This window comes from Haliotis rufescens, unplaced genomic scaffold (genome assembly GCF_023055435.1).
Source record: "Haliotis rufescens isolate VD_foot unplaced genomic scaffold, xgHalRufe1.0.p SCAF_11, whole genome shotgun sequence".
Classification (NCBI taxonomy): domain Eukaryota; kingdom Metazoa; phylum Mollusca; class Gastropoda; order Lepetellida; family Haliotidae; genus Haliotis; species Haliotis rufescens.
In genome coordinates, this window is record NW_025963791.1 from 22,404,368 (window position 1) to 22,511,829 (window position 107,462).

At 38.1% G+C, this 107,462-nt stretch overlaps 1 protein-coding gene across 1 annotated transcript; it reads right to left on the reverse strand.

The window, feature by feature from the left end:
- Positions 1–6,488: 6,488 nt before the first annotated feature.
- Positions 6,489–101,732, reverse strand: LOC124132850 (RYamide receptor-like). The gene is made up of 5 exons (XM_046496990.2): positions 101,519–101,732; positions 32,817–32,957; positions 10,619–10,747; positions 8,826–9,232; positions 6,489–6,749 (listed from the first exon to the last, which is right to left on the reverse strand). Exons 1-5 carry the CDS (start codon positions 101,730–101,732, stop codon positions 6,489–6,491), a joined length of 1,152 nt encoding a protein of 383 aa, XP_046352946.2.
- Between the last annotated feature and the right edge of the window lie 5,730 nt (positions 101,733–107,462).

The following is a 107,462-nucleotide window of genomic DNA, read 5'->3' on the forward strand; positions in this document are numbered from 1 at the left end:
GGTTGTGGCCGTTTGGCGTCTCTCTGTGTCTTTGTTTGTGGTGTCCAGTGGATCCTCAGAAATCTATGGTTAAAGAAACTGTTCTCTTGCAATGGTGTAGAGACAAAATCATCGAGTATCTATGTCATGATATCTATGTTCTCGAGATGTCATTGTATTGACATTTATTGAGGGAGTTGCTGTGGGCTATGGTTGGGTTTTACTCTGATGTTACTGGTGTCTTTATTTGGAAGTTATTTTAGTCAGGGTTCTGTCTCTACATATTAATCATATATTTACGTTTATTTTTTATCCAATTATCTATTTTAATGCTATACCTGATTGGAATTCGCATATAGTGTGGAATATGTCAAGCTCAGGTCTCAATGATTAGACGAAGGGTCAAATAAAAACAATTAAAATCAGTATTTATACTCGTATAATCAAAGCTTGGAACTGTTGATTGGACATTTCTATTTAAAAAGAAAATTGTGATTAAGTGTTTAAGACTATATCAACAGTGTCCTAATTGACGCACTACATTTATTGTTGCATTTATGTTATTTAAGTGTACACTGAGAGCTTAGATATGAATTTGCCATTTGAAGTAAACGTATTTTTATTGGGCAATTATTGGTCGCTTGGGCGAGGGACATAAATGCACTGAACTAAAGATAACGAGAACCTTAATTTGGCATGTTCAATTCAATATTACCATATCCAACTGAAAGTGATTAGTTCATTTGTACGGAAGCCCATCAGGACCATGTCATGTTAGTATTATCTTGACAATTCAAGGTAATAACTTGAAAATTGAGTTCAAAATTATTAACTTTATAAAATAAAAAATTATCTTATACTATCTGGAAAAATCAAGTTATTAAGTGAAGAATTCAAGATGTACTGCATTCAACAAATGAAGTTCCCAAAGCTTCATTTTGTGCTCTGAGCTGTTACTGTTGACAATGAAGAACTTTTTTTCAAGAGAATTTATTTTAATTTTTTGGCCCTAATGAGCTTCCGTGCATTTGACAGTAATATGGGTTTCATTATTTTGTAATGTGTCGTGCAGTGGCTGCAGTGGTTGATAATTGATTGAATGTCTTAATAAGACTTATCCGCAATGTTCCATAGATTGTCAGCTAAGGAAGTGATTATTTCATTTCATTTCTGTGGTAAGATTGACACGTGATACATATCAGTGTCATATGTCAATCACGGCGACTGTGGAACATTCTCGCAGTGTGTATGTGCTGTCTCCATGTGCCTACGGATAAATTGCATATATATTTTGTGAAATATTTTCCTAGACGTGTAAATGATTGTAAGAAGCGGTCGACGTGCAAACACGTGGTGCACACATTGTACGGCAATCATCTGTGATATTAGACCTGCAAGACGTGTTTGTTGTACATATATTTATATACATTCCTTGAACATGCATAGAGGTCGTTTACTGTGCGAAATAGCGGAATATGATGAAAGTGTTGGGGTCGAGAATTACGCTGTTGAAATCATGTATGTACACGTACAATTCTGTTTCAACAATCTCCCAGTGCTGCTGTTGAAATTTATATTGTACTATTTCGTACAGTATTACAATTTTACATAGTCATCTTGTGAATTGATTGGAATTGTGTGACAAATATTGCTGAGAAAACTTACTTAAGGAATTTCATATTTCATTTTTGCTAATGCATTTTGCAACAACTTTGTATTATATGAACTAAATTCAAATTTGGCTGTTCATTAAGAACTGTACAAATGCCTTTTACAATTTTTATTTTTAGGACATGCTTTAACGAATAAATTTGTCTTTGCCGTTTTAGAAATACATATCGAATAATTATGCTATTTTTTGTTATTTTGAGGACATACTTTAACGAATAAATTTGATTTTTTTACTCTTAAAAATACGTATCGAAAAATAATGCCATTGTCAAATTTCATTTTTGTGTTATGATTTAGTAATTCGTATTATATGAATTATTTTATTATATGAATTTATTTTATGACATTATTTTAGAATATTGATCTAAGAAGCCATAAACCAAGTGACAGTGAGCACAGGCTTCAGTTAAACCGAATTGTAATAGAGAGTGTTTGACACACACTTCCTGTCACGTAATAGTATGGTGGGCCAGTTCTGTAATATGTGATGGCTTTAGTGAGCGCAGTAATGCATTGTTCACTTAATGCATGAGTGGTAAGAAATACCCTTCACGTGTTGACTAGTATAAATGTCCTATAGCCATGAAAACGCAGGGGCGTCTATGGTATCACAATTTACGGACGGCCAGATGTATTCATTTGACCATTGGCAATATCAATAGGTGACCGTTACTGGTCAGTATTAGGGAAAACAATTGTTGGCTGACGTGGTCATCAAGGTTAATATGGCGATCATTCCAGTCATCTCATGTAATAAAAAAATGAAATGAATGTATTTTTTGTTTTTTATTTAATATTCCTTTTAGTGAGGAAGCACACCGTCAAAACTTCCCGGGTTTGTGAGCACGACGTGCCTCCATCATCTGTGAATAATATGGCCGCTTTGCAGATTTGTATCCAAGGAATCAAGCGACAGTCTGGTTCAAACGAGAGGGGAACCAGCGAGTACACTGACCAATGAGTGCTATCGTTACAACGATACACACGTCATTATTATACCTCTATCAGACTGATGAGATCTGATTGGTCCACGTGATCTTGAAAAAATACTGTGTAACCCGCCTTGGAGGGTATAAATTTCTCAGCGGGGGATTAAAGGTCTTATACCCCGCCAGGTACAATGCAGGCTGCACGGGGATTTCTGAGGGGCAGTATAAATCCTTATACCCTGCTTCGATGCAAAAAAAAGCCGCACGCTTTTCTCGAGCAAATGAAGTCACGTGACATAGCACGTTAACCTCGAACATCTGTTTTCTATCAATTTTGAATTTGTGTTAATTCTTTTACAATGTCCCATTTTACTAGATCCGGCCATGATGTTATACAACTTATAATGTTACCCGCTTGACAGCGTGTACAACGTGTGTCATGGCTTTCTGGTTGACTGGGGGCACGGGTGGTCCAGTCGTCTAAGGCGCAGCGATTCGCTGTGCAGAGTTGCGTCCCTTGGGCACTCCAGAAACCTATGGTTGTTGGTTCGAATCCCGGTTCGCCCCGATTATATTTCTAGGTTTGTCAGCACCATACCCGTGCTCATGGGTTTCACCGAAGTGGTAAACGTCTGAGACCTGCATCACTCCGGGCTTTCCTCCCACATCAAGCTGACACGCCGTGATATAACTGGAATACTGTTAAAAGCTCACTCACTCACTCACTCATTCTACAAGTTGCTTCAGTGTCAGGCTATGGCGTTGTTTATACAAACTTGGAGCATGGCCCATTTGACTTTCGTGAGTTATAAACGGACACATTTCATTAGCTTACAATAAACACTCGTCACTACCCTATGTATTCACGGGTAATGGAAAACGTAGTGTATGCAAGACCGTGGAATATTGAACATGGATGAAACCAAGGGAGTTTAAGGCAAGACAATTCGCTGTGCATAGTATAGTAAGTCCATGGATGTGTAGTAATTCTATCCTCCTAATAAGCAAGTCTAGATATGTGGACAGCAAAGTCTAAGGACTCCAGTCTCTTATTGGGACAACTTGTTTTTATTATTTACATAATCTAGAAATTATTATTTGAACTAGTAATTATTGCCTTAGAGGCTTGTGCAAGTCTATGCGTAGTACAGGTATGCATAATACAGTTCCGTTAGTCGTTGGTTCAGGTGCCCTGAGATTTATATTGGCTTGTCAGCATAATGTGTAATTGTACTCGAGACGTTCAGTGAGTGAATGTTTCTTAACACCAAAGTCAGCAATATTATAGCTATATCACCACAACCTGTGAATAATCAAGTCTGGACCAGACAAACCAGTGACTGAAGGCATGAACATCGTTCCTTTCCCTCGGGGCCCGGTAACACATGAACAGTCTAGTCGACCTTCTCTGACCTTACCCGACTTTTGAGGTTCTCGATTTCACTACAGTGTCCCAGAACTCATTTGTACAACTACCTCTAGACATGCAAAATATCTTAAATATGGCGCACAAAATACGCCAGGTTTGGGGAAACATTGGCTGCTGCTGTTTCTTAGATGTTTTCTTCGAGATTGTCATAGTGCGGCGTTTTTCAAATTGTCTAAAATAAATTGTTATTATTATTATTATTATTATTATTATTATTATTATTATTATTATTATTATTATTAACGTTATTTTCCACTTTCAACAAATATTTCAAGAGGGATAGTCATCTTCTTCTCAAAACACATTGACCTCTTTATTGCCAATTAACACAACGCTATTTCAGCTCACCAATGCTTCTTTCTACCTAGACTGTTATTCAGACCCGGAAATAAAGACTAAAATATATATCTACAAAATGACAATGATATAAACCAAATGGAGCCCAGAACAATTCTTAAATTCAGGAGCTGAGGCAAATCTAGACTTGTCAAATCATTCTAGACTTGAGTTGGACACTTTTTAAAACTTTTCTCAAGGCTCTGCTAGACTACTTTCTACGATAAACCGGTGCTCTAAACTATTGGTTAAAGCAGCGAAAATCAAGGAAACGCAATTTTTTAACCCCTCTTTTAGGAAAGTCTATAGTTGAGTCAGGGACAGCTGTCAGGTTACGCAATTCACTTTTCAGAGTTGCGTCCCCTACCCGTGCCACGATCCGCTGGTCGTGGGTTCTTATCCAGAGTCACTCGGACTATGATTTTCATGTGTGTTGATGTGTGTTATAAAAAGGTATTATTTTCTGGTTCATGTCACTGGGGTCAATGCATAAATTTCAAAAAGTGGGATTTGAACCCGATAATCCACGCAAGAAAAGACACCTCATGATTTCAGTCACTTGATTGTCTGATCACGAGCATATCTCCATGCCACGTTGAAAGGGTTAACAGGAGCCATTAGAGGAGATAGGAAGTGACTGCCGACCTACTTCATTATTTCCTGTAAATAAGACACAAATCCCTAGCCGTGATCGTTTGCCAGATGTGTGTGGACACAGAACCTATAGAGGCTCGTTTAAGGCCGTCATGTTAACTTGTCGCGTGGAGGTGTGATGTCGGGCATCGCTGATTTACCTCGTCAGATGGATGTTTAGAGGCTTAATTAGTACACACACACACACACACACACACACACACACGCACGCACGCACGCGCACGCACGCACACACACACACACACACACACACACACACACACACACACACACACACACACACACAGGGAGAAGTCAATTATATAATAGTTAAAGCCAGGGAATATTCAGCCTCCATTCTCCCAGGAAACAGGTTGCTTTGGTCTTACGACGGTGTCCTCTAAACAATCCAGTCTGGACCAGACAATACAGTGACAGCAAATCTCGGCCAGACAATCAAGTGACACGATAGCGCGTATACTGATTTTGTGGAAACTAAAAACACACTTCACCTCACCTTTTCAAGCTAAAAGTTATGTGAACATTCTAACCAGCCAATCAGTGTCGAGGCTTCTCAGTTCTCTGTACTGGTGAGCAAAGCATTCAGACAAGCATATCGATTACGGATGCAAAATATGAAAGCCGCGTAATTACATTTTGCTGATGTTCTCTGCATCCTCTCGTTTCTGATCGCCCTGCCATCACCCGTGGAAATGTCGTCAGATCTACACACAGAGAGGTGTCGTATCACAGTAAAAGATCAGGGCCCCGTTCCTCATAGCGATCTTAGCGCTAAGGTGATCGTAAGTCCCATACATTAACATAGGCTTACGTTCGTCGTAGTGCTAAAGTCACTTTGTGGAACGGGTCCAGCTTTTAATGCGATTTGAATTTGTCAAATCCGTAATTTACATTTTTTAGAAAAAACACACCCTTGAAATAAACTGCATGATATTACAAACAGACATCTGAACACGATAAGAACAACAGTGGCACGTTTTCCCAGTCATGATAATACACATTTCAAAATGTAGAACATGACTTCATGTGCGTGTCAGACAACCCTTTAGTGTTAATCCCATCGACCAGAATCGACCACAGCAGTTTATGGTTTATTTGATAATTCTGTAATATACATACTCCATAAATAAGCCAAATTCTACTAACTTTAATGCACATTTCTGGGTAATACAGTAAAGTGCGTTTATAACGAACACGCTTATAACGAACTGAGGGATATAACGTACTGTGTTTTGGTCCCGGGCATTTGCTGTATATATCATGTATATATGTTTATAATGTACTACGGTTATAATTACTGGTCCTTTTGAGTTCGTTATAACCGTAGTTTACTGTATATTGTTCGGTGATCGATACAATGGTGCAATTTTATTTTATTTTGCGAAGAACGACACATGAAAAAAACATGGAAAAAGGACGCCCACAATACACAATGATATGTTTTATAACCATGAACACAGAAAGATGTACATTTGTTTTTACGGAACAGCCTACATCTGAGTGACGATTGGTGGTCTCGCAGCCAGAGGGAGGCTAGTGGAACTGCGACTGTAACTACTGTTAGAGCCGAGATCGGTACCGTCGTCAACGGTTTTGTCATTGTAAAACATTTTTCTAAATGCTCCCCTGAAGTTGCGGTTGTAGATGGCGTAGAGAACGACGTTGTATGCCGTGCTGAACGACGCTAAGGATATTTTGATCATGTTTATAGGGCCACCCACAAACATATGATCGTCTCTACCCGATATTTTCTGAAATATTAACACAAACCGTTAACTTGCTGATGATACAATGAAAGGACTCACTGTAAAATATCTAAAAAAAATTTAAAGACAACATGACCAGACATGTATGAATAAAATTATCTTTTTACCACGTGTCTGTATGTCAAACATCTTCTAAACAAATTAATATCGAAATGATAAAGGTTCACGTTGTTATAAACGCCCCTGAAAACATCTAGAAATCTAATTTTTTGGAACATCAGTTAAACATTAATTTTGTTGCTGACAAAACAAAAGCATGGAACATTTGAACAAAACCAATCTCATTAAAATCAGACCTTAGTTCTCGCTACCGCTAAACAAAGATCTGAAGACATCCCATTAGGGGTCACGTCCGAACGACCTTTCATCCGACCAATCAGAGCGTCGCTTACCAGATCATGAAAGTGACAGTCGGAATGTGAATTTTAATCATGCAACCTCAAAAACTTTAACACAGGATATTCCGAACGATAGTTACGGGTTTAACGACTGAATCCAAATAATCTAGACCATCTATCAGCCATTCCAGAATGTTCTTTTGTTTAGGTTTCAAATTTGTAATCGAAAATTTGTCAAAAAATGTTTCGAAGAGTAGTCGCCAATTTGAAATTAGTGCAGTAAAACACGAGAAACCTGCCTTCTGATTGGTCATTCCATTGGTCGGTCAAAGTATGCGAAAGGTTGGTCTGACGTGACCCGTAATGGGATGTAGCGGTAGCGAGAACTAAGATCTGATTTTTATGAGATTGGAACAAAACGAAATCTGAATTTCATTCATGTGAAATCAAAACGTCAACACCAGAGAATAATCCATCCCGATTATCTGCCGGAACAGATTCCATTGGGTTGGTTGGTTTGTTGTTTAATGCCGCACTCAGCAATATTCAAGCTACATGACGGCGGTCTGTAAATAATCGAGTCTGGACCAGACAATCCAGTGATTAATATCATGAGCATCGATCCACGCAATTGGGATCGATGACATGCATCAACCAAGTCAGCGCGCCTGACCTTCCGATCCCGTTAGTCGCCTTTTACGACAAACATAGTCACCTTTTACGGCAAGCATTGGTTCCTGAAGACCTATTCTACCCCGTAATCTTCACGGGTCTCCATTGGGCGTAAACGGTAAAATAGTGGTGGAAAGTATGTGAACGGATCAGCGATGGCACCAGATGTTAGTGAAAGGTCGGCATGTCCTGAACACAACAACACAACTTCAAAAACAATTTCTGAAACGTTGGTTCATTTTAATGACTCTGAAGTTCCATCATGTGGCTCCTAAAGTAAAGGATACTTATAATATCTTGTCCTCTTTTGGTCAATATGGATAAAACGTCCACGCCAGAGAATAATCTGTCTTGATGATCTTGCCTTTACAGGTTTCCAAGGGATTTTGTTATGGGAAACACCTCAACCATCTGTTTCTTAATTAAAAGATTGTACCATACTAACAGTTCCCCATCATACAAGAAGTCACTATAAATTGTCTGAGAGTAATTGTTTGGTCTTGAAACAAGACATCGTTTATTACTCTTGGCTACTCTGTCGCAAGACAATCCAACAACAAAGGCGAAGAGCGTATGCCCATGACAGGCAATGCACAAATCAGAAATAATGCGGTAACCGCATGTGGGACAAAATGCGAAGGATGCTTGAATGACATGGTATGTTCTCATGAAGACGGGGAAATCAGAATTAAATATGACTTCTTAAAGGAAAGCAATACGCGATCGTTAGTTTAGGTCAATCGTGAGGGCAATAGGGGAGTTGAGGCTCAGTTGTGCAACGATACCCAGCTTATTAACTCGCCATAGAACACTCTGCAATAAACGGTATTTCAGTGATATGTAAATGTTAGAGGCAGCCTGAAGCGATGCAGGTCGTAGACGTTTGCACATTTGGCAAACCAACCAACATAATACTGCACGATACCAGAATCATTCTAACAAACCAATTCTCATAACAGAGGCGAATCTTTAAACTCCCGATCAGCGGATCTTACATGACTAAGGGAGACAACTCTTCAAGTAGAATGTTTCCTGCAAACAGAAGCCTCACCTGTGATATGAGTAGTATAAAGTAAGGCAGCCAGGATATGGCGAAAAGGGCAGCCACGAGTATGAGCATCTTGACTATCTTCACCCGATGGCGGTAAATGAAGAACCCTCTGGGAGTGCTCTTCCTCCGCCTCGACCCATCACACAGCCCGTGCTCTCGGAGAAAGTTCAGTATTCTCAAGTAGTTTCCCAGGATGAAGATGAGGGGGATGATATACGCCGTCAACAGCAGCACGAAGCCGTTGGAGATGGAGGCTGCCGAAGAGAAGGTGACTGACGCGCATGACGTGGCGGAGATGTTGTTGTCGTCTGAGACGCTGATGTAGACGGAGTACTCGATGACTGTGGGGATGATGACGACGGCTGCACCGATCCAGATTATTGGGATGATTTTTAAAGCTGCATGACCTACACAAATGGCATTTATTTGTCATCACTGTTTGATAATTGTGCATAAGCACATGCTAATCATATAGTCGGAGTCGTACAATGGACTCTGTTTTAGTAGAGACTTCTTATGATTAAGGAAATGTTTTTCTTTTTATGTAGCTTTCTTCCAGTGTCTGAATAAACGCAGAGTGAACAAAACAGAAAGCAGAATTGTGAGTGAGTCAGGTTTTATGCTACTTTGAACAGTATACCAGTTATATCATTGCGTGTCAGGATAATGTGGGGGAACATTTCATCCACGAGTACAGGTATGGTGCTGACAAGCCCAGAAACATAATCAGGGCGAACCTGGATTTGAACAAGCGATCATAGGTTTCTGGGGTCCGTAAGGGAGGCAACTCTGCACAACGAATTGCGGCGACTTTCGACGACTGGGCCACCCGTGTCCCATTTATTTTTTGATTCGCGCAATGGTTTGTTTACCAACGAATGATTAACGGAAGATCCTTTCCTGATAACGTGACCGTTGAGTCTGCCTGATACAGCACGTTTAGCTGAGGTAACCACTCTCTCTGCTTCTCCCTGTAAACGATTTTAATTTTGACTTGTGGCTGTGGGTTGTAGCAAAGTGTTTTCCTTATTGATCGCCAATCCAAATCTGCATCGCACCTTATACGCTTCAGCAAACTGCTTCCTCGTGATCTAACGACAAAAGCAACATGATTCACTTCCTAAAACACTTAACTTAAAATACGAGGACGTAAATTTTAGATCGTGGAACAATATATATAACCACTGAGTTGGAAACCACGTGATCAAACCTCAATGATGGTGTTTATCGCGAGGAAAATGGAAATTTCTTGAAAAGCGCACTTTGCAATTTTTGTCATTACTGTAAGTAATATTTCTTATCGACGGAATGGCGTGTTTTCACTCAATAAGTATCGGCACGTGTGCAGCTGTCTTCATTCATTAATCACCGCGTTATGCTTGTCGTAAAAGGCTCCTTACGGGATCGTGTGGTCAGGCTCGCTGACTTGGTTGATGCATGTCGCCGTATCCCCAATGCGTGGATCGATGCTCATTAGGTCAATCACTGGATTGTCTGGTCCAGACTCGATCATTTACAGACCACCGTCATATAGCTGGAATATTGCTGAGTGCGGCGTTAAACAACAAACAAACAAACCGCGTTATTTCGTGATTCTATTTCACGTGGCCAGGACTAAAGGATAAAAACAGTCGCCGAAAACACAACAATGACACCCGTATCAAATACATAACCATCGAATAACCATTAGTTCCTGTTTGTTTCACCCCATCAAACATGGATGTTTTCTTCCTTCTGCCCGGCAATGTATTAACATGAAGTTGTTTAAAACACAAGGTGAATCTCTGGCGTACCTGGTCGCTCAGGTTCCACCCGCAGCAGGATCGCCTTGCGTCGTTCACATGATATGGCGACCAGACTGTAGATGGACACGACAATACAGAAGATAGGCATGGAGTTGGTAATCTTGCACAGCACCACGCCTAAAACAAACATGTGGAATTGTTTTCTGATTTTCTGAAACAAGAATGATTTTGCCTGAGTTTGTTAAAACGTATCTGTTCTAGACGTATTTTTAACTGTTGTAGATGAAATAGTTCGATGTAGGTTATAGATACAATGTCTTAGATATGATAGTTCAATGTTGTAGATGGAACAGTTCAGTGTTGTAGATATAACAGTTCATTGTTGTAGATATAACAGTTCAATGTTGCAGATGTAACAGTTCAATGTTGTAGATATAACAGTTCAATGTTGTAGATGTAACAGTTCAATGTTGCAGATATAACAGTTCAATGTTGTAGATATAACGGTTCATTGTTGTAGATATAACAGTTCAATATTGTAGATGTAACAGTTCAATGTTGTAGATATAACAGTTCAATGTTGTAGATGTAACAGTTCAATGTTGTAGATATAACAGTTCAGTGTTGTAGATATAACGGTTCAGTGTTGTAGATATAACAGTTCAATGTTGTAGATGTAACAGTTCAATGTTGTAGATGTAACAGTTCAATGTTGTAGATGTAACAGTTCAATGTTGTAGATGTAACAGTTCAATGTTGTAGATATAACAGTTCAGTGTTGTAGATATAACGGTTCATTGTTGTAGATATAACAGTTCAGTGTTGTAGATATAACAGTTCAATGTTGTAGATGTAACAGTTCAATGTTGTAGATATAACAGTTCAATGTTGTAGATATAACAGTTCAATGTTGTAGATGTACCGGTTCAGTCTTGGAGATATAACAGTTCAATGTTGTAGAGAAAACAGTTCAATGTTGTAAATGTAACAGTTCGATGTTGTAGATAAAACAGTTCAATGTTGGAGATGTAACAGTTCAATTTTGTAGATGTAACAGTTCAATGTTGTAGATGTATCGGTTCAATGTTGTAGATATAACAGTTCAATGTTGGAGGTGTAATAGTTCAATGTTGGAGGTGTAACAGTTCAATGTTGTAGATGTAACGGTTCAATGTTGTAGATATAACAGTTCAATGTTGGAGGTGTAATAGTTCAATGTTGAAGGTGTAACAGTTCAATGTTGTAGATGTAACGGTTCAATGTTGTAGATATAACAGTTCAATGTTGGAGGTGTAATAGTTCAATTTTGTAGATGTAACAGTTCAATGTTGTAGATGTAACGGTTCAATGTTGTAGATATAACAGTTCAATGTTGGAGGTGTAATAGTTCAATGTTGGAGGTGTAACAGTTCATTGTTGTAGATATAACAGTTCATTGTTGTAGATATAACAGTTCAATGTTGGAGGTGTAATAGTTCAATGTTGGAGGTGTAACAGTTCAATGTTGTAGATATAACGGTCCCATGTTGTAGATATAATAGTTCAATGTTGTAGATATAACAGTTCAATGTTGTAGATAAAACAGTTCAATGTTGTAAATGTAACAGTTAAATGTTGTAAATGTAACAGTTCAATGTTGTAGATGTAACAGTTCAATGTTGCAGATGTAATAGTTCAATGTTGTAAATGTAACAGTTCAATGTTGTAGATGTAACAGTTCAATCTGAAGATGTAACAGTTCAATGTTGAAGATGTAACAGTTCAATGTTGTACAGGTAACAGATCAATGTTGTAGGTGTAACAGTTCAATGTTGTAGATATAACAGTTCAATGTTGTAGATATAACAGTTCAATGTTGTAAATGTAACAGTTCGATGTTGTAGATAAAACAGTTCAATGTTGTAGATGTAACAGTTCAATTTTGTAGATGTAAGAGTTCAATGTTGTAAATGTAACAGTTCGATGTTGTAGATAAAATAGTTCAATGTTGTAAATGTAACAGTTCGATGTTGTAGATAAAACAGTTCAATGTTGCAGATATAACAGTTCAATGTTGTAGATATAACGGTTCATTGTTGTAGATATAACAGTTCAATATTGTAGATGTAACAGTTCAATGTTGTAGATGTAACAGTTCAATGTTGTAGATATAACAGTTCAATGTTGTAGATATAACAGTTCAATGTTGTAGATGTACCGGTTCAGTCTTGGAGATATAACAGTTCAATGTTGTAGAGAAAACAGTTCAATGTTGTAAATGTAACAGTTCGATGTTGTAGATAAAACAGTTCAATGTTGGAGATGTAACAGTTCAATTTTGTAGATGTAACAGTTCAATGTTGTAGATGTAACGGTTCAATGTTGTAGATATAACAGTTCAATGTTGGAGGTGTAATAGTTCAATGTTGGAGGTGTAACAGTTCAATGTTGTAGATGTAACAGTTCAATGTTGTAGATATAACAGTTCAATGTTGGAGGTGTAATAGTTCAATGTTGAAGGTGTAACAGTTCAATGTTGTAGATGTAACGGTTCATTGTTGTAGATATAACAGTTCAATGTTGGAGGTGTAATAGTTCAATTTTGTAGATGTAACAGTTCAATGTTGTAGATGTAACGGTTCAATGTTGTAGATATAACAGTTCAATGTTGGAGGTGTAATAGTTCAATGTTGGAGGTGTAACAGTTCATTGTTGTAGATATAACAGTTCATTGTTGTAGATATAACAGTTCAATGTTGGAGGTGTAATAGTTCAATGTTGGAGGTGTAACAGTTCATTGTTGTAGATATAACAGTTCATTGTTGTAGATATAACAGTTCAATGTTGGAGGTGTAATAGTTCAATGTTGGAGGTGTAACAGTTCAATGTTGTAGATATAACGGTCCCATGTTGTAGATATAATAGTTCAATGTTGTAGATATAACAGTTCAATGTTGTAGATATAACAGTTCAATGTTGTAGATGTAACAGTTCAATGTTGTAGATGTAACAGTTCAATGTTGTAGATGTAACGGTTCAATGTTGTAGATATAACAGTTCAATGTTGGAGGTGTAATAGTTCAATGTTGAAGGTGTAACAGTTCAATGTTGTAGATGTAACGGTTCATTGTTGTAGATATAACAGTTCAATGTTGGAGGTGTAATAGTTCAATTTTGTAGATGTAACAGTTCAATGTTGTAGATGTAACGGTTCAATGTTGTAGATATAACAGTTCAATGTTGGAGGTGTAATAGTTCAATGTTGGAGGTGTAACAGTTCATTGTTGTAGATATAACAGTTCATTGTTGTAGATATAACAGTTCAATGTTGGAGGTGTAATAGTTCAATGTTGGAGGTGTAACAGTTCATTGTTGTAGATATAACAGTTCATTGTTGTAGATATAACAGTTCAATGTTGGAGGTGTAATAGTTCAATGTTGGAGGTGTAACAGTTCAATGTTGTAGATATAACGGTCCCATGTTGTAGATATAATAGTTCAATGTTGTAGATATAACAGTTCAATGTTGTAGATATAACAGTTCAATGTTGTAGATGTAACAGTTAAATGTTGTAAATGTAACAGTTCAATGTTGTAGATGTAACAGTTCAATGTTGTAGATGTAACAGTTCAATGTTGTAGATGTAACGGTTCAATGTTGTAGATATAACAGTTCAATGTTGGAGGTGTAATAGTTCAATGTTGAAGGTGTAACAGTTCAATGTTGTAGATGTAACGGTTCAATGTTGTAGATATAACAGTTCAATGTTGGAGGTGTAATAGTTCAATTTTGTAGATGTAACAGTTCAATGTTGTAGATGTAACGGTTCAATGTTGTAGATATAACAGTTCAATGTTGGAGGTGTAATAGTTCAATGTTGGAGGTGTAACAGTTCATTGTTGTAGATATAACAGTTCATTGTTGTAGATATAACAGTTCAATGTTGGAGGTGTAATAGTTCAATGTTGGAGGTGTAACAGTTCATTGTTGTAGATATAACAGTTCATTGTTGTAGATATAACAGTTCAATGTTGGAGGTGTAATAGTTCAATGTTGGAGGTGTAACAGTTCAATGTTGTAGATATAACGGTCCCATGTTGTAGATATAATAGTTCAATGTTGTAGATATAACAGTTCAATGTTGTAGATATAACAGTTCAATGTTGTAAATGTAACAGTTAAATGTTGTAAATGTAACAGTTCAATGTTGTAGATGTAACAGTTCAATGTTGCAGATGTAATAGTTCAATGTTGTAAATGTAACAGTTCAATGTTGTAGATGTAACAGTTCAATCTGAAGATGTAACAGTTCAATGTTGAAGATGTAACAGTTCAATGTTGTACAGGTAACAGATCAATGTTGTAGGTGTAACAGTTCAATGTTGTAGATATAACAGTTCAATGTTGTAGATATAACAGTTCAATGTTGTAAATGTAACAGTTCGATGTTGTAGATAAAACAGTTCAATGTTGTAGATGTAACAGTTCAATTTTGTAGATGTAAGAGTTCAATGTTGTAAATGTAACAGTTCGATGTTGTAGATAAAATAGTTCAATGTTGTAAATGTAACAGTTCGATGTTGTAGATAAAACAGTTCAATGTTGCAGATATAACAGTTCAATGTTGTAGATATAACGGTTCATTGTTGTAGATATAACAGTTCAATATTGTAGATGTAACAGTTCAATGTTGTAGATATAACAGTTCAATGTTGTAGATGTAACAGTTCAATGTTGGAGATGTAACAGTTCAATGATGAAGATGTAACAGTTCAATGTTGTAGATGTAACAGTTCAATGTTGTAGATGTAACAGTTCAATGTTGTAGATATAACAGTTCAATGTTGTAGATGTAACAGTTCAATGTTGGAGATGTAACAGTTCAATGATGAAGATGTAACAGTTCAATGTTGTAGATGTAACAGTTCAATGTTGTAGATATAACAGTTCAATGTTGCAGATGTAACAGTTCAATGTTGGAGATGTAACAGTTCATGTTGAAGATGTAACAGTTCAATATTGTAGATGTAACAGTTCAATGTTGGAGATGTAACAGTTCATGTTGAAGATGTAACAGTTCAATGTTGTAGATGTAACAGTTCAATGTTGGAGATGTAACAGTTCAATGTTGTAGATGTAACATTTCAATGTTTTAGATGTAACAGTTCAATGTTGAAGATGTAACAATTCAATGTTGTAGATGTAACAGTTCAATGTTGTAGATGTAACAGTTCAATGTTGTAGATGTAACAGTTCAATGTTGGAGATGTAACAGTTCATGTTGAAGATGTAACAGTTCAATGTTGTAGATGTAACAGTTCAATGTTGTAGATATAACAGTTCAATGTTTTAGATGTAACAGTTCAATGTTGTAGATGTAACAGTTCAATGTTGTAGATATAACAGTTCAATGTTGTAGATGTAACAGTTCAATGTTGGAGATGTAACAGTTCATGTTGAAGATGTAACAGTTCAATGTTGTAGATGTAACAGTTCAATGTTGTAGATGTAACAGTTCAATGTTGGAGATGTAACAGTTCATGTTGAAGATGTAACAGTTCAATGTTGTAGATATAACAGTTCAATGTTGGAGATGTAAGAGTTCAATGTTGTAGATATAACAGTTCATGTTAAATGTGTAACAGTTCAATGTTGGAGATGTACCGGTTCAATGTTGAAAATGTAACAGTGCAATGTTGAAGATTACCGGTTCAATGTTGTAGATGTAACAGTTCAATGTTGAAGATGTACCAGTTCAATGTTGTAGATGTAACAGTTCAATGTTGGAGATGTAACTGTTCAATGTTGTAGATGTAACAGTTCAATGTTTTAGATGTAACAGTTCAATGTTATATGGTACAGTTCAATGCTGTACAGGTAACAGTTTAATGTTGTACAGGTAACAGTTCAATTTTATAGATTTAACAGTTCAATGTTGTACAGGTAACAGTTCAATGCTGTACAGGTAACAGTTCAATGTTGCACAGGTAACAGTTCAATGTTGTAGATATAACAGTTCAATGCTGTAGATATAACAGTTCAATGTTGTAAATGTAACAGTTCAATGTTGTAAATGTAACAGTTCAATGTTGTAGATGTAACCGTTCAATGTTGCAGATGTAACAGTTCAATGTTGTAGTGTAACAGTTCATTGTTGTAAAGGTAACAGTTCAATGTTGTAAATGTAACAGTTCAATGTTGAAGATGTAACAGTTCAATGTTGTAGATGTAACAGTTCAGTGTTGTAGATATAACAGTTCAATGTTGTAGATATAACAGTTCAATGTTGTAGATATAACAGTTCAATGTTGTAAATGTAACAGTACAATGTTGTAAATGTAACAGTTCATTGTTGTAGATGTACCGGTTCAGTCCTCGAGATATAACAGTTCAATGTTGTAGAGAAAACAGTTCAATGTTGTAAATGTAACAGTTCGATGTTGTAGATAAAACAGTTCAATGTTGTAGATGTAACAGTTCAATTTTGTAGATGTAACAGTTCAATGTTGGAGATGTAACAGTTCAATTTTGTAGATGTAACATTTCAATGTTGTAGATGTAACAGTTCAATGTTGTAGATATAACAGTTTAATGTTGTAGATTTAACAGTTCAATGTTGTAAATGTAACAGTTGAATGTTGTAAATATAACAGTTCAATGTTGGAGATGTAACAGTTGAATGTTGCAGATGTAACAGTTCAGTGTTGTACATGTAACAGTTCAATGCTGTACAGGTAATTGTTCACTGCCACATTAAGGTGATGTAGGTTACATATGTCTGAATACGCTTGTCCTGGTGTTAGTGTGAAGACAGACAGGGCTGTAGGCGCAAATCCTTTTTTGAACCAGTAACAGAGAGGTAATTATATAGTGACGATGTCTATTTCGCACAGGAAACTAATGCCCGACGCTACCGTGGCTGTTGACTCATATTTCTTCTTTAAAAGATCATTAATGAGGATGCTTGGGAACTGTATTCCTGGCAAATGGTCTTGCCGGGCGCTGAATCAATGATGAAGGTTTTCTGAATCAGTATGATAGACGCACTATTTACTCTCACCCCGGAGTAGGAGGTGGGAAGCGGCGCAATAGGTTTCAATTGACCATACGTGGTGGTAAAATGAGATCGGCCTCATGAGGATGGTTGCTAAATGTGACTTGGCCGATTGTAGGTCATCTGGGATATTGCTGGCCGACCCAGAAACAATCATGTCTCTCCCCTTACACTTACTGCTGTGCATGTAAGGGCAAACTGTTATCCTGAATGAGGATCCCACTGCAGGCTTTCTACTGATAATGCACTGTTGAATAAAAATTAGGAACGTCCCAGCATACTCATTATAAGAACGAAATGAAGTGTGACGAGTGTGAAGTCCTGGGTATTGACATTTATTTGTCACTGAAATATAAACAAGTGTTTCTATAATTATAAGAAATATCTGCTAAAGCTGTCCATTGTAATATTCCGACTATTTAAAATATAAACGACGAGTTGAAGTTGGTTATCGTACAATTCTATTGTTAAAGCAAACACACATCCTCCCACACCGAACACCTTGAAGATGAACGAACTGTGTTTTGAAATTGGACCAATTCAATTTGGGACCCAGCGCTCCTACTGTAGTCCTCGGACAAGCACGCACGCACACTCAGAAAAATAAGAAAAATGTAGATTCCATTAATCACACAATGTCAGACCTTAGATCCACTGCTACTACACTTCGCTGGTGTAAGATGACAGCAAGGACGAGGACATAGATCACTCTCTCTCTCTCTCTCTCTCTCTCTCTCTATCTATCTATCTATCTATCTATCTATCTATCTATCTATCTATCTATCTATCTATCTATCTCTCTCTCTCTCTCTCTCTGACACACACACACACACAAACACAGCCACACACAGACACACACACACACACACACACACACACACACACACACACACACACACACACACACACACACACACACACACACACACACACACACACAGGGAGAAGTCAATTTATAATAGTTAAAGCCGGGGAATATTCAGCCTCCATTCTCCCAGGAAACAGGTTGCTTTGGTCTTACGACGGTGTCCTCTAAACAATCCAGTCTGGACCAGACAATACAGTGACAGCAAATCTCGGCCAGACAATCAAGTGACACGATAGCGCGTATACTGATTTTGTGGAAACTAAAAACGATGTGTTAACTATGAAACCCCGAGAATAGTTTTGTGTCGCGACAAGTCAACATCAAAAAACGTTTATAAGGAGCAGCACGGAGATATGGTTACCACAGCGAGTTCCGCCCGGCAGCTTGAGTAGAACAAGAGGTCTGCTGCATGTCCGGTTAGTCTGGCCCATTGTACTCTGAACCTGATCACCTCATGCAGTGAGTGTTTGTATTATTCCGCAGTCGGCAATATTTAAATATAAATTGTCAATGCGAGAGACAAGATAAATGTTACTGGGCTTATGATAAAACTCAAGGACTTCCGTCCATGGTCTGGCACGCTGACTTGGTTGATGCATGTCATCGATCCCAATTGCGTGGATCGATGCTCATGATGTCAATCACTGGATTGTCTGGTCCAGACTCGATTATTTACAAACCGCCGTCATATAGTTGGAATATTGCTGAGTGTGGCGTTAAACAACAATCAAACAAACAAACAAACAAAACTTCCGTCCACCAGTCGAAACATTGATCCTGTTCAAGGACATACATATTGTCAATGCAAGTGAACAAATGAACGTTACTGGGCTTATGATGAAACTACATCGGCCTTTACAAGAAAAACTAGTGGTTTGGAAAATATGGTCGGGGTAAACGCAGATGGAGTCTGATGGCACACACTCAGACAATACAGGATCACAGAGCTAGACTATTCAATTCCCGGTTTTTGTCGGCTTTTACAACATAAAGGACTGGGGACCTGTATTTATCTTGACTCCCCCGGGTAATCGCGGTCAGTGAGTGAGTATACTCTTTGTCGTTTTAGTATTTTTGTCGTTGTAGTAAATATTCTCGTTAGGTCACGACCGGAGACAAGAACTGTCTTAGGGGTCAAAGCTCAACGCTTTAGCCACTCTGCTACCGGACCGCCCCCTCTAGCAGTGAACAGCGTTCTGTGATGGCTTGACATTGTGACAAGACGAACAACTGTTTAAGTGATTAACGAGGAACTGAATACATGTGATTCACGTTCACCCACTAACACATTTAGCTATTGATCAAATCCTGTTCTTATGATGAACATACAGATGTCCATTGCGAAATGCAAATGCGCGGGTTAATCGTCTGTTTATTCCATATTCCCTGGAGCGTCAGCTGTCAGTCTATCACAGATATGCGTTCCACGATAACAGTCGAAGAGTAGAAAGAAGGGACTGATCTAATCCGAACTGGAGTACACCTTGTATACAGCACTGCTTCCAAGACTCTTGCGACCCATAAATAAGCACATCAGCGCTGGCTTTGACTCGCTTGTGTCCTCTTGTTATCTTTGACACAATACTTCAGTTTCTGATGACAAAAACAGTTCCGTTGCCTAGCAGCTGCAGATATCAGGCCATCACAGTATTCACCGGATGTCAATGGGCTTGGTGTATTGTCACAGGTGTCAGCGAGCGAAATGATCCCGGTATACGGAATCCCAGGAGGGACATTGTCGTTAATCTTGACACATTTTGCTTGTTTTTGTAGGGACAACAACACGATAGTGTCCCTTCAAGGATTCCATACCTTGGTGATTTACAACCGTCTCAGCACAACCAGTCACGTGTTGTATTCAAATGCATGATTTTTAGCAAAACAATATTTTTTGTCTTGCTTAAGTGAGTGAGAGGTGGAGGGGTTGGTTGGTTCGTAAAGTATATGTTACAGGCAGGGGTTTATGAGGAACTACCTTCATGCACATTTTGATTAAATGTTTATTACATATATATTATCTTTTCTTAGAACTGATCGACTGAAACCCATCCTATTATTTTCAATGGACCCCGCTAACATGTAATGTCTCATGCTCCCCGCTCTCATTTGCAACATATCAACTGCAATTTTGTATCTCGATTTCAATATGTAAGACGCCATTCTCCAAGTAGGTCGATAGTCTCCTTCTGAAATAGCACTATGGGGAATAACTGTAAATTTGTTCTCTGCCGTCTGTTATTTTTTTATGAATGTGAAATATAAAGGAAGTAAAATAAAAATGGGGCATTTTACCGTTATTCTTACTCTTTGGGCTCTGGGAACATAAACTAACATAGAGGTCAACCCATGTCCCCCTTGAGCCGGCTTGACAACTTATAATGACCGCCGGCATGTACCTATAGCCATGGCCATGTGGCACACAATACGTCCCCGCGACCACGACCGGTATTAACATATGTGCCAGAGAGAATGAACATATGTTCTATGTAATTGTAACCTGTTAGTTTCCTTGTGACAAATATAGAACGTTAACGCCAGGGAATATCAGTGGAAATATATTCCACTGGGCAAACAAAGTATTGAAAATCCCCTTCTCCTACCAACAGCCGCCAGCAGTAACTGTTACTAATTCATTGCATTGCGTGTTTCCACTTGATACAGATTCTCGATGTTCACTAATTGATGAGTTAAAGAGGTACCCTTGGGGCTTGTCACAGTCCGAAAGAGGACGGCGAAATGAGGTTTTAAGTCATGTCATTATCCTTTCATGTCTGAAGCCCGCCATTTTTGTTACATTGACAGGTACATCGGAAGCGATCAGAATGCATTTCATTCTGGTGTGTTATAGTGCTGGATGCAAATGACTACAGGGCTAGGTGTTCCCTGTAGTAATATGACTGGAGTATTGCGGCCAAAACCCAGCTCACTCACTCAAAATACAAGGATTCAGTTATAATGTACAATGTAATTTCATATTGGCACCAGTTAAATCTTTGGAATATTTTACAGTGATGGAACTAGACACCCCATCGCTTATTTTTAAAATAACATATACTGAACAACAAAAGTTCCTGTGACATTGAATAAGATTAAATGCAAAGTTATGATTTTAACCAACTCTGAAACAATTTCGGTTTGCAACAGATAAAAGACCCCTGTAAGTGTTCAAATGGTTTAATTTGTCATACTGACTTCAGAAAATGCGTGATTTTAAAAAAACCCCATGAACATGCCAAAATGTTAATTTACAAATTAATAGCGTGTGTATCCACCTCTGGTTGCGATGCAAGCAACACATCTTCGTCTCATGGAATGGACCAGGCGTCGCACAAAGTCCTGTGGGATATCTGTTCATATCTGCTGGAGCATTTTTCGAAGTTCCTTGAGTGTCTGTGGAACACGTGGTTGACGTCGAAGGCGCCGATCCATCTCATCCCACATGTGCTCGATTGGTGAGAGATCAGGGGAGCGAGCCGGCCAGGGGATGACAATCACGTTGAGAATCCTGAGAATCCTGAACAAGTCGAACAATTTGAGGCTGGGTGTTGTCATGTTGAAAGGTAATACCTGGGCCATGACGACGCAAAAACGGTAGAACAACAAGGGCGATGATCTCGTCGCGGTAGCGCTGTCCGTTGAGATTTCCCTCTACCACCATCAAACGGGTCCTCTGTCTTGCTGTAATCCCACCCCATACCATAACGCTGCCGCCTCCGAACCGATCTTCTTCCATGACACAATGATTGACGTAACGTTCACCTCGACGTCGGTACACTGGAATCCGTCCATCGCTGTGACTGAAGTGAAAACGAGACTCGTCAGTGAATAGAACTTGTCCCCACTGCATGGCCGTCCAGCGTAGTCGCCGTCTGCACCACTGTAGACGTGCTTGACGGTGGTTTCCTGTCAAAATGGAACGTCTGGCGGGTCTTCTGGCGACAATCCCTGCACATCTGAGGCGACGACGTACGGTTTGTGAAGATATTCGTCGACGGCCAGGGATGCTTCTTGCAGTCACTGTTGCTGGCTGGAATCGATTTCGTAGGTGTGTTGTCGATTATTGGCTACGCGTGGCCTTCCAACCCGAGGATGGTCTCTGACTGCATTCGTCTATTGCCAACGTTGCCATAAACACCAAATGGTGTTTCTGTGGACGTTAAATTGTCTTGCAACATCAAGTTGACTCGATCCTGCTTCAAGCATACCAATGACTCGCAGACGCTCATTTTCGGACAGCCGTGGCATTTCGTAATGTTGAATAATTGCGTAATTTTGTTGTTTTTCTGAGTGGTTGTCAGCACGATGCCAAACAATGCATATAGGATCCCGTTAACGCACATGTTTTTATACCCATTCTTGGGTAGTGAAATGCATGGGTCCTGCATAAAAGTCAACTTTTGCATGGAATGCATGCTTTTCTGTAGCAGTTGCGTTTTTGTGACTTGATTCCATACATGTACTACAATATTGAAAACCAAACTTTACTTGTTTGAAAAATACACTAAAATATTGGTGTCACAGGAACCTTTGTTGTTGAGTATATATACGCCTGTCCACTCAACCCTCCTTTGCCCCCACACACATGCACACACACACACAGACACGCGCACGCACATGCAGACACACAGAGACTCGCACGCAGAAACACACACACACGAACACAGACACACAGACACACACACACACACACACACACACACACACACACACACACACACACACACACACACACACACACACATATTGAGGGGGAAGACAATTTAAATAGTCAACGCCAGAGAATATTCAGCCTTCCACGAAACAGGTTCCTTTGGGCGTAAAAGTCAAAAGAGCGGTGACAATTATATCAATGGATCACTGGAAATCAGTCATGACACGGGTGCTCGCGAAAAGGGTAAATAAGACGTGATGTTTGAGGGACAAACTTGCTGGGGTTTACGAAAGGTAATACGTTGATAGGCCAAAACATACAGGTACGTCAGTGTATAATTAACCAGTTAGAAAGAAACAGTAAATTTTCGTCTTTTATCACGCAAATGTCAAACAAATTGCAAACTCTGTTCACACTTTAAATCCGAAATGTCACCACAAAGACTTTCCTACTGAAGCACGGGGCCTAAACGACAGTCTTGCTCAGTAAGTATGGGTTAATACCACATCAAGTATATATGGCGGTTTGAAGAGTGTTATCGATAATGTCAACAACGATCCATGACGTCATTCTTTGCAGTCAAGTTATTCGTGATAGTCTTTGGAGAATTCTTCAAGTTCATTTATGTGGTGGATAGATGGCCAATATAAAAAGTCAATACAAAAGAATATCCAGTCTTCAGGAGCCCCCGATATAGATTACATTTAGCGTAAATGGCAAAAAAGCAGTGATGAGACCAGGTGTTCGAGGAAAAAAACAGCCGATTTCACATGGCCTACTTTCTAAAAGACCGCCTCTGCCCGGAGAGCGGAAGGTCCGGGGTTCGATCCCGGGGAGCGTCATATCAAAAGACGTTAAAAAGATGGTACTTGTTCTGACCCTGACTGGCGCTCGGCTGAAACAAGGACTGGCTGGCTCGGAGTAGTAGTGTGTCTGAGTGGGGTATGAGTGTTGAATTGCGGCATGGTATCTCAGCGGGTTAGCACTATAAATCGGCATAATTCCGGACTAATACAAACAGCCACACGCACGCACGCATACACACACGCACACATTCACACACAATATGACCCCACAATGAATCTATGAATTAGATGTATTGAAGATGACGACATTATCAAAGTGCTGCAATCTGTTCAGTTCAGGGTGTTCATTGGCTATAAAAGTCCAGTTACCACCCTTGCCGAACTAGGCTGGAATAATGGAGTTTTGACTTGGCTGGACTAACGAGTCTATGCATAAGTTCAATCAAAATCGCGTAACGAAATCGACATCCGGTTCGTCAACTTCCGTGCACATTTCGGTCTATTGCAGGATTTGTTAAGTCTGTGTACCGTCAAATCGTTGTCAACATATATTTTCCAAACCCTTTCATGTTTCTTATCCAGGTGCTCACGTGATTGGATGCGATTCGCGAAGTAAGATCCTTTTTTTTATAATATAGATTTGGATTATCGATCTGATCGTCTTGACTGGGGACCGCCATTTTGTTTTAACTAAAAGTAAGTTATTTGAGAGGTGAAATCTGATTGGTCAATAGGAGGGACATAGAAGGGACATAACTTGTAAAAAGTAGTCCAAAATGCAAGATTATGATTGGAAATGTTCAAGACACATGACAAATAAGCATGGTTGACTTCAGAGCACTTTTTGTCCATTTATCCCATTTCCAGACTACTTGTATGTGTACATACTGCGATAGCCCGTCGTAATAATGATAAAATAAAGGTATCTGACTATCGCTAGAGTGAGTGTTTGTTCGTTGGATTGTTGCTTAACTCAGCACTATTCCAGCTACATGACGGTGGTCTGTAAATAATCGAGTATAGACCCGGCAATCCAGTGATTGGCATCATGAGCATCGATCTACGCAATTGGGATACGATGAAATGCATCAACCAAGTCAGCGACCACCCGATCCCGTTAGTCGCCTCTTACAGCAAGCATGGGTTGCTGAAGGCCATCACGGATCTTCACGGGTGTGCTAGAGTGAGTGAATGGTAATGGTCTTACGCCACTTTTAGCAATATTCCAGCAATATCACGGCGGGGGGCACCAGAAATGGGCTTCACACATTGTGCTTATGTGAGGAATCGAACCCGTGCCTTCGGCGTGACGAGCTCACGCTTTTACCACTAGGCTACCCGACCGCCCCGAGTACAGCTGGACAGTACTAGGTCACACTGCTAGAGCTCTTCATTGTAATGATTTGAATGAAAAGGTTGATCTTAGTAACTAGTTTATTACTGTCGAGCTACTTGAGGTTACATCAAGAGAAACTTAATTCAAATGCGTAATATATATCTGCCATCAATACTCCGTTACTAAATGCTTAGAACATCAATCAATTGTTACGACCGCTATGGAAAGATTTCAATTATTTACTTCAGTGAACTGGGAATGAAGAAACGAACGAACATCAATCTTAGGCGCACTCTTTTAAAGTCTTTTTTGAATTTGAAATTTGGTTTGAGTATCGTCTTTTTCTTAATTAAGTGTTTAACCTGACTCCCATGAAGCCCTTTCGAAGACCTACCGATAAAGTACACCATAAGTTAGGTGATAGGTACAGGAGAAAGCCAGATGTGGTTAAGAAATGTAACAAGTATGAATCTTCGTTTAAATATACACTCTTCAAAAAAAGAAACGCATAGGTGTTTTCAGAATTCCAATTAGATTTTTTCCCCAGCACTCGTCATAAAGACAATTCTTATGTTTCATTCCCGTTAATCATGTCATGTTTGTTGTGGATTGCGCGCAAGCATATCTCAAAATAACTTCTTTGAGTGGCATTTAGAAGTTGGAGTGATAAAGTAAGACGAGTTCTATGGATGAACAACCAATTGTAATAAAGAAGTTGTTCAGCACCAATTGTAATAAAGAAGTTGTTCAGCACCAATTGTAATAAAGAAGTTGTTTAGCACCAATTGTAATAAAGAAGTTGTTCATCCATAGAACTCGTCTTACTATATCTCAAAATGTTTTTTTTTTGTAAACGTTTATCAGCAAAAATGCAAAGGATGCACGGAAATTGCTTTCGGAAAAGGTTTTCAGCACAATGCACGTGCAAAATGTTGGAAACAAGAGTAGAGACACTGACTATAAAAGACCGTACAAAATTCATCAGTTCATTACGAATTTTCTTAGGTGAACGGAGATCGAAAAATGCCAAGATTAACTGCAACTGACCGAAATATCGCCATTGGACGTTTGGAAGCAGGGAAGTCCCAGTCTGCCGTTGCAAGACACTTCAACGTTCACCAAAGCACCATATCTGGACTATGGGATCGATATACCCGCACTAATTTGACTCAAGATCATCCCAGAAGTGGAAGACCAAGAGTGACCACTCCTGCTCAGGATCGGTACATCCAGTTGCATCACCTTCGGAATCAATTTGCTACAGCAACGGACAAGTGCCTTGTAAGAATTTCCGACCAAACCATCAGAAATCGTCTGAGGGAAGTGGGAATTCGAGCTAGACGACCGAAAGTTGGACCTGTCTTGCGACGTCTACACCGTCAACGACGTGTCCGGTGGTGCAATAGAGTACGGGATCTCAGGAACTGGCGACGCGTTTGGTTCAGCAATGAGTCACGTTTTCTTCACGACGGGATGGAAGACAACGTGTATACCGACGTCGACATGAACGTTTTGTGTCGAACTGCGTTCAACAGGTGGACCGATTTGGTGGAGGGAGTGTCATGGTGTGGGGAGCCATATCCTACACGGGTATATCACAGTTAGTGGTTGTCCCGGGCAATCTTACAGCAAACCGATACATAGACCAAATTCTGCGTCCTCACTTCCTCCCAACTTTGGACCGCCAGAGGGAGCTGTTCCAACATGACAACGCTCGGCCCCACGCAGCACGTGCAACAGTTAATTTCCTTGTTAATGAGAACATCAATGTCCTTCCATGGCCGTCCAAATCGCCTGATCTCAACCCGATTAAACATTTGTGGGACGAACTTGATCGATGCGTCCGTCAACGTCACCACACACTGGCAAAACTCGCCAACGCCTTACAAGAGGTGGTGTGACCATGTACTGACCATGACGCCCCCTTGTGGCTACACATGTGCAATGACTGAACTGAATTAATGCTGACAATGGCGACAATGCTTTTGTCGATCACTGTGTCTAATTTCATTTGATTGTGTTCACGCATATTCTGTGTAGATACTTTTCCATCCGCTTAATAAATATCCTTGTTGTTTAACTATGCGTTTCTTTTTTTGAAGAGTGTAACAAGTATGGATCGTTGTTTGAATGTATCAAGTATTAACATGTGTTTGCAAGTAACAACTTTATGAATCTTTGCTTGAATTCAAGTATAAATCATGAATGTCAAGAACGATATAAATAGTGACATTGAACCAGGATACGTGTCTGTCTTGTTACTGTGGCCATGTGTATACTCTACAAGCTGGATCATACCAGCATTGCAGAGGCAGCAGATGGACACATAAGATATAACTGGTGCATAAAAAACCGTTTATTTAACAGGCCCAATGTCGGTATCCCTGGAATACAATATGAATATAAACCGTCAACGCCAGAGAATAACCAGTCTCGATTATGGGCGGAAACAGATTCCACTGGGCGTAAAAGGCAAAATTGTAGTGAAAGTTAATAAATGGATCACTGAAAATCAGTGTGTTCTTGAAAGGAGGAAACATGTCACGCATGCCCTACCGGTAGCGCCCGTACTCACACAATTTACGTGAAATGTTTGTTTGTTGCCTGACGCCGCCCAGGAGTATTCCTGTTAACTAACTAGACAATCAACTGAAAGCCCAAAGGCATTTAGAGTTTAAAGCTTTGTTTTAATAACCCAGGGACCTTATCATCGATGTAAACTTCACGTCAAGTTTTGAGCCAGTCCATTTCCAATCGAGGTGAAACAAAATGTATGAGGAGAACAAGGCTTTTGTTGCTGCCATGGCAACCTCCTGCCAGGAGCAACCAAAGAGGAGGACATATAGCCAGCTGGACAGTCGATTTGCCACAGACATGGAGCGATTGCATAATCAACGGATCTCGTTATGGAATTTGTAGATGAGGTGTCAGTATTTATTCATTTCAGACTTAGTTATGTATGACGCATGCATCAAGTCCCTTCTTATTTAACGAAAGTGGATATATTTTATTATGCAATGATATACTGGGACAACAAACATATTAATTCCCCAAATTGATGTCGATATTATACACGAGGGGCGTTCAATAAGTTTTGCAACTTGGGCATTTGTGTTTACACAAACAATGTCACCTTGCGACAGGTGTGACACAAGTCATAAAATCAGGTTGACACGTGTCATAACAAGTTCCAGACACAACAACAAGTTAGATGTGATGGCTTTATTCACCTAAGGGTGGTCACAATCATGGATTCTCTCAAACCTGAACAACGCGCTTTAATAAAGTTCCTTACCAAGGAGGGATGCAAAGCAAAAGAAATCCATATGCGAATTATGTGAATGTGGATTCTAACAGTTAAATCACCCACCCTACAGCCAAGACTTAGCCCCCAGTGATTATTTCCTGTTTCGGCAAATGAAATCTGCCCTACGTGGAAGACGCTTCCAGGATGACGAGGATATAAAGGCTGCCATAGAGGCGTGGTTAGAGGACCAATCTGCGGATTTCTATAAAAGTGGTATTAAAAGCTTGGAGGACAAATGGAATGAGTGTATTGAGGTGAATGGAGACTATATTGAAAAATAAAAGTGTAAAAGATATTCTGCGACTTGGTCTAACATTAAAGTTGCAAAACTTATTGAACACCCCTCGTATATATACTCTGCCAAGAAAGAGCAAAAGTGATTTTAGATGTAAATGTTATACATGTATATCATATTAATAATCAACAGATGGTTATCAATTGTTCAAAGTTGGCACACATCATTCTCATTGACCCAGGTTCCATATGGCACACAGTAGATAGTTGATTTCAAGGTGAAGGTCATCTGTTCTCAATATCTTTTATGGCCACCATTACAGTCCCAAACTGACTGGCTTCGTAATCACACGGAAGCAATCAGATCCTGAATTGTGGCCTGGGGAATGTTCACCCAGCTCTTGTGGCAACTGTTGGAGGTTCTGTGATTGTTGCTGACATGCTCGCAGTCGATCCAGTGCATCCCATGCATGTTCGATTGGGTTTTAATTTGGAGACCTGGAGGGCCATGGCAGGAACTGGATGTTGTGAATCCTGTAAAATGTAGTCAGTCTTGCCGTGTGATGTCGGGGGTTGTCTTGTTGGAAAATGACGTTCGCTTGTTGCATAATGGGAACGACGTGTAACGTTGTGCCGTTAAATTCACCAGAACGTACACCAAGTTAGTTTTGACAATCTAGGAGATGGCTTCCCACGTCATCAAACTATCACAACCAAGGCTGTCCACTTCCTGTATGTAGTTTCGTGCATAACGTTCCCCCCGTGACGCCTGTAAACACGACGTCTACAATCCGCAAGGAGCAGCATAAAACGTGACTCATCACTGAATCAAACTTGTCTTCATCGCAGTTGTGGCCATGCCCTGTCACCATGACACAATTGACGTCGTAGCCGACGATACACGTCCGTCAAAATGACACCTCGAACTGGTCTTCTAGCGCAAATACCTTCAGCGCGTAAACGGTTCCTAACTCCTCACTGTCTGGGCTGAAAATCTGGTATTGCTAGCTGGTGTAAGTGACGTAGCCTTATGAATCTGTTCTGTGCTCTAGTAGTAATGAGTGGTCGACCGGATCTGGAAAGGTCCCGTGTGTCTGATAACGGTTCCAGTCTTGTAATGGTGTTTGGTGCTACGTAGAAAAAAACCTGGCTATGGCTGAAGATGATTCTCCTGTTTGCAGTCGTGGTATGTTTTTGCTGGGAACTTGAAAACCCAACGTTGTTCTAGCCCAACAAGTGATGTTGCAATTGCAAGTCATGTGGTTGTGTATCTTGTCACCAAATTTCTGCAGTACCTCATTCTTTCCACACAATTCAATCCAAATCCATGCAGAAAGGACCAGTTCATGTTTGGTATTAATTTTGTATGGATGTTGGCAACATTCTGTCAGATATTTACGATTTTAGTACTCTTGCGTTTCTTTTTCGAAGAGGTGATTCGTTTTCAATTAAGGAGGTAGTTAATCAAAGTTAGGAAAATCTGTAAGGTAACAAACACTGTTATCTACATATACAGTGTCAGGGTTTCATGGAGATGCCTCCCTCCAACAACAACAACAACAAAACAAAACAAACAACAACACAAAATATAAACAAAACAAAGAAAAGACAACAACAAAAGACAATATCAAAACAAAATTCAAACAAAAAACAACATATTAACGAAAAAAACCCAAAAAACTATAACAACATTTAAGAAACTAGACATAAACAAAACAAAAAGAAAGATATGTTAATGCCATTCCTTGCCAAGCCCCCAATATGGAATAGGTAGAAAGTATTTCGAGTCTGATATTCTGGCCACACGTGACCATTGGTCGGGCACGTGGTACGTAACGTGCACAGGAGAAGGTTGCGCTCCTAATTTCCAACACAGTAATGTAATCATCCTACTCTAAATAATCTGAAACTAATTAGGTATCGAACATCCAATTAGGAGTCTACTGGGTTTTTTCACTCATTAAGTTCGTCACTGTTCACGTCCATGTTTGCAATGTGCTGGTAAAATAGTTCTTGATTGCGACCAAATATTTTAAAAACCAACAGGACCAAGAAAATTGCTACGAAACACATGTTGCCTTGTTTCTTTACGTGATGGAATAGCATCACTAACTAGTCATAACGAACATGCTTCATTTTGTATTCTTTAACTGTTATCGTATGTTATTATTAAACTTTAATTATTATTATTAAGCTCTATAATGAGCTAGGGCGAACTGTAATGAATGCGATGCATGTCCCGTCACAAAACGCAGCACGGGATGTGTTTACACTGAAAAGTTCACTTGCACGAGTTCCATTACTTGTATTGCTACCTTAGATCAACGTATATAAATAATAAAAACTGCTTGTGTCACCGAAAATATCGACTATGAAATATATCGCAGGTAGATCGAATTGTAAAGAATTAAAACATCTCAGTAAGTTCCTTACGCTGAATAGGCTACTCCGAAATACAGAGTAATAAAATAGTCGTCCAACCAGCCACAGCTGCAGGTGGTTCCTGAGAGGCTAACTTGAAGGGTTTCCGTTAGATAAAGGGTCAAGTTGCGGAATTACTTCCTGAAACCAATTAGCATCCGCCAGCACATGACACCACTCGTGTCTTTCCGTAACCTTCACGAAAGGGTTTTCCCGGAAAAACACGATTTGTCACGAATAAATAGTAACTTTCTGATAGGGTAAAATATATCGTCGTATATGAACATGTTGTATGTTGGATATTTCATATTGACATGATAAAAAAATATTCTGGGCCTAAGACTTTTTACAAAATGTTTGTTTTATATGAAACCTTAGGAGTATAGTTTTGTTAATGATACATATTTCTCCATTAACTTATTCAAGGCATACAGTAGGGAAACATTTCCTGAACCGTGCATTTAAATGTAGCAGATAGAGGGAAAGTGAAGTCTCATTAAATTTCTTTAGTGGTGATGGCAACAAGTCGCTATTTGACCGGTGCAAGAATCAGTGCATTGCCCTTGATGAAGATCATGGCGGTCAGTAACAATCAGTCGAGAGAGATGGATATCGACGACATGGATTGTTATTCAGCCAGGCCACGACTCAATTTGTCGTGACATAGCTGAAGTTAAATGCGGCGTTAAACAACACTCATTCACTCAACGTGAAGGTACATTCAGAATAACCAGGCAACCCATAGACGTTTTTCTGACCAAATTAATGGCTGAGATGTGAAAGATATTTATAAATCTATACAAACAGAACGTAAACTGGCTGGTCCCTATTTTGTACACGAATGTCATCATTCGTCACCACTCGCCTCTTTTCGTAACCTGCAAGAAAACACGCCCCCCTATCAATGAATGTTATGTGCGAAAATACGACAAACCAATCAGAGTGCGCGTATGATTTCAAGTTCTTCGTCAAAAAATCCCTCCGAAATAATTTTTGATTTTACACATGTCTTGCATTTAAAAATGTTAAATGTGTTCAATCAAACTGTATAATTCCGCATGTCGAGATGAGCTTTAAATTCCATCTGAAATATATATAATATATGGGGAAATATATGTGAACCACTACGCAACGAGTTGACAATTGTTTTAGGTATGCCCGTTTGCGCTAAGACGGAACCCGGTCGCAAAAATGGCCATGAGAGGGGCACGAGTCGCTATTCGGCTTGTCCCGGAATAACACGAGTTGGTCACGAATGGAATGACATTTGATGGCCATAACTTTGCCACTGAACACTCCTTTCAGGGGTAGCAGTTTCGAGCAAATTGGCAGTCTCAACAACCTATTCTACCCCGGATCTTCAGGGGTCTAATTATGTTAGAAACTATATTTAAGTACAAACATATTTACACATTAAATTTTTTAGTTCTCTGAATATTAATTTTCAATTTGTTTTAACAAATACCACAGGATGCACGAGCATTTTGACAGCCGACACACATACACACACTGTTGTATTATATTACCACCAACGAAAACATGAAAATACCGCATACCACATTTGGCAGAACAGTGTTATAAGTTCCTACCTTCATAGTTATCAGTTGGATGAGAAACGTCATGCAGATTCTGAGGTAGGACGATGCCGGCGAGCAGGATGTCGCTGATGGCGAGGTTGCAGATGAACAGGTTGGTGACGTTCCTCAATTTGGGGTTTTTAATCACCAACACTATAACCAATATATTACTACACACAGAGAACAACAATACGACCCCTGTCACCACTATAAACACAATCTCCAGGTTTCCCAATGGCATTGGGATTTTTTTCACAAGCTTCTCTGGCGCTACAAATCATCCATCTCTGTATGGCACTTATGAATGAAATGTGTCATTCTGTCAAACAGTTTGTTTCACCTCCATAACTCCCCTCAGTCGCCCTGCTGGTGAATTAGTCTTCAAACAGGGCTCCATGACTGGCGCCTCCCACACACAGTGAGAGCAAGTGACCGGTGAACACAGGTACTGAGAGTATCTGATAATCGATCCGTATGGGTTATTGTCACAGTGAGGACTGTACCGCATTGGAACAGGGAGAGGTTGTTAGTCAATGTCTTGGGCGAGACTACAGGATACTATCATGTAGGATGAGTTAGTGAGTTGGTTCTAACGCCGATTTGAAAAGTATTCCAGTTATATCACGGCGAAAAATGTGTGAGTGCGTGAAGTGTGTGTGTGTGGGGGGGGGGGGGGGGGGGGGGGGGAGGGGGGGGGGAGGGGGCAATAGATACCACTTTGGTGGAACCCATGGGTGTGGTGCTGACAAACCTAGGAACATAATCGAACCCACAATCATTGGTTTCTGGCGTGCCACTCTGCACAGCGAATCGCGGCGTGGTAGATATGAACACGAGAATACTGTGTGCAAAGGACACACGAGTATTTTAAACCACAGTTTGAATATGATTTATTCTTAGTTTTAGAGTTGATAAACAATCCTAGGTTTCTGGCGTGCTCAAGGGATGCAACTTTGCACAGCCTATTGCGGCGGCCTCAACGACTAGGCCACCCTTGTCCCCTCACCTATAGTGAACTGCAGCTTGTTTATTAAGTAGCGCCATTTCATAAGGCTGTAAAAGTGTGCTTCATCCTCCAGCCGTATATTTATGACAGATAGCCAAGCCGTCTACGTCGCCGCAATTTGCTTGGCAGAGGTACGTATCAGAATCCGAACGTATGGGTTCGAATCCCACTTTCACCATGAGTATGTGGTTTCTCAGAACCATTTATCACTTTCGATTTCCCTTCCACATCGTTTTGACACGCAGTGCTCAACGCGACGTCAAAACCAAATTAATTCATTCACACTCATTTTAAACATACCTTTTTGACGTTATTCTATTTAACGTATTTCTGAGGGTAAAGATCCGGTTTTACTGTAAAACAGGAATGATAAGCATGGTATGGTATGGTATGGTATGGTATAGCATGGTATGGTATGGTATTTGGGTTTGGGGCGACTTGGACCATTAAAGGGCTATTTGCGCCCAACACATCATAGTTATATTTACTGACATGGCGGGTGTTAAAATAATTGAATAGGGTGTCAATGGTTCACGAAGTGACATTGTTTATGAAATATTAAAGTTGAATACATTGTTGAACTTAAACTAAATAACGTGTGACATTGTGTGGATTCCAGCTCCTGTTGGGCTGCATGGACATGAAACAGCAGACCAACTTGCGAAATCTGTCTTCCAATTCTCTGAGGTGACAATATCAGAATTCAGACCCCAACTAACAGATTTCGACTTTATTTAAACACGAGCTGGCAACAGTTGTGGGATGCTGGGGTAACTGGCCGACATCTGCTTTCAGTTTGTCCTTCTGTAAAAACAAACAGGACAGTTCGTCGACTTCGTCCTGGACACCGTGGGTTAAATGCTTACCGCAAGTGTCACGCATGAAGAGGTCTCCCTTGTATGTACTACACACTGACAAAAATACTCCCGAGACAGTGAAGCATTACTCTATTGAATGCCCAGGCCACATTCATATCAGAGGTCTCTTTCTAAAGCCTGACTTCATTCTTGACAGAAGCCTAATCTAATGGATAGATTGGAAGTTAGGTAAATTGGTCTGTATGAAGCAGGCATTATTGGATCCTTCCCTGGTTTGGTAACTTGGACAATGATGGCATGTGTCCAGGTTTTAGGAATAAACCAAGAACTCGAAGTATTAAGCAGCTCTCGGATAATTAAAAGAGCAGAATCAGGCATGTGCTTAAACACCTCATAACATAAATTATCTGCTCCAGGAGAGGAATTGTTTGTTTTCGATGTGGTACCTTAAAGTTCATCGTATGAGTAAATCTATATATACTTGAACTATAGTTACGCCAACTGCAGCGTTTTGCCCCACGAACGACACGTTGAAACTCGACACGTTTCTTTCTGAACACAGCCAGATCACAAGGAAGAGAAGTATGTCAAACTAGGCTTGTGTCCTTCCTTTGTTTGCCTTTTCACATTCATCGTAACACCAAACTTTGGGAATGAAAGAAAACTGCTTACCTGACGATTGTCAAATAGTAGCCTGGATATTTCAATGTGAGAAGTAATGTTGCCATTTAAACATCAGTTTCTTCGTTTATTAGTTCAGAAGTAATATGTTGCTCGCAAAGAGGACAAAATCGGACTAGTTTGCATCTTTCCAGTGTTGAACATGTACACAAGAATCTCTAAGTGGACTGTCATGAATTTCAATGAATACTGGAAAGTGATCACTACCAAGAGCATCGTCTTGGAACATATCCCAGCTACATTTAGATACTAAAGAGGAGGATATCATCGAAAGGATCCATAGATGCATTCGGGTCATTTTACCATGATTTAAAATCACCAGGGCTCACTGGCACAAAGCGATTTTAGCGCTAAGATGATCTTAACTCCCATACTTTAACATAGGCTAACAATAGTCTTATCGCTAAGATCATCTTGTGCAAGTGGGCCTAGGTCAGATTCATCCAAAACGTTTTCGATTACTGTTCCGTTGCGGTCTGATTTAATGATTCTCCACAAAACATTGTGACTGTTAAAATACCAACAAATGAATTAGGGCTTATGACCATCCTCTGTTAATTTGATATTATCGTTTACATTAGAATTCCCAGTGTTGTACACATGAATCACTGTCAGGATTTATTTTCATCAAAGTAAATCTTAACTGCATTAGCTTGTGCTCTTTCGTGTACAGGGGCGGTCGGGTAGCCTAGTGGTTAAAGCGTTCGCTCGTCACACCGAAGACCCGGGTTCGATTCCCGACATGGGTCCAATGTGTGAAGCTTATTTGTGGTGTCTCCCGCCGTGATATTGCTGGAATACTAAAAGCGCCCTTTAACCTCACTCACTCACTCACTCAATGAAGGACAAATCAGATTTTAGAAAATTGAACAGGCTCCTCTACGAGGATTTGAGACATCTTAATTACTCATTTTAATTACTGTATCCTGTCGGAAACTGGCCTATCCCTTGATATTAAAACTACTCTCTACATAGAGGAATGACTTCTGGACACAGATAACATATGGAAGCTCAGATAAATTTGAAATAAATGCTTTCAGATTATCACCATGAGCTACGAGATTCGGTGTATTCCATTGCAAAATCTATCCATTACTCCTTTTCAACAGGTGAACTGTTTAATATATTTTGCGACATCAATCAGGAGATGAGCCTTAGCAGCTGACACAGTTCGATCTATGTGATGTTCTTTGCTGGTTGCATTGAAGGTCATGAATATTTGAGGGGAAGCGATAGAGCAGTGATAGAACGAGAAAGTGAGAAAGCTATGGAGGGAGAAAGCAAGAATGCGATAGAGAGAGAAAGGATAGAACGATACGATAAAACGATAAAACGATAGAATGAGAAAGCTATGGAGGGAGAAAGCGATAGAGCGATAGAACGAGAAAGTGATAGAACAATACGAGAAAACGATAAAGTGAGAATGCGAGAAAGCTATGTATGGAGAAAACGAGAAAGCGATAGAGCGAGAAATGATAGAACGAGACAAGAAAGTGAGAAAGCAATAGAACGAGAAAGCGACAGAACGAGAAAGGAATAGAGCGAGAACGCAAGAAAGAGATAGAAAGATACGAGAAAACGATAAAGCGACAAAACGAGATAGCGATAGAGGAGAGAACGAGAAAGTGATATTTCCCATTATGCCATACATTGAAAAGGTTTTTGCTGATATTCATTGATCCATTCGTATATATTCACCGCTATTTTGCCTTTTCTACATAAAACCTTTCACAATTTTGTAGTAGAGATAGATTTGTTACATACATATATATATATATATATATATATATATATATATATATATATATATATATATATATATATATACAGAATTCTATCGCGTTTCGTTTGCACACACGCATGTTTACCTTCTTGTATTGTAGTAAATTAGACAGATCTACATACACTACCACGGAAAAGTCTTTTCCTTTATTTCGCAAAAACTCTACAGAAAGTCCGCAGATTATTTGGGATCTTGTGCGAAACTCCATTGACCCCTTAATGTGAGTTATTAGTTTTATGCCTAAAACCCCCGACACAAGCGTTGTGTAGGATGACATTAGTCTCTCCATGTTTCAACATGGTCTGGGATACTTGTGAATGTTTTTCGCTATTCAAATTTTCATTTTATTCATAATACTACCCCATTCTTCCTTCAATGTTGAAAGATACATTGAACTGGAACAAATAATGGATTACATACAAATTATACATTGATAAATAATTGTCGGTATTATCAGCCATTGTGTGTATTGTTTGCATTGTCTAAAGTAATATTTTGTCGGCCATCAGTTTTGGACTTGACGCCGAATACGTGCGCGTCGGATTTAGAAATGACAATTATCTTGATTATGATGCAAGCAAAAATTATACAGACAAAAGCTATACATGTACACTGTGATATTTCCCTTAAAAAATACGGATCGATTAGATACATGTCTTTACCTTAAGTCACATATACGACTTTTGAGAGCGTCATTAAACCGTAACCCCATTCATTGGACAAAAAAAATGGAATGCGTTTTAAATACTATTGAAAAGCCCCAACTAATTTCTTATTATTCCTTTCAATCAAAATGTCGTCGGACAATAAATCTAATGCTAATGTCCATAGAGTTTAACTGACATAAAGTGGGCTTTCCAGCCATGTGAGACTAGATATGCGATTATAGAAAAGCTCTTTGTTCAAGCAGGAACACTCATAGTTATGTAACAATTCTCTATTAAACTGTCTGATTGTTGACATTGTTGTCAAGTGTTATGTAGATATCTACCGCAATTAAACACATACATACATACATACATACATACATACATACATACATACATACATACATACATACATACATACATACATACATACATACATACATACATACATACATACATACATACATACATACATACATACATACATACATACATACATACATACATACATACATACATACATATTTGATATGTGATAACACCATTATCACAGAGATGGGAGCGGCCAGGTAACTTAGCCACTGTTTAAAGCGTTCGCTCCTCACGCGGAAGACCCAGGTCCGATTCCCCACATAGGTACAATGTGTGAAGCCCATTTCTGGCGTCCCCACCAAATAGTGCTGTAATATTTCTTAAGCGGCGTAATACCATACTCACTCACCTCGAGCGGTGTTCATCAAATTACTATATGCAAATACATATACTTGTATAGATTTGTACAAGACAATAGACACAATACAAGTTGATCATAAATCAAATGTCAAAAAGAATATTTACTGACATGACTGATTAACCATAGACATATGAAAGAATCGGGTATTCTCTAACTACTTTTGAATAGTATATCTTTAGATTTTAACCTGATTTATTTAAATAATATTGCCATGACTCACCACGCTCTGACGGCGTGATGGCTCCATAAAACACCTAATTAGGGCCATAAATTAATGGCTGAAATCCGTGTATTGTTTTAAAATCACCTCCGTCTGTACAATTATTATGTTTAAGTGAATAGAGAGTAAATCTCAACATTCCCTCCATGTGATGATTTGAAATGTGACTGGAAAACTCTCTTTTATGAAGAAAAAACACCTCAGCCCCACAAAACAAAGAAAACAACAACATAAGCCCATGTACATCCGGTTTAAGGATGTCACTTCCGGCTTGGGACGATACATGTCTGATGAAGTACAAACATAGTGGCATGCCTCCAGGTACCCCATTAATGAAGTCGTGTGACAGAAATGGTGCTGTGCGGATTAGGCAACAGACACTTACTTTCTTTATGCAAATTGTGCGATTTCGCACCTGGTGTCAGCATTGATTTTAAGTGATCCATTCATATTCATGTAAATGCCGCCACTATTTTGCCTTTTATACCCAATGGAATCTGTTTCTGCGGATAATTGATTATTTTCTGTCGTTGACGTTTTATATTTAATGAAAACGGCTGTTTGACCGAACTGTGTCGAGTTCCTAGATTAAAGGACTAAAGAATTTTTTTAAAGAATGATGTTGTGAGACACTTCCCCCTTTGATGAAAGACATCCTGTTATCTCACGATGAAGATTCCTGTAACTATAGCAATAACAGCTAAATGGCACCCAAGTCGATTAATGTCAAAGGAACAAGTTCGTGCAGTGTAACATAGCAGCACACATAACAACATCTTGAGAAGAAAATCATTTTGGTTGTATCCGAGCTTCAAACAGATCACAGATCACTGAGCACAGTGGGTTTTTTAGTGTGAAGAATCCAGCATGACTTCAGAATGCTCGGATCACATTTTGAAGCGCTATAAAATAACTAAAGCAAAAGCAACAGCTTAACCTAGAATATATTATGGCCGTGGAAACCTCCAAAGACCACAAAATCTTTGTTTTGTCTGGTCCCTGGAGTGGTGTGAAAACCCGTAAACCATATGTGTTTTTTGTTTCAGCTTCATGGTGTGATAAGGAAACCCCCGAAGACTACACAATCTTTGTTTTCTCTGGTCCCTGGAGTGGTGTGAAAACCCGTAAACCATATATGTTTGTGCTGTTTGGTCCCTGGTGTGATCTGAAAACGCTTTACCATATGTGTTTTTTGTTTCAGCTTCATGGTGTGATGAGGAAACCCCCGAAGACTACAAAATCTTTGTTTTCTCTGGTCCCTGGAGTGGTGTGAACCCCCGTAAACCATATATGTTTGTGCTGTCTGGTCCCTGGTGTGATCTGAAAACGCTTTACCATATGTGTTTTTGGTTTCAGCTTCCTGGTGTGATGTAGAAACCCCTGAAGACTACAAAATATTTGTTTTGTCTGGTCCCTGGTGTGGTGTGAAAACCCGTAAACCATATGTGTTTTTGGTTGCTGGTCCCTGAAGTGGTGTGAAAACCCATAAACCATATGTGGCTTTGGTTTCAGCTTCCTGTTGTGATGAGGAAACCCCTGAAGACTACAAAATCTTTGTTTTGTCTGGTCCTTGGAGTGGTGTGAAAACCCGTAAACTATATGTGTTTGTGGATTCAGCTTCCTGGTGTGATGTGGAAACCCCCGAAGACTACACAATCTTTGTTTTGTCTGGTCCCTGGAGTGGTGTTAAAACCCGTAATCAATATATGTTTTTGCTTTCTGGTCCCTGCCGTGGTGTGAAAACCCATAAAACATATGAGTTTTTGGTTTCAGCTTCCCGTTGTGATGAGGAAACCCCTGAAGACTACAAAATCTTTGTTTTGTCTGGTCCCTGGAGTGGTGTGAAAACCCGTAAACCATATATGTTTGTGCTGTCTGGTCCCTGGTGTGGTGTCAAAACCTGCAAACAATATGTGTTTTTGGTTTCAGCTTCCTGGTGTGATGTGGAAACCCCCAAAGACCACAAAATCTTTGTTTTCTCTGGTCCCTGGAGTGGTGTGAAACCCGTAAACCATATATGTTTGTGCTGTATGGTCCCTGGTGTGGTGTGAAAACCCGTAAACCATATGTGTTTTTGGTTTCAGCTTCTTCGTGTGTTGTGGAAACCCCCGGAGACCACAAAATCTTTGTTTTGTCTGGTCCCTGGTGTGGTGTGAAAACCCGTAAACCATATACGTTTTTGGTTTGAGTTTCCTGTTGTGATGTGGAAACCCCCGAAGACCACAAGATCTTTGTTTTGTCTGGTCCCTGGAGTGGTGTTAAAACCCGTAAACCATATATGTTTGTGCTGTCTGGTCCCTGGTGTGGTCTGAAAACGCTGAACCATATGTGTTTTTGGTTTCAGCTTTCTGGTGTGATGTAGAAACCCCAGAAGACTACAAAATCTTTTTTTTGTCTGGTCCCTCGAGTGGTGTGAAAACCCGTAAACCATAAATGTTTGTGCTGTCTGGTCCCTGGTGTGGTGTGAAAACCCTTAAACCATATACGTTTTTGGTTTCAGCTTCCTGTTCTGATGTGGGAACCCCCGAAGACCATAAAATCTTTGTTTTGTCTGGTTCCTGGAGTGGTGTGAGACCCTGTAAACCATAAATGTTTGTGCTGTCTGGTCCCTGGTGTGGTGTGAAAACCCTTAAACCATATACGTTTTTGGTTTCAGCTTCCTGTTCTGATGTGGGAACCCCCGAAAACCACAAAATCTTTGTTTTGTCTGGTCCCTGGAGTGGTGTAAAAACCCGTAAACCATAAATGTTTGTGCTGTCTGGTCCCTGGTGTGCTCCGAAAACCCGTAAACCATATACGTTTTTGGTTTGAGTTTCCTTTTGTGATGTGGAAACCCCCGAAGACCACAAGATCTTTGTTTTGTGTGGTCCCTGGAGTGCTGTGAAAACCCGTAAACCGTAAACGTTTGTGCTGTATGGTCCCTGGTGTGGTGTGAAAACCCGTAAACCATATGTGTTTTTGGTTTCAGCTTCCAGGTGTGATGTGGAAACCCCAGAAGACCACAAAATCTTTGTTTTGTCTGGTTCCATGGAGTGGTGTGAAAACCCGTAAACCATATTTGTTTGTTTTGTCTGGTCCCTGGAGTGGTGTGAAAACCCTGTAAACCATATGTGTTTTTGGTTTCAGCTTCTTCGTGTGATGTGGAAACCCCCGAAGACTGCAAAATCTTTGTTTTGTCTGGTCCCTGGAGTGGTGTGAGAACCCGTAAACCATATATGTTTGTGCTGTCTGGTCTCTCGTGTTGTGTGAAAACCCGTAAACCATATGTGTTTTTGGTTTCAGCTTCCTGTTGTGATGTGGAAACCCCCGAAGACCACAAAATCTTTGTTTTGTCTGGTCCCTGGAGTGGTGTGAGACCCCGTAAACCATATGTGTTTTTGGTTTCAGCTTCCTGGTGTGATGTGAAAACCCCCGAAGACCAATTTTTTTTTTTTGTCTGGTCCCTTGTGTGGTGTGAAAACACGTAAACCATATGTGGTTTTGGTTTCAGCTTCCTGGTGTTATGTGGAAACCCCTGAAGACTACAAAATCTTTGCATTGGCTGGTCCCTGGTGTGGTTTGAAAACCCGTAAACCATATATATTTGTGCTGTCTGGTCCCTGGTGTGGTGTGAAAACCCATAAACCATATGTGTTTTTGGTTTCAGCTTCCTAGTGTGATGTGGAAACCCCCGAAGACAACAAAATCTTTGTTTTGTCTGGTCCCTTGAGTGGTGTGAAAACCCGTAAACCATATATGTTTGTGCTGTATGGTCCCTGGTGTTGTGTGGAAACCGATAAAGCATGTGTATTTTTGGTTTCAGCTTCCTGTTGTTTCGTGGAAACCCCCGACGACCACATCATTTGTATCAGACATAGTCGCCGTCTTAATGGCTTTAAACTAGGCAAACACGATAAGTGTTGTTTGAATGACTTCAATCTGAATCAACTCTAGTCGTCTATAAAGCCACGAGCCGGCTTTAAGAGACTTAACTACGACGTTAATTGTCAGCGTAATGAGGATGTTAGCCTGCCAGGCTAAAACAAAGTATTCAAGACGTTTGCTCTTCGCTTTCCTTCGTGGTTAAACAGGGTTTTTCATCAAGTATTTAAGGTAAATTGACACGGCTTCTTTGCCCAACCTTTACACTGTACGCTTTCACATAGGAAACCATCAAACAAATTAATAGACTCAATCATCATGATTTATGAGTAATATTTTAATTTACAAGAATCTGTTTTTTAGTTTGTTCACCCGAATAGCTTGCTTATTGTAGTTCATGTGTTTTCTATGAGTGAATAACTCAATCCGTTTTGTGACTTGCCTGTTAATGTCAGAACAGTTGAATACCGAACACTTCCGGGTCAAACTATCCCATTTCTTTGCTCTCTATTTGCAAGAATTGCTTCTGATTATTTGCTTGATGTAAATAGCAAGACAATTTGTGAGAAACTTGTAACACATAACATGTAAAGCATATATTTGCTGGAATAAGTGAGGTTGGTTTTAACGCCGCACTCAGCGATATTCCAGCTGTAAGACGGCGTCTTGTAATTATTGATTCAGGACCGGACAGTCCAGTGATTAAAATGAGCATCGATCAGTTAATATAAATTGTTAATGCAAGAAAATTACCAGTCTAGATTATCCGCCGAAACAGGTTAGAATTTGGCGTAAAGGTCAAATACCTGTGAAAGAATATGAATGGACCTGACCACCCGATCAACTTGGTCGCTTCTGAGGATAGCATTGGTTGCTAAAGGCTAATTCTAACCCGGATCGTCACGGGGGTAGACATGCATGGGTTGCTGAAGGCCAATCCTAACCCGGATCTTCACGGTGGTAGACAAGCATTGGTTGCTGAAGACCAACTCTAAGCCGGATCTCCACGGTGGTAGACAAGCATTTGTTTCTGAAGACCAACTCTAAGCCAGATCTTCACGGGGGTAGACAAGCAAGGGTTCCAGAAGGCCAATTATAACATAGATCTTCACGGGGGCAGAGAGGCATGGGTTCCAGAAGGCCAATTCTAACCCGGATCTTCACGGGCGTAGACAAGCATGGGTTGCTGAAGACCACCTCTAAGCCAGATCTTCACGGGGGTAGACAAGCATTGGTTCCAGAAGGTCAATCCTAACCAGAATCTTCACGGGGTTAGACAAGCATGGGTTGCTGAAGGCCAATCCTAACCCGGATAGTTGATGAACGTGTTATACATGTCACAAACGGGATCAAAGGAATTGCTCCATTCCACATGTATCTTGTAATATACAGCAAACGCCAACACAATTCCCTGATAAATTAAATTAATGTGCGTAAGTGTTACACACACTGTAACCGCTAAAATTAGAACTTGGAAATAAAAGTGACATCCGTGTCCATTCTACGAGTGCGACCATATCAAGTGTTCATGAATAACTGTGAAAAGTAGTGATGACATCAGATGTTTGCGAAAAGGTGCGATTTTTCTGCCCCACCCATTGAGAACACGTGTAAAGGCAAGTCAACGTCTCACATGAAAATGATGGCCTGAATGTGATAATGTTAGTAATTGTAAATAAGTCAATAAAAGTTCAAGCAGTGATGATGTTAGTTCACAAATGGGCCTTGTTCTCGGTAGCTATTGAGACCACTACGTGACTCCAAAACTGATCCGCATCGTCCCGGCATGGATTGAAGAAGGCTTTGGATCCTAGCTAGCCCAAATATCTGGCGATTTGGACAGCCATGTGAAAGTGGTAATGTAATGTTTTCATAGGCAAGAGTGGAACGTGCAGTCCGGCATTATCTCCTCTGAACATTTCTCTCTTATGGATCAATAATAAGAACCATGTGTAAAACTTGATCCCTGTGGCGAAAAGCTATTATAATTGTCCCGTTTACACAAGATAGGATATCCACAATGATTCTTTTGTACGTGAAGTGATGTGTGGTATATCATGTTGAATTTTGTTTAACGACACAGTCAGCAAAAACTGACAAGCTAGCGATGGAAATTATATTTTATGTTATTGTGTAGCAAGCAGAGGCATAGGCAGATCCAGGGTTTCTGGTGCCATCACACATCAATTACATGTAGACGCATGTTTCCCGAACTGATCAACAAGCAGCGCATAGTTAAACTACATTGACTGATTATTCTGCAATTTTAACATTTTACGTCCGGAATAATGCTGAGCTCTCTCATTCAACCGAGTGACTCAGAATTGGTGATATGTAGTCCCAGGATATGGCTACTTTTTATGTTTTGACTTTTTGTTTCCTTATATGTCTTACTTCCTCTTTTTTCGACTGATGTTTTTGTAACGTTAAATAGTCGAATAAAACAGTGGCTGTTGATGCGTCTTTTGTCCTCAAAGTGTAATTCACTTCGCTAAAATATTCTGATCTGTCCATGTTGTGGTGTTTGCTCATTTAGAACGCTGAGTTTTGCTGAACGCGTCAGTGGAAACATTTTCAACAAAACGAAGCTGCGGGAACTACTTTCTTTGTGTTTCAATGAGTTTCCATAGAAGAGAACATACATGTACATGTATGTCATTTCTTGCCAAATATTGAATGAATGATCATTTTTGTCAGGTCAGTTGATGAGAAAACATATTATTTGAACAGAAACACCCTGATACATCCCTTCTCAGGTGGTGCGTCACACGTTTCACGTGAATATTTCACCTTGAATACCACTTAATCGTGGTGTGAAGATATGTGTGATCATTTTTGTAAGAAAATCAAAATCCATTTGTTTGCAAACAACTCTCGCAATGCAATTTAAGCATTGCGAGAGTTGTTTGCAAACAAATGGACTTTAGTTTTGAAACAAATGCATTGTCAACTGACAGCGAGAGCCTAATTTTCGAATTTTATATTTTATCATTTTACTGACATTTGGGTTCTCCTACGTTCAGACGTTTCCTCCGCATGGACCTACATGTAACACGCTGGGATATAACTTAAATGAAGGAAAGGCGATACAACTTTGGAATGGTCAGCAGTCCGAACATGACCATAAAGGGATCGAGCCTACAGGAACACACTTAATCACATAGGAAACTGTATGTTCCTCAAATGAGCTCAAATGCATTTCTGAAGAAAATTTTGACTGATTTGTTTTTACTGCAGAAATTTCTGGAAGAATCTTTTTTATACCTCTAGAAATTCCTGCGAGACATTTATTATTTACCACTTTGTATTATGTACTTACAAAATATCGCCCAGCAGTCATTTTTGAAGTAAACAACACGTTTGTGTTGAAATATTAGGCTCTGTGGTCAATCAATATATTTTGCATCGAGAGAAAATCATTGGGCCTGATAGACTAGGGAATCATATCAAGATTTCCAACAGATCATTTGCACTAGATCAATGCCCGACTAGCTACAATGAAAACCAATCAGTGGATTTTTCATACTTTTATTATACATGGTTTGATACAGAAAAATGGCGTGACACTATAGTTCATGAAAATCAGCATCACAAGTATGATATTGAAACCAACTAGTCCCCAGCGAAAAACTACAGTGGTAGTATGCACAGTAGTTGTAAGTGTGGCATCACGTTCGAGTGATTACAGGAAAGTGCACAATCATCTAGGGCACACCGCGAGTTTTCCAGGTGGTAACCGGTCCAAGTATTGTCCATCACAGTGGCCTTTGTCAGGTACCAACTACTTGTCGTCAACAGCTCGTTCAAGTCTTGGTGGATGAAATGATTCATACTGAATGAAAAAGAAAGACAACGTTACAAGAAAGCACTTACAAATTGGTGACATGGAGAATTAGTATTGTCGTAAAATTGATTTTCTGCCATCAGCGCGTTTTGTTTCTCATAATTAATGCTTTCGAATTCTGTCTCTGCTAATCAATTTGAAAGGCACTGACAGCATCGAAGCAATGCATTTCAGATTTCATCTCGCCATGGCTGTTGATCAAACAACCGCGACCATAATTTTAAAGGTTTAAATTGTTACAATATTCCCAGGTGTATGGGATCCATTTCTACCTTATGGCACTAAGCTTACATATTTACAACAGCAATGCTATTCTACAAGTACCTACAGATGCAAGGATAAACATGTAAAACATTTATGAATAAATATATTAAATTACATGCAATACAGAACTAGTCCCATCATAATTTTTCTTGAATAGCGAAAACTTTACCACAACAAACGTGTATCATGACCAATTTTAACTTCCATCTACTCAAGTGACAGATGACCTCATCAATACATGTTTTATATTCATCTCAGATACCTGCTGTTGCCAAATGCAGTAGAAATTAGCCCTGTGCCTCAAGCTGTCAATGTAAGCACTCTTGGTTTGATAACTTCACCTCTGTAATGGGAAAACAGACAAACTGACTTAATTGTAGTAAAGGCCAAACATAACATAAGCTTAATGCATCACAACTTAAAAATAGTTCTGCACCAACATTACTAAGAAAGTTGTTGGCACTTCCAGTTAAATGACATCTTTTCCCGTTTGGAAAGAAGACAACTTCAAAACAGAAAGTGCTATCCCACTAGCTACCATAAACAGAAAGTTATAAGCACTTTTGGTGTAATGACCTTGACCTCAATTTAAGAGAATCACATGTTTGATTACTCTTACAAACATGTTATACACACACATTATTTCCTCAGTACAGAAGGGAGCAGACGTACTCTAAGATAGACCAATCCAGTGACCTTGATCTTCATAGAAGGTCACTCGAAACCTCCCCACTTCAAAGCGCCGCCCTTAGGACTTCGTCCTTCCACAATTGGTGATGAGAACTGGTTGTAAAATCATAATTGCTGAACGAGTGACGTGCCAACCAATCGATCTTAGGGATTAATTGATTTGTGTCATTTTTATGTTTTTCAGTGCCATGTCCAGAGAATCTAGAATACACTTAACACAAACAAACAACAAACAAACAAACATAAATGCTTACCTTCGACGTGAAAACATTTGAGGGATTATTATGAAAAATTTCATTTAATTGCCTAGTCATTTGGACCTTCCAGTAGGTCATTTCAATTAATCGTAACTACATTAAACGCTTTTTATTATTGAGAACACGTGACCTTGACCAGTTAACCAGTATATAAAACCAAATATGAAGTCTCATGATGGAATCCAATGTCACAACGAAAATATGGTACATGCTTTTCATTGAAAATAGGTAACTGTGACCTAACAAATATCTGCAGAAATAGACATTGAAGTGAAAGGCACTGTTCACTAAAGTGAAGTTTCACTAAATATATTCTTGACAATGAATGCCTCGATATGTCCTCATGGAAATCTTCTGCCACCTGGATGTCTTCATGGCAGTGAAGTGTCATTTAATTTTTTTAGTAATCAATGCCTGGAAATGGCCTCTTAGAACTCTTCTGCATCCAAGACGTCTCCGTGACAGGGAAGCAATCAATGCCTCGAAATGTCCTCATGGAATTTCTTTGCCTCCAGGGTGTCTTTGTTTCCTCAGCAATAAATGAATAGAAATATCCTCTTCAAACTCTTCTGTCTCAAGGGTACTTAGTGACAGTGAAGTGTCACTGAATGAATTCTTAGCAATCAATGCCTCGAAAATCCTCATAGAACTCCTTTCTCTGTAGGCTGTCTTCGTGACAGTGAAGTGCCTTTCAATATAATCTTGGCAACCAATGCCTCGAGATGTCATGGAACTCTTCTGCATCCAAGGTGTCTTCGTGACAGTGAAGTGTCACTGAATGTATTCTTAGCAATCCATGAGTCGAAATATCCTCTTCAAACTCTTCTGTCTCAAGGGTGTCTTCGTGACAGTGAAGTGCCATTCAAACTAATCTTGGCAATCAATGCCTCGAGATGTCATGGAACTCTTCTGCATCCAAGGTGTCTTCGTGACAGTGAAGTGTCACTGAATGTATTCTTAGCAATCCATGAGTCGAAATATCCTCTTCAAACTCTTCTGTCTCAAGGGTTTCTTCGTGACAGTGAAGTGCCATTCAAACTAATCTTGACAATCAATGCCTCGAGATGTCATGGAACTCTTCTGCATCCAAGGTGTCTTCGTGACGGTGAAGTGTCACTGAATGTATTCTTAGCAATCAATGAATCGAAATATCCTTTTCAAACTCTTCTGTCACAAGGGTGTCTTCGTGACAGTGAAGTGCCACTCAATATAATCTTGGCAATCAATGCCTCGAAATGTCCTCATGGAATTCTCTGCCCCTAGGTATCTTCGTGACGGTGAAGTGTCACTGAATGAATTCTTAGCAATCAATGCCTCGACATATCCTCATAGAACTCCTTTCTCTGTAGGGTGTCTTCGTGACAGTGAAGTGCCTTTCAATATAATCTTGGCAATCAATGCCTCGAGATGTCATGGAACTCTTCTGCATCCAAGGTGTCTTCCTGACGGTGAAGTGTCACTGAATGTATTCTTAGAAATCAATGCCTCGAAATATCCTCTTAGAGCTCCTCTCTCTGTAGGGTGTCTTCGTGACCGTGAAGTATTACTGAATGTATATTTTTAGCAATCAATGACTCCAAATATCCTCTTCAAACTCTTCTGTCTCAAGGGTGTCTTCGTGACAGTGAAGTGCCACTCAATATAATCTTGGCAATCAATGCCTCGAGATGTCATGGAACTCTTCTGCATCCAAGGTGTCTTCGTGACGGTGAAGTGTCACTGAATGTACTCTCAGCAATCAATACCTCGAAGTGTCTTCATCGAATTCTTCTGCCACTAGGTGTCTTAGTGACAGTGAAGTGTCACTGAATGTATCCTCAGCAATCAATGAATAGTAATTTCCTCTTCAAACTCTTCTGTCTCAAATGTGTCTTCGTGACAATGAAATGCCACTCAATGTATTCTTAGCAATCAATGCCTCGAAATGTCCTCATCGAATTCTTCTTCCTCTAGGGTGTCTTCGTGACAGTGTAATATCACTGAATATTTTCTTAGTAATCCATGCCTCGAAATATCCTCTTCAAACTCTTCTGTCTCAAGGGTGTCTTCGTGACAGTGAAGTGTCACTGAATATCTTCTTAGCAGTCAATGCCTCGAGATGTCCTAATGGAACTCTTCTGCCTCCAGGGAGTTTTCGTGACAGAGAAGTGCCACTCAATATATCCTTGGCAATCATTGCCTCGAGATGTCCTCATGGAATTCTTCTGTCTCCAGGGTGTCTCCGTGACTGTGATGTGTCACTGAATATCTTCTTGGCATTCATTGCCTCAAGATGCTTCATGCCACTGTTTGCCCTCCAGGGTGCCTTCGTGCCAGAGAAGTGCCACAAACTAGTTCTTGGCAATCATTGCCTCGAAATGTACACTTTGATCTCTTCTGCCTCCATAGTGCCTTCGTGACAGTCAATTTCCACTGAATATCTTATTAGCAGCATCACTGCATTCATAAGTCTTTTTTAACCCCTTTTGCCTCCAGTGTGTGACCGTCGTTATCCAGTGGTCAGGCATGCTTCAGGCGGATACAAAGAGGCTGACACTGCCTCTGACAACCAAACAATCCCCGATTTTGAACCTAAATCTAAAGAACTTGGAAGTGTCTTTCTATAAAGTAATGCGCCTATGTTGTTAGTGCGGGTTAGTGCAGATTAGTGCAGTGTTAAGTCTCTGAACCTAACGTGCCTTAGAAGCATACCCGACCCTTAGATCGAGGTCTCCAGAGGTCTTATTTGGGTATCAGTGACCAAGGGAGGTGGGAAACCTGGTCCTGGAGATTTTTACGGTGATGCCTTATGCCTCTTATTGGCAGACATATTACTATAGAGGTCTTTTTGGTCATTTCCTGCCTCCGGAAGTCTTGTTGGCACTCTAATGCTTCCAGTGTTTCTTCGTGACAGTCAATTGCCACTGAACATATACTCGGTACACATTGCCTCCAGACGTCTCCTTGCAACTCGTCTGTGTCTCTTCTGTGATTTGTTATAGACTATCCTCTTGGACATCAATGTTTCCAGAAGAAATCAAGGCACCTTTCAGCCTCCATGGTGTCGTCGTGACAGTGAAGTGCCACTGAATATCTTCTCGGCAATCATTGGTTCAAGAGTTCTAGGACGTCTTCTTGACAGTGAATTGTCACCGAATATGTTCTAGAAAAGGAGCTGCAGGACGTCGTCGTGAAAGTGAATTTTCACTGAAAATCTTCTAGGCAATCATAACTCATAGATGAATTATTGGCCCTGTCCTGCCTCTAGGGTGTCTTCGTGACAGTGAAGTGTCACTGAATATCCTTTTAGCAATCAATGCCTCGAACTGTCCTCATGGAATTCTTCTGTATCCAGGGAGTCTTCGTGACAGTATTTATGGAACGCTTCTGCCTCCAGGGTGTCTTCGTGTCATTGAGTTCTCACTAAATATCTTTTCAGTAATCAATGACTCGAAATGTCTTCTTAGCACACTTCTGCCTACAGTTTGTCTTCGTGAAAGTGAATTACCACTGAATTTCTTTTTAGCAATCAACGCCTCGAAATGTCCTCATAGAACTCTTCTGCCTCCAGGGTGTCTTCGTGCCAGAGAAGAGGCACTCAATATAATCTTGGCAATCAATGCCTCGAGTCGTCCTCTTGAAACTTTTCTGCCTCCAGCTTTCTAAGTATCAAAACTTTAATAAGTTTATTTCTAATCTGAACTTATTTACATAGTAACAAAACGTTTTAATGGCAACATAATGAAGATTATGTAAAATAATCAAAAACTATTTGTAATTTTATGACTCCTTGCTGAAATCGGAAGCCCATACAGCATCGTACATATCGAAGTCTAAGTTTTGAAGCCGAAATCGGAAATATTCATGGATTCTACGGTCGATGATTTTCGAATTATTTTCTGAAACAGGGCGGCGAGGAGAGATATATAACATATTGATTTGACATAATTGTAGCCAAATAATGGTGTTATTGGTCTATCATTGCAATAAGGACAACTAAGAATGTCTTTGCAAACTTTTTCTGAGAATCTCCTTTACTCAGAACGGCTGGGTGGGTGAGTGAGTATGGTTTTACGCCGCTTTATTCAATATTCAAGCAATATCACGGTGGAGAACACCAGAAATTGGCTTCACACATTGTACCCATGTCGGGAATCTACCCCGGGTCTTCGGCGTGACGAGCGAACGCTTTAACCACTATGCTATCCGACAGCCCTTCTCAGAACGGATGAAACAAGAAATACGTGATGTTTGTGATGTACCGTAAAATTATTTTCTACCCAAAATGCTACGTGATTTTGTTACCATGAATATATAACAATCGATCTATATAATTATATTTCTTTTTACATGTATATTGCAAACAATAGTAAATGAGCAGAACATGTAAAACAACATATGATCAATTTCATGATATGACTCATTGATTATGACTGACTGTGATCCTTGAGTGAGGGCAATCCAATTTGCAAAACTCAAACTGAATGTTTGGTTCTGATAGGACAGTAAAATTGATTAAACCTTAGTTGATTGTAATGTTTTGATAGGAAAATGAATGTAAATTAACAAGTATCGCCTGTAGGTTTCCTTTTCACATTTTAAAACAAAAATGTTTTTTTATTCCATGTTCGTGCTACCTTTTACTTGAGACCTGCAACATGGATTCTTTCCAAATGTAAGAAACACACTCTATTCTAATAAAAAAAAGGTGCAGTCCAAATGTTGATTTTGATTTGTGTATTTTATGAAACAATATTATTCTTTTACAAATTTTAAATTTTGTTTTTTAATTCAACATTGTGCGACCTTTAACGTGAGAACTGCTACATGGGTTCTCTTCAAATTTAAGGAACACTTTTTTATATTAATTGGAAAGATGCAGTGCAAAGGTTGATTTTGATATATGTATTTTATGAAACAATATGAAATTTTGCATGTTTTGAACTTGTTTTCTATGTTTCTGCTACCTTTTACTTGAGAACCGCTGCATGGATTCTTTCCAAATGGGATAAACACTTTCTATACAAATAGAAGAGGTGCAGTGCAAATGTTGATTTTGATATGTGCATTTTATGAAACAATATGATTTTTTACATGTTTTGAATTGAGAATATTTTGTTTTTTTATTCAACATTGTGCGACCTTTAACTTAAGAACTTCTTCGTGGATTCTTTCTAAATTCGAGGAACACTTTCTATACAAAAAGGAGTGGTGTAGTGCAAAGGTTGTTTTTTGATATGTGTATTTTATGTAACAATATGATTTTGTATATGTTTTGAACTTTGAAAAATGAATGAGTCGAAGTTACCCTTGTTCATTTTAGTGTTAAAAGCTTTTCTGCCAATGTATGATCCAAGAGCATCATGGTATTACTGTCCATGCCATCTTCCCAGTTTTAGCAGTTTTGAACAGTTTAATGACTTGGACGGGTGGAGGTAGCACTCCTGAGACTTGTTTCAGACATCAAATTATTATTTGGGGGAAGAGAACTACTTTTATGTCAAAATATGTCCCTTACGTTGTAATTTTATAATATTTGTGTCATTGTTTTACTCAGTTACCAAGGCAAAAGCAGTGACCATGGATAAGGTTAAAGAATATCCCTTTGATCAGTTCGTCTGATGCTTCATTTGAGAACTGAAAAGGCTCCTCAACCACTCAGCCCAAATTCTGACTTGTCATTTGACAAATAAATAAAGGTCACCTAAACCAAAATTCGATTGTCATTTTGTTGCTGTCATCACATATTTTTTAATGGATCAAGGCAACGGACCATAGGACATCCGATGCATGGACTATTTTGCCTGTCTCAGTGTTGCCCTCAATGCTGAATGTGTGGGGTAAGGCCAAGAAAAATTAAATGTTTCAATTTGTGCCGGGCTTATTGTCTTATGGTTTTTAATTTGCTAACTCGTGGGAAAATCATATATCTTTTAATAGTGTTGAAACATTTGTGAACAATTTGCACATAGTCTTGAAAATTGTTTTTGAAAGTAGATATTATATCATGAAATTGTGCACATAATTAAAAACATTTTGAATTCTGTCTTGGCCGTATTTGAAACTCTGTATGCCGAGGTACCCTACCAGAAGACAGCGCATTTCAATGACATGCTCTTTCATGGATAGAGTTCAGAGTGAATTCAGCTTGCAGAATTTACTGCTTGTTACCTGATATTTTAACCAGATCAACACACATTTCAAGTTGCCTGGGAGGTATTAAGGAATAAAACAGGCGTTATCTAACGTTGGGCCAACGCTGTCTATCAACGTTGGGCCAACGTTGTTTTGATCGACTGCACAACGTCTGACTTCTTTCTCGGATGTGTCATGTACCCTATGATCTGTGTCGTGTAATATTTTTGGTGATATATGATGTGATTAATTGCATATTTGTGATGTGTGTGATGTGCCATGTACCATGTGTGTCATGTATCCTGTGATCTGAGTCATGTAATGTTTTTGTTTTGTTATGTGATGTGATTATTTGTATATGCGTGATGTGCCATGTGACATATGTGTCATGTATCCTGTGATATGTGTCATGGAATGGTTTTTACAAAAAAAAATTATATGCAATGTGATAAATTTTATATGTGTGATGTGCCATGTACCATGTGTGGCATGTATCCAGTGATCTGTGTCATGTAATGTTTTTGTTTTGATATGTGATGTGATTATTTGTATATGCGTGATGTGCCATGTGACAAATGTTTCATGTAGCCAGTAATATGTGTCAATGAATGTTTTTTTGTGATATGTGATGTGATTATTTGTAGATACATGATGTGACATGTGCCATATGTGTCATGGATCCTGTGATCTGTGTCATGTAGTGTTTTGTTTTGTTTTTCTATATCCTATGTGATTGTGATGTGTGATGTGTGATGTGCTATATATGTCATGTAATGTTTTATTTCGTGATATGTGATTAATTGTATATTTGTGATGTGCCATGTACCATATGTGTCATGTACCCTTTTATCTGTGTCATGTAATGTTTTTTTTTGCGATATGTGATGTGATTAAGTGTTAATATATGATGTACCCTGCAATAATATGTAAAAACAACTTGTACAAAAACAAATTTAGATGTTTCATGTTTAATTTTACCCCCAATCTAAAAAGGCGGGTTTGATAAAGCCATACCAAGGATATCCGTCTATCTGTCTTTCCAAAGACATTTTTTTGTGAGTGCAGTGGAAAGGTTGATTTTGATATGTATATTTTATGAAACAATATGATTTATTACATGTTTTGAACTTAGGATGTTTTTGTTTTTTTCATTCAACATTGTGCGACCTTTAACTTAAGAACTACTACATGGATTCTTTCCAAATTTGAGGAACACATTTTAAACAAATAGGAGAGGTGCAGTGCAAATGTTGATTTTGATATGTGTATTTTATGAAACAAAATGATTTTTTACATGTTTTGAACATAGAATATTTTTTATTCTTCTTCTATGTCTGTGCTACCTTTTACTTGAGAGCTCCTACACGGATTCTTTCCAAATGTAAGAAAAACTTTCTATACTATGAGAAGAGGTGCAGTGCAAATGTTGATTTTGATATATTGATATGTTATGAAACAATATGAATTTTTTGCATGTTTTGAACACAGAAGGTCTTTTTTTAGTTCAACATTGTGCGACCTTTCATTTAAGAACTACTACATGGATTCTTTCCAAATTCGAGGAACACTTTCTATACAAATGGGAGTGATGCATTGCAAATGTTGATTTTGATATGTATATTTTATGAAACAATATGTTTTTTTACATGTTTTTAACTGAGAATGTGTTTTTTAATTCAACATTGTGCGACCTTTAACTTTAGAACTACTACATGGATTCTTTCCAAATTCGAGGAACACTTTCTATACAAATGTTGATTTTTTTTATATGTTTATTTATAAAACAATATGATTTTGTACATGTTTTGGACTTTGAATGGTTTTTTTAAATTCAACATTGTGTGACCTTTAACTTGAGATATTAGTTGGAGAGATGTAGTGCAAAGGTTGATTTTCATTTGTTTATTTTATGAAACAATATGAAATGTTTGTATGTTTTGAACATAGAAAGTTTTTTTAAATTATTCTATGTTTGTGCTACCTTTTACTTGAGAGCTCCTACATGCATTATTTCCAAACGTGAGAAACACTTTCTATACAAATATGAGAGGTGCAGTGCAAATGTTGATTTTGATATATGTTTATTTTATGAAACAATCTAATTTTGTGCATATGTCTAATTCAGTTACCAAGGCAAAAGCAGTGACCATGGATAAGGTTAAAGATCATCCCTGTGATAAGTTCGTCTGATTCCACATTTGAGGACTGAAAAGGCTCCTCAACCACTCAGGCCAAGTTCTGACTTGTCATTTAACAAGTAAATAAAGGTCACCTTAACCAGAATTCGATTGTCATTTTGTTGCTGTCATCATATTTTTTAATGGATCAAGGCAATCAATCACAGGACATCCGATGCATGGACTATTTTGCCTGTCTCCGAGTTGCTCTCAATGCTGAATGTATTGGGTAAGGCCAAGGAAAATTAAATGTTTCAATTTGTGCCGGGCTTATTATCTGATGGTTTTTAATTAGCAAACTCGTGGGAAAATCATATATCGTTTAATAGTGTTGAAACATTTGTGAACAATTTGCACATAGTCTTGAAAGTTGTTTTGGAAAGTAAATACGACCGTAATAGAACTCTTCTGCATCCAAGATGTCTTCGTGACAGTGAAGTGTCACTGAATGTATTCTTAGCAACCAATGCCTCGAAATGTCCTCATCGAATTCCTCTTCCTCTAGTGTGTCTTCGTGACAGTGAAATGTCACTGAATATATTCTTAGCAATCCATGAGTCGAAATATCCTCTTCAAACTCTTCTGTCTCAAGGGTATCTTCGAGATAGTGAAGTGCCACTCAATATAATCTTGGCAATCAATGCCTCGAGATATCATAGAACTCTTCTGCATCCAAGGGTATCTTCGTGACCGCGAAGTATCACTGAATGTATTCCTAGCAATCAAGGAATCGAAATGTCCTCATGGAATTCTTCTACCTCCAGGGTGTCTTTGTGACAGTGAAGTGTCACTGAACGTATCCTCAGCAATGAATGCATAGAAATATCTTCTTCAAACTCTTCTGTCTCAAGGGTGTCTTCGAGATAGTGAAGTGTCACTCTATATGATCTTGACAATCAATGCCTCGAGATGTCATAGAACTCTTCTGCATCCAAGGTGTCTTCGTGACAGTGAAGTGTTACTGAATCTATTGATAGCAATCACTGCCTCGAAATGTCCTCATAGAATTATTCTGCCTCTAGGGTGTCTTCCTGACAGTGAAGTGTCACTGAACGTGTCCTCAAGAATGAATATAAATATCCTCTTCAAACTCTTCTGTCTCAAATGTGTCTTCGTGACAATGAAGTGCCACTCAATATAATCTTGACAATCAATGCCTCGAGATGTCATAGAACTCTTCTGCATCCAAGGTGTCTTCGCGACAGTGAAAGGTCTCTGAATATAATCTTAGTAATCCATGCCTCGAAATGTCCTCTTCAAACTCATCTGTATCAAGGGTGTCTTCGTGACAGTGAAGTGTCACAGAATATCTTCTTGGCAATCAACGCCTCGACATGTCCTCTTGAAACGTTTCTGCTTCCAGGGTGTCTTCGTGACAGTGAAGTGTCACTGAACATCTTCTTAGCAGTCAATGCCTCGAGATGTCCTCATGGAATTCTTCTGCCTGAAGGGAGTCTTCGAGACGGAGAAGTGTCAATGAATATATTCTAAGCAATCAATGCCTCGAAATGTCCTCTTGGAACTCTTTTGCCTCCATGGAGTCTTCGTGACAGAGAAGTGCCACTCAATATATCCTTGGCAATCATTGCCTCGAGATGTCCTCATGGAATTCTTCTGCCTCCAGGGTGTCTTCGTGACCGTGATGTGTCACTGAATATCTTCTTGGCATTCATTGTCTCAAGATGCTTCATGCCACTGTTTTCCCTTCCAGGGTGCCTTCGTGCCAGAGAAGTGCCACAAACTAGTTCTTGGCAATCATTGCCTCAAAATGTACACTTTGATCTCTTCTGCCTCCATAGTGCCTTCGTGACATTCAATTTTCACTGAATATCTTATTAGCAGCATCACAGCATCATAATTCCTTTTTACCCCCTTTTGCCTCCAGTGTGTGACCGTCGTTATCCAGTGGTCAGGCATGCTTCAGGTGGATACAAAGAGGCTGACACTGCCTCTGACAACCAAATAATCCCCGATTTTGAACCTTAATCTAAAAAATTTGGAAGTGTCTTTCTATAAAGTAATGCGCCTACGTGCAGGTTGTTAGTGCGGGTTAGTGCAGGTTAGTGGAGTGTTAAGTCTCTGAACCTAACGTGCCTTAGAAGCATACCCGACCCTTAGATCGAGGTCTCCAGAGGTCTTATTAGGGTACCAGTGACCATGGGAGGTGGGAAACCTGGTCCTGGAGAGTCTCCTGGTGATGCCTTATGCCTCAAGGATGTCTTATTGGCAGACATATTACTATGGAGGTCTTCTTGGTCATTTCCTGCCCCCAGAAGTCTTGTTGGCACTCTTCTGCTTCCAGTGTTTCTTCGTGACAGTTAATTGCCACTGAACAGCTTCTTGGCAAACATTGCCTCCAGACGTCTCCTTGCAATTCGTCTGTGTCTCTTCTGTAATTTGTTACAGACTATCCTCTTGGACATCAATGTTCCAGAAGAAATCAAGGCACCTTTCAACCTCCATGGTGTGGTCGTGACAGTGAAGTGCCACTGAATATCTTCTTGGCAATCATTGGTTCAAGAGTTCTAGGACGTCTTCTTGACAGTGAATTGTCACCGAATATGTTCTAGTATATGAGCTGCAGGACGTAACTCATAGATGGCTTATTGGCCCTGTCCTGCCTCTAGGGTGTCTTCGTGACAGTGAAGTGTCACTGAATTTCTTTTTAGCAATCAATGCCCCGAAATGTCCTCTTAGCATACTTCTGCCTTTAGTCTGTCTTCGTGAAAGTGAATTACCACTCAATATATTCTAAGCAATCAATGCCTCGAGTTGTCCTCATGGAATTCTTCTGTATCCAGGGTGTCTTCGTGACAGTATTTATGGAACGCTTCTACCTCCAGGGTGTCTTCGTGACATTGAAGTGTCACTGAATATCTTTTCAGCAATCAATGCCTCGAAATGTCCTCTAAGCACACTTCTGCCTTCAGTTTGTCTTCGTGAAAGTGAATAACCACTGAATTTCTTTTTAGCAATCAACGCCTCGACATGTCCTCTTGAAACGTTTCTGCTTCCAGGGTGTCTTCGTGACAGTGAAGTGTCATTGAATATATTCTTAGCAATCAATGCCTCGAAATGTCCTCTTAAAACTCTTCTGCATTCAAGGAGTCTTCGTGACAGAGAAGTGTCACTTGGTATATTCTTGGCAATCAATGCCTCGAGATGTCTTCTTGAATCTCTTGTGCCTCCAGAGCGTCTTCGTGTCAGTGAAATGTCACTGACTATCTTCTTAGCAATCAATGCATCAAAATGTCCTCCACTGCCTGTAAAGTGTCTTCGTGACAATGAGGTGTCATTGAATATATTCTTAGCAATCATTGCCTCGAAATGTCCTATTAGATCTCTTCTGCTGTCTCTTCATGACAGAGAAGTGTCACTTGATATATTCATGGCAATCAATGCCTCGAAATGTCCTCATGGCATTCTTCTGCCTCCAGGGTGTCTTCGTGACCGTCCTAATGGAATTCTTCTGCCCCAAGGGTGTCTTTGTGACAGTGGTTGGTTGGTTTGTTGTTTAACGCCGCACTCAGCAATATTCCAGCTTTATGACGGCTGTCTGTAAATAATCGAGTCTGGACCAAACAATCCAGCGCATCAACCAAGTCAGCGGGCCTGACCACCCGATCCCGTTAGTCGCCTTTTACGACAAGCAGTGTCACCTTTTACAGCAAGCATGGGTTGCTGAAGACCTATTCTACCCCGGAATCTTCACGGGTCTTTTGTGACAGTGAAGTATCATTGAATATATTCTTAGCAATCATTGCCTCGAAATGTCCTATTAGATTTCTTCTACAGTGTCTTCGTAACAGAGAAGTGTCACTTGGTATATTCTTGTCAATCAATGCCTCGAAATGTCTTCTCAGAAACCTACTGCCTGTAGGGTGACTTCGTGACAGTGAAGTATCATTGAATATATTCTTAGCAATCATTGCCTCAAAATGTCCTATTAGATCTCTTCTACAGTGTTTTCTTGACAGAGAAGTGTCACTTGGTATATTCTTGTCAATCAATGCCTCGAAATGTCTTCTCAGAAACCTACTGCCTGTAGGTATTCTTCGTGACATTGAAGTATCATTGAATATATTCTTAGCTATCATTGCCTCGAAATGTCCTATTAGATTTCTTCTACAGTGTCTTCGTGACAGAGAAGTGTCACTTGGTATATTCTTGTCAATCAATGCCTCGAAATGTCTTCTCAGAAACCTACTGCCTGTAGGTATTTTTCGTGACAGTGAAGTATCATCGAATATATTCTTAGCAATCATTGCCTCGAAATGTCCTCTTAGAAATCTTATGCTTCCAGGGTGTATTCGTGTCAGAAAAGGGCCACTTAATACATTCTTAACAATCAATGACTCGAGATGTGCAGTTTCCTCTCTTCTGCCTCTCGTGTGTCTTCGTGACATTGAAGTGTCATTGAATATCTTTTTAGCAATCAATGCATCGACATGACCTCTTTGAAGTTTTCTGCCTCCAGAGTGTCTTCGTGACAGTGAAGTGTCACTTAATAGCTTCTTAACAGTCAATGCCTCGAAATGTTATCTGAGAAATTGTCTGCCTTCAGGGTGTCTTCGTGACAGTCCTTTTGGAACTCTTCAACCCCCAGAGTGTCTTCGTGACAGAGAAGTGCCACTTAATACATTCTTTGCAATCATTGCTTCGAAATGTCCTCTTAGATCTCTTCTGGGCATTCTTCCTCCCAGTGAGGTGTCACTGAATATCTTCTCAGCAGTCAATGCCTCGAAATGTTCCCTTAGAAATCTTCTGCCTTCAGGATGTCTTCGTTACAGTCCTAATGGAACTCTTCATTAAAATGAAATGCAATGAAATGTCATTGAATATATTCTTAGCAATCAATGCCTCGAAATGTCCTCTCAGGAATCTTCTGCCTCCAGGGTGTCTTCGTGACAGCGAAGTGTCATTGAACATATTCTTAACAATCATTGCCTTGAAATGCCTCTTGTACGGTGTCTTCGTGGCAGAGAAGTGTCACTTGGTATACTCCTGGCAATCAATGCTTCTAAATGTCCTCTTAGAATTCTTCAGTCTCCAGGTTGTCTTAGTGACTGTGAACCGCCACCCAAAATATTTTTGAGAATCAATGCCTCGAGATGTCCTCATAGAACTCTTCTGCCTCCAGGGTGTCTTCGTGCCAGAGAAGTGCCACTCAATATAATCTTTGCAATCAATGCCTCGAGTTGTCCTCTTGAAAATGTTCTGCCTCAAGCTTTCTAAGTATCAAAACTTTTATAAGTTTATTTCTAACGCGAACTTATTTACAAAGTAACAAAACGTTTTAATAGCAACATAATATTAATGTAGATTATGTAAAATAATCAAACTATTTGTAATTTTATGACTCCTTGCTGAAATCGGAAGCCCATACAGCATCGTACATATCGAAGTCTAAGTTTTGAAGCCGAAATCGGAAATATTCATGGATTCTACGGTCGATGATTTTCGAATTATTTTCTGAAACAGGGCGGCGGGGAGAGATATATAACATATTGATGTGACATAATTGTAGCCAAATAATGGTGTTATTGGTCTATCATTGCAATAAGGACAACTAAGAATGTCTTTACAAACTTTTTCTGAGAATCTCCTGTACTCAGAACGGCTGGGTGGGTGAGTGAGTATGGTTTTACGCCGCTTTATTCAATATTCAAGCAATATCACGGTAGAGAACACCAGAAATTGGCTTCACACATTGTACCCATGTCGGGAATCTACCCCGGGTCTTCGGCGTGACGAGCGAACGCTTTAACCGCTATGCTATCCGACAGCCCTTCTCAGAACGGATGAAACAAGAAATACGTGATGTTTGTGATGTACCGTAAAAATATTTTCTACCCAAAATGTTACGTGATTTTGTACCCATGAATATATAACAATCGATCTATATAATTATATTTCTTTTTACATGTATATTGCAAACAATAGTAAATGAGCAGAACATGTAAAACAACATATGATCAATTTCATGATATGACTCTTTGATTATGACTGACTGTGATCCTTGAGTGAGGGCAATCCAATTGGCAAAACTCAAACTGAGTGTATTGTTCTGATAGGACAGTAAAATTGATTAAACCTTAGTTGATTGTAATGTTTTGATAGGAAAATGATTGTAAATTAACAAGTATCGCCTGTAGGTTTCCTTTTCACATTTTAAAACAAGAATGTTTTTTTATTCCATGTTTGTGCTACCTTTTACTTGAGAGCTGCAACATGGATTCTTTCCAAATGTAAGAAACACACTCTATTCTAATAAAAAAAGGTGCAGTCCAAATGTTGATTTTGATGTGTGTATTTTATGAAACAATATTATTCTTTTACAAGTTTTGAATGGTTTTTTTGTATTCAACATTGTGCGACCTTTAACGTGAGAACTGCTACATGGGTTCTCTTCAAATTTAAGGAACACTTTTTTATATTAATTGGAAAGATGCAGTGCAAAGGTTGATTTTGATATATGTATTTTATGAAACAATATGAAATTTTGCATATTTTGAACTTAGAATGTTTTTTTTTATATTTTATGTTTGTGCTACCTGAGAACTTGAGAACTGCTGCATGAGTTCTTTCCAAATTTGAGGAACACTTTCTATACAAATAGGAGTGGTGTAGTGCAAAGATTGTTTTTGATATGTGTATTTTATGTAACAATATGATTTTGAACATGTTTTGAACTTTGAAAAATGAATGAGTCGAAGTTACCCTTGTTCATTTTAGTGTTAATTTTTTTTCTACCAATGTTTGATCCAAGAGCATCATGATATTTCTATCCATGCCACCTTCCCAGTTTTAGCAGTTTTGAACAGTTTAATGACTTGGACGGGTGGAGGTAGCACTGCTGAGACTTGTTTCAGACATGAAATTATTATTTGGGGGAAGAGAACTACTTTTATGTCATAAATATGTCCATTACCTTGTAATTTTATTATATTTATGTCATTGTTTTACTCAGTTACGAAGGCAAAAGGAGTGATCATGGATAAGATTGAAGATCATCCCTGTTCGTCTGATGCTTCATTTGAGGACTGAAAAGGCTCCTCAACCAATCAGCACAAGTTCTGACTTGTCATTTAACAAATAAATAAAGGTCACCTAAACCAGAATTCGATTGTCATTTTGTTGCTGTCATCATATTTTTTAATGGATCAAGGCAACGGATCATAGGACATCCGATGCATGGACTATTTTGCCTGTCTCAGTGTTGACCTCAATGCTGAATGTGTGGGGTTAGGCCAAGAAAAATTAAATGTTTCAATTTGTGCCGGGCTTATTGTCTGATGTTATTTTTAATTTCCTTACTCGTGGGAAAAGCATATATCTTTTAATAGTGTTGAAACATTTGTGAACAATTTTCACATAGTCCTTAAAATTGTTTTTGAAAGTAGATATCATATCATGAAATTGTGCACGTAATTAAAAACATTTTGAAATTTTGTCTTGGCCGTATTTGAAACTATGACTATGTATGTATGTTTTGAACTTAGGATGTTTTGTTTTTTTCATTCAACATTGTGCGACCTTTAACTTAACTACTACATGGATTCTTTCCAAATTTGAGGAACACATTTTATACTTATAGAAGAGATGCGGTCCAAATGTTGATTTTGATATGTGTATTTTATGAAACAATCTAATTTTTTTCCATGTGTTGCACACAGAATGTCTTTTTTTAATTCCACATTGTGCGACCTTTAACTTGAGAACTACTACATGGATTCTTTCCAAATTTGAGGAACTCATTTTATACTAATAGAAGAGGTGCAGTCTAAATGTTGATTTTGATATGTGTATTTTATGAAACAATCTAAATATTTTGCATGTTTTGAACACAGAATGTCTTTTTTTAATTCAACATTGTGCGACCTTTCACTTAAGAACTACTACATGGATTCTTTCCAAATTCGAGAAACACTTTCTATACAAATGGGAGTGATGCATTGCAAATGTTGATTTTGATATGTGTATTTTATGAAACAATCTAAATATTTTGCATGTTTTGAACACATAATGTCTTTTTTTAGTTCAACATTGTGCGACCTTTCACTAAAGAACTACTACATGGATTCTTTTCAAATTCGAGAAACACTTTCTATACAAATGGGAGTGATGCATTGCAAATGTTGATTTTGATATGTATATTTTATGAAACAATATGGTTTTTAACATGTTTTTAACTGAAAATGTATTGTTTAATTCAACATTGTGCGACCTTTAACTTAAGAATTACTACATGGATTCTTTCCAAATTCGAGGAACACTTTCTATACAAATGTTGATTTTGATATGTTTATTTTATAAACAATATGATTTTGTACATGTTTTGGACTTTGAATGGTTTTTTCAATTCAACATTGTGTGACCTTTAACTTGAGATATTAGTTGGAGAGATGTAGTGCAAAGGTTGATTTTGATATGATTTTTTTACAAAACAATATGAAATGTTTGTATGTTTTGAACATAGAAATCTTTTTAAATTATTCTATGTTTGTGCTACCTTTTACTTGAGAGCTGCTACATGGATTCTTTCCAAATGTAAGAAACTCTTTCTATACCAATAGATGAGGTGCAGTGCAAATGTTGATTTGATATATGTATTTTATGAAACAATATAGTTTTTTTTAATTGTTTTGAACCTAGAATGTTGTTCTGATTTCTATGATTTGCTACCTTTTACTTGAGATCGACTGCATGGATTCTTTCCAAACACTTTCTATACAAATATGAGAGGTGTAGTGCAAATGTTGATTTGATATGTGTATTTTCGGAACAAATATTATTTGTTTCATGTTTTGAACTTTGAAAAATAAATGAGTCGAAGTTACCCTTGTTCATTTTAGTGTTAAAAGCTTTTCTGCCAACGTTTGATCCAAGAGCATCATGGTATTACTGTCCATGCCATCTTCCCAGTTTTAGCAGTTTTGAACAGTTTAATGACTTGGACGGGTGGAGGTAGCACTGCTGAGACTTTTTACAGACATCAAATTATTATTTGGGGGAAGGCAGCATTGTTTATGTCAAAATATGTCCCTTACCTCGTAATTTTATAATATTTGTGTCATTGTTTTATTCAGTTACCAAGGCAAAAGCAGTGACCATGCATAAGGTTGAAGATCATCCCTGTGATAAGTTCGTCTGATTCCTCATTTGAGGACTGAAAAGGCCCCGCATCCACTCAGCCCAAGTTCTGACATGTCATTTAACAAATAATTAAAGGTCACCTAAACCAGAATTCGATTGTCATTTTGTTGCTGTCATCATATTTTTTAATGGATCAAGGCAATCAATCATAGGACATCCGATGCATGGACTATTTTGCCTGTCTCCGAGTTGCCCTCAATGCTGAATGTGTGGGGTTAGGCCAAGAAAAATTAAATGATTCAATTTGTGCCGGGTTTATTGTCTGATGTTTTTTTTAATTTGCTAACTCGTGGAAAAATCATATATCTTTTAATAGTGTTGAAACATTTGTGAACAATTTGCACATAGTCTTGAAAATTGTTTTGGAAAGTAGATATTATATCATGAAATTGTGCACGTAATTAAAAACATTTTGAATTTTGTCTTGGCCGTATTTGAAACTATGTATGCCGAGGTACCCTGCCAGAAGAGAATGCATTTCATTGACATGCTCTTTCATTGATAGAGTTCAGGGTGAATTCAGCTTGAAGAATTTACTGCTTGTTACCTGATATTTTAACCAGATTGGTACACACATTTCAAGTTGGCTGGGAGGTATTAAGGAATAAAACAGGCGTTATCTAACGTTGGGCCAACGCTGTCTATCAACGTTGGGCCAACGTTGTTTTGACCGACGGCACAACGTCTGACTTCTTTCTGGGATGTGTCAAGTACCCTGTGATCTGTGTCGTTTAATATTTTTTTGCTGATATGTGATGTGATTAATTGCATATTTGTGATGTGTGGTGTGCCATGTACCATATGTGTCATGTATCCTGTGATCTGTGTCATGTAATGTTTTTTTGCTGATATGTGATGTGATTATTTTTATATGCGTGATGAGCCATGTGACATATGTGTCATGTATCCTGTGATCTAAGTCATGTAATGTTTTTGCTTGGTGATATGTAAAGTAATTATTTGTATATGCGTGATGTGCCATGTGACATATGTGTCATGTATCCTGTGATATGTGTCATGGAATGGTTTTTAAAAAAATAATTTTTATGCAGTGTGATTAATTTTATATGTGTGATGTCTGATGTGCCATGTACCATATGTGGCATGTGTCCAGGGATCTGTGTCATGTAATGTTTTTGTTTTGATATGTGATGTGATTATTTGTATATGCGTGATTTGCCATGTGACAAATGTTTCATGTAGCCAGTAATATGTGTCAAGGATTGTTTTTTTTGGTGATATGTAATGTGATTATTTGTACATGCATGATGTGCCATATGTGTCATGTATCCTGTGATCTGTGTCATGGAGTGTTTGGTTGTTTTTTTATATCCTATGCGATTAATTGTATATGTGTGATGTGTGATGTGCCATGTGCCATATAGGTCATGTAATGTTTTATTTCGTGATATGTGATTAATTGTATATTTGTGATGTGCCATGTACCATATGTGTCATGTACCCTTTGATCTGTGTCATGTACCCTTTGATCTGTGTCATGTAATGTTTTTTTGCGATATGTGATGTGATTAAGTGTTAATGTATGATGTACCCTGCAATAATATGTAAAAACAACTTGTAAAAAAAAAAATTTAGATGTTTCTTGTTTAATTTTAACCCCAATCTAAAAAGGCGGGTTTGATAAAGCAACTACCAAGGATATCCGTCTGTCTGTCTTTCCAAAGACATTTTTTGTGAGTGCAGTGGAAAGGTTGATTTTGATATGTATATTTTATGAAACAATATGATTTATTACATGTTTTGAACTTAGGATGTTTTTGTTTTTTTCATTCAACATTGTGCGACCTTTAACTTGAGAACTACTACATGGATTCTTTCCAAATTTGAGGAACACATTTTATACTAATAGAAGAGTGCGGTCCAAATGTTGATTTTGATATGTGTATTTTATGAAACAATCTAATTTTTTTGCATGTTTTGAACACTGAATGTCTTTTTTTAATTCAACATTGTGCGACCTTTAACTTGAGAACTACTACATGGATTCTTTCCAAATTTGAGGAACACATTTTATACTAATAGAAGAGTGCGGTCCAAATGTTGATTTTGATATGTGTATTTTATGAAACAATCTAATTTTTTTGCATGTTTTGAACACTGAATGTCTTTTTTTAATTCAACATTGTGCGACCTTTAACTTGAGAACTACTACATGGATTCTTTCCAAATTTGAGGAACACATTTTATACTAATGGAAGAGGTGCGGTCCAAATGTTGATTTTGATATGTGTATTTTATGAAACAATCTAAATATTTTGCATGTTTTGAACACAGAATGTCTTTTTTTAATTCAACATTGTGCGACCTTTCACTTAAGAAATACTACATGGATTCTTTCCAAATTCGAGAAACACTTTCTATACAAATGGGAGTGATGCATTGCAAATGTTGATTTTTGATATGTATATTTCATGAAACAATATGGTTTTTAACATGTTTTTAACTGAGAATGTCTTTTTTTAATTCAACATTGTGCGACCTTTCACTTAAGAACTACTACATGGATTCTTTCCAAATTCGATAAATACTTTCTATTCAAATGGGAGTGATGCATTGCAAATGTTGATTTTGATATGTGTATTTTATGAAACAATCTAAATATTTTGCATGTTTTGAACACAGAATGTCTTTTTTTAGATCAACATTGTGCGACCTTTCACTAAAGAACTACTACATGGTTTCTTTCCAAATTCGAGAAACACTTTCTATACAAATGGGAGTGATGCATTGCAAATGTTGATTTTGATATGTATATTTTATGAAACAATATGGTTTTTAACATATTTTTATCTGAGAATGTATTGTTTAATTCAACATTGTGCGACCTTTAACTTAAGAATTACTACATGGATTCTTTCCAAATTCGAGGAACACTTTCTATACAAATGTTGATTTTGATATGTTTATTTTATAAACAATATGATTTTGAACATGTTTTGGACTTTGAATGGTTTTTTCAATTCAACATTGTGTGACTTTTAACTTGAGATATTAGTTGGAGAGATGTAGTGCAAAGGTTGATTTTGATATGATTATTTTACAAAACAATATGAAATGTTTGTATGTTTTGAACATAGAAATCTTTTTAAATTATTCTATGTTTGTGCTACCTTTTACTTGAGAGCTGCTACATGGATTCTTTCCAAATGTAAGAAACTCTTTCTATACCAATAGATGAGGTGCAGTGCAAATGTTGATTTGATATATGTATTTTATGAAACAATATAGTTTTTTTGAATGTTTTGAACCTAGAATGTTGTTCTGATTTCTATGATTTGCTACCTTTTACTTGAGATCGGCTGCATGGATTCTTTCCAAACACTTTCTATACAAATATGAGAGGTGTAGTGCAAATGTTGATTTGATATGTGTATTTTCGGAACAAATATTATTTGTTTCATGTTTTAAACTTTGAAAAATAAATGAGTGTAAGTTACCCTTGTTCATTTAGTGTTAAAAGCTTTTCTGCCAACGTTTGATCCAAGAGCATCATGGTATTACTGTCCATGCCATCTTCCCAGTTTTAGCAGTTTTGAACAGTTTAATGACTTGGACGGGTGGAGGTAGCACTGCTGAGACTTTTTACAGACATCAAATTATTATTTTGGGGAAGGCAGCATTGTTTATGTCAAAATATGTCCCTTACCTTGTAATTTTATAATATTTGTGTCATTGTTTTATTCAGTTACGAAGGCAAAAGCAGTGACCATGCATAAGGTTGAAGATCATCCCTGTGATAAGTTCGTCTGATTCCTCATTTGAGGACTGAAAAGGCCCCGCATCCACTCAGCCCAAGTTCTGACATGTCATTTAACAAATAATTAAAGGTCACCTAAACCAGAATTCGATTGTCATTTTGTTTCTGTCATCATATTTTTTAATGGATCAAGGCAATCAATCATAGGACATCCGATGCATGGACTATTTTGCCTGTCTCCGAGTTGCCCTCAATGCTGAATGTGTGGGGTTAGGCCAAGAAAAATTAAATGATTCAATTTGTGCCAGGTTTATTGTCTGATGTTTTTTTTAATTTGCTAACTCGTGGAAAAATCATATATCTTTTAATAGTGTTGAAACATTTGTGAACAATTTGCACATAGTCTTGAAAATTGTTTTGGAAAGTAGATATTATATCATGAAATTGTGCACGTAATTAAAAACATTTTGAATTTTGTCTTGGCCGTATTTGAAACTATGTATGCCGAGGTACCCTGCCAGAAGAGAGTGCATTCATTGACATGCTCTTTCATTGATAGAGTTCAGGGTGAATTCAGCTTGAAGAATTTACTGCTTGTTACCTGATATTTTAACCAGATTGGTACACACATTTCAAGTTGGCTGGGAGGTATTAAGGAATAAAACAGGCGTTATCTAACGTTGGGCCAACGCTGTCTATCAACGTTGGGCCAACGTTGTTTTGACCGACGGCACAACGTCTGACTTCTTTCTGGGATGTGTCAAGTACCCTGTGATCTGTGTCGTTTAATATTTTTTTGCTGATATGTGATGTGATTAATTGCATATTTGTGATGTGTGGTGTGCCATGTACCATATGTGTCATGTATCCTGTGATCTGTGTCATGTAATGTTGTTTTGCTGATATGTGATGTGATTATTTGTATATGCGTGATGAGCCATGTGACATATGTGTCATGTATCCTGTGATCTGAGTCATGTAATGTTTTTGCTTGGTGATATGTAAAGTGATTATTTGTATATGCGTGATGTGCCATGTGACATATGTGTCATGTGTCCTGTGATCTGAGTCATGTAATGTTTTTGCTTGGTGATATGTAAAGTGATTTTTTGTATATGCGTGATGTGCCATGTGACATATGTGTCATGTATCCTGTGATATGTGTCATGGAATGGTTTTTAAAAAAATAATTTTTATGCAGTGTGATTAATTTTATATGTGTGATGTCTGATGTGCCATGTACCATATGTGGCATGTATCCAGTGATCTGTGTCATGTAATGTTTTTGTTTTGATATGTGATGTGATTATTTGTATATGCGTGATTTGCCATGTGACAAATGTTTCATGTAGCCAGTAATATGTGTCAAGGATTGTTTTTTTTGTGATATGTGATGTGATTATTTGTACATGCATGATGTGCCATATGTGTCATGTATCCTGTGATCTGTGTCATGGAGTGTTTGGTTGTTTTTTTATATCCTATGCGATTAATTGTATATGTGTGATGTGTGATGTGCCATGTGCCATATAGGTCATGTAATGTTTTATTTCGTGATATGTGATTAATTGTATATTTCTGATGTGCCATGTACCATATGTGTCATGTACCCTTTGATCTGTGTCATGTAATGTTTTTTTGCGATATGTGATTAAGTGTTAATGTATGATGTACCCTGCAATAATATGTACAAACAACTTGTACAAAAACAAATTTAGATGTTTCATGTTTAATTTTAACCCCAATCTAAAAAGGCGGGTTTGATAAAGCAACTACCAAGGATATCCGTCTGTCTGTCTTTCCAAAGACATTTTTTGTGAGTGCAGTGGAAAGGTTGATTTTGATATGTATATTTTATGAAACAATATGATTTATTACATGTTTTGAACTTAGGATGTTTTTGTTTTTTTCATTCAACATTGTGCGACCTTTAACTTAACTACTACATGGATTCTTTCCAAATTTGAGGAACACATTTTATACTTATAGAAGAGATGCGGTCCAAATGTTGATTTTGATATGTGTATTTTATGAAACAATCTAATTTTTTGCATGTGTTGCACACAGAATGTCTTTTTTTAATTCAACATTGTGCGACCTTTAACTTGAGAACTACTACATGGATTTTTTCCAAATTTGAGGAACACATTTTATACTAATAGAAGAGTGCGGTCCAAATGTTGATTTTGATATGTGTATTTTATGAAACAATCTAACTTTTTTGCATGTTTTGAACACTGAATGTCTTTTTTTAATTCAACATTGTGCGACCTTTAACTTGAGAACTACTACATGGATTCTTTCCAAATTTCAGGAACACATTTTATACTTATAGAAGAGGTGCGGTCCAAATGTTGATTTTGATATGTGTATTTTATGAAACAATCTAATTTTTTGCATGTGTTGCACACAGAATGTCTTTTTCTAATTCAACATTGTTCGACCTTTAACTTGAGAACTACTACATGGATTCTTTCCAAATTTGAGGAACACATTTTATACTAATAGAAGAGGTGCGGTCCAAATGTTGATTTTGATATGTGTATTTTATGAAACAATCTAACTTTTTTGCATGTTTTGAACACTGAATGTCTTTTTTTAATTCAACATTGTGCGACCTTTAACTTGAGAACTACTACATGGATTCTTTCCAAATTTCAGGAACACATTTCATACTAATAGAAGAGGTGCGGTCCAAATGTTGATTTTGATATGTGGATTTTATGAAACAATCTAATTTTTTGCATGTTTTGAACACAGAATGTCTTTTTTTAATTCAACATTGTGCGACCTTTAACTTGAGAACTACTACATGGATTCTTTCCAAATTTCAGGAACTCATTTTATACTAATAGAAGAGGTGCGGTCTAAATGTTGATTTTGATATGTGTATTTTATGAAACAATCTAATTTTTTGCATGTTTTGAACACATAATGTCTTTTTTTAGTTCAACATTGTGCGACCTTTCACTAAAGAACTACTACATGGTTTCTTTCCAAATTCGAGAAACACTTTCTATACAAATGGGAGTGATGCATTGCAAATGTTGATTTTGATATGTGTATTTTATGAAACAATATGGTTTTTAACATGTTTTTAACTGAGAATGTGTTGTTTAATTCAACATTGTGCGACCTTTCACTTAACAACTACTACATGGATTCTTTCCAAATTCGAGGAACACTTTCTATACAAATGTTGATTTTGATATGTTTATTTTATAAACAATTTGATTTTGAACATGTTTTGGACTTTGAATGGTTTTTTCAATTCAACATTGTGTGACCTTTAACTTGAGATATTAGTTGGAGAGATGTAGTGCAAAGGTTGATTTTGATATGATTATTTTACAAAACAATATGAAATGTTTGTATGTTTTGAACATAGAAATCTTTTTAAATTATTCTATGTTTGTGCTACCTTTTACTTGAGAGCTGCTACATGGATTCTTTCCAAATGTAAGAAACTCTTTCTATACCAATAGATGAGGTGCAGTGCAAATGTTGATTTGATATATGTATTTTATGAAACAATATAGTTTTTTTGAATGTTTTGAACATAGAATGTTGTTCTGGTTTCTATGATTTGCTACCTTTTACTTGAGATCGGCTGCATGGATTCTTTCCAAACACTTTCTATACAAATATGAGAGGTGTAGTGCAAATGTTGATTTTGATATGTGTATTTTCGGAACAAATATTATTTGTTTCATGTTTTGAACTTTGAAAAATAAATGAGTGTAAGTTACCCTTGTTCATTTTAGTGTTAAAAGCTTTTCAGCCAATGTATGATCCAAGAGCATCATGGTATTACTGTCCATGCCACCTTCCCAGTTTTAGCAGTTTTGAACAGTTTAATTACTTGAACGGGTGGAGGTAGCACTGCTAAGACTTTTTTCAGACATCAAATTATTATTTTTGGGGAGGCAGCATTTTTTATGTCAAAATATGTCCCTTACCTTGTAATTTTATAATATTTGTGTCATTGTTTTATTCAGTTACCAAGGCAAAAGCAGTGACCATGGATAAGGTTGAAGATCATCCCTGTGATAAGTTCGTCTGATTCCTCATTTGAGGACTGAAAAGGCTCCTCAACCACTCAGGCCAAGTTCTGACTTGTCATTTAACAAATAAATAAAGGTCACCTAAACCAGAATTCGATTGTCATTTTGTTGCTGTCATCATATTTTTTAATGGATAAAGACAATCAATCATAGGACATCCGATGCTTGGACTATTTTGCCTGTCTCCGAGTTGCTCTCAATGCTGAATGTATTGGGTTAGTCCAAGGAAAATTAAATGTTTCAATTTGTGCCGGGCTTATTGTCTGATGGTTTTTAATTAGCAAACTCATCAAAATCATATATTTTTTAATAATGTTGAAACATTTGTGAACAATTTTCGCATAGTCTTAAAAGTTGTTTTGGAAAGTAAATACGACCGTAATAGAACTCTTCTGCACCCAAGATGTCTTCGTGACAGTGAAGTGTGACTGAATGTATTCTTAGCAACCAATGCCTCGAAATGTCCTCATCGAATTCCTCTTCCTCTAGTGTGTCTTCGTGACAGTGAAATGTCACTGAATATATTCTTAGCAATCCATGAGTCGAAATATCCTCTTCAAACTCTTCTGTCTCAAGGGTATCTTCGAGATAGTGAAGTGCCACTCAATATAATCTTGGCAATCAATGCCTCGAGATGTCATAGAAATCTTCTGCATCCAAGGGTGTCTTCATAACAGTGAAGTGTCACTGAATGTATTCTTAGCAATCAATGCCTCGAAATGTCCTTTTAGAACTCCTCTGTCTTTCGGGTATCTTCATGACCGTGAAGTATCACTGAATGTATTCCTAGCAATCAAGGAATCGAAATGTCCTCATGGAATTTTTCTACCTCCAGGGTGTCTTTGTAACAGTGAAGTGTCACTGAACGTATCCTCAGCAATGAATGCATAGAAATATCCTCTTCAAACTCATCTGTCTCAAGGGTGTCTTCGAGATAGTGAAGTGTCACTCAATATAATCTTGACAATCAATGCCTCGAGATGTCATAGAACTCTTCTGCATCCAAGGTGTCTTCGTGACAGTGAAGTGTTACTGAATCTATTGATAGCAATCAATGCCTCGAAATGTCCTCATAGAATTATTCTGCCTCTAGGGTGTCTTCCTGACAGTGAAGTGTCACTGAACGTGTCCTCAAGAATGAATAGAAATATCCTCTTCAAACTCTTCTGTCTCAAATGTGTCTTCGTGACAATGAAGTGCCACCCCATATAATCTTGACAATCAATGCCTCGAGATTTTATAGAACTCTTCTGCATCCAAGGTGTCTTCGCGACATTGAAAGGTCTCTGAATATATTCTTAGTAATCCATGCCTCGAAATGCCCTCTTCAAACTCATCTGTATCAAGGGTGTCTTCGTGACAGTGAAGTGTCACTGAATATCTTCTTAGCAATCAACGCCTCGACATGTCCTCTTGAAACGTTTCTGCTTCCAGGGTGTCTTCGTGACAGTGAAGTGTCACTGAATATCTTCTTAGCAGTCAATGCCTCGAGATGTCCTCATGGAATTCTTCTGCCAGAAGGGAGTCTTTGTGACAGAGAAGTGTCAATGAACATATTCTTAGCAATCAATGCCTCGAAATGTCCTCTTGGAACTCTTTTGCCTCCATGGAGTCTTCGTGATAGAGAAGTGCCACTCAATATATCCTTGGCAATCATTGCCTCGAGATGTCCTCATGGAATTTTTCTGCCTCCAGGGTGTCTTTGTGACTGTGATGTGTCACTGAATATCTTCTTGGCATTCATTGCCTCAAGATGCTTCATGCCACTGTTTTCCCTCCAGGGTGCCTTCGTGCCAGAGAAGTGCCACAAACTAGTTCTTGGCAATCATTGCCTCGAAATGTGCACTTTGATCTCTTCTGCCTCCATAGTGCCTTCGTGACAGTCAATTCCCACTGAATATTTTATTAGCAGCATCACAGCATCATAATTCCTTTTTACCTCCCTTTTGCCTCCAGTGTGTGACCGTCGTTATCCAGTGGTCAGGCATGCTTCAGGCGGATACAAAGAGGCTGACACTGCCTCTGACAACCAAACAATCCCCGATTTTGAACCTAAATCTAAAGAATTTGGAAGTGTCTTTCTATAAAGTAACGCGCCTACGTGCAGGTTGTTAGTGCGGGTTAGTGCAGGTTAGTGGAGTGTTAAGTCTCTGAACCTAACGTGCCTTAGAAGCATACCCGACCCTTAGATTGAGGTCTCCAGAGGTCTTATTAGGGTACCAGTGACCATGGGAGGTGGGAAACCTGGTCCTGGAGAGTCTCCTGGTGATGCCTTATGCCTCAAGGATGTCTTATTGGCAGACATATTACTATAGAGGTCTTCTTGGTCATTTCCTGCCCCCAGAAGTCTTGTTGGCACTCTTATGCTTCCAGTGTTTCTTCGTGACAGTCAATTGCCACTGAACAGCTTCTTGGCAAACATTGCCTCCAGACGTCTCCTTGCTATTCGTCTGTGTCTCTTCTGTGATTTGTTACAGACTATCCTCTTGGACATGAATGTTTCCAGAAGAAATCAAGACACCTTTCAACCTCCATGGTGTCTTCGTGACAGTGAAGTGCCACTGAATATCTACTTGGCAATCATTGGTTCAAGAGTTCTAGGACGTCTTCTTGACAGTGAATTGTCACCGAATATGTTCTAGTAAATGAGCTGCAGGACGTAACTCATAGATGACTTATTGGCCCTGTCCTGCCTCTAGGGTGTCTTCGTGACAGTGAAGTGTCACTGAATATCTTTTTAGCAATCAATGCCTCGAAATGTCCCCTTAGCACACTTCTGCCTTTAGTTTGTCTTCGTGAAAGTGAATTACCACTCAATATATTCTAAGCAATCAATGCCTCGAGATGTCCTCATGGAATTCTTCTGTATTCAGGGTGTCTTCGTGACAGTATTTATGGAACGCTTCTGCCTCCAGGGTGTCTTCGTGACATTGAAGTGTCACTGAATATCTTTTCAGCAATCAACGCCTCGAAATGTCCTCTTAGCACACTTCTGCCTTCAGTTTGTCTTCGTGAAAGTGAATTACCACTGAATTTCTTTTTAGCAATCAACGCCTCGACATGTCCTCTTGAAACGTTTCTGCTTCCAGGGTGCCTTCGTGACAGTGAAGTGTCACTGAATATATTCTTAGCAATCAATGCCTCGAAATGTCCTCTTAAAACTCTTCTGCATTCAAGGAGTCTTCGTGACAGAGAAGTGTCACTTGGTATATTCTTGGCAATCAATGCCTCGAGATGTCTTCTTGAATCTCTTGTGCCTCCAGAGCGTCTTCGTGTCAGTGAAATGTCACTGACTATCTTCTTAGCAATCAATGCATCAAAATGTCCTCCACTGCCTGTAAAGTGTCTTCGTAAAAGTGAGGTGTCATTGAATATATTCTTAGCAATCATTGCCTCGAAATGTCCTATTAGATCTCTTCTGCTGTCTCTTAATGACAGAGAAGTGTCACTTGGTATATTCTTGGCAATCAATGCCTCGACATATGCACTTTGATCTCTTCTGCCCCCAGGGTGTCTTCGTGACAGTGAAGTGTCATTGAATATATTCTTAGCAACCAATGCCTCGAAATGTCCTATTAGATCTCTTCTGCTGTCTCTTCATGACAGAGAAGTGTCACTTGATATATTCATGGCAATCAATGCCTCGAAATGTCCTCATGGCTTTCTTCTGCCTCCAGGGTGTCTTCGTGACCGTCCTAATGGAATTCTTCTGCCCCAAGGGTGTCTTTGTGACAGTGGTTGGCTGGTTTGTTGTTTAACGCCGCACTCAGCAATATTCCAGCTATATGACGGCTGTCTGTAAATAATCGAGTCTGCACCAGACAATCCAGCGCATCAACCAAGTCATCGAGTCTGACCACCCGATCCCGTTAGTCGCCTTTTACGACAAGCAGAGTCACCTTTTACGGCAAGCATGGGTTGCTGAAGACCTATTCTACCCCGGAATCTTCACTGGTCTTTTGTGACAGTGAAGTATCATTGAATATATTCTTAGCAATCATTGCCTCGAAATGTCCTATTAGATTTCTTCTACAGTGTCTTCGTGACAGAGAAGTGTCACTTGGTATATTCTTGTCAATCAATGCTTCGAAACGTCTTCTCAGAAACCTACTGCCTGTAGGGTGTCTTCGTGACAGTGAAGTATCATTGAATATATTCTTAGCAATCATTGCCTCGAGTTGTGCTTTCTAAGTATCAAAACTTTTATAAGTTTATTTCCAATCTGAACTTTTTTACATAGTAACAAAACGTTTTAATAGCAACGTAATGCAGATTATGTAAAATAATCAAACTATTTGTAATTTTATGACTCCTTGCTGAAATCGGAAGCCCATACAGCATTCATGGATTCTACGGTCGATGATTTTTGAATTATTTTCTGAAACAGGGCGGCGGGGAGAGATATATAACATATTGATGTGACATAATTGTAGCCAAATAATGGTGTTATTGCTCTATCATTGCAATAAGGACAACTAAGAATGTCTTTACAAACTTTTTCTGAGAATCTCCTGCACTCAGAACGGCTGGGTGGGTGAGTGAGTATGGTTTTACGCCGCTTTATTCAATATTCAAGCAATATGACGGTGGAGAACACCAGAAATTGGCTTCACATATGGTACCCATGTCGGGAATCTACCCCGGGTCTTCGGCGTGACGAGCGAACGCTTTAACCACTATGCTATCCGACAGCCCTTCTCAGAACGGATGAAACAAGAAATACGTGATGTTTGTGATGTACCGTAAAACTATTTTCTACCCAAAATGCTACGTGATTTTGTACCCATGAATATATATAATTATATTTCTTTTTACAGGTATATAGCAAACAATTGTAAATGAGCAGAACATGTAAAACAACATATGATCAATTTCATGATATGACTCTATGATTATGACTGACTGTGATCCTTGAGTGAGGGCAATCCAATTGGCAAAACTCAAACTGAGTGTTTGGTTCTGATAGGACAGTAAAATTGATTAAACCTAAGTTGATTGTAATGTTTTGATAGGAAAATGATTGTAAATTAACAAGTATCGCCTGTAGGTTTCCTTTTCACATTTTAAAACAAGAATGTTTTTTTATTCCATGTTTGTGCTACCTTTTACTTGAGAGCTGCAACTTGGATTCTTTCCAAAGGTAAGATACACACTCTATTCTAATAAAAAAAAGCTGCAGTCCAAATGTTGATTTTGATATGTGTATTTTATGAACCAAAATTATTCTTTTACAAGTTTTAAATGGGTTTTTCTAATTCAACATTGTGCGACATTTATCGTGAAGACTGCTACATGGGTTCTCTTCAAATTTAAGGAACACTTTTTTATATTAATTGGAAAGATGCAGTGCAAAGGTTGATTTTGATATGTGTATTTTATGAAACAATATGAAATTTTGCATGTTTTGAACTTAGGATGTTTTTGGTTTTTTTCATTCAACATGGTGTGACCTTTAGCTTTAACTAGACCTGTTTCTTGTTTAATTTTACCCCCAATCTAAAAAGGCAGGTTTGATAAAGCCAAACCATGGATATCCGTCTGTTTGTCTGTCTTTCCAAAGACATTTTTTTGTGAGTGCAGTGGAAAGTTTGATTTTGATATGTATATTTTATGAAACAATATGATTTATTACATGTTTTGAACTTGAATGTTTTTGTTTTTTTCATTCAACATTGTGTGACCTTTAACTTAAGAACTACTACATGGATTCTTTCCAAATTTCAGGAACACATTTTAAACAAATAGGAGAAGTGCAGTGCAAATGTTGATTTTGATAGGTGTATTTTATGAAACAATCTAATTTTTTACATGTTTTGAACACAGAATGTCTTTTTTAATTCAACATTGTGCGACCTTTAACTTGAGAACTACTACATGGATTCTTTCCAAATTTCAGGAACACATTTTATACTAATAGAAGAGGTGCGGTCCAAATGTTGATTTTGATATGTGTATTTTATGAAACAATCTAATTTTTTTGCATGTTTTGAACACAGAATGTCTTTTTTTAATTCAACATTGTGCGACCTTTAACTTGAGAACTACTACATGGATTCTTTCCAAATTTCAGGAACTCATTTTATACTAATAGAATAGGTGCGGTCCAAATGTTGATTTTGATATGTGTATTTTATGAAACAATCTAAATGTTTTGCATGTTTTGAACACAGAATGTCTTTTTTTAATTCAACATCGTGCGACCTTTCACTTAACAACTACTGCATGGATTCTTTCCAAATTCGAGGAACACTTTCTATACAAATGTTGATTTTGATATGATTATTTTACAAAACAATATGAAATGTTTGTATGTTTTGAACATAGAAAGCTTTTTAAATTATTCTATGTTTGTGCTACCTTTTACTTGAGAGCTGCTACATGGATTCTTTCCAAATGTAAGAAACTCTTTCTATAATAATAGAAGAGGTGCAGTGCAAATGTTGATTTTGATATATGTATTTTATGAAACAATATAGTTTTTTTGAATGTTTTAAACATAGAATGTTGTTCTGATTTCTATGATTTGCTACCTTTTACTTGAGATCGGCTGCATGGATTCTTTCCCAACACTTTCTATACAAATATGAGAGGTGCAGTGCAAATGTTGATTTTGATATGTGTATTTTCGGAACAAATATTATTTGTTTCATGTTTTGAACTTTGAAAAATAAATGAGTCGAAGTTACCCTTGTCCATGCCATCTTCCCAGTTTTAACAGTTTTGAACAGTTTAAAGACTTGGACGGGTGGAGGTAGCACTGCTGAGACTTTTTACAGACATCAAATTATTATTTTTGGGGAAGGCATCATTCTGTATGTCAAAATATGTCCCTTACCTCGTAATTTTATAATATTTGTGTCATTGTTTTATTCAGTTACCAAGGCAAAAGCAGTGACCATGGATAAGGTTGAAGATCATCCCTGTGATAAGTTCGTCTGATTCCTCATTTGAGGACTGAAAAGGCTCCTCAACCACTCAGGCCAAGTTCTGACTTGTCATTTAACAAATAAATAAAGGTCACCTAAACCAGAATTCGATTGTCATTTTGTTGCTGTCATCATATTTTTTAATGGATCATGGCAATCAATCATAGGACATCCGATGCATGGACTATTTTGCCTGTCTCCGAGTTGCTCTCAATGCTGAATGTATTGGGTAAGGCCAAGGAAAATTAAATGTTTCAATTTGTGCCGGGCTTATTGTCTGATGGTTTTTAATTAGCAAACTTATCAAAATCATATATTTTTTAATAGTGTTGAAACATTTGTGAACTATTTGCGCATAGTCTTGAAAGTTGTTTTGGAAAGTAAATATTATATCACGAAATTGTGCACGTAATTAAAAACATTTTGAATTTTGTCTTGGCCGTATTTGAAACTATGTATGCCGAGGTACCCTGCCAAGAAGACAGCGCATTTCATTAACATGCTCTTCCTCGGATAGAGTTCAGAGTGAGATTCAGCTTGCAGAATTGACTGCTCGTTACCTGATATTTTATCCCAGATTGGTACACACATTTCAAGCAGCCTGGGAGGTATTGAGGAATAAAACAGGGGTAATCTAACGTTGGGCCAACGTTGTTTTGACCGACGGCACAACGTCTGACTTCTTTCTGGGATGTGTCATGTACCCTGTGATCTGCGTCGTGTAATATTTTTGGTCATATATGATGTGATTAATTGCATATTTGTGATGTGTGATGTGCCATGTGGCATATGTGTCATGTATCCTGTGATCTGTGTCATGTAATGGTTTTTATTTGGTGATATGTAAAGTGATTATTTGTAAATGCGTGATTGGCCATGTGACATATGTGTCATGTATCCTGTGATATGTGTCACGAATCTTTTGGGTTTCTTAATTTATTATATGCAGTGTGATTAATTTTATATGTGTGATGTGTGATGTGTGATGTGCCATGTACCATGTGTGTCATGTATCCAGTGATCTGTGTCATGTAATGTTTTTGTTTGGGATATGTGATGTGATTGATTGTACATTTATGATGTACCATATGTGTCATGTATCCAGTGATCTGTGTCATGTATTTTTGTGTTGTGATATGTGATTAATTGTATATTTGTGATGTGCCATGTGCCATATGTGTCATGTGCCCTGCAATAGTATATACAAACATCTTTAATGATAAAAATTAAGATGTTTCTTATTTAATGATATCCCAAATCTAAAAGGGTTGGTTGATCAAGCCATACCAAGGATATCCGTCTGTCCGTCCTTCCAAAGACATTTTTTTTGTGTGTGTGAGTGCAGTGAAAAGTTTGATTTCGATATGTGTATTTTATGGAACAATATGATTTTGTACATGTTTTGAACACAGAAGGTGTTTTTTTATTCAAAATTGTGCGACCTTTAACTTGAGATATTAGTTGGAGAGATGCAGTGGAAAGGTTGATTTTGATATGTTTATTTTATGAAACGATATGATTTAGTACATGTTTTGAACACAGAATGTGTTTTTTTATTCAAAATTGTGCGACCTTTAACCGGAGAACTGCTACATGGATTCTTTCCAAATTTGAGGAACACTTTCTATACTAATAGAAGAGGTGCGGTCCAAATGTTGATTTTGATATGCGTATTTTATGAAACAATCTAATTTTGTGCATGTTTTGAACACAGAATATCTTTTTTTAATTCAACATTGTGCGACCTTTAACTTGAGAACTACTACATGGATTCTTTCCAAATTCGAGGAAGACTTTCTATACAAATGGGAGTGATGCATTGCAAATGTTGATTTTTTTATATGTTTATTTCATAAAACAATATGATTTTGTACATGTTTTGGACTTTGAATGGTTTTTTTAATTCAACATTGTGTGACCTTTAACTTGAGATATTAGTTGGAAAGATGTAGTGCAAAGGTTGATTTTGATTTGTTTATATTATGAAACAATATGAAATGTTTGTATGTTTTGAACATAGAATGTTTTTTTTAATTATTCTATGTTTGTGCTACCTTTTACTTGAGAGCTTCTACATGGATTCTTTCCAAATGTAAGAAACTCTTTCTATAATAATAGAAGAGGTGCAGTGCAAATGTTGATTTTGATATATGTATTTTATGAAACAATATAGTTTTTTTGAATGTTTTGAACATAGAATGTTGTTCTGATTTCTATGATTTGCTACCTTTTACTTGAGATCGGCTGCATGGATTCTTTCCAAACACTTTCTATACAAATATGAGAGGTGCAGTGCAAATATTGATTTTCATATGAGTATTTACGGAACAAATATTATTTGCTTCATGTTTTGAACTTTGAAAAATAAATGAGTCGAGGTTACCCTTGCTCATTTTAGTGTTAAAAGCTTTTCTGCCAATGTATGATCCAAGAGCATTATGGTATTACTGTCCACGCCACCTTCCCAGTTTTAGCAGTTTTGAACAGTTTAATGACTTGGACGGGTGGAGGTAGCACTGCTAAGACTTTTTTCAGACATCAAATTTTTATTTTGGGGAAGGCAACATTTTTTATGTCAAAATATGTCCCTTACCTTGTAATTTTATAATATTTGTGTCATTGTTTTATTCAGTTACCAAGGCAAAAGCAGTGACCATGGAAAAGGTTGAAGATCATCCCTGTGATAAGTTCGTCTGATTCCTCATTTGAGGACTGAAAAGGCTCCTCAACCACTCAGGCCAAGTTCTGACTTGTCATTTAACAAATAAATAAAGGTCACCTAAACCAGAATTCGATTGTCATTTTGTTGCTGTCATCATATTTGTTAATGGATCAAGGCAATCAATCATAGGACATCCGATGCATGGACTATTTTGCCTGTCTCCGAGTTGCTCTCAATGCTGAATGTATTGGGTAAGGCCAAGGAAAATTAAATGTTTCAATTTGTGCCGGGCTTATTGTCTGATGGTTTTTAATTAGCAAACTTATCAAAATCATATATTTTTTAATAGTGTTGAAACATTTGTGAACTATTTGCGCATAGTCTTGAAAGTTGTTTTGGAAAGTAAATATTATATCACGAAATTGTGCACGTAATTAAAAACATTTTGAATTTTGTCTTGGCCGTATTTGAAACTATGTATGCCGAGGAACCCTGCCAAGAAGACAGCGCATTTCATTAACATGCTCTTCCTCGGATAGAGTTCAGAGTGAGATTCAGCTTGCAGAATTGACTGCTTGTTACCTGATATTTTAACCAGATTGGTACACACATTTCAAGCAGCCTGGGAGGTATTGAGGAATGAAACATTTGTGAACAATTTTCGCATAGTCTTGAAAGTTGTTTTGGAAAGTAAATACGACCGTAATAGAACTCTTCTGCATCCAAGATGTCTTCGTGACAGTGAAGTGTGACTGAATGTATTCTTAGCAACCAATGCCTCGAAATGTCCTCATCGAATTCCTCTTCCTCTAGGGTGTCTTCGTGACAGTGAAATGTCACTGAATATATTTTTAGCAATCCATGAGTCGAAATATCCTCTTCAAACTCTTCTGTCTCAAGGGTATCTTCGAGGTAGTGTAGTGCCACTCAATATAATCTTGGCAATCAATGCCTCGAGATGTCATAGAAATCTTCTGCATCAAAGGGTGTCTTCATAACAGTGAAGTGTCACTGAATGTATTCTTAGCAATCAATGCCTCGAAATGTCCTTTTAGAACTCCTTTGTCTTTAGGGTATCTTCGTGACCGTGAAGTATCACTGAATGTATTCCTAACAATCAAGGAATCGAAATGTCCTCATGGAATTTTTCTACCTCCAGGGTGTCTTTGTGACAGTGAAGTGTCACTGAACGTATCCTCAGCAATGAATGCATAGAAATATCCTCTTTAAACTATTCTGTCTCAAGGGTGTCTTCGAGATAGTGAAGTGTCACTCAATATAATCTTGACAATCAATGCCTCGAGATGTCATAGAACTCTTCTGCATCCAAGGTGTCTTCGTGACAGTGAAGTGTTACTGAATCTATTGATAGCAATCACTGCCTCGAAATGTCCTCATAGAATTATTCTGCCTCTAGGGTGTCTTCCTGACAGTGAAGTGTCACTGAACGTGTCCTCAAGAATGAATAGAAATATCCTCTTCAAACTCTTCTGTCTCAAATGCGTCTTCGTGACAATGAAGTGCCACTCAATATAATCTTGACAATCAATGCCTCGAGATTTTATAGAACTCTTCTGCATCCAAGGTGTCTTCGCGACAGTGAAAGGTCTCTGAATATATTCTTAGTAATCCATGCCTCGAAATGTCCTCTTCAAACTCATCTGTATCAAGGGTGTATTCGTGACAGTGAAGTGTCACTGAATATCTTCTTAGCAATCAACGCCTCGACATGTCCTCTTGAAACGTTTCTGCTTCCAGGGTGTCTTCGTGACAGTGAAGTGTCACTGAATATCTTCTTAGCAGTCAATGCCTCGAGATGTCCTCTTCAAACTCATCTGTATCAAGGGTGTCTTCGTGACAGTGAAGTGTCACTGAATATCTTCTTAGCAGTCAATGCCTCGAGATGTCCTCATGGAATTCTTCTGCCTGAAGGGAGTCTTCGTGACAGAGAAGTGTCAATGAACATATTCTTAGCAATCAATGCCTCGAAATGTCCTCTTGGAACTCTTTTGCCTCCATGGAGTCTTCGTGATAGAGAAGTGCCACTCAATATATCCTTGGCAATCATTGCCTCGAGATGTCCTCATGGAATTTTTCTGCCTCCAGGGTGTCTTTGTGACTGTGATGTGTCACTGAATATCTTCTTGGCATTCATTGCCTCAAGATGCTTCATGCCACTGTTTTCCCTCCAGGGTGCCTTCGTGCCAGAGAAGTGCCACAAACTAGTTCTTGGCAATCATTGCCTCGAAATGTGCACTTTGATCTCTTCTGCCTCCATAGTGCCTTCGTGACAGTCAATTCCCACTGAATATTTTATTAGCAGCATCACTGCATCATAATTCCTTTTTACCTCCCTTTTGCCTCCAGTGTGTGACCGTCGTTATCCAGTGGTCAGGCATGCTTCAGGCGGATACAAAGAGGCTGACACTGCCTCTGACAACCAAACAATCCCCGATTTTGAACCTAAATCTAAAGAATTTGGAAGTGTCTTTCTATAAAGTAACGCGCCTACGTGCAGGTTGTTAGTGCGGGTTAGTGCAGGTTAGTGGAGTGTTAAGTCTCTGAACCTAACGTGCCTTAGAAGCATACCCGACCCTTAGATTGAGGTCTCCAGAGGTCTTATTAGGGTACCAGTGACCATGGGAGGTGGGAAACCTGGTCCTGGAGAGTCTCCTGGTGATGCCTTATGCCTCAAGGATGTCTTATTGGCAAACATATTACTATAGAGGTCTTCTTGGTCATTTCCTGCCCCCAGAAGTCTTGTTGGCACTCTTATGCTTCCAGTGTTTCTTCGTGACAGTCAATTGCCACTGAACAGCTTCTTGGCAAACATTGCCTCCAGACGTCTCCTTGCTATTCGTCTGTGTCTCTTCTGTGATTTGTTACAGACTATCCTCTTGGACATGAATGTTTCCAGAAGAAATCAAGACACCTTTCAACCTCCATGGTGTCTTCGTGACAGTGAAGTGCCACTGAATATCTTCTTGGCAATCATTGGTTCAAGAGTTCTAGGACGTCTTCTTGACAGTGAATTGTCACCGAATATGTTCTAGTAAATGAGCTGCAGGACGTAACTCATAGATGACTTATTGTCCCTGTCCTGCCTCTAAGGTGTCTTCGTGACAGTGAAGTGTCACTGAATATCTTTTCAGCAATCAATGCCTCGAAATGTCCTCTAAGCACACTTCTGCCTTCAGTTTGTCTTCGTGAAAGTGAATTACCACTGAATTTCTTTTTAGCAATCAACGCCTCGACATGTCCTCTTGAAACGTTTCTGCTTCCAGGGTGTCTTCGTGACAGTGAAGTGTCATTGAATATATTCTTAGCAATCAATGCCTCGAAATGTCCTCTTAAAACTCTTCTGCATCCAAGGAGTCTTCGTGACAGAGAAGTGTCACTTGGTATATTCTTGGCAATCAATACCTCGAGATGTCTTCTTGGATCTCTTGTGCCTACAGAGCGTCTTCGTGTCAGTGAAATGTCACTGACTATCTTCTTAGCAATCAATGCCTCAAAATGTCCTCCACTGCCTGTAAAGTGTCTTCGTGACAATGAGGTGTCATTGAATATATTCTTAGCAATCATTGCCTCGAAATGTCCTATTAGATCTCTTCTGCTGTCTCTTCATGACAGAGAAGTGTCACTTGGTATATTCTTGGCAATCAATGCCTCGAAATATGCACTTTGATCTCTTCTGCCCCCAGGGTGTCTTCGTGACAGTGAAGTGTCATTGAATATATTCTTAGCAACCAATGCCTCGAAATGTCCTATTAGATCTCTTCTGCTGTCTCTTCATGACAGAGAAGTGTCACTTGATATATTCATGGCAACCAATGCCTCGAAATGTCCTCATGGCATTCTTCTGCCTCCAGGGTGTCTTCGTGACCGTCCTAATGGAATTCTTCTGCCCCAAGGGTGTCTTTGTGACAGTGGTTGGCTGGTTTGTTGTTTAACGCCGCACTCAGCAATATTCCAGCTATATGACGGCTGTCTGTAAATAATCGAGTCTGGACCAGACAATCCAGCGCATCAACCAAGTCAGCGAGCCTGACCACCCGATCCCGTTAGTCGCCTTTTACGACAAGCAGAGTCACCTTTTATGGCAAGCATGGGTTGCTGAAGACCTATTCTACCCCGGAATCTTCACTGGTCTTTTGTGACAGTGAAATATCATTGAATATATTACTAGCAATCATTGCCTCGAAATGTCCTATTAGATTTCTTCTACAGTGTCTTCGTGACAGAGAAGTGTCACTTGGTATATTCTTGTCAATCAATGCCTCGAAACGTCTTCTCAGAAACCTACTGCCTGTAGGGTGTCTTCGTGACAGTGAAGTATCATTGAATATATTCTTAGCAATCATTGCCTCGAGTTGTCCTCTTGAAACTTTTCTGCCTCAAGCTTTCTAATTATCAAAACTTTTATAAGTTTATTTCTAACGCGAACTTATTTACATAGTAACAAAACGTTTTAATAGCAACATAATGCAGATTATGTTAAATAATCAAACTATTTGTAATTTTATGACTCATTGCTGAAATCGGAAGCCCATACAGCATCGTACATATGGAAGTCTAAGTTTTGAAGCCGAAATCGGAAATATTCAAGCAATATCACGGTGGAGAACACCAGAAATTGGCTTCACACATTGTACCCATGTCGGGAATCTACCCCGGGTCTTCGGCGTGACGAGCGAACGCTTTAACCACTATGCTATCCGACAGCCATTCTCAGAACGGATGAAACAAGAAATACGTGAATACATGTAAAACAACATATGATCAATTTCATGATATGACTCTATGATTATGACTGACTGTGATCCTTGAGTGAGGGCAATCCAATTGGCAAAACTCAAACTGAGTGTTTGGTTCTGATAGGACAGTAAAATTGATTAAACCTTAGTTGATTGTATGTTTTGATAGGAAAATGATTGTAAATTAACAAGTATCGTCTGTAGGTTTCCTTTTCACATTTTAAAACAAGAATGTTTTTTTATTCCATGTTTGTGCTACCTTTTACTTGAGAGCTGCAACATGGATTCTTTCCAAATGTAAGGTACACACTCTATTCTAATAAAAAAGGTGCAGTCCAAATGTTGATTTTGATATGTGTATTTTATGAAACAATATTATTCTTTTACAAGTTTTAAATGTTGTTTTTTTAATTCAACATTGTGCGACCTTTACCGTGAGAACTGCTACATGGGTTTTCTTCAAATTTAAGGAACACTTTTTTTATATTAATTGGAAAGATGCAGTGCAAAGGTTGATTTTGATATATGTATTTTATGAAACAATATGAAATTTTGCATGTTTTGAACTTTCATTCAACATTGTGTGACCTTTAACTTTAACTAGAACTGTTTCTTGCTTAATTTTACCCCCAATCTAAAAAGGCGGGTTTGATAAAGCCATACCAAGGATATCCGTCTGTCTGTCTTTCCAAAGACATTTTTTTGTGAGTGCAGAGGAAAGGTTGATTTTGATATATATATTCTATGAAACAATAAGATTTATTACATGTTTTGAACTTAGGATGTTTTGTTTTTTCCATTCAACATTGTGTGACCTTTAACTTAAGAACTACTACATGGATTCTTTCCAAATTTCAGGAACACATTTTAAACAAATAGGAGAGGAGCAGTGCAAATGTTGATTTTGATATGTGTATTTTATGTTTTTACATGTTTTGAACATACAATGTTTTTTATTCTTCTTCTATGTCTGTGCTACCTTTTACTTGAGAGCCCCTACTTGGATTCTTTCCAAATGTAAGAAAAAAATTCTATACTAAGAGAAGAGGTGCAGTGCAAATGTTGATTTTGATATATGTATTTTATGAAACATTATGAATTTTGTTTGTGTTTTGAACTGAGAATGATTTTTTAAATCCCACATTGTGCGACCTTTCACTTCAGAACTACTACATGGATTCTTTCCAAATTTGAGGAACACTTTTTATACTAATAGAAGAGGTGCGGTCCAAATGTTGATTTTGATATGTAAATTTTATGAAACAATATGGTCTTTTACATGTTTTTAACTGAGAATGTGTTTTTTAATTCAACATTTTGCGACCTTTCACTTAAGAACTACTACATGGATTCTTTCCAAATTCGAGAAATACTTTCTATACAAATGGGAGTGATGCATTGCAAATGTTGATTTTGATATGTGTATTTTATGAAACAATCTAATTTTTTTGCATGTTTTGAACACAGAATATCTTTTTTTAATTCAACATTGTGCGACCTTTAACTTGAGAACTACTACATGGGTTCTCTCCAAATTCGAGGAACACTTTCTATACAAATGGGAGTGATGCATTGCAAATGTTGATTTTGATATGTATATTTTATGAAACAATATGGTCTTTTACATGTTTTTAACTGAGAATGTGTTTTTTAATTCAACATTTTGCGACCTTTATCTTAAGAACTACTACATGGATTCTTTCCAAATTCGAGGAACACTTTCTATACAAATGTTGATTTTGATATGTTTATTTTATAAAACAATATGATTTTGTACATGTTTTGGACTTTGAATGGGTTTTTTCAATTCAACATTGTGCGACCTTTAACTTGAGATATTAGTTGGAGAGATGAAGTGGAAAGGTTGATTTTGATGTGATTATTTTATGAAACAATTTGAAATGTTTGTATGTTTTGAACATAGAAAGTTTTTTTAAATTATTCTATGTTTGTGCTACCTTTTCCTTGAGGGCTCCTACATGCATTCTTTCAAAATGTAAGAAACACTTTCTATACTAATAGAAGAGGTGCAGTGCAAATGTTGATTTTGATATATGTTTATTTTATGAAACAATATGATTTCTTTCCTGTTTTGAACCTAGAATGTTGTTTTTAATTCTATGTTTGTGCTACCTTTTACTTGAGAACTGCACCATGGATTCTTTCCAAATGTGAGAAACACTTTCTATACAAATATGAGAGGTGCAGTGCAAATGTTGATTTTGATATGTGTATTTTCGGAACAATTATTATTTGTTTCATGTTTTGAACTTTGAAAAATAAATGAGTCGAAGTTACCCTTGTTCATTTTAGTGTTAAAATGTAAATAGCCTTTCTGCCAATGTATGACAGACATCAAATTATTATTTGGGGGGATGCAACATTTTTTATGTCAAAATATGTCCCTTACCTTGTAATTTTATAATATTTGTGTCATTGTTTTATTCAGTTACCAAGGCAAAAGCCGTGACCATGGATAAGGTTGAAGATCATCCCTGTGATAAGTTCGTCTGATTCCTCATTTGAGGACTGAAAAGGCTCCTCAACCACTCAGGCCAAGTTCTGACTTGTCATTTAACAAATAAATAAAGGTCACCTAAACCAGAATTCGATTGTCATTTTGTTGCTGTCATCATATTTTTTAATGGATCAAGGCAATCAATCATAGGACATCCGATGCATGGACTATTTTGCCTGTCTCCGAGTTGCTCTCAATGCTGAATGTATTGGGTAAGGCCAAGGAAAATTAAATGTTTCAATTTGTGCCGGGCTTATTGTCTGATGGTTTTTTATTTGCAAACTCGTGGGAAAAGCATATATCGTTTAATAGTGTTGAAACATTTGTGAACAATTTTCGCATAGTCTTGAAAGTTGTTTGGGAAAGTAAATATTATATCACGAAGTTGTGCACGTAATTAAAAACATTTTGAATTTTGTCTTGGCCGTATTTGAAACTATGTATGCCGAGGAACCCTGTCAGAAGACAGCGCATTTCATTAACTTGCTCTTCCTCGGATAGAGTTCAGAGTGAGATTCAGCTTGCAGAATTTACTGCTTGTTACCTGGTATTTTAACCAGATTGGTACAAACATTTCAAGCAGCCTGGGAGGTTTTGAGGAATAAAACAGGCGTAATCTAACGTTTGACCAACGCTGTCTATCAACGTTAGGCCAACGTTATTTTGACCGACGGCACAATGTCTGACTTCTTTCTCGGATGTGTCATGTACCCTGTGATCTGCGTCGTGTAATATTTTTGGTCATATATGATGTGATAAATTGTATATTTGTGATGTGTGATGTGCCATGTACCATATGTGTCATGTGTCCTGTGATCTGTGTCATATAATTTTGTTGTTGTTGTGATATGTGATGTGATTATTTGTATATGCGTGATGTGCCATGTGACATATGTGTCATGTATGCTGTGATATGTGTCATGGACGGTTTTTTTAATTTTATTTTTAACATGCAATGTGATTAATTTTATATGTGTGATGTGTGATGTGTGATGTGTGATGTACCATGTGTGTCATGTATCCAGTGATCTGTGTCATGTAATGTTTTTGTTTGTGATATGCGATGTGATTGATTTTATATGTGTGATGTGCCATGTACCATATGTCATGTATCCAGTGATCTGTGTCATGTATTGACATGCTCTTTCATGAATAGAGTTCAGAGTGAATTCAGCTTGCAGAATGTACTGCTTGTTACCTGATATTTAACAAGATTGGTACACACATTTCAGGCTGCCTGGGAGGTATTGAGGAATAAAACAGGCGTAATCTAACGTTGGGCCAACGCTATCTATCAATGTTGGGCCAACGTTGTTTTGACCGACGGCACAACGTCTGACTTCTTTCTGGGATGCCTCATGTACCCTGTGATCTGTGTCGTGTATTTTTTTACGTCTGAGTTCTATGTATCATGTATCCTGTGATATGTGTCATGGAATGTTGTTTTTTTATGCGATGTGATTAATTTTATTATGTGTGATGTGTCATGTGCCATGTACCATATGTGTCATGTACCCTGTGATCAGTGTCATGGAATGTTTTGTTTTTTTATGCGATGTCATGTAATGTTTTTGTTGGGTGATATGTGATGTGATTATTTGTACATGTGTGATTTGCCATGTGACAAATGTGGCATGTATCCTGTGATCTGTGTCATATAATGTTTTTTTGCGATATGTGACGTGATTAATATGTAATGTGCCCTGCAGTTATATGTACAAACATCTTCAATGATAGAAAATTAGATGTTTCTTATTTAATTATACCCCCAATCTAAAAGGGCGGGTTTATAAAGTCATACCAAGGATATCCGTCTGTCCTTCCTTCCAAAGTCATTTTTTCTGTGAGTGCAGTGCAAAGTTTGATTATTGATAAATATTATTATTATTATATTTTTATTCTGAAAAATATTATACTTTACGTGTTTTTAACTTCGAATATTTCTTTTTATTTCAACTCTTTCATGGTTAGAGTTTAAAGTGAATTCAGCTTGAAGAATGAAGTGCTAGTTACCTGATGTCTAAACTTGATTTGTTCTAACATTTCAGGCTGACTGGGAGGTAATGAGGCATAAAACAGGCGTAATCTTACGTTGGTCCAACGTTGGCTATCAACACTGGGGCCAACGTTATTTTGATCGGCGGTCCTACGTTGGGCCAACGTTGGTGTAAAGTTTGATTATGATGTGAATATTTTCGGAAGAAATATGATTCTTTACATGTTTTTAACTTCGAATATTTCTTTTTTATTTCACCTCTTTCACGGATAGAGTTCAAAGTGAATTCAGCTTGCAGAATGAAGTGCTAGTTACCTGATGTCTTAACTAGATTGGAACAAACATTTCAGGCTGCCTTGAAGGGATTGAGGAATAAAACAGGCGTAATCTTACTGTGGGCCAACGTTGGCTATTAACGCTGGGCCAACGTTATTTTGATCGGCGGTCCTACGTTGGGCCAACGTTGGTGCAAAGTTTGATTATGATGTGTATATTTTCGGAAAAATATGATTCTTTACATGTTTTTAACTTCGAATATTTCTTTTTATTTCAACTCTTTCATGGTCAGAGCTCAAAGTGAATTCATCTTGCAGAATGAAGTGCTTGTTACCTGATGTGTTAGCTATGCTATTCCAAAAAAAGAAACGCATAAGTGTTTCTGAATTTTAAAAATTCCTCTGATCAAAGAATATGTCAACTGAATCGATAAAATATGTTATAAATCTGTTTATAACAGACTTCTATGCAAATCTGTATTTTAAAAAAACACCAAAACGCAAAACGTTGTGTTTGATAAGACGTTTTACAAATTTCTGAAAACACATCACCAAAACGAAACCAAACTCATTTTGCACGTGCAAATTGGGCCATGAGTTGCATGCTGTATCTGTCTATAAAATGTCATGTCGCATTCGAAATGTGAAATAAGTTTTGAAGAGTTTCACGACGGAATCATTATGCCACCTCTAGACGCTGCGACTCGCAATATCGCCGTTGGAAGACTAGGGGGCTGGTGAGTCGCAATCTTCATTTGCAAGACGTCTAAATGTAAGCCAGAGTACGATTTCTCGACTCGCAACACGCTACAACCTTACGGGTACCACAAACGACCGTCCACGCACCGGCAGACCTCGAGTCACCACAGCAGCTCAGGATCGCTACATCCAGGTCCTCCATTTACGTGATCGTACTGTTACAGCTGAGAGCACAGTGGCCAGGGTGCCTGGACTTCGAAGGTAATCGGGGCAAACAGTACGGAACAGACTGAGTGAGGTTGGACTGAGAGCCCGGAGACCCTACTTCGGGAACGTGTTACGACGTCAGCATCGCGTCCAACGTCTCCGCTGTTGCAATAACATGTCGGCCTGGAACTTACGAAACTGGAGGCGCATATGGTTCAGCGATGAATCTAGGTTTCTTCTATATAGACGGGATGGACGAAACAGAGTTTACAGACGGGTCCATGAACGTTATGCTCCTAACTGTGTTCGGCAAGTGGACAGATTCGGTGGAGGAAGTGTCATGATGTGGGCGGCGATTTCCTACACAAACCGTACTAATATTATCCCTGTCCAAGGAAACCTGACGGCTGTGCGCTATAGGGACAATATTCTTCAGCAACACCTTCTCCCAGTCATTGACGTCCGAGGGAGTTATTCCAGCAAGACAAAGCCAGGCCACATACAGCACGTGTCACCATGGAGTATCTGGCAAATAACAACATTCCTGTGCTCCCCTGGCCATCTCGTTCCCCGGATCTCAACCCCATAGAACATCTTTGGGATGAACTTGATCGGCGTCTACGTCAGCGTGTACGTCAACCTCAAACTCTTCAGGAGTTAGCTACATTTCTTCAGCAGGAGTGGAGGAGAATTCCTCAACCAGTTATACAGCGTCTGATCCAGTCCATGACGAGGCGGGTCCGAACTGTTATTCGTGCACGTGGTGGACATAACAGGTACTGACACTTCTGTGGACTCTGAACAAAATCATGACTGTTTAGCCTGTGGTGATCATTATGATCGTACACACGTGGTTCTGCCATGTGCACGTCAAATTTCATGCTCCTGAGTATGTTTGTTGAATTGTTATACACGTTTGAATTAAACCTTTGTCTTTTCAGATTTCTGCCTTATGCGTTTCTTTTTTGGAATAGTATAGATTGGTACAAACATTTGAGGCTGCCTGGGAGGTATTGAGGTATAAAACAGGCGTAATCTTACGGTGGGCCAACGTTGGCTATCAACATTCGGCCAACGTTATTTTGATCGGCGATCCTACGTTGGGCCAACGTTGGTGAAAAGTTTGATTATGATGTGTATATTTTCTGAAAAAGATATGATTCTTTACATGTTTTTAACTTTGAATATTTCTTTTTATTTCAATTCTTTCACGGCGAGAGTTCAAAGTGAATTCATCTTGCAGAAAGTAGGGCTTGTTACATGATATCTTAACCAGATTGGTACAAACATTTCTGGCTGCCAGGGAGGTATTGAGGAATAAAACAGGCGTATGACGTTTGGTACATGGAATGTTGTTTGTGATATATGATAGGAGTAATTGTATATATGTGATATGCCATATGCGTCATGTATCCTGTGATATATTTTTTTGTGACATGTAATGTGTGTAACTGTATATATGTGATGTCTTATATATGTCATGCATCATGTGATCTGTCATGCAATGTTGTTTGTGATATGTCATGTGAGTCATTGTATATGTGTAATGTGGCATGTGCCATATCTGTCATGATGATGTATCCTGTGATATGTGTCATGTATTTTTTTGTGTTTTGTGAGTTATTGTATATGTGTGATGTGCCATATGTGCCATATGTATCATGTATCCTGTGATCTGTAGCATGCAATGTTTTTTGTTGTGATGTGATCCATTGATATTTGTGATGTGCCATGTATGTCATGTATGCGTGCCATATGCGTCATATCATATGTGCTATATTTCATTTCATATATCATTTGTCATTTTATATGAGATATGGGTAATGCGATGTTATATGCAATGTGTCCTGTGTCTTGCGATATATATCCGGATATATGTGACGTTTGTCATGAGTTCGTTTATATGTGTCCTGTGTCGTGCGTCATGTATTAAGTAATGTGCCATATATATCATGTATCCTGTGATATGTGTTATGTAATGTGTTATGTGATATTTGATTAACTTTATATGCGTGATGTGTCTTGTTTCATGTGATATGCGATATGTTTATGATATGCATCATTTTACCTCTCATATGTATTCTGTGGTATGAGCCACGAAAATGTTTTTCGTCATATGTGGCGTCAGGTATTTGTCATGTGGCATATGATGTGTGTAGTGTCATTCCTGTTTTGTCATGTGTCATGTCATAGGTGATATATGTCCTGTGTCTTGCGATATGTATCAGGAGATATGTTTCATGTGACGTTTGTCATGAGTTCGTTTATATGTGTCCTGTGTCATGTATTAAGTAATGTGCCATATATATCATGTATCCTGTGACATGTGTTCTGTAATGTCATGTGTCGTGTGTCGTATCATGTGAAATGTGAATTGTGTGATGTATCATGTATTGCGTCACGCGAAATATATCATGGTATACATTAAATGTTACGTAATATGTTATAGTGAGTGAGTGAGTATAGTTTTACGCAGCTTTGAGCATTATTCCAACAATATCACGGCGGGGGACACCAGAAATGGGCTTCTTACACACCTGTTGGTGAGAAACCCATTTGAGATAACTGGTATCAAACATAAGTGTGAGATCGAATTCCAGGCCCGTGATTGGCTACTCCATGGTGATGACCTGAGGTCAGATGATGACGGACTACTTTCCTGAGTGTAAGTCATTCATAAGTTGCTCGTGCTTCAGTCGAATGTTCACTTACGTCTGTATTGAACAACAGGACCGTGTAATTGATAATAAAAATAAACAAACTCGTCCTGATCTGCGAGTTGTTTGGTATTATTATCAGTTACATTATATTATCTGTTGTTATGTCAACATTATCGTTTTTTCAGAGTGTAAACACCCTGGATGCCACAGCGACACATATGTCCCTCCTCTTCAACCCTCACTTCGAAATCAAATCGAATAAAATTCAAAATACATCACGCAGACTAATGAATTCCCCCTTCTGTTTATCATTTACTGTCATTTGTCAAAATTGATAATGCGCTACTGCAATCATGAGAATAGACACAATTCATCGGTTCGATGCTAAAAAGGTGCAATTTTAGATTGTGTTTGCAAAATGCCGGTGATGAGACGCCTATTCGATCAGGTATATTTCAAACTCAGCTGCTATACATGCATCCCTGAATTCCTCAAACATTTTCGAAACAATGGGTAAATGGTTTTTGTCACAAATGCAAATTATCATGCGAAATAAATTAGGTATGAAAACGAAAACTGCTCGGAAAACAATACTTGCTGAAATGTGAACAAAGCAAAATTCAGAATTTACACTGTGTAGCATATTTAGAGGTACTTTCGTCTAATTGTTGCATTCATTTGCTCGATGAGGCGTTTGAGAATATTCATGGGAAGAGTATCGTTGCACTAATTATGGAAATACACATGTATACATTACAATGATGTGGTAAATTCAACAGAAGCCGTAAAAGTTTCCGTCCTGTGTGACACCATGACTGACGCTAAATCACGCACAACGATGACGGTAGTCATCTGCATTTCTGACTAATTCTCTTTGTTACATTGGAAAACATGGTAAACAAATAACAGTACGCAGATTGTCAGAATGGTTCTGATTACTTACGTGACACATTTATGTGTATACGATCCCTCAATCAACGAAAATCCTCCTCTGGAAATCCCGCATACTGTTGTCAGTGAACACCCTTTTTGTATTTGTCGGTCACAGGTAGTGATGTCATACGGAAGTAAACATTGTTGTACATATTTGGTAATTTCTTTGAGGTGTAAACTTTCAACTTGGCACCCAGAGTGTTCTTGTTTTTTGTCTAGTTTGCACATTCATCATCGCCTTGATAATCCGAAGATATGACGGAAACCTTTTTGTGTAGGGTCACATTATTTATGAGTAGTAAGCAGCACATAGGATGACGTCACTTATGGCAGTGGTGTTATGTATTAATGCGCTACTGCAATCATAAGAATAGACACAATTTATCGGTTCGATGCTAAAAAGGTGCTATTTTAGGGTGTGTAAGAAACAGATTACTGCACTCGTGCCTGTCAAATACCATTGATCTTACAACTCGTTGTTACAAAGCGTATCTAATTCGCTTTCGCTCGTTAGATACGTTTTGAAACAAATCGTTGTAAGATCAATGGTGTCTGATAGACACTCGTGTAGTAATCTCTATTTCACACATTGTGTCCATGCGGGGTATCGAGCCCGGGTCTGAAAGGTGTCGAGCGAACGCTTTAACCACAAGGCCACTCCATCGCCCCTTATGTTATATGTGTCATGTGATATTTGATATTTGTCATTCCTCGTGGATACATGTGATATGCGTTATGTGTCATGTCATGTGTGTCATGCGATAGATGACGGGTAGTATGTATGAAATGTAATATGTCATACGATAGGTGTCGTGCGTCATATGGCATATGACATTTGATATGTGTCATGCGCCATGTGATATGCGTTATATTTTACATGTTTTATGTGGTATATGTCACGGGACATGTGATATGTCATAAATGTGATATGTGTCATGTGATATGTGTAGTGCGTCACGTGTCATGTGATATGGGAAATATGTCATGCACCCTGTGATATGTGTCATCTAAAATCTACATATATGTGATATGCGTTGCGTGATGTGTCTTATGATATGTGTCATTTGATATGTGATATGTGTCATCTAATATGTACGATGTGATATATGATATGTGTTGTGTTGTGTGATGTGTCATTTGATGGTATGTGGCAAGTGGTATATGATGTGAGATTTGTTATTTTGCCAAATATCATGCGCTATTTGATATTTGGAATTCAACAAGTGCAATGTGATATATGTCATGTGTCATGCTATCTGTATAATGTAATAAACGACAGGTAATACGTGATATATATGTGTCATGTGTTATGGGTTATGTGGAATGTGACATGTGTCATGTGATATGTGTCATGATACGTTTAATGCGCCAAGTTAAATGTGGCATATGTCGTGCATGATGTGATATGTCATACATGTGATATGTGTTATGAGATATCGGTCGTGCATCATGTGATATGTCATACATGTTATATGTGTTATGAGATATGTGTCGTGCATCATGTGATATGTGTCGTGCGTAGTGTGTCAGTTGATATGTTTTATGTGATGTGTGATGTGTGACATGTGTCATGTGTCATGAGATATGTGTCATGTGGCATGTGATATGTGTGATATGCGGCATGTGGCAAGAGAGTAGAGTAAAGAAACATGGTTTTTAAATTATCATCTTAACATCTAATAAAAAAGTATACAAGATGAAATGCATTAAACCATTTAGCCGTTCCATACGGAACTAATATAATCAAAGTAAAATTACGCTTAAGTAAAAATACATAAACAATGTTACTCAATAGGCTTACTCAGCATTCGCGTGATAGCGTAACCCTGAAACATCGCTACAAACATTAAAGTTGCTATCCATAACCGTTTTATGTCCCCATGTTCCTACAACTTCTAAATGGCTAACAAAGAGTACTTTACAATTAAATGAGCATTAGACCGGTGTATACAAAGTAGTATCTTGATGTTTAAAAGAGGAATACTGGCTTGACAGTCAACTCATCTCAGTCCAATGTTATGCAACAAACGGACACCGAGTTATGTACGGGGTAGTGAGTGAAATGTGTCGACCATATCCGACACTACCCGCGAAAACACCAGAGATTATGGCATAGAGTTCACAGAGTAATTGTTCATTACTTCCTGTTCACGAGGTCACGGCAATACGTTTTTGTCTCCAGCATCAAAACTTTAAATTACGTACATACTTTGTTAATAAAGATTTTCAATAGGCGTTCATGACCATCTGTTTCGCTATGTTATTTTGTCAGCGTTGTATGCTAATCGATAAACACCATGGAAGTAACAGCTGTAAATACGAAAACTATGCCATTTCATTTCAAAATAATGTTTAATGCAATTTAACTAGGTTTACACGTTTGAAGTAGTCGAACTTGAGAATGGAAAGCTTTTGGAAGCACATGAGTAAAGATGAATATCGTCAAAGATACATCTATGTGATATATTAGTCAGTAACAATGAATGTTGACAAACTGCGGCAATTACTTGTAAATGAATTTACAGGGTTTCTGTCGCGAAATCGTAATATGACAGCTTCTTTAATCAGTAAACATTCAATATTTGTAGAGACATTTATTTAGAAACTGCAGACATGTTACATTGCGGCGCATGCGCATGTTGTAAAGTGCATCTGGTGTTGCGGTAATATCCGAACTCCCTACCCTTATTCTGGAAAAGTGACACACCAAGCTATCGCTAACAGGTGAGGTGACCCTCCTAACACAAGTATCCCACCCCTACCCTCATTGTTTTTACCCATCACCACATCTGACTGATCATAAATATCCAACGGTAGGTGTTGACAAGTGCGCAGGTTTTATCACACGGTTGTTTTACAACATGTATTATTTTGTGAAATCACAGTGTCTATTATATTATAGTTAATAAAAGCAAAACTTACGTTTGGTGATATTTGTATTTACGCGGTTGTGTTTCTTCAAAACAAAGAAATATTTTTTGAGTGATCATGAAGGAACACGCGCTGGTTCATGGGACAAATGTTTTCATGACGCTAAACATTGAATTATATTAGACATCAGTTGAGTAATATGTCTTGACTGCAAAAATATCAGTCTTGTGCAAAGGAAAATTGGTCACCACGTGGTTTTTCGATAGCATATTGCTGCGCTTTTCATACCTTAGGATGTCTCCGTGGAAACAACACGATCAACTGTGTAAAACCGGCCACAATGCTTAGAGTTTCTGAACAACAGATTTTTAAAGAATAAAAATTGGACGTGGTATAGATAAGGATAGAAAAATCTTTACCTCGTTGTTTGTCCCTTGAACTGTCTCCATGTGGGTCGGGCGGGGGCCGGGCTTGCAATTGCTGAGTGCTTGGTTTTTTTCCAGTATGTGGGAGGGGGTTGTGTTTGTAAAACAGTCACATAGGCAATATACACCAGACGCACATTTCTCAATCACCGACTTCCTGGAATGCTCTAGGTGAACACGTTTTGGTGGACGTCCATTTTGGGGGATCACGTCGACTATTCTTGTCTACTCTTCCTCTCTTCGTTCCGTTTTCTTTATCATCAGTGTATGTTTCAAACAGTTCATTTTCAAAATAAAATCCATCACGTTGTCCAAGCCGTCTGTGTATTGCTTTGAAAATGTCAATGCGTGTATCCTCCACACTTTCGATATCGTAGGCCATCTTCCTTGCTGTGAGAGCTGGTCAGTGCTTCAATGACCCTGCTCGTGCTGCCCATTGTTTGTTGATTGCCTGGACGCTGGGTCAGTCAGCATTGACAATACTTGTGTAAATTCGCCTTCACATTTGTTTACATTTAGGACACTTGGTTTTAAGCAAAACGCTCAATAATGATCATGATTCACTCACATATACCCATTCCGGGTTGCTTCAAGATCACATTACATTATTTTTGCACAACATCATCTCATAATTAATGCGATTGTGACGGAGCATTCTTTTCAGCGACATGCTATATTCAGGCGCATGCGCATCCTGCTATGATCTACACTAACACCCAATGTGAATACGTACCAATATACATGTTGCACTCAATGTGTTAAATCTGATTCATTTAGGCAATTTCTACAATGTCTAAATATTTTAGTCATTTCACAAATTAAGTGACAAATCTGTTCATTGTCCATTGACACGCTGACTGATTTTACACATTTTCTGAAACATAATGTTCTGTGTTGACAACCGGGCTGTGCACATGTAGCACTTTATATAGCTACGATGTTTACTGGCATCCTGGGTGTACATGTACCACCGTATAAAGCTCCGTTGCATTATAGACTATCATCCTGGGTCTACATGTACCCCTATATATAGCTACGTTGTAAAATAACATCCTGGGTGTGCATGCGTCACTATATACAGCTACATTGCATAATGACAGCCTGGGTGTACATGTGTCACTATAAACAGCTACATTATATACTCTAACATCCTAGGTGTGCATGCATCACTATATATAGCTACATTCTATACTGACATCCTGGTTGTGCAGGTGTCACCAGGAAAACCTATTTCATATACTGACATACTTGACGTGCACGTGTCACTACATAGAGCTACGTTTTACACTGACATCCTCTGTGTACATATGTCACTTGATATAGCTACGTTGTATAATGCCACCCTGCGTCTACATGTGTCACTACATAGAGCTACGTTGCATACTGACATCCTCTGTGTACATGTGTCACTTGATATAGCTACGTTGTATAATGCAACCCTGCGTCTACATGTGTCACTACATAGAGCTACGTTGCATACTGACATCCTGTGTGTACATGTGTCACTTGATATAGCTACGTTGTATAATGTCACCCTGCGTCTAATTGTGTCACTTTATACAGCTCCGTTGTATACTGACATCCTGTGTGTACATGTGTCATTATGTATAACTCTATTGTATAGTGACATCCTGTGTATACATATGTACATCTACCACTATTTATAGCTATGTTGTATACTGACATCCTGGGTACATGTGTCAATATGTATAACTACGTTGTACACTGATATTTTGTGTGTACATGTGTCACCTCTGTCCGCGTCTATGAATTCTTGGAGTGTCACTTCTGGTGGAATGTCTGTGACCTTCTTTAACTCTGTCCATACATCCCGCAAGTCTGATAACGGAATGTCATCCGATTCCCTGTCGGATTCAGCCACACCATCCGTCAATACGCAGCCACCTTTCCTGAAACAGTTCTTTGTCGATGTTGCATTGACTCGCCGCCACGCTCGAAGTACCATCTCGATTGCATTCAGTATGCTTTTTTATGTATGAAACGTGCCGTCTATGTGCATGAGACATACATTGTAATATATATAAAAGATGAAAGATCTCACCCATGTACATCAGAGACATGTTTTGTGCATGCGAAAGATCTCCTCCATATTTCAGAGACATGTTTTGTACATGTGAAAGATCTCCTCCATATTTCAGAGACATGTTTTGTACATGTGAAAGATCTCCTCCATATGTCAGAGACATGTTTTGTACATGTGAAAGATCTCCTCCATATTTGACACATGTTTTGTACATGTGAAAGATCTCCTCTATATTTCAGAGACATGTTTTGTACATGTAAAAGATCTCCTCCGTATTTCAGAGACATGTTTTGTTCATGGGAGCGATCTCCTCCATATTTCAAAGACATGTTTTGTACATGGCGAAGATCTCCTCCATATTTCAGAGACATGTTTTGTCCATGTGAATGGTCTCCTCCATATTTCAGACATATTTTGTACATGTAAAAGATCTCCTCTATATTTCAGAGACATGTTTTGTGCATGTGAAAGATCTCCTCCATATTTCAGAGACATGTTTTGTACATGTGAAAGATCTCCTCCATATTTCAGAGACATGTTTTGTACATGTGGAAGATCTCCTCCATATTTCAGAGACTTGTTTTGTACATGTGGAAGATCTCCTCCATATTTCAGAGACTTATTTTGTACATGTGAAAGATCTCCTCCATATTTCAGAGACATGTTTTGTCCATGCGAAAGATCTCCATATTTCAGAGACATGTTTTGTACATGTGAAAGATCTCCTCCATATTTCAGAGACATGTTTTGTACATGTGAAAGATCTCCTCAGTATTACAGAGACATGTTTTGTACATGTGAAAGATCTCCTCCATATTTCAGAGACATGTTTCGTACATGTGAAAGATCTCCTCCATATTTCAGACACATGTTTTGTGCATGTGAAAGATATCCTCCATATTTCAGAGACATGTTTTGTACATGTGAAAGATCTCTTCAGTATTACAGAGACATGTTTTGTTCATGTGAAAGATCTCCTCCATATTTCAGACACATGTTTTGTGCATGTGAAAGATATCCTCAGTATTACAGAGACATGTTTTGTTCATGTGAAAGATCTCCTCCATATTTCAGACACATGTTTTGTGCATGTGAAAGATATCCTCCATATTTCAGAGACATGTTTTGTACATGTGAAAGATCTCCTCAGTATTACAGAGACATGTTTTGTACATGTGAAAGATCTCCTCCATATTTCAGAGACATGTTTTGTACATGTGAAAGATCTCCTCCATATTTCAGACACATGTTTTGTGCATGTGAAAGATATCCTCCATATTTCAGGGACATGTTTTGTACATGTGAAAGATCTCCTCTATATTACAGAGACATGTTTTGTACATGTGAAAGATCTCCTCTATGTTTCAGAGACATGTTTTGTTCATGGGAGCGATCTCCTCCATATTTCAAAGACATGTTTTGTACATGGGAAAGATCTCCTCCATATTTCAGAGACATGTTTTGTCCATGTGAATGGTCTGCTCCATATTTCAGACATATTTTGTACATGTAAAAGATCTCCTCTATATTTCAGAGACATGTTTTGTACATGTGAAAGATCTTCTCTATATTTCAGAAAGGTTTTGTACATGTGAAAGATCTCCTCCATATTTCAGAGACATGTTTTGTACATGTAAAAGATCTCCTCTATATTTCAGAGACATGTTTTGTACATGTGAAAGATCTCCTCCGTATTTCAGAGACATGTTTTGTTCATGGGAGCGATCTCCTCCATATTTCAAAGACATGTTTTGTACATGGCGAAGATCTCCTCCATATTTCAGAGACATGTTTTGTCCATGTGAATGGTCTCCTCCATATTTCAGACATATTTTGTACATGTAAAAGATCTCCTCTATATTTCAGAGACATGTTTTGTACATGTGAAAGATCTCCTCCATATTTCAGAGACATGTTTTGTACATGTGAAAGATCTCCTCCATATTTCAGAGACATGTTTTGTACATGTGGAAGATCTCCTCCATATTTCAGAGACTTGTTTTGTACATGTGGAAGATCTCCTCCATATTTCAGAGACTTATTTTGTACATGTGAAAGATCTCCTCCATATTTCAGAGACATGTTTTGTCCATGCGAAAGATCTCCATATTTCAGAGACATGTTTTGTACATGTGAAAGATCTCCTCCATATTTGAGACATGTTTTGTACATGTGAAAGATCTCCTCCATATTTCAGAGACATGTTTTGTACATGTGAAAGATCTCCTCCATATTTCAGAGACATGGTTTGTACATGCGAAAGATCTCTATGTAAATATAAGACATCTCTAGTATATATGAAACGCCCCTATATAAATAAGAGCACATAACGGGCATGTTTAGTAAATAGTTTCAGTATTGTAACTTTTTCATAACGTTTGTAATTGTTTGAGTCAAATCCAATTTTCAAGTGTATACTTTCTTTTGCCCTGCAGTTTACATAACTGAGACATGTTTACACATTCTCTTCTGTACACGCAAGATGATTTCTAGAAATAAAAAATATTGCATATAAATGAGCTTTATATCTCAACCACCTGTCTTTTCTATCAAATACATGTCTTAAGTCTTTGAATGATATTTTGCATTCACATGACTTATTAATATGATGCATGTATTATTCATATAAGCTGTCTCATTTATGTTCAAATGTTTTTTATATCATAAATGTCTTTGTTTTATGTTTTATGTCTTAATAAGAAGATACATACACCGTGTTTTCAATGTAGAGCTAGGTTACCCGTAGTTTTTACCGCACTAAATTGAATTTTACATTATAAATTAAATGCTCTACATCGAAAACACACTATGTTTATCACCATTCTACCATGACGAAATAAAACGCGAACTCTTTCGTGTCAGCAAATATATTGATCGAAGCGGCATGGGTTGGGTCCAGTGAAATGAGTGGGTTGTCGATCAGAATTTACGGAATCACCGACAACAGCCTTTAAACAAAATATGGCGCTCTATATGGTCAAGCTATGGAATACTGTAAGGGACATTCTCGTGATCTCGACTTTTGGAAACGAGCTAAATTTGTCCCAAAACACAAGAATTTGTCCAAAGATGACATATGTAATTGACAGTGAACGCGAGATCGCGAGATAGCGACAATTGGCTTTTGTCGCAATCTCGTGTTTTTCTGCCAAAAACCTATGCAGTCATATGGTGGCTCAGTCGTCTGAGGCGTCGCAATTCGCGGTGTTAAGCCAAACTCACTCACCTTTTCAGAGCCATGCCGGTCCCTCAGGCTGTATATTGTGGTACATTTCCAGTATAAGCTTATCTAGCATGTAGATGTTAAGGCCGCAATAAGACAATTAAATTTGAGTTTGATTGATTTTGGAAAAAAACCCATAGGAGACGGGAGGCATTTTGATTTTAACATTTTATTTTTTTCTTATCGAACTATTTAAGGCATCTGTGTATAATTGCTGTCGAAGGATACGATTCACATAAATTATACATGTACGTGTTCGGGGGTCTACGTGTGTGGAGTATTTCATCATGCAATCTTATTAAAATCAGATTGTATGGATATAATCATAAAACCCATAACTATCGTTCTGAATACCCCTTGTTAAATATTTCGAGGTTGCATGATTAGAAAACACATTCCGACAGTCACTTTAAGGATCTGGTAAGCGACGCTCTGATTGGTTGGATGAAAGGTCGTGCTGACGTGACCCGTAATGAGATGTCCTCAGATCTTTGTTTAGCGGTAGCGAGAACTAAGATCTGATTTTAATGAGATTGTCCATCATTTAAAGAAAGTAGGAACACTCAAATGAGCGATATTTCTATTTCAGGAACTTGGAGGAAATAGAATAATGTAAGGCGGGATTTTTTGTAATCAGGCGGGAGCGGATGGAAATCTAATGTGATTACTTTTGTTTGGCCTAAAGTAGCGAATATGGTGTCGAGTTAAACGTCGGACAGTCTCATTTTAGCCGAATGCTACGAATTGGTCCGAGGGAATTTTGTTTTAATGAATATGCTAGCCGTGTATAATATTGCCTCATGGAGAAACACACCGGCCTGTGATTATTTTTATGACTGACGGTGTAGCCGCGAATAGCTGCAATACTGCTGATGCGTCTTTCTCACTAACTTTAATTTTTTCACTATCATTGGACATTCATGTACAGAATTTCTTTTGTTAAATTATATTGTTGAGGGTTTTAATTTAAAGTACATAGGAAACTGTAACAACGGGAGAGGACTCTTTTCTGACGTAAAGGGTGACATACTCATGAGGTGTGATCAACTAGAAGTTCACATTGCCTTCTCTGCGTCCACATTCAAGGGACGCACGTGCAAAACGTCATGATGTTTTCAAGCTTTAGACAAGATGTGTTTTTGTCCAAATCGAAACACATCGAATGTGTTGTGTTTGACAATGAGTTTTGTGTTATCACATGCCTAAATACAAAGATCAACTTTAAATGCTTTTTTAGGGCCAGTTTGCCAAATACTAGTATTACTAAATATCGAATATGCGTTTTCAAAGTGTCACAATAATTTAATAGAACCACAAAGGAACACGCGATTCTTTCTCCACTGGAAAAGTAAGGTCTTATATAGCAAAAAAACCCGGGACAAACAGAGAAGACAAACCTGTTGAGTGGCTGATGTTATCATTGGTAGAATGCTGAGAAAACAGAATCGGAATAAACCCCTTCTGTCCCAGCCAGCTGTCATCTAAAGTCTGGCTGTCCTACATGTAAGGTTTGTTCCAGCTAACAGGACTTAAAAAACATAACCATTATGTGCATTATGCAAGCATCACTGCATCAATTGCTTGATCAATGAACTTGGTTTAAGTGACATATCATATAATGCCACATTTGACAGATTTGACAAAGTCACACATCAATACTATTCAAACCTGAAGACATGTGCATTCCTTTTGGGTCCTGGATTCCAAGGCTCCATAAAACTCGATTGCAGGGTCCAACAAATGAACCACCAAATCTCTGTCCCAAAGATTAACCATAATCCTGACTACAATCAAGGAAGAACGTTCTTAATCGTCACCCAGAGTATTTGATACAAATAGAATTAACACCATGTGGATTCTCAGAAACTCACTTTTGTAATCTCAGAAAAAAACAAGTTCAAATATGTCAAAACCTTTTATTTTTTAATTTTGTACGCCACCGACACGACAAAGCTAAGGAAAAGCTTCATTCCATGGTCAATGGGGCATTTGACACTAAATATGGTGACCATATACTCAGGACAATTTGTCAAAAAGGAAGACAAATGTAAACAATATGTGAAATACAGGACTATGTCATAAATAATATCTCCATGGGCACCAACTGTGACATGGAGATAATACAAATAATATATATCAGCACATTTTAATCAAGTACAGTTTCGACTTAAATATTCGCCCATAAATATTCAAAGTATAATCTAATTTTCTATCATTTTCTATCATTGTCATATAATAAGCTGGGTTTTTAAAAGCTTTCAAAGCTACATCTGTAATAAAACGCCTAAAACAGTTGCAGAATTGCAGAGCGTTATTATAGACAATAAACTTCATTTATTGATATTTATTAAAACAATGTTTTATACATATTCGTGTAAGATGGAAGGACGCCATGCAAACGTGAATGACTGCATCAAATGATTAACGTT

Excerpts from the sequence above, each read along its gene's own strand:
- LOC124132850 (XM_046496990.2), bottom strand. The coding sequence starts at position 101,732 with ATGGTACTTCGAGCGTGGCGGCGAGTCAATGCAACATCGACAAAGAAC. Across the intron at positions 9,233-10,618 it reads GGTGGAACCTGAGCGACCAG|GTCATGCAGCTTTAAAAATC; the intron begins GTACGCCAGAGA and ends CCATTTGTGTAG. Across the intron at positions 6,750-8,825 it reads TTATACTACTCATATCACAG|AAAATATCGGGTAGAGACGA; the intron begins GTGAGGCTTCTG and ends TTAATATTTCAG.